This window comes from Sebastes umbrosus, chromosome 6 (genome assembly GCF_015220745.1).
Source record: "Sebastes umbrosus isolate fSebUmb1 chromosome 6, fSebUmb1.pri, whole genome shotgun sequence".
Lineage (NCBI taxonomy): Eukaryota > Metazoa > Chordata > Actinopteri > Perciformes > Sebastidae > Sebastes > Sebastes umbrosus.
In genome coordinates this window covers 29,949,719-30,087,369 of record NC_051274.1, presented here as the reverse complement: position 1 = coordinate 30,087,369, position 137,651 = coordinate 29,949,719, and the positions used below count along the sequence as shown (strand labels likewise).

The 137,651-nt window shown below is 43.5% G+C and overlaps 6 protein-coding genes across 25 annotated transcripts in view; all 6 read left to right on the top strand.

Moving 5' to 3' along the window:
* hcfc1b (host cell factor C1b) overlaps positions 1 to 1,592 on the top strand; it is a 24,121-nt gene extending 22,529 nt beyond the window's left edge. For all 12 annotated transcript variants that reach the window (XM_037772643.1, XM_037772642.1, XM_037772641.1 and 9 more), the window contains 3 exons: positions 302 to 596; positions 753 to 807; positions 988 to 1,592. In XM_037772643.1, the coding sequence (XP_037628571.1) occupies positions 302 to 596; positions 753 to 807; positions 988 to 1,027 (390 nt within the window). In that variant the 3' untranslated portion in view covers positions 1,028 to 1,592. The remainder of the gene's footprint in view (positions 1 to 301; positions 597 to 752; positions 808 to 987) is intronic.
* Positions 1,593 to 4,403: 2,811 nt separating this feature from the next.
* Positions 4,404 to 21,384, top strand: si:ch211-169p10.1 (coiled-coil domain-containing protein 120). Of its 2 annotated transcripts, none has more exons than XM_037772694.1 (11): positions 4,404 to 4,539; positions 15,879 to 16,039; positions 16,369 to 16,480; positions 16,563 to 16,690; positions 17,404 to 17,517; positions 17,856 to 17,991; positions 18,177 to 18,230; positions 18,375 to 18,474; positions 18,682 to 19,466; positions 20,568 to 20,832; positions 20,944 to 21,384. In XM_037772694.1, the coding sequence occupies exons 2-11, from the start codon at positions 15,992 to 15,994 to the stop codon at positions 21,023 to 21,025; spliced, it is 1,824 nt and encodes a 607-aa protein (XP_037628622.1). In that variant the 5' UTR covers positions 4,404 to 4,539; positions 15,879 to 15,991; the 3' UTR covers positions 21,026 to 21,384. The 2 variants fall into 2 exon arrangements, with proteins under 2 accessions (XP_037628622.1, XP_037628623.1); XM_037772695.1 differs by lacking the exon at positions 4,404 to 4,539 and adding an exon at positions 10,844 to 11,037.
* A 4,607-nt stretch (positions 21,385 to 25,991) lies between these two features.
* Positions 25,992 to 40,183, top strand: abcd1 (ATP-binding cassette, sub-family D (ALD), member 1). Of its 6 annotated transcripts, none has more exons than XM_037772676.1 (18): positions 25,992 to 26,106; positions 27,985 to 28,063; positions 28,133 to 28,259; positions 28,389 to 28,492; positions 28,655 to 28,812; positions 28,902 to 29,089; positions 29,318 to 29,492; positions 29,570 to 29,760; positions 30,384 to 30,564; positions 30,643 to 30,785; positions 31,420 to 31,615; positions 32,235 to 32,329; positions 34,266 to 34,411; positions 34,627 to 34,772; positions 35,298 to 35,382; positions 35,594 to 35,719; positions 35,873 to 35,960; positions 37,829 to 40,183. In XM_037772676.1, exons 1-18 carry the CDS (start codon positions 26,007 to 26,009, stop codon positions 38,003 to 38,005), a joined length of 2,505 nt encoding a protein of 834 aa, XP_037628604.1. In that variant the 5' UTR covers positions 25,992 to 26,006; the 3' UTR covers positions 38,006 to 40,183. The 6 variants fall into 6 exon arrangements, with proteins under 6 accessions (XP_037628604.1, XP_037628609.1, XP_037628608.1 ...); XM_037772680.1 differs by lacking the exon at positions 25,992 to 26,106 and adding an exon at positions 26,884 to 27,365; XM_037772679.1 differs by lacking the exon at positions 25,992 to 26,106 and adding exons at positions 26,885 to 27,279; positions 27,338 to 27,423 and having other exon boundaries at positions 27,985 to 28,259.
* A 1,738-nt stretch (positions 40,184 to 41,921) lies between these two features.
* Positions 41,922 to 99,700, top strand: plxnb3 (plexin B3). Of its 2 annotated transcripts, XM_037772638.1 has the most exons (40): positions 41,922 to 42,281; positions 55,673 to 55,759; positions 77,844 to 78,275; positions 78,403 to 79,135; positions 79,878 to 80,057; positions 81,480 to 81,608; positions 82,451 to 82,551; positions 83,081 to 83,213; positions 83,743 to 83,902; positions 84,646 to 84,754; positions 84,873 to 84,981; positions 85,066 to 85,182; positions 85,413 to 85,526; positions 85,721 to 85,811; positions 85,987 to 86,156; positions 86,257 to 86,408; positions 86,555 to 86,660; positions 86,815 to 86,951; positions 87,334 to 87,510; positions 87,793 to 87,958; positions 88,439 to 88,570; positions 88,930 to 89,034; positions 89,129 to 89,290; positions 90,033 to 90,181; positions 90,326 to 90,426; positions 90,525 to 90,742; positions 90,855 to 91,033; positions 91,387 to 91,453; positions 91,627 to 91,773; positions 92,055 to 92,135; positions 92,254 to 92,332; positions 92,424 to 92,527; positions 92,663 to 92,750; positions 93,520 to 93,686; positions 93,911 to 94,071; positions 94,162 to 94,309; positions 94,440 to 94,504; positions 95,064 to 95,139; positions 95,224 to 95,298; positions 95,964 to 99,700. In XM_037772638.1, the coding sequence occupies exons 3-40, from the start codon at positions 77,860 to 77,862 to the stop codon at positions 96,066 to 96,068; spliced, it is 5,709 nt and encodes a 1,902-aa protein (XP_037628566.1). In that variant the 5' UTR covers positions 41,922 to 42,281; positions 55,673 to 55,759; positions 77,844 to 77,859; the 3' UTR covers positions 96,069 to 99,700. The 2 variants fall into 2 exon arrangements, with proteins under 2 accessions (XP_037628566.1, XP_037628567.1); XM_037772639.1 differs by lacking the exons at positions 41,922 to 42,281; positions 55,673 to 55,759 and adding an exon at positions 61,172 to 61,312.
* Positions 99,701 to 101,140: 1,440 nt separating this feature from the next.
* Positions 101,141 to 114,216, top strand: srpk3 (SRSF protein kinase 3). 2 transcript variants are annotated; one of them, XM_037772674.1, is made up of 17 exons: positions 101,141 to 101,552; positions 104,242 to 104,332; positions 105,871 to 106,826; positions 107,414 to 107,522; positions 107,619 to 107,706; positions 107,860 to 107,947; positions 108,036 to 108,142; positions 108,705 to 108,870; positions 109,419 to 109,444; positions 109,924 to 110,016; positions 110,238 to 110,292; positions 110,417 to 110,635; positions 110,812 to 110,909; positions 112,658 to 112,765; positions 112,851 to 112,920; positions 113,090 to 113,182; positions 113,410 to 114,216. In XM_037772674.1, the coding sequence occupies exons 1-17, from the start codon at positions 101,543 to 101,545 to the stop codon at positions 113,592 to 113,594; spliced, it is 2,562 nt and encodes an 853-aa protein (XP_037628602.1). In that variant the 5' UTR covers positions 101,141 to 101,542; the 3' UTR covers positions 113,595 to 114,216. The 2 variants fall into 2 exon arrangements, with proteins under 2 accessions (XP_037628602.1, XP_037628601.1); XM_037772673.1 differs by having other exon boundaries at positions 104,239 to 104,332.
* A 3,199-nt stretch (positions 114,217 to 117,415) lies between these two features.
* Positions 117,416 to 136,621, top strand: grm6a (glutamate receptor, metabotropic 6a). The gene is made up of 16 exons (XM_037772663.1): positions 117,416 to 117,578; positions 121,139 to 121,768; positions 125,129 to 125,345; positions 126,023 to 126,158; positions 126,307 to 126,461; positions 126,575 to 126,715; positions 126,802 to 127,002; positions 128,590 to 128,729; positions 129,603 to 129,725; positions 129,896 to 130,160; positions 130,230 to 130,465; positions 130,555 to 130,716; positions 130,858 to 131,007; positions 133,886 to 134,026; positions 134,114 to 134,218; positions 136,056 to 136,621. Exons 2-15 carry the CDS (start codon positions 121,184 to 121,186, stop codon positions 134,201 to 134,203), a joined length of 2,742 nt encoding a protein of 913 aa, XP_037628591.1. The 5' UTR covers positions 117,416 to 117,578; positions 121,139 to 121,183; the 3' UTR covers positions 134,204 to 134,218; positions 136,056 to 136,621.
* The last annotated feature ends 1,030 nt before the right edge of the window (positions 136,622 to 137,651 follow it).

The following is a 137,651-nucleotide window of genomic DNA, read 5'->3' as shown; positions in this document are numbered from 1 at the left end:
AGTTATACTGTACTGGTACAATAACGTCCCTGTAATATCAGAGAAACCTGGACCACTTGACTAATGACAGTTTCTCATTTTACGAGTCCAGAAAGTATCATGTGACATCATCGTGACATCATCATGTACGCATGATGTCACTTTATTATCAGAATATTGTTCTGAAGTTGTCACACTGGTTCACAAAACAAACTCTACGAACAGATATCACATCAGACATTATGAATAAACACATGGCTTCATGGGAAATGTAGTTCACTAACTGACATCCGTTTTAAACTCTGTAACTGTGGTTCTGCAGAACCTGGACGGGGCTCAGCTGACCTGGGAGCCTCCTGCCGTCACATCAGGGAAGATCACGGAGTACTCTGTGTACCTGGCCATCCAGTCCAGCCAGGCCACCTCCACCGGTTCTGGTCCGGCCCAGCTGGCCTTCATGAGAGTCTACTGCGGTCCCAACCCATCCTGCCTGGTCCAGGCCACCAGCCTCGCCAATGCCCACATCGACTACACCACCAAGCCCGCCATCATCTTTCGCATCGCCGCTCGCAACCAGAAGGGCTACGGGCCCGCCACGCAGGTCCGGTGGCTCCAAGGTGAGACTAATAAGAACCAGGAGGATTCTGGGGCGACCACGTTGACGGTGGTATGAAGTACAGTTAGTTTGTGGTCGTCTGATCAAACAGCTGAATGATCGTGTTGGTGATTGATGATTAATGATGATGATATTAATGATGTCGTCTCTCCTGTAGAAAGCAGTAAAGATGTCAAACCAGCAGTGAAGAGACCCGGAGCTTCTCCTGATGTGTAAGACAAGAAATACTGTTTATATACTGAATAATATATGAATATTAGAGCTGTCAAAGTTAACACGTTAATATAACGTTAACGCAAATTCGCTTTAACGGATGGAGAGGGAGTGAAGGAGCTCACATGACCTGCTGCATGTCCCTTTAAATTTAATTGATTTTCATTTCCTGTCTCCAGTAAACCTGTCGGACCAAAGAAGTTCAGAACTGACCAATAGGAGGAGCAGACGTTCTGCTGAGGGCTCTGGTTGGTTACCATTGTCTGAAGCTCCACCCTGCGGCTGGTTGGCGTTTTGACAAGGAGGAGGCGGGGCTCTGACGGATTTTTGTCCCCCAGGAAACTGAGAAAATAAGACTTGTAGGATATCTGTATATTATCAGCCAATCAGAACTCTCTTCTTTGGTTGTCACGGAGATGGCGAGAGGCGGAGTCAGCAACTTTTCACCTTCAAATGGAGTTTATTAAATGTAGATGTAGCCCCCCCTCCCCTGTGACGTCATGATGAAGGTCACGGTGCTATCGGCGGGTGGGGTCTCTACAGGGGGCGGTCGAGTTTAAATTATTTTCTTTCTGTAGCATCAAAATATTTAGTTTTTCCTTTTTTATAAACGTCTGTAAGAAAAGAAAAGTTATTTGTTCTTCGGTGGTTTCTTTTTCTTTTGTTGATGAAGTGCTTGTGGCGGAGCTCACCTATTGGTCAGTTTGTCTGAGCAGGAAGTGAATCAAACCCGTTGTTTGTGAATATTCTCTGTAACAATAAAGATTTTTAGAGCATTTTTTTACCGGCCGTGTGGAGTCCACTTCCTGTCATCACAGAATCCTGTTTAAATTTTTCACTCATCATTCTACGACAACATGCCGGGTCTCACACTGTTACAAAGGAGAAACTTCAGAGGCGTTCCCAATCCACCGACCCGCTTCAGATTTTCTTCTCTCTCCTGCTGTCGTTTGCATTTGGCTCATTTCCGGAAGGCGTCTACCTGTACGCCAGAGCTGATTGCAAACTCTTCAACCTTGCCCGCTCGCGGTCCAAGACCAAATGACCGGCGTTCTCCTGAGGGAAATGCTATTTGCAGACGATGCAGCGCTACAATCCCACACCATGTCAGGGCTCCAGGGGCTGACAGACCGGCTCTCATGCATGTAAATTCGCCCCCCCTATTAGCATTTAGAAGATGTACTGAGATCTGGTGATGATTTATGTCAACCAATTACTCTTTTTATATTTTGATCTCCCCTGTTGGGACCTCACCATGTGATGTTAACAAAGAGTGGCTTGTAAGGTCAACAGAGGCCTACATGGAAAAGAAAAAGGCTGGACGAAGACAAAGGATCAGCTACTGGTCCCAGCGGCAGGATCAGTTTCCAGTTTAACCCTTTAAATCTTCTGTCTGAATCAAACCTCTAGCAATCATCACAATGGTTTTAAGACAAAACTTAAGATTTTTATTTTCATAAATAACTGTATTACGATATAAATAAGCAGTTGGTCCCTGATATTGTTGGCTTAAAAGTGTTTAGTCAGTTTCAAGAAAGAGTTACAGGGGTGAACAGTGTATTTCTTTTTCTTTCTTTATTGTTTTCATTTGTTATCTCAATGCAGTAAATGAGTAAAGCGCCCACTGGTATTTAAAAAAAATATATATATATTTTTCTTTTTTGAGGGTGACCAGCGCCCCCCAGAAGGTGGTGACCGCCTATATGGCCTACGCCCTAAAGCTGAAGTAGGCAAGATTGGAGAAAATATTATTAAAAAAACGTTATTTTTCACAAAACGGTCGCTGTATCCTGACAGTAGTTCATGAAACGGGTAACCTGAAAAAAATCGTGTCCTCCGGTGCTCCTAACGGCATCTGTAAGATTTCACAGACCGGAGGAAAACAAGAAGTAAGGACTGATCTGAGGTCTGCTGTCCAGCTGCTGTCTATGAGAGCCAGCTGTCAATCACTCACGAACTCTGATCAAATAGTCAAACTAGGCAGCGCTGATCAAATATGAATCAATATTATGTTACGTTAATGCCTATTTCTCTCCTCAAATGTTTCCAGAATCATCTTATAGTGTACTGTTTAGCTGTAAAATGAGAAAGTTTGTGACGCCACCGCCATTGTGAAATCTGTTGAAGGAACGCCAAGTTCTGGTCACATGACCGGAGCACAGCCAATAGGAATGCTCTCTCAGTGAAATTACCTGTGATTGGTCAAAGTCTCCCGTCACGGGCTTAATTTTTTTAAAGCCTGAAAAAAGCCATGAGGAGGAGTAGTAGTCTAGTTAACTCTCAGAACACTTGAATTACAATATGCTGAAAGGTTATTATGGAATTTTTGCCCAATGATGCCAAAAATATTCTGCCTACTGCCACTTTAAACCGGCCCTGTCTTTATGTTACAAACTGTTGTTTTTATATTAAACCAGTAAACTGAATATTAAATATTCATATTCAGGGGCGGTGGTGGTGGCGGCTCAGGGGGTAGAGCGGGTCGTCCTTTAACCACAAGGTTGGTGGTTCGATCCCCGGCTCCTCCTGTCCACATGTTGAAGTGTCCTTGAGCGAGACTCTGAACCCCAGTTGCCCCCTGGCACTGTTCCTGATGATGAGGAAGGGTCAAAGGTCCCATTATGTACCTGTGTGTGTAAATAAGTACCATGTTCTTTATGAAGACAGTAAATCTTAAAGGTCCCATATCGTGCTCATTTTCAGGTTCATACTTGTATTTTGTGTTTCTACTAGAACATGTTTACATGCTGTAATGTTAAAAAAAAAACTTTATTTTCCTCATACTGTCAGCTTGAATATGCCTGTATTTACCCCTCTGTCTGAAACGCTCCGTTTTAGCGCAATTTGACGGAATTGCAACAGATTTGCATTGCTAGGCAACAGCTTGGGTCCATGTTTACTTCCTGTCAGCTGATGACATTCACATGACAGACAACAACAGGAATAAACTGGGACACATTTAGAATGTTTACATTTAAAATTGAGTCATGGGTCTAAATATTGTATATTTGTGACATCACAAATGGACAGAAATCCTGACAGCTTGTTTCAAATGCAGAGTTTCTGAAGACGGGCTGTGTGTATTTCCCTGTGGATTGAGTGTTTTGATTCTTTGACAGTATTTATAAAGGACTTAAGCCTGCTTTATAGTAAAAAAAAACATGAAAATCTCACTTTTTTATAATATGGGACCTTTAAAATGAAGTGATTCAGGCAACAAATGAGAAATAAAATAAACTTCAATAGAGACCCATGAAGAAGAGAACCTAATCCATTGAAAATATCATTTATAATAAGAAACAGACTAAAAGTTATTATCGATGTGTTCGATCGATCAGCATGAAGCCATCATCTATTCATGATTGGAGTCTGTGTGTGCACGCGTGATGTTGCGCGTGCCCGCGGCGTCGTGAGCGCGCCTCGTGGTGCTGATGGAGTCGAGCTTCATTCAGACTGAAACACAGAGACGCTGCTGGATGAAGAGCATCCGATCACATCATCGATCCGCGATGATCGATCAGCGTCTGCAGGCGCGCTGATCGGCTAAACGAAGGGGCGACAAATTAGCGTCACCAATCAATCAATCAATCAATCAATCGATCACACCTGATGTGAGACAATCAGCTGACCAGGAGGAGGACGGGTTCTGGACTCTGGACCGGTTCCTGGATCATGTGACCGAGGAGCTGCAGGATCGATCCCCGCTGGAGGGAAACCTGCAGGTGATCCAGGTATGGGAGATCATCTCACCTTCACACCTTCACACCTTCTGTCACATGGAGAGAACCGCACACCAGACTCCATTCAAAAGTTAGTCATTTTAAGGTCGCATCGCTTGTAGCAACAGTTCACAGCGATGAGAACAAGCATGAGTAGTGTCCTCGACTTGCTCATGGACTTCTCTTTAATTCGGCTCACAGTTAATAAACAGAGGACTCATTATTTAATATTAATATCTGGTTTGTTTGAGGTGGTGTGTTGTTGTTGTTGTGCCGCTCCTCTGCGGTAAAACGCGCTGTAGGGCGGCAGGAAGCAGCAGCAGAGATACAGGTGATCTGGTGATCTGGTTGATCAAACACCTCAAGACAACTTCATTTATCTATGATGGCACTGAATTTAATTTGTTATGTTGATGGAAAAATGTTGTTTCTGTTTGTCGGCGTTGTTGTTATTATGGGATGTCCCCACCCAGCAGCCACGTGTGCACTGTTAAGAATTTCCCAGTAAAATAACAGGAAAGAACTGGCAGCAGGGTTGTCTTTATGTTACTGTAAAATTAACATTATTATACTGTCGCTGAAATTTACAGCTTTGTACTGTAAATGAAAATACAGTTTGAGCTGTTTTTTTTTATTCATTTCACAGTATTTTACAGTTAATTTACTGTTTAAAGATATAGCTGTTTTTTCACCTTTCTTTTACATTATCTTACTGATTTGTTTTAATGCACTATTTAGGTTGTATTTCTTACATACATTTTAATAAACATTATTTTTTGCCTATAGATGAATAGACTTAGCAGGTTACAGACATAGGAATAGTCACACTAAATACAATTAAAGGCACTTGTTAGGAAAAAGGCTATAATAGACTTGTTGACACTTTTCCCAAAACGTATGTCTATAGCTGGCAACAAGTAAAAGTACATTAGTATAATCAGTAATATGTACTGAAAGTATCCAAAGTAAAAGTACTTAATTACTATCAGCAACATGTACTTAAAGTATCCAAAGTAAAAGTACATTAGCATTATCAGCAACATGTACTTAAAGTATCCAAAGTAAAAGTACATTAGTATTATCAGTAACATGTACTTAAAGTATCCAAAGTAAAAGTACATTAGTAATATCAGCAACATGTACTTAAAGTATCCAAAGTAAAAGTACATTAATATTATCAGCAACATGTACTTAAAGTATCCAAAGTAAAAGTACATTAATATTATCAGCAACATGTACTTAAAGTATCCAAAGTAAAAGTACATTAGTATTATCAGCAACATGTACCTAAAGTATCCAAAGTAAAAGTACATTAGTATTATCAGCAACATGTACTTGAAGTACCCAAAGTAAAAGTACATTAGTAATATCAGCAACATGTACCTAAAGTATCCAAAGTAAAAGTACATTAGTATTAACAGCAACATGTACTGAAAGTATCCAAAGTAAAAGTACATTAGTATTAACAGCAACATGTACTGAAAGTATCCACAGTAAAAGTACATTAGTATTATCAGCAACATGTACTTAAAGTATCCACAGTAAAAGTACATTAGTATTATCAGCAACATGTACTTAAAGTATCCACAGTAAAAGTACATTAGTATTATCAGCAACATGTACTTAAAGTATCCAAATTAAAAGTACATTAATATTATCAGCAACATGTACTTAAAGTATCCACAGTAAAAGTACATTAGTATTATCAGCAACATGTACTTAAAGTATCCAAAGTAAAAGTACATTAGTATTATCAGCAACATTAGTATATATATATATATAGATATATATATATATCTATATATACTATATATAGATATATTTACCGTCTCTCAGTTTGGTCTGTGGGACTGCTCTAAACACTGCAGTACCCATGAGCCTCAGCGGCTGTTGCTATGGAGACACCTCCATCCAGAGCAGTGACATCACAGTTACATCATATTCAGCGGTGAATTTTTCAATCAGCTGCCCGGCAACAGACTCTCTGAAGCTCTCTGATTGGACGGCTCTTACAGCAATGCACTCTGGGACTCGTAGTTTGACTCCTGTAGAGGTTCTGATGATCCAATCAGTCTGTGAGTCTGTGACTCCGCCCACTCAGCTGCTGTATCTGTGATGTCACTGTGATGCCACTGTGATGTCATCTAGTCGCTGTGCCGTGTTTCATTCTGTGAGAGTCTACTGTACCACGCACGCACGCACGCACGCACGCACGCACGCACACACACACACACACACACACACACACACACACACACACACACAGAGAGAGTGCCCTGAGGGTTGAAAGGTTATTGGCTGTCTGCTGGAGCTCTCAGCCAATCAGATGCGAGTATTCAGAGTTGGGATTTTCTACATTGTTGCCATGCTGAGAGTCTGCTGCCTGACCTACATTCATCCTCCACACACACACACACACACACACACACACACGCACACACACACTCACACACTCAAACACACACACACACACACACACACACACACACACACTCAAGTGTAGTCTGTATGTATCAGTGTGTCAGTCATCAATTCTTCATGTTACCTGTGTGTGTGTTTCTATCTCTGTGAGGACGTTTCCATGCTTCAGTTTAATTGTTGTCACACAAATGAGGAGGAAGAGGAGGAAGGAAGAGGAGATAGAGGAGGTAGAAGAGGAAGAGGAGGGAGAGGAGGAAGAGGAGGTAGAGGAGGAAGAGGAGGAATATGATTGTATATGACCTTATATTACCTTATTAGGGATGCTAATTTTGAACTTTTTTTAAACCGTTAACCGACCCTCGTTAACCTTATTAACTGTTAACTGACAAGATTAGTGCGTCGCATGCAGCGGTGCGCCAGCTGCAGTGTCTGAGCACAGCAGACGACTGCGTCCCCAGTTCACCCGTCCGGGGGCGTTACTGTAGCAGCCATGTGGGGTTGTCGGTGGCGCTATAGCCGTGAACGTAGCTGTAGAAGTGTGCGTACAGTTTATTTGTCGGTGAATAAATGCTACAACTCCTCAAGACCTGAGCCAACTTCCTCTACCAGGCAACGCCGCCTCAGACTCTGTTAAGGTGGGCTGTTATGGTGGACCAGCTATTCTCCTTTAAGTTACCAGTCGATCCTCTGAGTAGTGCTCAGCTTTTGAACTATTTGTTAATATTTCTTTTAACCGTTTAACCGATAGCATTAATTGGTTAAAATTCTGTCGGTTTAACGGTTAATTATTAACATCCCTAGAGCGTATATGACTGTATATGACGGTATTTGACGGTATTTGACGGTAAATGACGGTATATGACTGTATATGACGGTATGTGATGGTATATGACATATATAACAATATATGACCGTATATGACCTTATATGACGGCATATGACTGCATATGACCGTATTTTATGGTATTTGACGGTAAATTACCTTATATGATGGTATATGACCGAATATGACGATATATGACCTTATATGACGGTATGTGGCGGTATGTGACCGTAGATGGCGGTATATGACGGTATATGACGGTATGTGATGGTATATGACCGTATATAACAATATATGACTGTATATGACCTTATATGACGGCATATGACGGCATATGACTGTATATTACCGTATATGGCCGTATATGACGTGTATAACCATATATGTTGTATATGATGGTATATGACCGTAAATGACGATACATGACCGTATACGTATGACCGTATATTATGGTTTATGACCGCTTATGGCCGTATACAGTATGACCGTATATGACCGTATATGACCATATGTGACCGTATATGACGCATGTGGCAGGTACCAGCGTTACGACACATCAGTGGGCTGAACGGAGATGATGATACGTAGGTGGTGGCAGCAGACTGGCAGTTGAATAAAATCATGTGGCTATAGACTGCTTTGACCTTGTAACGTTGCATGATTGTCCATATAGTTAATGACAATTAATAGGAAATTAATAGCACACTTTTTATCTGTTCAAAATGTACCTTAAAGGGAGATTTGTCAAGTATTTAATTCTCTTATCAACATGAAAGTGGACAAATATGCTGCTTTAGGCAAATGTATGTATATATTTATTAGGGCTGTCAAAGTTAACGTGATAATGATAATGCATTAATGCAAGTTCGTTTTAACGGCACTAATTTTTTTAACGCATCAACGCAACTTGCAATTTTTAGGTTGAAGTGGGCTCAGTTTTAAAGTTAGAGTGAAGATACTGGCATCATATGAAACTAGAAGACATAAGGAATCCATTGGTGATGAGGACACTCAGAGTTTGAGAGCAGACAAGTCGAAAGATGAAAATCTAAATTGGATCAGATTTAATATCCCCCCCACACACACACACATACACACTTTAAATCCTCCTCTAATCCGTCAATCCTCATTTAGGTTTATTGACACACCATGTAAAGACAGAGCGCCCAGAGAGCCAATCACAGTTCAGGAAAGAAAAACAAGCTTCAGATCAGACCTCATGGAGTTTATCAACTTATGTTTTAATTGATTACTTTATGAAGCTTTAATATTAATGCAATAAATGTGATGTTTACTATGTTTAATCAGTGAGACATCACTGAGTGATTAATGAAACATGTGTAATAACAGCTGCCCTGTGATCAGTCCTATCACAACCTCACTGATCTCTGCAGGATTTCTTTCCCAGAGTATCTTGCTTCTGTCCTGCTGAGCTGCTAAACGTGGAAACAGATAGCTGTTTGAATGTGAATGACCTGTTTGTGTGTGTGTGTGTGTGTGTGTATGGTGGGGTGGGGGTTCTTTTGTTTTACTGTGGGGGGTCAAACTTCACATCAACAAGACAACGAAAGTGAATACAGAGAGTTTACATTAACATTTCAATGACACAAAGATACAAGTGTATCCTCATGTTACCAAAATAAAGGTCTGCCAGCCAACACATGGTGCCTTCAAATGGAACTCATGAGCTCCTGTTTACAACATGGGAAGTCGTGTACATGATATTCTGGCACCGCTGCTAAGCAACAGCAATATTAACGTTACTGTCGGCGTCTAGAAGCCACAAAAGCTAACAATTTAGCAAGCTAGCAAGTGGGTAACATGATGCAGTAAATGCATAATGACAGAGGGAAAAGATGAGGGCGTTGGGAATATCAACATTTACCTCAGACATATTATAAAATTACCAAGAAAAACAATAAACGACTAAAATGACAATATATTAACTTATTACGCACCGAAAAAAATTAACTTCCATGGACTCCGCCATTTCTGACAACGTCAACAAACACGGCACAACTCGTGAACTCTGAGCATTCAGAAACTTTCCACTCATAAGGTCTTGAATATGACAAGAGGGGGGCGTTCATATGGACTCATCTTGTGAACACGGTAAACAACACCATCCCATTTGAAGGCACTAACAGTCTCCCACACAGTTACGTTCCCATACAACTAAACTGCATCACCAAAATATGTTTTGTAGGAAATGTTATTTCTCACTGACTATGGTTGCAGTTTTAAACACGTGGTTAACATTGTAAACTGAAACAAAACAAAACAAATACACAACAAAAGTACTTTGTTAGGTTTTGTTTTTTTTCAATATTATATTTATTGTTTTTTTGTTTATTTTGAAAGAACAGAACAAACATTCACAAACGTCCCCAAAAATAACTTTATGGTACAAAGAAACTTAAAAAAACTAATATTAATATAAAATAAGCCAGTATAGATACAGGAAAGACATATTATATACAAAAAATAGATTAATAAATAAAAAGAATATACACAAGTCCAAAAAGTAAAATTAAAAAGAATAAAATCAAATCAAATCTATTTATATATACATATATATACTGTATACATACATACACATATATGCACATGCAGTATATACGCATACAAAAACACATATACATACAATCAATTAAAAAGATCAGTGTACTATTCAGTCATCATCCTATTCTATTTCCCTATTCACAACCATCCTGCTCCAGCACTTCGTTGAAACAAAAAAAACATGATAGTCTGGTCAGACAGACAGACAGGCAGGCATATATATATATATATATATGTGTGTGTGTATTTGTTTTGTTTGAGTATACAAGGTTAAAACTGTGACCATAATCTGTGAGAAAAAATATACGTTGATATATATACTGTGTGTGCAATTTTGAAGTTTTATCAAAAACATTATTTATAATAATATTTACTACTAATAATATATATATATATAATTACAAACTTCTGTTTTCATGTGACCATGAAAATCAATGTGAATTTCCTGAGATCAGTGCTGCACTTTTAATTTGAAACCATGGAGCGGAAGTGACGTGTGTGAGCGCAGGTAACTTGACTGTAGACTCGGAGGTGAATCAGTGTGAGAGCAGAGAGCTGAGAGACGCTCAGAGGAGATAAAACCGAGTTTAACTGAAGAGGAGAAGAAGTTTAATCTGTTCTAACTTCCGTTAATGACTGAACCCGGTAATGTCCCGCCTTTAATCCGGATCCATCCCGTCTTTATTCCGGATCTCCCCCCTGAGGTCAGTAGATGTGTGATGGTTCACTCTGAAGGTATTTAACTGGTTTATTATGAGCTGTGTCTGCTCTCATTATAATCAATATCATCAGGCTCACATTGACTTCAGGTCTTAATTACAGCTCATTGATTAATTTCAGTTGAAGTTAATGAAGTCAGTTAATTAATTAATTAATAATCAATCATTTATGATCAAAAACTTCAGATTAATGGTTTAATCAGAAAGAATCACTTAGTTTTAATAACTTCCTCTTTTATTATTCTACTGTTGTGTGTGTGTGTGTGTGTGTGTGTGTGTGTCAGGGGTGGACAGAATAACAGAGACACATGTGAGCTGAGAGCCCCCCCCCCCTCATGTCTTAATGTCTGTAGATGTTATGATGGAGAATTATGATCATATCTCAGTGTTTGTGTCCAACACGCTTTAAAGTCTTATAATCTCGTCAAGCAGACCTTAACCAGATCTCTTCATAACGGAGCAGCAGATCATTCAGTTCTTTATTAACTCTTAGTAGTGTTTACTGTGGCCTGTGGAGAACTGGACTGATGTGGTCTGTCCTGGTCCTAATGAGTCCTCGGTCTGAGACCCATGAAGATAAACACCTGGACACGGTTTTCTAAATCCTGCTGAGACAGAAGTCCTTTATTTCAGGTGACAGTCGGCTGATTTTGTCTTAATGTGGATGTTAAAGTTCAGGTCTGAGTCCAGGACTACACCCGGACCTCTGGGGTCTGAGTCCAGGACTACACCTGGACCTCTGGAGTCTGAGTCCGGGACCTCTGGTGTATGAGTCTAGGACTACACCCGGACCTCCGGGGTCTGAGTCCGGGACCTCTGGTGTATGAGTCCGGAAACTCTGGTGTATGAGTCTAGGACTACACCCGGACCTCCGGGGTCTGAGTCCGGGACATCTGGGGTCTGAGTCCGGGACCTCTGAGGTATGAGTCCGGGACCTCTGGGGTCTGAGTCCGGGACTACACCCGGACCTCTGGGGTCTGAGTCCGGGACATCTGGGGTCTGAGTCCGGGACCTCTGGTGTATGAGTCCGGGACTACAACCGGACCTCTAGGTTCTGAGTCTGGGACTACACCCGAACCTCTGGGGTCTGAATCTGGGACCTCTGGGGTTTCAGTCCAGGACTACACCTGGACCTCTGGGGTATGAGTCCAGGACCTCTGGGGTCTGAGTACGGGACCTCTGGGGTCTGAGTCCCGGACCTCTGGGGTCTGAGTCCAGGACTACTCTGTGATAAAATAAAGAAAAGAAAAAGACTAAAGAAAATGACATCACACCTGGAGACTCTGCTCTCTTCTGATTGGCTCACAGACTTGAGGTCACTGAGACCAGAACACACTGTTACTGTGTGTGTGTGTGTTTGTCGTGTGTGTGTGTGTGTGTAGACTGGTGATCTGCTCCATGTTTTGGTTTGAGGGCAGAGAGACTACACACACACAGACACACACACACACACACACACACACTAACACACACAGTAACACACACACACACAAACAAACAGTAACTCTGTTGAATATTTAAATCCTGTATTTGCATCTCTTTGTCTGCAGCTGCACCCTTTCATCACCCACTGAGAGTGTGTGTGCGTGCGTGTGTGTGTGTTACTGTGTGTGTGTGTATATAAATCTGTTTGATGTTAAACGTCTCATGTTTTAATGTTCAATTTCTGATGAACTCATCCGTTTATTTACATCATGTTTACATCATGTTTACATGATGACATAATCATGATCATGTGACCTGTAGGATTCAGTGTTTGCAGATTTGGGTTTTTACTGCCCAGATGTTTCTGCTGCTGAGCGTTGAACTGCTGAAGGTCTGGAGAGTGAAACAGGACAGAAAGTCTGCAGGTCTGAACACGAGCCAGGAGGAATTTAGGGTGGGGGGGGGCAGAAATAACAAATGGGAGACGACCATTTGGTGTCTTTGTGTGTATATATATATATGTATATATATATACACATGTATAAATGAGGGTGTTTCTGCAGCTCCGGTCACTTTTTGACTCTCCCAAATTAAAAATAATCAACCTCTGTGAATTTTATTACATATAGTGGTTAAGATTTTAATTATTTATTTTTTATGGTTTGCATCACTTGTTCTTACTAAATGTCCTCACCACAATTTTATACATTTTGCTTTTTTAATTTCTATAATATTTTTAAGACATTTAAATTAATTTTCGTCAAGCTTTGTGCATCATTGTAAATATTGCTATAAATTATTTTTTTTTTAAAAATAGGGGATTTCATGATTTTCTCAACACCCTGAAAAATGTAGACGTCAACCATAGATCATATGCAAAAAATAGAAAATATGTTGTGTTCTATGGCAGATATTGTAATTCTAATGTCTAAAGGACATGTTGCTGAAATTACACTTTTGCTAATATTGCAGATAAATGGCAGCTAGCAAGTTCTGCTACGTTAGCATCTAATATACATGAATTCAACAGTGATATTAAGTTATTTATTAAATGTTACTGAGCTGTATGGTAAGAAGAAGAAGAAGAAGAAGAAAAGGTGATCTTCACCTTGTTTATCTTGATCTAGAGTCACCTTTGTGGGCGGCCCAACCTGTCATCCATGTGCTCACCTGCTAACATCTGTTTCCATGGAAACCAGATTTGTTTGGTTTGAGTAAAACTTTTACTACGGTATTTGTTCAGTGTCGCGGTAAAGACTCAAAAGTGTGGGACAGGCGCATTTAGATGAAAAAATCCTATAAATGATTTGTAAACAAATGAATAATTAGTATGATATAATAATAGTAATATGTATTTGAAACAATTCCATTTGAAATAATGTCATATTATAATTGAAATAGCTCATTTTACATATCTCAACATTGAGACCACAGCTGAGGGACATGAAGAAAAGTGGTGTTTGGATAAAAATGATAATGATTTAATACTTTTTATTAAATCACATTATTTAGTAATTATTTTGAAGTCAAGATTGGTAATAACACTGTGTATATATTTAATATAAATCCAAAATTTCATTGCTGGGACTTAAAAATGCCCGTAGTTCATATAGACTGTGAACCAGTCTGCTCGCTCTCTCTCTCTCTCTTTCTCTCACTGGTTTCCTTTTTTTATCGCTCATTTCCTTCTTCCTGTTTGCTGTTGGGCTCCACTTCCTGTTCTCAGGGACGCTCGGCGTGTTGTCCTGCAGTCAGAGGACATCTTGTTCTTTAGGTGAAAGGGTTCAGAGAGGTCAGAGGTCAGAGGTCAGGAGCTACAGGGAACTGTCAGGATCTTGTTCATTTTAAAATTTATTTGAATGCTGTTTATTTTTGTAAAAACATATAAATGCAGTTAATTTATTATTTCATCATTTCAGTGAAGATACAACAGCTGATCTCGCTGCAGGATCTCACCTGGACGTTGTGTTTACTGTCAGAGAGCTGAGCGTCTTCTTCACCTGAGAGACGCTCACAATAGATAACCTCCAGATAACACTGTGTTTAGTCTACAGACCTGTGTGTGTGTGTGTGTGTGTGTGTGTGTTTGTGTCTCAGTCGTGTCAGTACTCGTCGTTCTTTCTAAATTTTTCCTCTAAAACAGTGAATCTCAGTCTGATCTCTCACTGTTAGAAGATACAGACTCAAACCAGCAGGGAATGTATCTACTAACCACTATGACCAGTATAACCAGTATCCTGATATCTCCTCATCATTAAAACACATCAGTGAGCCTCACTGTTGATCCTTCATCACCATCAACCGTCCTGCAGTGTTCCTATTATTTTGTTATTTTCACTCTTTTAAAGGGACTATTTGTAACTTTCAGAAATGCTTCTTAACGGCGACACCTGTGGCCGTTAAGTCAACAAAAGTCAGCGTCGGGCTCGCGCTTGCTCGCTCTAAATATACCTGAACGAGCATCACTCAAAACAGTGAGGCGACACACGTTAGCTAAAACCACAATATCACTCTATATTTCAGCTGCTTGGCAGTAATGTTAGCTGACCAGACGAAGGTCTCTCCATGAACATGATTTAGATCTGATCCTAGTGTTGGCTTTTCCTGCCTAAGTGCAGGCTGAAGCAGCGGGGCTCTCCAGCGTGTCTCCTCTGCTCTCTCCGCCCGCAGCCGGAGAGAGCAGAGGAGACACCGGCACCCGGTCGGTAACGAGAAGACAACGTAAATCTCTGTAGAGCTCCGTCACTTCACAAGACACGGAAAACCTCTGTTGGTCTGGAGGAGCTGCAGCAGTTATTTCTGCACAAACGTCCCCTGTACATTCACTAGATATTCTCAGAGCTAAACTAACTCTTCTGCAGTGTGTAGTGAGCGCGCGTTCACGTCTAGAGGTGGAGCGAGCTGAGCTGTCTGAGTGAAGGCGAGCAGGCAGAGGAGGAGGGTACAGCGGCTACACGCGAACGCGCATATGCGAGCGCGCATGTGTGACGACCCGCTACATTTATGCGCGTACAAAGTTACAAATAGTCCCTTTAAAGTCACCAGAATGCAGGAAACAAAGTCTCTGAAACTCTAATTTTTGGGTTTTGAAATCCTCCCTTTCTTTAAGGTCTCAAGGTTGGCAAGTATGTCCATCCATCCATTGATATAGACATTTGTGTTTTAAATCGGGCTCAGGTTGGGCTTGGACAGAAACTCGCAGGTTCCTGTCGGGTCGGTCCGGATTCTTTGGGCCTGATTGTAGCTCTAACTCCGCTCACATAGAATGGAAGTGAACCAGAGGCGATTATTCGCCAGTGTTCATTTTGACCGTGCCCTCATCACTGTTGTTTTGGTGTTCCTGACTTCTGATTGGTCCTCACTCTGTCCTCCTCATCTTCTTTTGTTGTTGTTCTTATCAGGTCAGAGGTTCTGAAGTCGGTTTAACTCCCTCCACGGGCCGGCCTGGGACCTGCAGCTAACAGCTAACAGCTAACCAGCGAAGCCGTCCTGTGGCTGGTGTTCAGGCTGTTGGATGGCCACAGGAGTGAACTACTGGAGCTCTTATGAACCCACTTACAAGGTGACATTGATTGACTGACTGTCTGAGTTCATGTGATGTTTCCTCCAAACTGCTGACAGACACCTGTAGACAGGTGACAGGTGACCTGAGACAGGTGTGAAGATCTATAAAGCAGAGTTCCTGAATAAAACCTGACACCACTGAGACGCATTGCATTCACCTACAGGAGAAAACACCGACGTGGTTCAGAGGGGTCCAGCAGCGCCCTGTCAGCATTTATTTCACAACAATGACCGGCTAGCTGTACATTATCTTTTACATGCTGTTGTTGTTGTGTGTTTGTCTGTGATCGGGGGGACAATAAAGGTTGAATTGAATGTGTTCCGCAGGTGAGTGAGTGTGTGTGGGGCGGCGAGGAGGAGTCGAGCAGTGAGGAGGGAGGAGGCGGGGTCACATGGGAAACACAAGCCATGGAGGTCAAAGGTCAACTCATCTCACCTGGTGAGAACAAACAACAACAACAATAATGTGATGATGTGTCTTAATGAGGACACAGTGTGTTACAATGTGTGTGTGTCTGCAGACCCTTTCACCTGTCCAGACAGGAAGCAGAGGGAGCGAATGGCAGAGCTGCAGGAGAGGAGGCGGGGCCTACAGGCGCTGCTGGGCACACGATTGGCTGAGCTGAGACGCATCTGTCTGCAGGAGGCGGTGAGTGATGTCATAATTGGACCCCTCACTCCTACAGGGATGGTCCTATTTCATTTGCGCCCGTCACCGTGACTCGCGCGCCAATTGGCTTGTTGTGATAACCTCGGTACGTGTTACCGGCTAAATATTTCCAGGCAGAAATCACACTTGTGACATTTGGTTCCACATTACGTGCATCAGTCTATATACCGTGTGATCTGCTGCGTGCACCAGACCGTAACCGCCGGGCCGTGACCACCGGACCGTGACCGTCGGACTGTGACCACCAGACCGTGATCGCTAGACCATGACCACCAGCGCGTGACCACTGTACCGTGATCACCGGACTGTGACCGCCGGACTGTGACCACCAGACCGTGATCGCTAGACCATGACCACCAGCGTGTGACCACTGTACCGTGATCCCTGCACTGTGACCGCCGGACTGTGACCAGTGGAACGTAGCCAGTGGAACGTAACCGCCGGACCGTGACCACCTGACAGAGACCACTAGACCGTGACCAGCTGACCGAAATCACCAGACCGTGACCACCTGACCGAAATCGCCAGACCGTGACCACCGGACCATGACCACCAGACCTCGGAGAGCTAAGCATTCTCGTGGACCCGTCCTGGGTCACAGTCTCGTTCCCGTTGAGTTTTTATGAACTTATTGAACGTTGCTTTAATATGATGTACTATAAAGTGTGTTTTCCTGTGTTGTCATTGGTCAGGAGCTGACCGGTGCAGTGCCCAGTGACTTCCCCTTGGAGGCGGGGGAGAAACCCCCCTGCGTCCGACGGAGAGGTGGGACGTCTCGCCAAGGAAACAGGAAGTGTCGAGCAGAGGTGAGACATGTGACCTGCTGTTGTTGCCTGTTGGGCTTGAGTTTGCCATGATTTGGCAAATTTTTTATGCTAAATGCAGTACCTATGAGGGTTTCTGGACAAAATTTGTCATTGTTTTGTTTTGTTAATTGATTTACAATAATAAATATATACATACATTTGCACTCCCCAAATCTCCCTTTAAGGTACATTTTGAACAGATAAAAAATTGTGTGATTAATCACGATTAACTATGGACAATCATTAAATATTTTAAGCGATTGACAGCCCTAGGTCTGTCATGTTCATGTTACTTAATATAAAACTAAACCTGAGTGTGTGTTTCTGTGTGTCTTCAGGAGGAAGACTCCCAGCGTTCAAAGCCGAAGAAAACTTTATTTAGCGGAGCTCTGAGGAAACACAGTGACTCTGAACACAATACACAGACGCACACACACCACGGCAAGAGGACTGTACACAGAGGCTGCCACACAGGTAACGCACACACACACACACACACATACACATGCACACACACACACACACACTCACACACACTCAGCTGGCAGTAGATGAGAGGCCATTGTTTCAGGATGACGAGGAAACCTGATTCTTCTTCCTGCCTTTATTCTGAATCTGAGCGTATGTGTGTGTGTGTGTGTGTGTGTGTGTGTTTCCAGACGACACAGTGAGGTCAGAGAGCAGCTCGACATCATCAACAGGACTGGATAACGGTAACACACTTAGTTAAAGCTCCCTCTGCTGGCCACAGTGGAAACACCTTTATAGAACACATAAACTACACTTTACTCTGCTCTTATTTTGGTAGTTTCACTTCAAAACATAATTCTACATCTGTCTGTCCGTCCGTCTGTCAGATGATGGTGTGTCTCAGAGTCGTCCCCCGCTGGTCTCTGCTGGTTCTCCAGTGGAGGTTTTCAACCAGAATAAAACCAGGAGGAACTCACTGCACAACAGGTACACAGACCTCTTCCTGTCACCTCAAGCTACAGAAGAGTTCTTCCTCTGCAAAGGAAATATAAGTAGAACAGCTTAGCTTCTGGTCATGTGACCAACCTGTTAGCTACCACTTATTTACCTGTTAGTTGCCACTTAACTACCTGTCAGCTACCAGTTAACAGTTATCTCAGCTGTCCTCATTGTCAGTCTTCTCTCCTCTTTCAGGACGGACCATCCAGAAACTCTGAAGGCCCACAAGCCCCTTCCCCCTCCTCCTCCCTCCCATCATCCCCCCCTCCCCCTCCATCCTCCCACTCCACCCCCTCGTTCTCAGGACTCCTCCTCCTCCTCAGGCCCGTCTGACCCAGGACCAGCGGGGGAGGGCGGGGCCAGGGTTAATGCAGCCCGTCACAGTAACAGCTCCGATGGCCTCCTGGACCGCATCGCCCCCCTGGAGGAGGACGGGGGGCAGCAGGGGGGATTGTGGCTAAATGGTCTGCCGGGTTCCAGAGGAACGAACACCGCCGGAGCATTCAGGAGCTCCGAGACGCTGACGGACGGACGGACGAGGGCGAGGGCGAATAACGGCGTCACAGAGGGGGGAGGGGCGGGGCGAGGGAGAGGAGGGGGGTACAACGAGGTCCTGCTGGACTACGTGTGGGGGAAACAGCAGCAGCTGCAGCGACAGCAGTCCCAGCCCAACAACAGGCAGCCAATCACAGCGCTGCTCTACAACGGCTACTCCTCCCAGCAGCCCCTGGGAGCCCCGCCCACCTACCGCAGTCACCTGGGCGACCAGCGCCGAGTCAAAGTGACCCGCACCAAATCCTGTGGCCCCTTCCTCCCGGTGCAACAGGGCCAGACTGATACCCACAATCCTCCTCTGCCTGCCATCCAGCCAGACCCCCACCCCAACCTGCTGCCCCCCCGACCGCCACAGCTGCCCCCCGCCCAGGACGCACAGCTGGAGGAGGCCACCAGGAGCCTCCACAAGGCCCTCGCCCTGGAGGGTAAGCACTTCCTGTTACATCATCAAGCTATATTTTTTAACCTCATGTCTGTTGAGGCCCCCCCGGTACTCGGGGGCCCGTGCATTAAGGCGCCACAGGGCCACGTCCCCTGATGCTCCGCCAGTGAACAGATTTAAATCTGAAGTTCAGCTTGTTTTTAAATGTGAATCTGTGAAGATAAAATCTCATGAATCTTTAATGATGTGGAGATAAAACTGGGTCACTGCAGCAGAAACAGTCCGTCTGCATGAAGGCTTCTGCTGTTAAAGGATATGATATGACGCCACCTGGTGGGAGTCGAGCAGAATACAACTTTATGGATCATAAAGACAGAAACCCTCCTCAGAAACAGGAGACAAGGACAAGAACTAAACATTATTAAACACAGATGTGGTTATCGATGGGAGGTTGGAGGTAAAATACAGTTTTGAAAATGAAAACTACGTGCCAGGTTCATTATTTAAAATGTATTGTAAAAATGTATAAGGGTTAGAACATTAGATAGAAGTATACGATGGTCATTCCCATGCTTATTTATGTCCTAAGAGTTGTTGCAGCAATTTTTGGGTTGATACCATTTGTTGCACAGATTTGGTCCTAAATTTAACCATTTTTTAACACTCAAGAATTGATAAAAATGATCAATAATCCCTCCAAAATACCACATTAAGACACCAAGACCATGAGGAACACCGTAGTAAAAGTCATGCTGTGATTTAGGATCAAAAACTTTCGAAATTTGGAGATTTCTGCAAGAATTGCATTTTTTGGCGAATCGATGGCGAACACTTCTGTTGTGTAAACTGCTCAGAAACCCCCTTATTGTCAATCTAGCTAGAAAAACCATCCCTCCTCTGAATGCTCTAGATCTTTAGTTTGTGCTTGTAAAGTTTCATGAAGCTATTTAGCCTCTTTCCCGACAAAGTGGTATGGCATGGTTGGTACCAATAGATTTCTTAGGTTTCCTAGTTTCAGATGATATAACTGTATCTTAACTCTAGCTCTAAAACTGAACCTACTAGAGCCTCTGAAAGACAGTAAAGTCAGTCGGGATCGCGGGCGGGTTTTAGAGGGTTAACATCATCTGTAATCTTTCGACAGGTCTGAGGGACTGGTACCTGAGGAACACGATAGGCTCCGCCAACCAAAACCAGGCCAACGGAAAGGTCAACGCAGGGGTCAACACTAAGGCGAACGGAGGGGTCAAAGGTCAGGCCGGAGGGGGACGAGCTCTGCAAGGCAGACGGAGGACTCACGGCGGCATCCAGCAGTCAACCTATCAGACGGAGACAAGTCACAATCCGCCGCATCACAAAAAGACGCTGCCGCATTCAGCCACGTTCCACGGACACCCGCTGCACGGCAGGTAGGAGTCAGGTCACCTGTACCGGTCCAGATCTACTGGTGTTAGATCGCCTGTACCTGACCAGCTCTCTCTCTCTCTCTCTCTCTCTCTCTCTCTCTCTCTCTCTCTCAGGTCTATGGACGGCTCTCTCTACCACGACTCCTTCCCTCCTCAGAAACAGGAAGACCTGCCGTCTCCTGGAACGCTTGTCTGACCACCGACCAATCAGGACGCTAACGGACAGATACGCGGACCAATCCCGGGCTGGCTTCCTGGGATCAACACCTCTCTGGACTGTGGGTCCTGCCGGTTCTTCAGCAGAACCAGGAGAACCTCCTGCTGCTCACCAGGACCTGCAGCTCGTGGTCTCTTCAGGGTTCACCAGCTATGGCAAGCTGTTTTAACATTTAATAGCTAGACAGGAGATTCATTAGAGCAGGGGTCTCTAAGCAACCTGCGGCTCCGGAGCCACATGCGGCTCTTTAGCTCCTCTCCAGTGGCTCCCTGTGGATTTATAAAAATGGAAATGAATAACTGTTTTTTTGTTGACATTTTCATTTTTATTTATCATTGTTGTAGGTCTATGGTACGACGGTACGACGCAGTATTAGGGCCACATTGAGGGGAAAAAAAATCTGAGATTTCCAGAATAAAGTCATAATATTACGAAAATAAAGTCATAAATTTAAGAGAAAAAAGTCGTAATATTATGAGAATAAATTCGTAATATTATAAAGTAGTAATTTTACGTGTTATTTTTCTTTTTTTTCTCGTAAACTTCTGACTTTTTTTTCTCGTAATAGTATGACTTTATTCTGGAAATCTCCTGGCCCTAATACTCTGTAGTACATTTGCACTTTGGCCCTCACTGCCTTAGACTTATATACTATATACCTAGACTATAAGCTGTGGTACCTTCATCACAATGATCAAATGTTTTGTGGCTCCAGAGAGATTATTATTTTTATTTCTTTTGGCCTAAAATGTCTCTTTTGATAGTAAAGGTTGCTGACCCCTGCATTAGGGTTATCTGAAATCATTTTGCCTCATCAAAACTCTAATTCAAGACGTTATAGATATCTGGAATAAGAATTCTGACTAGTCACAATGTAATTGTGGAGATCTCTAATAGTCAAGCTTAGCTATTAAATGTGAAAACAGTTTGCTATAGACCACCAACCGGTCGACCTCAGAGGCACAAACACCCCGCCCACCATGATGTCACACAGAGGACGATTATGTCACCGTCGTGTTGGAGGCTGCAGTTTGACCTCAGGGTGACGTTCCAGGCGTTTACTGCTCAGCCCACACAGGATTCTGGGTAAAAAAAAAAACACAGCTGCCATGTGAAACATTTAAAACTGAACTGCAGGTTTTTTAAATTTTCTACGAGGACTTCTTTAATCTGTAATGTGACTCTGCTCAGACAATCAGGACCAAACCAGAGTTTATTATGAACTATGACGATGATGATGATGATGATGAAGAAACTGTTGCACTCTCTCTCTGAGGACAGATAATCACCAGCTGACATCACCAGCTCAGTCCAACAGACCAGCCGTTTTTAAAGTGTTTTAAACTGATCAGATCAGGTGACCTGTTTGATCCCTCAGGTGAGTCCAGACAGAAACCAGCAGGTGAGACTCTTCAGGTATTCTAACAGTTTGGACTCAACGTCTCTGCACTAATTAAACAAGAACACCAGAACAGACGGGTCGCTCCACATACATCTATGACTTCCTCCTTCCCAGTGAAGAACCACTAACACCAGTAACACGTCGTTGTCTAGAAGGTAACCCACAAGTTGCGAAAATGTGCAAAACATGTCGCGAGATTCACTGCCTGACGACCTATCCCAACATTAACCATTCAAGGTCAGTGCCTAACCTTAGCAGGTTAGCTCTCTATTAGCAGGTTAGCTGTCTATTAGCAGGTTCCTCAGACGGTCCCATTTCCAGAGTTGGGAAGTCGTTCTTCCGACTTCGTGTGTTCATGAGCATTAAGTCGTAATGTGGAACCGACATGGCCGCCACGAAGAAGACGTGTTGTATTTTGCTGCTCAGAGTGTTTAAACAACTCGTTGATAGCTAGGTGAGCCATGAAATACGATCGGGAACTAATTTTTTACGATCATTCCAACACCACAAGAAGCTTCACCCCCAGCTTCCTCGATTTTTCGCACTTTAACGAGAAGCTGTTGGCGTGTGAATGAGTCAGTAGAGTAGGCGGTCCTCCACCTGTGAATGTGGTCTGAGTGATCGGATCACCCAGGACGCATGTTAACGCCAGGTGTGAACAGGTGTGAACAGGGCCTTAGAGTCAGAATCCAGATCCAGTCTGAGAGCAATAAGGGGGACGGGGGAGTCCATGTTGTGTTCTGATTGAACTATTTTAACTTTTCAGGATGAGAATCATTTGCAGCGACAATCAGACGATGATGTCACAGTGTTGATTGATTGATTGGTTTATTGATTGGTTTCTATATGTCGACTGTACTGAGCCTGTTTTTTGTAACGAGCTTCAGTGAAACTCTTTTCTACAAATGTCCATGAACTCAACATGAATGAAATGCAACTTTTTAAAAGATGTCTGATGGTGTCACAAAGACTTTAATGATCCGTCAACATGTTTTATTATTGAATATTGAATAATAATCAATAACATGTTTCTCTGTGTTGTGTTTTAGTTCCTGACTGATGACTGATGTCTGTTCTGAGTTCAGTTCTTTAAAAAAATCATTCAGCTTCACAAAAAACTAGTCTGACCTCCAGTTTCCTCCAACGTGAAGCTGCGGTCACATGACGCGGTCACACGACACGGTCACATTAAAACACGTGATGAGGAAACTTTTCACCCTGAACCAGAGTTCAACTGTTAATCGGCACATTTAAAAGATGTAAAGTCCCGAGTTGATTCATGAGACGGGTGAATCTACCAGGTGTGATGGAGTTACCTGGTGTGACACAGCTCCTCCTACAGGCCATAGACGGGTAATTAAATCATCTTTTGAGCCAAACAGTAGCCATTATATTAACCCCGCCCCCTCCACAGGATTGGACGCTGCTGCTGTCACTCTCAGATTGATTGACTATTAATTGATCAATGCAGGTGACTGATAAATCATTATCATCTGCTGCTGCTGATGACGGTTCGACTGAATGATGTCATCTAACATCCGTGACGTCTGATTGGCTGCACCAGCTGTCATGTGACCGCAGCTTCAGAGGAGCAGAAAGAGTCCCATCATGCACTTCTTCTAACTCACACCAAAGCAGAACAGGAACCTGTAAATGCACTCAGTGACTGTGGTGTGTACTCTGCAGAAACGCAGTGTTAGTTCTGAGTAAATACTCAGATTACAGAAATACTGAGGTCATCGATCCCCAGCGGAACATCACCAGCCACCAACCAAACTCTGTACAAAATTATGAGTATTTAAAAAAAAGTCTATTTCTTCATGTAACTCAGTTATATTTGATGTATGTCACTGTTACAGTGTGAAGTATTTCATGCTGGTGAGGAATACAAACTGACCTCAGCGTCCTCTGTGCTACTACCCTGGCAGTATCTGTTCAGAGTACAGACTACTGTACTTGTGTAGTAGTACTAATACTCTGTTGTACCAGTATTAGTTCTGAGGACCCGGTGATGTTGTTCTGTGTCCCCCCTTCAGGTCCAGGACCAGCTGTTGTCCAGCTGTGAGGACACTCTTGTCAGTGTGACATCACAGCTGTCTCTGCCATGATGCGTTCAGGTGCACTGTGTACACAGTCTAAACTTTATGTAAAAAATAATTTTCTATCTTTTTTGGACTCTTTTGTCAGTTGTACTTTTTTCACTCTTTCTGCTGTTTGATGTAAAAAAAAACGCTTTGTGTAAATAAAATGAGTGACACACTGTAAACAGGATGTTTTTAAATAAAGTTTTCTCTGCACTGTTCCCAAACATCTGCCTGCGATTTAATCAGTATTATATCTGTTTTAATATTGACTGTTTGTATGAATCAGAAATTGGTTCTAACAGCGTCACCTGTGGCCGTTAAGTCAGCGAAAGTCAGCGTCCTGTTGCTCGCGCTCGCCCTTGTGCACGCGCTACCTGAATGTGAGCGAGCATCCGTCAAAACAGTGAGGCGACACACGTCAGCTAAAACCACAATATCACTCTATATTTCAGCTGCTTGGCAGTAATGTTAGCTGACCAGACGAAGGTCTCTCCATGAATCAATGCTGATCCTAGTGTTGGCTTTTCCTGCTTCAGCCTCCCGACCGCGGTCGGAGGGAACAGGGGAGACACCGGCACCCGGTAAGAGACGATAACGTTTCTCGCTGCGGAGCCCCGTCACTTCACAAGACACGGAAAACCTCTGTTGGTCTGGAGGAGCTGCAGCAGTTATTTCTGCACAAACGTCCACTGTACATTTACTAGATATTCTCAGAGCTAAACTAAGTCTTCTGCAGTGTGTAGTGTGCGCGCATGCACGTGAGAGTGGAGCAAAAGAGCGAGAACGAGTGCGGTGTGTGAGGGAAGTCAAGCAGGCAGCGGAGCAGAGGAGCAGAGTACAGCAGAGACTCCGGTCCTGGAGACTAAAGCTACAGTCTCCCCCCCCTTCCTCTTACCGCGGCCAACACTGTTTAACAGACGGGCTTCACTAGATATAACTTTGAGGTTTTGGTGCTTCCGTGTAGTTTGTGTTGGAGTCTGAGTCTGAACAGCGAAGCCACACGGGAGCGCGCATGGGACACCGACCCGGATTGATTTATACGTGTAAGAAGTAACAATTTAATATTGACTGTTTGTACCAGTTAGTCATACAGAGGCATGAGTTCTGGATCGATTTCTCTGCAATCAGAAATTCATCTTCTTTAACCCTTAAATGTTGTTTTTAATAAAAACATCCACACCTCACCTCACTTCAGAGACCCGTTATGTAACACTGAAATACAGTGCAGTTATATTATATACAGTTATAAACCAATTACTTATCAGATCAGACTTCATTGATTTCACAGTAAAATAAGAGATAAGATAAGATAAGATATTCCTCTGTTAGTCCCACAGTGGGGACATTTGCAATCAGATAAATGAAAGAGATCAAAGCAGACTGACACAACATCAGCTCCCTGCTGTAATTTGTAGCCTTCAAACTACAAATACAGAAGAAGAAGGTGTGTTAGTGTGTGTGTGTGTGTGTGTGTATGTGTGTGTGTGTGTGTGTGTGTGTGTGTGTAGGAAGTAGGAGAGGAGAGGAGAGAAGGCAGTGTGTTGTCAGTATTGGGACGCGGCCCATCCTCTCAGGTAAACAAAACTTTCTTAAAAGTTAAGGTTAAATAGTGAACTAAAAGTATCTCTGTGTGGAGCGGAACAGTGACCCGGTATTATATCTGTACTGAAGTCAGATCCGGATCAGATGTGAGACCAGATGGAACAGATAAACTTTGAACTCTCCTCATGTTGACAGAAAGTTACCAAGCTGGTAGCGGCTAGCATCAGTTAGCATCGCTCTGTTGTTCTGTTGGGTTTAGTAACCGGGTTAAACTCTCAGTTCGGTTCCGTTATCAGCATCGGGACTACCGGTACCGGGACCTGTAGTCCACCTTTATTTAAAACATCTGTTTTCATCTGGAACTCAGTTAAAGAACAAGATATTAGCTCTGACCCGTTAGCCGGCTGCTAACTACTCCCTGTTAGCTACAGGCTAACGGTCACCAGGTTAACTAACAGAGCTAGGCTAACTAACCCGGGATAACCAGAGCTAGGCTAACTAACCCGGGATAACCAGAGCTAGGCTAACTAACCCGGGATAACCAGAGCTCCTGATCTGGACCAGTGCTGCTGGTTTTAATGTGTTCACACTGAGTGTTCAACAGGTCACCTGCTGCACCAGAGTCTGTTCATATTTCAGTGATTTTAAAGGACGAAGAGGTCACATACAGTTTCTGTAAGTCTATTAACTCAGGACATATATATTAGTATATATATATATTAGTATATATATATATTAGTATATATATATATTAGTACATATATATTAGTATGTATATATTAGTATATACAATAGAGTACAGTAGTAGAACACGCTGTCCGCACTGTAAATGATAAGATATGAATGATAGAAACCTGGATCAGGTGTTTCTAGACCACAGGTCACAGTTGATCTACTGACAGGATCTATTGACAGGTGATCTACTGACAAGGGATCTACTGACAAGATCAATTGACAGGCGATCTACTGACAGGTGATCTACTGATGGGATCTATTGATAGGTGATCTACTGACAGGTGATCTTCTGACAGGTGATCTAATGATGGGATCTATTGACAGGTGATCTACTGATGGGATCTATTGATAGGTGATATATTGACAAGTGATCTACTGACAGGTGATCTACTGACAGGTGATCTATTGACAGGTGATCTATTGACAGGTGATCTACTGACAGGTGATCTACTGACAGGATCTATTGACAGGTGATCTACTGACAAGGGATCTACTGACAAGATCAATTGACAGGCGATCTACTGACAGGTGATCTACTGATGGGATCTATTGATAGGTGATCTACTGACAGGTGATCTTCTGACAGGTGATCTAATGATGGGATCTATTGACAGGTGATATATTGACAAGTGATCTACTGACAGGTGATCTACTGACAGGTGATCTATTGACAGGTGATCTATTGACAGGTGATATATTGACAAGTGATCTACTGACAGGTGATCTACTGACAGGTGATCTATTGACAGGTGATCTATTGACAGGTGATATATTGACAAGTGATCTACTGACAGGTGATCTATTGACAGGTGATCTATTGACAGGTGATATATTGACAAGTGATCTACTGACAGGTGATCTACTGACAGGTGATCTATTGACAGGTGATCTATTGACAGGTGATCTACTGACAGGTGATCTACTGACAGGTGATCTATTGACAGGTGATATATTGACAAGTGATCTACTGACAGGTGATCTACTGACAGGTGATCTATTGACAGGTGATCTACTGACAGGTGATCTACTGACAGGTGATCTATTGACAGGTGATCTACTGACAGGTGATCTACTGACAGGTGATCTACTGACAGGTGATCTATTGACAGGTGATCTACTGACAGGTGATCTATTGATAGGTGATTTACTGACAGATGATCTTTCTTCATCTGCAGGTGGAGCATCACACTCTCGAGGTCAACATGCTGTTTATGTGACGACGAGTCCACAGTGGACCGACCCCTCTGGGACCAGGTACAGTCCCCTCCTGTGACCCGCTTCTGCTACTCTCCTCTGATTGGTCACCTGTCACCTACCTGTCAGCATGCAGCTGATCTATCAGGAGCTGCCGGCTCAGCTGAGGCGGAGCTCCAAGCTCAAAAAGCTGACGGCTGTGCTGCTCGCCGCATACGCCGTCAAAAAACTGTACCCGTATGTCTGGAGGATACAGGTGAGACACACAAACACACACACACACACACACACACACACACATATATATATATACTGTATATCTGTATATATAATATATATATTCACACACAAACACTGCAGGTAACTGGGTGTGTTTTGTTTTCAGAGGAGTGCAGCAGGTAATAAGCTGGGTGGAGCTAATCTCCCTGAGGATGTGGTCAGCACCTCCTCTGTGGAAGACATCGGAGAGAAGAAGAAGAAAGACAGCAGGTGTGTGTTCAAGATTCTTTATTCATCACAACAATTACAGCTGATGAGAAGTAATAAATATAACCCAAGTTAAACCAGATATAAACCCGAGTTAAACAGGAAATAAACCAGAGATAAACCGGAGATAGACCCACTTCAGGATGTGGTTCTGTGTTTCCTCAGGTCTCCATCAGTGAACAGGGAGTTCATCCTCAGACTGGCTCGTCTGTTGAAGCTCTTGTTTCCACGGTTACTGTGTCCAGAGATCGGCCTGCTTGCTCTGCACTCTCTGACCCTGATGACCAGAACCTTCCTGTCCATTTACGTTGCCGCTCTGGACGGTCAGTTACCGTCTACCCGTCCTCTCTCCCAGTGTGACAGTTAACATCAGTGTGAACGTTACTGATAATCAATACTATTGATCTGTCAGGTGTGATCGTGAGGTGTATCGTTCAGAAGGATCCTCAGGCCTTCATGATGCAGCTCGGTAAGTGGCTCCTCGTTGCAGTTCCTGCGACCTTCATCAACAGCGCCATCAGGTTCCTGGAAGGTCAGCTGGCCCTCCGCTTCAGGAGCCGATTGGTCGACCACGCCTACCAGCTGTACTTCACCAACCAGGTAACACACACACACACACACACACACACACACACACACACACACACACACACACACACACACACACACACACACACAACCTGACAGGCACACTACACAACCAACAACTGTTCCCAACGGTGTGTACCCTCATTTCAGTTCCTGAACGCCCCAAGCTCATTTCAGTTCCTGAATGCACCACGCTCATTTCAGTCCCTGAACGCACCACGCTCTCCTCTGTCTCTGCAGACGTACTACCGTGTCAGCAACATGGACGGCCGTCTGTCCAATCCTGATCAGTCTCTCACAGAGGACATCGTCATGTTTTCAGCCTCCGTCGCTCATCTCTACTCCAACCTGACCAAACCCATCCTGGACGTGGTGGTGACCTGCTACACCCTGCTGCGCACCGCCCACTCCAAAGGTACAACTGGTTAAACACCTGATGACACCCTGGCTTTCTGATGAAGAGTGTTATAACCCTCCTCTTCCTCCCTGCAGGAGCCAACACTACGTGGCCATCTGTCATCGCCGGCCTGGTCGTGGTGTTCACCGCCAAAGTCCTGCGATCCTGCTCGCCTCGATTTGGGAAGCTGGTTGCCGAGGAGGCGAAGAGGAAAGGAGACCTGAGGTACATGCACTCTCGCATCATCGCCAACTCCGAGGAGATCGCCTTCTATGGGGGACACAAGGTGAGCGCCCCCTAGTGGACAATAATAGAGACATGGGTGTGTTTGATTCGTAGGTGGAGATGGCCCTGTCTCTGATGTTAATGTTGGGGTTGGGTGTGTTTGATTCGTAGGGGGAGATGGCCCTGTCTCTGATGTTAATGTTGAGTTTGGGCGTGTTTGATTCGTAGGTAGAGATGGCCCTTTCTCTGATGTTGATGTTGAGTTTGGGTGTGTTTGATTCGTAGGTGGAGATGGCCCTGTCTCTGATGTTAATGTTGAGTTTGGGCGTGTTTGATTCGTAGGTGGAGATGGCCCTGTCTCTGATGTTAATGTTGAGTTTGGGTGTGTTTGATTCGTAGATGGAGATGGCCCCGTCTCTGAAGTTAGTGTTGAGTTGGGGCGTGTTTGATTCGTAGGTGGAGATGGCCCCGTCTCTGAAGTTAATGTTGAGTTGGGGCGTGTTTGATTTGTAGGTGGAAATGGCCCCGTCTCTGATGTTCATGTTGAGTTTGGGTGTGTTTGATTCGTAGGTGGAGATGGCCTCGTCTCTGATGTTAATGTTGAGTTTGGGTGTGTTTGATTCGTAGGTGGAGATGGCCCTGTCTCTGATGTTAATGTTGAGTTTGGGTGTGTTTGATTCGTAGATAGAGATGGCCCAGCTGCAGAGGAGCTACACGTCTCTGTCCTCTCAGATCCATCAGATCCTGCTGAAGCGTCTCTGGTATGTCATGCTGGAGCAGTTCCTCATGAAGTACGTATGGAGCGCCTCCGGCCTGGTGATGGTCGCCGTGCCCATCATCACCGCCACAGGATACTCACAATATGGTAAATACACACCAACAACACGCCACACTCAAAATGAGAGTGTGTGTGTCCTGTGTGACCTTTGACCTGTGATGTCAGACTCTGAGGAGGTGAAGCAGGCGGCGCTGGTGATGAAGGAGGAGGAGCTGGTAAGTGAGAGGACGCAGGCCTTCACCACGGCCAGGAACCTCCTCAACGCCGCCGCCGACGCCGTGGAGAGGATTATGAGCTCATACAAGGAGGTGCACATCCTGCTCGTCCTTGACCTCCTTTAACCCGTCCTCCTCCGCCCTGACCTCCTTTAACTCCTCCTCTCCTCCTCCTTTACATCCTCTTTTTCTCCTCCTCCTCCTCTTCCTTTACATCCTCCTCTTCCTCCTCTTCCTACTTTACATCCTCCTACACCTCCACCTCCTCTCCTCCTCCTTTACATCCTCCTCCTCCTCCTCCTCCTCCTCCTCCTCCTCCTCTTCCTTAACATCATCCTCCTCCTCCACCTCCTCCTTTACATCCTCCTTTTCTCCTCCTCCTCCTTTACCTCCTCTTCCTACTTTGCATCCTCCTCCCATCCCCTCCTCCTCCTCCTCCTCCTCCTCCTCTTCCTACTTTTCATCCTCCTCTTCCCATCCCCTCCTCCTCCTCTTCCTACTTTGCATCCTCCTCCTCCTCCTCCTCCCATCCCCTTTTCCTCCTCCTCCTCCTCTTCCTACTTTGCATCCTCCTCCACCTCCCATCCCCTCCTCCTTCTCCTCCTCTTCCTACTTTGCATCCTCCTCCATCTCGTCCTCCCCTCCCCTCCCCTCCTCCTCCTCGTCCTCCTCCTCGTCCTCCTCCTCGTCTCTATCTGACCTCACTAACTCACCTGTGTGTCTCCAGGTGACGGAGCTGGCTGGTTACACCTCCCGGGTCGGTGAGATGTTGGATGTGTTTGAAGATGTGAATAAAGGAGTGTACCGTCGCTCTGCAGACAGAGAGGAGGTGTCAGCAGAAGGAGAAGGAGCAGGAGCAGGAGGAGATGGAGGAGCTGTGGTTCAGCATGGTCAGAGAGTCTGTGGTCGTCTGGAGATCAGAGGTAGGAGCTGCTCTCAGTAATAAACTGTCCTGGATGACAGCTTCATATTTACATGTATCAGGTTTTAGTTGACTGAGTCGTTTACACGTACACGGGGAGTCTAGACCTGTGAAATGAATCCGGTGCCTCTGATCAGTATTAGGCATCTTACCGGGGACAGGGAGCGGTTACCTCCACCGGTGATGCCGGTCTGGTCCGGGCCGTTCACGGGGGACGGGTGTAACCGGCACCACATTAGTAGTTCATACTTGATTTTGAATTAGCGGTATGTTTTAAAGAAGCTCTCCACAACTTTTCATGACAGAAGTCATCAATATCAGAACCATCTGCCTCTGTTCATGAGCAGCAGTCGTCTAGAATTCATGCTGAATGACTTAATGAGTTAATGAGGAATGAGTTAATCTCTGATCAACAGATTTAAAGTGGTGCTTTAGTGTGATTCTTTGTGGAGAAACTCCATTAAACAACCATTAATTTGTCGACTAAATCATATGAGTGTTAGTCAACAGCCATAAGCACAACTGCCATATTACATATACATATATAATACAATGTCATATTTCGACCTATACTAATATATATATATATATATATTATTTCTCCACACACACATATGCAGGTCAGGTGATCAGTGTGGAGAAGGGGATTCGCTGTGAGAACCTGCCAATCATCACACCGACTGGAGACGTGGTGGTTTCTAGCCTCAACATCCAGGTAACAAACACACACACACGCACACACACACGCACACACACACACACACACACACACACTGTGATGCAGTGTGTGTTTCTGACCACATGATGTCAGTGGTGTGATGTTACTACATTTACTTAGTTGAGTCTTTTATTTTCATGGCCCTTTCTACTTCTACACCATGACATTTATCAATTAGTCCATTAATTAATATTAGCTATTTGATGGTTCCGGATTTAATAATTTTAATAATGTTAATGTATTAGTGATAATGTAATAATGTTAATAGTCTTCATAAATTAGTAATAATGTAATAATGTAAATTATTAATAATATAATCATGTTAATAATGTAATAATGTAAATTATGTTAATAGTCTTAATAAATTAGTAATAATGTAATAATGTTAACGATGTTAATTAGTAATAAAGTTAATATTGTAAATAATGTTGACAAGTAATAATGTTATAATGTAATTAATGTGAATACTGGTAATAATGTTAATAATGTTATTGATGTTAATTAGTAATAGTGTAATAATGTTAATATGGTTAATTAGTAATAATGTAAATATTTTAAATAATGTTAACAAGTAATAATGTAATTAATGTGAATACTGTTAATAATGTAATAATGTTAATAATGTTATTGATGTTAATTAGTAATAGTGTAATAATGTTAATATGGTTTATTAGTAATGTGATAATTTTAATAATGTTAATGTAACAGAGTATTTCTACAGTGTAGTATTAGTACTTTTACTGCAGTACAGGATGTGAATACTGACGATGACAAACAACATATTTGATCTAAAACACTTAAAGAGTTAAACACAATCAAACAATAACGTCAATAACAATAGTTTTATTGATCATCTGTCCACGTGGTGATTATGTCACTGTGGTACTGAGCATGCTCAGTGCTTCATCTCTTCTCTCATCCTTTCCCCCAGTTTTACATCTCTAACTGAGGTCAAAGGTCACAGCAGAGCCTACAGCTCATTAGCATTTACTGAAGTGCTGTGTATGTGTGTGTGCGTGTGTGCGTTCACAGACACACAATAGAGGGATTATAGAAAGTGACATTTTTGTGGTTGAGCCTCAGAAAAAGAGGAAGAGAAGAAGGAAACATGACAGAAGAAGAAGAAGAACATTGATGGAAACAGAAACTCCCCTCTGTCGTCTGACTCTCGACCTTTGACCTCTCTGCTCTGACAGACGCTCTGTGATTGGTCCGTTCTCTCGTACTGTGGTTGTGAGGAAGATTTCAGGTTCTGCAGTTGCTTCAGTTTAAAGTTTGTTTTAGGTGCTGCTTGTTCGTCTTTGCATTCAGATCTGTCTGGTGCACACAGCAGAATACATGGTATGTAGATAGATGCATGTGATGTGGAACAAAAAGTTCACAATCTTGAGTTCCACCCGGAAAAGTTTAGCAACCGAACTGTGACTCCTAAACCGGGTATCAACTGAACCGTGACTCCTAAACCGGGTATGAACCGAACCGTGACTCCTAAACCGGGTATCAACTGAACTGTGACTCCTAAACCGGGTATCAACTGAACTGTGACTCCTAAACCGGGTCTGAACTGAACCGTGACTCCTAAACCGGGTATGAACCGAACCGTGACTCCTAAACCGGGTATGAACCGAACGTGACCCTTAAACTGGGTATGAAGCGAACTGTGACTCCTAAACCGGGTATGAACCGAACCGTGACTCCTAAACCGGGTATGAAGCGAACCGTGACTCCTAAACCTGGTATGAACCGAACCGTGACTCCTAAACCGGGTATGAAGCGAACCGTGACTCCTAAACCTGGTATGAACCGAACCGTGACTCCTAAACTGGGTATGAAGCGAACCGTGACTCCTAAACCGGGTATGAACCGAACCGTGATTCCCAAATTTAGTTGTTTGTAAATGTTGTTTCTGTCTCTGTGTGTGTGTGTGTGTCAGGTGGATGAGAAGATGAACGTGTTGATCACAGGTCCAAATGGCTGTGGGAAGAGTTCTCTATTCAGGATCCTCAGTGGACTGTGGCCCGTTTATGGAGGAGTACTGTACCGTCCAGAACCACAGCACATGTTCTACATCCCACAGAGGTAATACTAATACTACTGCTGTACCGTCCAGAACCACAGCACATGTTCTACATCCTACAGAGGTAATACTAATACTACTGCTGTATCGTCCAGAACCACAGCACATGTTCTACATCCTACAGACCGTACATATCAGAGACCCTCAGAGGCCATGTGATCTACCTGTAGTACTGTATTAGTACTGTAGTAGTAATGTGGTACTGTGTACTGTACAGACCCTACATGTCAGAGGGGACCCTCAGAGACCAGGTGATCTATCCGGACTCTGTGGAGGAGGTGGTTCAGAGAGGAGTCACAGATTCAGATCTGGAGGAGATCCTTCGGACTGTCCATCTGCTCTACATCCTGGACAGAGAGGGAGGTCAGTGTGTGTGTATTTCTGCTCTAATGGTAGTACATGTAGTCCAGTATCGTCAGAGTTTATAGACCCCTTTTGTGTCGACGTCATGATAAGGTCACGGTGTTAGCTGGAGGCTAACTAGCCAAGTCCGGAGACAGACAATCTAGCTAGCTATCTAACGTTAGCCAGACGTCTTCTCCTCCTGAAGTAGTCTGCCATTGGCGTAGGGGTCGGCTAATCTGGTCCCGTTGGTTAATGTTAACTTTCTCAACTCGTGATCCTGGAGAGTGAGTGACGGTACACTTTGAGAGTATTTTCTTCAGCCATTTTTAAAAAAAACAAGCCAAGGATACTTGCTAGCCAGCGTTAACTAACGTGTTCAGAGAATTATTCTGCCTCCACTAAACGCTCCGCCCACAAAACACGTCATCATGGTTACTAACAGAAAAGAGGGCTGTAGTGTGAGTGTCATGAATGTGAATGTAAAGAAACACATTGTACTACATATAATACTGAATGTGGTACTGAACTGTCTTTGTGTGTCAGGTTGGGAGTCGGTCAGCGACTGGAAGGACGTTCTGTCTGGAGGAGAGAAACAGAGGATGGGGATGGCTCGCATGTTCTACCACCGGTACACATTTACTGTAGTATTATACATCATAGTAGTAATATATACGTTACTTTAATACTTTGTCACAAACACAACCATGATCCAGAACAGACTTCACCTGAATGTGAAGTAGTGGATCTAGCAGTGGATCTGTGATCCTGGTCTGTGAGAGCCAGGACCTGGACCTAACCTCTCTCTCTCTCTCCGTGCTGTGTGAATGTCTCTTGTCCAGCCCTCGCTACGCTCTGTTGGATGAGTGTACGAGCGCCGTCAGCATCGACGTGGAGGGAAGAATCTTCCAGGCTGCAAAGGATGCTGGGATAGCCTTGCTGTCAATCACACACAGACCCTCCCTGTGGTCAGTACACACACACACTCGATTGATTGACTGATTGATTGAACTGTACGTTCAGTAATAAACTTCTAACCCTTCTGTGATGTGAGCTGTCTATCCTGCAGGGGGCAGCAGAGCTCCGGTCTGATGCTCTTCTTCTTCTTCTCTCTCCAACAGGAAGTACCACTCTCACCTGCTCCAGTTTGATGGAGAAGGAGGATGGAGGTTTGAACCTCTGGATGCGTCCACACGTTTCTCACTGCAGGTCTGTCTCTCTCTCTCTGCTCTGCTGTTGTGCTGACTTGACAATGACTTGCCCCAAACTACATGTGATTATCATAAAGTGGGCATGTCTGTAAAGGGGAGATGTCATGTCATACTAGCTTGTCAGGAAGGAGGTAATATAACATAATAATGCTCCAAACTTTGCTAAATGTTTGCGAGGAAAAACTGTCATGGCCATTCAACCCCACCCATTTCAAACGGGTCCCTTGACCTCTGACCTCAAGATGTGTGAATGAAAATGGGTTCCTTAGGTTTTCCAGTTTCATATGATACCAGTATCTTCACTCTAGCTTTAAAACTGAGCCCACTACAACCTAAAAATCACAAGTTGTGTTAATGCGTTAAAGAAATTAGTGGCGTTAAAATTAATTTTCGTTAACGTATATTATCGCGTTAACTTTGACAGCTCTAAAATATATACATACATTTGCGTAAAGCAGCATATTTGCTCACTTCCATGTTGATAAGAGGATTAAATACTTGACAAATCTCCCTTTTAATGTACATTTTGAACAGATAAGAAATGTGTGATTAATTTGCGATTATTCACGATTAACTATTTGACAGCCCTACTAGAGACATTATTGGTCCAATGTTACCTGTGTTCTCCTCCGTCTCTCCCACTTGAAGCCTCGGTTATATCTTTACTCCCAAGCCGACGTACAGCACTGACTCTGGTGGGCTGCTGTCAGCGGCAGCACCAGGTGTTGGGGGTGTGCGGGGAGCCCCGGTAATATCATCACTGTTGACACCACCTATTCTGCTTTCCTGTTTATCCCCCAAAAACAGAGGCGACTGTCCGCCATACAGTATATCCTGAGCACCATTTCTGTAGCTCTGAACAGACGATCAGCTGACGCAAAACACGCGAGGAAATTTCTCTACCCGCAGCTAAAATGGCTTCACCAGTTATGAGTTGTGTCTCTAAAAGAGAGAGAGAGAGAGTCTCTAACCGCCCGTCTAAGCAGCACACATAGATGTGATCAGATACGCTCTCTTTTGAGTCTATGCAGCTCCCTGCAGGCTCATGTCTCAGCTGCGTCTCGCGGGCGTAACCATGACCTGAAGCTTTTTATTTAATGCTCCAGGTCTATTTTTCTTGACAATACATGAAGACACTGAATAAATCTACTGATGTACATGTTGTAAGCGGAGCAGAGTGTGCTGTTGTCTGTCTCTGTCCAGACACTCTCACATGGAAACGAGCTGCAGTGTTTATTCATGGACGCACTGTAACCTACACCGTACATTTACTGTTAGCCTTTCCCTCTGCTCCACCTGTCTGCCCTCTCTCACTCTGAGCACTGCCTCACTGAGCCACGATGACATGCATCAGTGTTTTATACTCCCACATATCAGTGTTACTGTGTTATATACTCCCACATATCACAGGAAAGTTTTGGCTGATCTATCTATCTATCTATCTATATATCTATATATCTATCTATGTATATATCTATATATCTATCTATGTCTGAATATATAATGGTCAGTGCTGTCATGTCTCTGTCAGGCAGGTTGACTGTTTCCATTTGTCAGCCCTGTGATTGACAGGTGACCTGTCCAGGTGTACCCCACCCCACACACACACACACACACACACACACACACTGTGTATTTACAGTGATTCATATGTTAAAATAACTGTGAACCTCCTCAGCTGACCCCCCCCCACAACCCTGCTGTGGTAACCACGGCAACGACCGGCAGCATAACAATATGCCTCAGGCACATGTTGTGTGTGTGTTTGTGTGTGTGTGTAAACATCAGCCAATCAGCTGTGTCCGTCTGTCATTAGTTTTGAGATAAAACTTTATTGAAACCTGTTTTCATGTGTTTCTGTCTCAGGAGGAGAAACAGCGTCTGGAGAACCAGCTGTCTGGGATTCCCAAGATGCAACAGAGACTGGCAGAGCTGTGTCTCCTGCTGGGGGAGAGAGAGGGGGAGAGGGAAGAGGAGGAGGAGGAGAAAGAAGAGGAGAAAGAGGAGGAGAGAACTTCAGATGAAGAGGAGTCTCTCTCCTAAGTTTAACTCTGAGGGCCCTATTTCACCGATCTACAGCGCACGGTCTAAAGTGTATTTACGGAGGGTCCAAGTCCACTTTTGCCAGTTAAGCGGCGCATAATCTGGGCGTAAAGTAAGGTGCAAGAGGCAAAGGGGTCGCAATTAGTCTCTTAATTAATCATAGGTGTGTTTTAAACCAATAGGAGTGTCATCTCCCTTTAAAAGCCAGGTGCGCCTGCACCGGGCGCATCACTATTTAAAAAGGAAGATTCAGCAAATTGGAGAAGCCGTTTCCTGCTGATGAATCGATCATCTGCTCGTTCACTAAGTGAAAGCGTGATGTATGTGGTCCCATGTGAACCCTCTGCCTCCGCCGTCTCCCAGTCCTCTGTCCCATCAACAACTCCATCTGACTGCATCTGAGCAAATGACCGATAACCTTTTTAAATTCATTATATGATAATAAGCACTAGATAAATATGATAAACATGAAATAATAAATAATGAAAACTGTATTACTTTCCGATGCAACGCACGGGGGGCTTGGACCGGCTGAGCAGAATCCTCTGGAGATGTTTTACGCATGGGCTTTGCGCACAGGCTCGCAGCCGGGCGCTGCCGAAGAAGCGGTGCCTAGCGCGCTGATCCATCATCCTCAAAACACCGCCGTTTAGGGGGAGAGGGCCCGCAAACTTTGAAGTAGCCTGCGTCTACAATAGAGAAAATAGAAAATACTGCGTCAGACTTTAGACCAGGTTTTTGTCGGTCAATGGCGCCATCGCTTTCTGCTGCCTCAAGATAGCAATTCGCCAACAAAGCGCCTGACCAAACCTCATTTTAAAACCAACATGCCCATGGGCGCACAGATGGGCGCAAGTACATTTACTACTTACACAATGTGGGCGTCAAAATGACAACTGTGTCGGTCTGAAACTAGCAATGACCGTTCATGTTCAGACCTAACCTGGTCCGGACCCGTTCATGTTCAGACCTAACCTGGTCCGGACCCATTCATGTTCAGACCTAACCTGGTCCGGACCGTGTCGGATTGAAAGCAGGTTCTCTTCAGTTTAGAGTCCGTCTGACTGATTCATGTAAATGCAGCATAATGAATCCAGAGCTGACGATCATCTGTAGATCAGAATAACTATTAATGTAAACGTCACACTGATAAATAATAAAGTGTGATATCATTTAGTGGACGAGAGCAGGACGGTAGAATTAGGTGAGACCGGCAGAGAACACCGGTAACGGTACCGGTCGACAGCATCGCCGTCCAAAGTTAAAGGATTTTAACTTGTTGCCGTCCTCAGTGACGGATTTTACAACCAGATGTTACGCAGCTCCTCACAACGAGAATAACAATAGAACATTAACAGAAAGCTGCATTTTAGATCTACATGCATTACTAGAATAATTACCTCAAATAATTGTATTTAATATATCACCATAGCAACATATATCATTATTTGTGTTTGTTTTCCGTCAGACTGTCGGTCAGAGCTGACTACAGATCAGAATAACTGATCAATGATCGTCAGTGGATCAATAACAACTCATGTTTCTACCACTGAGAGTTCTTAGCTGCTCTCATTGATCACTGATCACCACATGTGACCTACGGCCAGTACTGTACCTGTGTGATGAAGATTACTATATATATATTTTTATCTTGAAGGTAACCACGAGTTGGTGAGATGGTGAAGGTTAGGAGAGGTCGAATTCACCCAACATTGAGGGCATAAACATTTTAGATTTTTATTAAAATGATAAATTGGGGTGTGTGTGTGTCAACGGAGAGAAGAGAAACCAGAATATCGATGACATCACGGTGGGCAGCGAGTCTTGCCCGGTTTTGCAAGTTTTTGACAGCTTTCACAATTTGCGGGTTACCTTCTAGACACGACCACAACATAATTCCCAGTCACATGACTCGGAGGTCAGAGGTCATGTTGACGTCATGTGACACTTTTTAAAATTGTGCCAATTTTAATCTTTTATTGTTTTATATATTATATATTAGTATTATAATCAATCAGCTGATCAATTAATCAATAAATCTGCTGCTGGAGAGTTTAAATCAAAAACTGTATTTTTAGAGTTTCATATATTTGAAGATGAAGAAGTTTATATTGATGATGATGATGCCTTGTGATGAAGATGATGTCAGTAGAAAATAAAAAAAGATAACAATGATGACCTTTGTTTGTCCCGTTTTTTTTTCAAAATAAAGTTACAATAAAGGAACTGAAAACAAAGAAAGTTTTATAATATTAATTATATTACAAAGTGTTTTATAAATACAAATATATGTAATTTTTACTAATTTACACGTGCCCCAGTACTTCTCAAATTAAGAGTTTACATAAAAAAAACTGATGAAACCAAATATATGAAGATAAAACTGCAAAATTAAAGGAGAGCTTAGATGTTAATCAATAATCATGATCCAATAATATAAAAATTTTTGTTGATAATAATGTGCTTTTTTAATGTACTGAAGTCAGTAATCTGAATATGACTGAAAACAGGAAGAATAAACTTGTTTCTATGTTTCTGAGACCCAACAATGACCTCAAGTTCATTAAACAAGTCTTTGGTAGAAATTTAAAGGATGTTACTGATGTGTTGAGCAGGTGATAACCTCAGTGCTTTTATTTTGAAAACATCGCCTGTGTGTCCTATGATATCCAGTTAATCAGATCAATAACTGATCGTCTCATTCAACATGGTGTTTGGGTCAGAACCTTTAAATGTTAACATATGACCTACAACATTTTTAATAAATAATAATAGTAATGATATAGAAAAAATAAATAATAATAATGACAATGTTATAATAATAATAATAGTAATAATAATAATGATAATAATAATAATAATAATAATAATAGTAATAATGACACTAATAATAATGATAATAATAATAATAATAATAATAATAGTAATAATGACACTAATAATAATGATAATAATAATAATAATAATAGTAATAATGACACTAATAATAATGATAATAATAATAATAATAATAATAGTAATAATGACACTAATAATAATGATAATAATAATAATAATAATAATGATAATAATAATACAATAAAAATACATAACAATAATGATAATAATAATACAAATAATGATAAAAATAATGATAATAATAATTATGATAATATTAATAATGACAGTAATGATAATGATAATAATAAAAATAATGATCATAATAATGACCATAATAATGATTATAATAATAGCAATAATAACAACAACAGAAATAATGATAATAATAATGGTCATAATAATTATGATAATATTAATGACACTAATATAAGTGAAAATAATAAGACCAATAATGATAATAATAATAGTAATAATAATAACGATAATAGTAATAACAATAATGATAATTACGATAATATTAATGACAATAATAATGATAATAATATTTATAAAAATGATAATGATAATAATAATAACGACAGTAATGATAATAATTATCATATTAATGATAATGATAATAATAATAGTAATAATAATAACACAAATAATGATAATAATAATGGTAATAATAATAATGATAATAATAATGACAATAATAATAATGATAATAATAATAATAATTAGAGTTATTGATTAATTCAGTTTAGACCAGAGTGCCACTTTAACTGTTTGATGTATGTATATGAATATATGAATGAATATTGTTTAGTGAGCCTCTGAGCCTGAGCCAGGCAGCAACACTGCAGCAGGTTGTCGGTTCTCTTCCCTGCAGAGGGGCCAGGCAGCAACTCCGCAGCAGGTTGTTGGTTCTCTTCCCTGCAGAGGAGCCAGGCAGCAACTCCGCTGCAGGTTGTGGGTTCTCTTCCCTGCAGAGGAGCCAGGCAGCAACTCCGCAGCAGGTTGTTGGTTCTCTTCCCTGCAGAGAAGCCAGGCAGCAACACTGCAGCAGGTTGTCGGTTCCCTTCCATGCAGAGAAGCCAGGCAGCAACACTGCAGCAGGTTGTCGGTTCCCTTCCATGCAGAGGAGCCAGCAATACTACAGCAGGTTGTTGGTTCTCTGCCCTGCAGAGGAGCCAGGCAGCAGCTCTGCCCGCCGAGGAGCGTCAAAAGCCTCCCGGCGCCGCGCGGAGCTGAGCAGAGTGGGGCGGGGTCTTTGGACCTGTTGTGTGGCTCTCTGTGCGGCTCTCTGTGCGGATCGTTGCAGGTTTGTGTCTCTGCTGGACTCTGCGGGTTTTCTGGAAGTCTCACCGGGCCGGTTGGACCCCCGGCAGACCGCAGAGCAGCCCACCGAGCTCAGGTGAGTCTGACCCGGATCACACTGTCCCCCTTCCCCCCCACGGCTCCAACTTGTCCCGAGCTGCAGCTGCTGCAGGAAGGAAGGAAGCAGCGTGTGAGTCAGGCGTGTCTGACAGCGGCGCGCCAGACTCCACTCAGAAATCACACCGTTTTAAATATTCTCGCTTATCTTTCTTTTCTTTACAGCTGTGAGAAATAACTGATTGTATTTGAATGAACAAAATGAGACGTTCTTTAATTCGGCTACAACTGTTTTTATTAAATATCCGTTTTCAGTGTCGGTTTTGCGGTTTTTAATTCTCACTCCCGTTAAATCCACAGCGGCTGAGGCTGGAAATCAGCGGGTTTAAAAGTTAAGATTTCTGTAACGGTGTCTGGTTGGGGGATTGTGACTGAGCCGAATGGAACAACAGAGTCTGGAGATTTAAATTAGTTCTTCAATTTAGTTCATTTTGTGTCTCAGTTCAACATGGAAACAGTTTTATTACAGTTTTAATGCTGTCTGTGCCTGCGTGTGTGACGGGTGTTCCCAGCCTGTCCTGGCACGGAACGGCTCAGCCTGCATGAATAGCTGACATTCCAACACACACACACACACACACACACACACACACACACACACACACACACACACACACTAGAGTGTGTTTTTATTATGGCAGAAGTTGATCTAGAAGTCACCTTTGCTGATGTGACTTAAAGGTTAACTTCAGTATTTTTCAACCTGACCCTGTCTGCCCATGTTTCTGTGTCTAACTGACTAATAGAGACAACAGTGTCTGGAACTGGTCCAGTATTGACAGTTAAACTGGTCCAGTATCGATGGAGAACGCCGTATAGATGGCAGCCGCTAAACAGGTTGTAATGTAATCCTATTGGGGCAAGCTGTTATTGTCATTCACGTCCACTAAAAGTGCTTGTTTTTGCCACTGACAGGCTCTGATTGTGTGTGACAACATCATGGAAAGAACCATTCAGAGAAATAAAACCTTTTTTCTGTTTGTTATTGTGTCCAAGTCTCGCTGAAGGAGAAGTCTCTGGCGAGGTGGCGCGTTGCTGAAGACAACCGTGGATTAGTGGAATACATCCATCTTAGCGTAGACTAGAGTATACAGATATTTAGACATGGACAAAATAACAAACAGAAAGGTCAAAAAAGGTTTTATTTCTTTGTAGGGTTTTTTCCATGATGTTGTCAGACACTTAATAACAATCTGAGTCTGTCAGTGGCAACAACAAGCACTGTTAGTGGACGTAAACAAACGGTGCCAGGTTGCCCCAAATGATTACATTACAGCTCATTAAGCGGCTGGCGGCTGCAGCGTTCTCCCTCAATACTGGACCAGTTTCAAAAAGTGATGTCCCTCATTAGTGACTTAGACACAAAAACATGAGGAAATAGGCCCAGGTCAGACCTGGTATTAATATGAGTCCAATCACAGGTGGACAGCTGTAAGTACAGAGGTCTGTACTACAAAGAGAGTTCAACATACCCAGGGTTGAAGTCTGTTAGTTTAGTTAGTTTAGTTGGTTTGGTAGGTTTAGTTGGTTTATTTGGTTTGGTAGGTTTAGTTGGTTTAGTTGGTTTGGTATTTTTAGTTGGTTTAGTTGGTTTGGTAGGTTTGGTAGGTTTAGTTGGTTTGGTAGGTTTAGTTGGTTTGGTATTTTTAGTTGGTTTAGTTGGTTTGGTAGGTTTAGTTGGTTTGGTAGGTTTAGTTGGTTTGGTATTTTTAGTTGGTTTAGTTGGTTTGGTTGGTTTAGTTGGTTTGGTAGGTTTAGTTGGTTTGGTTGGTTTAGTTGGTTTGGTAGGTTTAGTTGGTTTGGTTGGTTTAGGTAGTTTAGTTAGTTTAGTTGGTTTGGCAGGTTTAGTAGGTTTAGTTGGTTTAGTTAGTTTAGTTGGTTTGGTAGGTTTAATTGGTTTAGTTGGTGTAATTGTTTTTAGGTGGTTTGGTAGGTTTATTTGTTTTTTGGTTTAGTTGGTTAAGTTAGTTCGGTGGGTTTGGTGAGTTTGGTAGGTTTAGTTAGTTTAGTTAGTTTTGTTTCGATAATTGGTTTAGTTAGTTTGGTGGGTTTAGTTAGTTTGGTGGGTGTAGTTTGTTTAGTTAGTTTAGTTGGTTCGGTATTTTTAGTTGGTTTGGTTGGTTTAGTTGTTTAAGTTTGTTTAGTTAGTTTGGTGGGTGTAGTTTGTTTGGTTGGTAAGTTAGTTTGGTGGGTGTAGTTTGTTTGGTTGGTTTAGTTTGTTTGGTTGGTTTAGTTAGTTTGGTGGGTTTAGTTAGTTTGGTGGGTTTAGTTAGTTTGGTGGGTGTAGTTTGTTTAGTTAGTTTAGTTGGTTTATGGTGTAGTTGAACTTCTTCCAGTGTGACGTCGTTGGTAGCTTTCAAGTAGCTTCTCCAACATTGTTAATAAGTCAGCAGTTAGTCGTTGTGTCCTGCTGAGTGTGATCAGCCTGTGATCAGTTTGATTAGCTTCAGTCTGACCAGTTACAGGTTCTGGTCTGATGTAATTGGTTGTTGTTGTGGTTATTTATTCTCAATGTTTTGGAAAGTTATTTGAAAATGGACTTAAAAGGGAATGAAGTTTGGTGTGAGATGAATAATAATCTGTAATGTTTCAGAGCGTTTCTTCTTCTTCATGTGTTACATTCTGCCTGAGAGGCACTGTTCAGGGTCACTGTGATAAAAATGATAATTTGTTGTCTTCTGAATGTGATCTGGTGAAAAGAGTACAGTGTGTCACACACGCAGGTCATGTGACCTGTATAAAGCAGCGTCAATGACGACATCATCATCATCATCCGTGTGATGAAGATTATTTAACTGAAATGTCCATTTGACTAATCTGAAGGATTTAGTCTGAGTTCAGATTACGGTTTAATCACCTTTAATCTACACACACACACAAACACACACAGGCTCAGTGTTAATGTGCTGTAATCTGCAGGTTCTTCACTCAAGCTGAATGAACTGGACTCACACCAGTAACACCAGTCAGTGGGACTGTATTTAGTGTCTTCACACTGTGGTTTAAAGAGCTAACATTAGTACAGGAGCTAATTACTGTGTGGCGTCTATCAGAGACATTCAGAAGACACCTGGTTCTGATATTTAGAGCTTCATCACAGGTTTATCTTTACTCTCATTTTCTTCATTGATGCTTTTGTTATAAAATTGTGAATTTATTTAGATGTTAGAATGTGAAAATCGATGGTCAATCATGGCATTCTACAGTCTGTTATTTCTTTATATTGGACCGCTGCTATGGGTGCAGTTCAATGCTCCAGACCCGACACACTACAGATCCTGAATCGGCTATCTGATATACAGAGATTCTCACAGATCATCAGTTTCTATCGGAGAAACATCAAACTGTTCTGTGAGCAGTTTGTTGTTAGTGTTTGTTGTCTGCTGTTGGATGAACAGATGGAGACTTTGTTTGAGTGGAAGTTTCCTTTAACCCTGTGTGTGCGTGTGAGTGTGTGTGTGTGTGTGTGTTTGTGCATGTGTGTGTGTGGGTGATCAGTTTCTGATACAATCTGCTCGACCATCTGTTTAACTCAACTTTACACTCTGTTCTGCTGTTTGTGTGTAACAAAGAATGTATCAGTGTGTGTCCGTTTACTGTGAAATAAAACAGGAAGTCAGAATGCCGGTTATGATTGGGACTTTGGGGTAACCTGGTTATTATTGGGTCATTGGAGTACTGTGGTTATGATTTGGTGTTTGGGGTACTCCGGTTATGATTGGGTCATTGGAGTACTCCGGATAAGATTTACGAATGGGTCTTTGGGGTAGCCCGGTTATGATTAGGTCTTTGTAGTACTCCAGATATGATTTATAATTGGGTCTTTGGGGTACCCCGGTTATGACTGGGTCATTGGAGTACCCCAGTTATGATTAGGTCTTTGGAGTACTCCAGATATGATTTATGATTGGGTGTTTGGGGTACTCCGGTTATGACTGGGTCATTGGAGTACCCCAGTTATGATTAGGTCTTTGTAGTACTCCAGATATGATTTATGATTGGGTCTTTGGGCTACCCCGGTTATGATTGGGTCTTTGGAGTACCCTGGTTATGATTGGTCCTTTGCAGTACCCTGGTTATGATTGGGTCTTTGGGGTACTCCGGTTATGATTGGGTCTTTGGAGTACCCCAGTTATGATTGGTCTTTTGCAGTACCCTGGTTAGGATTGGATCTTTGGGGTACTCCGGTTATGACTGGGTCAATGGAGTACCCCAGTCATGATTAGGTCTTTGTAGTACTCCAGATATGATTTATGATTAGGTCTTTGGGCTACCCCGGTTATGATTGGGTCTTTAGAGTACCCTGGTTATGATTGGTCTTTTGCAGTACCCTGGTTATGATTGGATCTTTGGGGTACCCCGGTTATGATTGGGTCTTTTGTAGTGGCCCTGTTATGATTGGGTCTTTTGTAGTACCCTGGTTATGATTGGGTCTGTGGGGTACCCCGGTTGTGATTGGGCGTTTTGTAGTACATCAGTTATGCCGCCTAGACACACACACTGTGGTGTGTTGTGGTGTGTGTTCATTGACATATTGATCCACTTTATTTTGGTCAGATTACTTTTTAACTGACCTACGTACGTACATATTTACTTTAAAGTAACAGTACTTATACTTGAGTAAAATATTAGTTTCCATCTGTTGTTTACAATCACACAGCTTTACCAATTCAACTCACCGTCAGAAAACCTGATAATATTCTGGACCTGATTTTAATCTAAAACTGAGGCAGGGAGGACAAACCACCACCTGGACTTTAGGCGAGAACATGAACCTACGGGATGGTTCAGTGATCAGGAGCCTCAATAATGAGAGGAAACACTTCAGGAACCAGAGTCCACTTTATTTTGAAGCATTTTAACACACACACACACACACGCACACACACACACACACTTCCTGTCTTCACGGTGTGTTTGATGTTTGTTGATATGACTGTGACGCCCTGAACCTGAACTGACAGGATGAGGAGGGGGCGACCAGAGGACGAGTTGAAACAAACAAGAAACTCACAAAGACGAGTGTGTGTGTGTGTGGGGGGGGGTTCTATTGTTGAGCCCAGATTAGGGCGTGGCCTCCGAACAGTTTATGCTAACACACACACACACACTGTCTAGTGGAGTGTGAATGAAGCGTCCTTGATCACACCAACTGCTGAGCCTCCTCATATCCCCCACACACCCCCACACACCCCCACACACCCCCACACACCCCTACACACACACACACACGCACACACTCACACACACACACACACACCCCTCCTCCCCCGTGTGTGTGTCAGATCACACACACACCGACTGTGTGTGTAGCTGGAGGTGATATTAATAATCCATAAAGAAGCTGGTTTCTCTCGATCGCTCCCTGTGGAGTCAACACACATACACACACACACACACACACACACGCGCGCACACACACTCACACAGCCACAAAATGCGCACACACACGCACACAGACACGCACAGACAGACTCATCACTTTCTGTGTTATTCTAGTTTTACTGTTTTCATCTCAGGAACTTTTACAGGATCAGCGTTGGAAAGTATCTAAAGATCGTATTTACCCAAATCAATCGATTAAATTAGTTAATCGCAATTAATCGCAAATTAATCACAAATTTTTTATGTTTACTTTTAGTCTGATGATATGTTGTATTTCTTTGTATTTGTCTAATATTATAGTTTGTAAAATGTGCCGCTCTGCTGACAATAGACTGGTTCATGCCTGTGATTGGTCAGATGCTGCAAAACCCCGCCCCCTTTTATATGAACACGCTCGTAGCCAGAATGACGCTTAGCGGGATCGTGGTTGTTGTGGTTAGTTCAGCCAGATAACGAGAAGATAGCCTGAACTCTCTCTGTAGGACTCTGGTTTACTTTCAGGACCGGGTTTAGTTTCAGCACGGGGTTTACTTTCTGGACCAGGTTTAGTTTCAAGACCAGGTTTAGTTTCAGGACCAGGTTTAGTTTCAGGACTGGGTTTAGTTTCTGGACCGGGTTTACTTTTAGGACAGGGTTTACTTTCAGGACCGGGTTTATTTTCAGGACTGTGTTTACTTTCAGGACCGGGTTTAGTGTAAGGACCGGGCTTAGTCTCAGGACCGGGTTTAGTTTCAGCACAGGGTTTACTTTCAGGACCGGGTTCAGTTTCTGGACCGGGTTTACTTTTACTTCAGGGTTTACTTTCAGCACAGGGTTTAGTTTCAGGACCGGGTTTAGCTTTAGGGCCGGGTTTAGCTTTAGGGCCGGGTTTACTTTTAGGACTGGTCCTACTTTCAGGACCAGGTTTACTTCTAGGACTGGTCTTACTTTCAGGACCAGGTTTACTTTCAGGACTGGGTTTAGTTTCAGTACAGGGTTTACTTTCAGGACCGGGTTTAGCTTTAGGACCAGGTTTACTTTCTGGAGCGGGTTTACATTCTGTACTGGGTTTAGCTTCAGGACCGGGTTTACTTTCAGGACTGGGTTTAGTTTCAGTACAGGGTTTACTTTCTGTACTGGGTTTAGCTTCAGGACCGGGTTTACTTTCTGGAGCGGGTTTACATTCTGTACTGGGTTTAGCTTCAGGACCGGGTTTACTTTCTGTACTGGGTTTAGCTTCAGGACCGGGTTTACTTTCAGGTGAACTAACATCAGCTCCTGTGAGTCCACACAGCAGGACGATAAAGAGGAATAAAACTGTCTTCATGGTTAAAGTCAGGCGTGTCTCTCTGATGGTTGAGGTTTCCATGGTGACGGTTGAGGTAACCATGGTGATGAGGCGTATGGCTGACGGCGAGGAGAGAGGGACCTCAGTATGATAGTAATACCGACCCATGTGTGTGTGTGTTTATAATTGGCTGAGATGAAATATTCTCTTTGATGTTGAAGTGAAGTCAGAACGCCTGAAGAACCAGAAACCAGTCAGAACCAGTCAGTAGAGCGGCTACAGAACCAGTCAACAGTCCAGTCAGTACAGCTGCTACAGAACCAGTCAACAGACCAGTCAACAGACCAGTCAACAGACCAGTCAACAGACCAGTCAACAGTCCAGTCAACAGTCCAGTCAGTACAGCTGCTACAGAACCAGTCAACAGACCAGTCAACAGACCAGTCAACAGTCCAGTCAGTACAGCTGCTACAGACCCAGTCAACAGTCCAGTCAGTAGAGCGGCTACAGAACCAGTCAACAGACCAGTCAACAGACCAGTCAACAGTCCAGTCAGTACAGCTGCTACAGACCCAGTCAACAGTCCAGTCAGTAGAGCGGCTACAGAACCAGTCAACAGACCAGTCAACAGACCAGTTAACAGTCCAGTCAGTAGAGCGGCTACAGAACCAGTCAACAGACCAGTCAACAGACCAGTTAACAGTCCAGTCAGTGCAACTGCTACAGAACCAGTTAACAGACCAGTCAACAGTCCAGTCAGAACAACTGCTACAGAACCAGGGTTAGTGGCTGGTGGTCAGAGTTAGTTGTTGGTGGTTAAGGTTAGTTGTTGGTGGTCATGGTTAGTTGTTGGGGATTAAGGTTAGTGGTTGGTGGTTAAGGTTAGTGGTTGGTGGTCATGGTTAGTTGTTGGTGGTTAAGGCTATTTGTTGGTGGTTAAGGTTATTTGTCGGTGGTTAAGGTTATTTGTCGGTGGTTAAGGTTATTTGTTGGTGGTTAAGGTTAGTGGTTGGTGGTCATGGTTATTTGTTGGTGGTTAAGGTTATTTGTCGGTGGTTAAGGTTATTTGTTGGTGGTTAAGGTTATTTGTTGGTGGTTAAGGTTAGTGGTTGGTGGTTAAGGTTATTTGTTGGTGGTTAAGGTTATTTGTTGGTGGTTAAGGTTAGTGGTTGGTGGTCATGGTTAGTTGTTGGTGGTTAAGGTTATTTGTTGGTGGTTAAGGTTATTTGTTGGTGGTTAAGGTTAGTGGTTGGTGGTTAGGATGCATTGTTGGGTTTTTAGAAACGTTCCTTCAGTCGACACTAACTAAAGTTCCGTACTTTGTTCAGGGAAACCAGTACAGTTTTCTTCTCATCAGACCACCAAGTGACATCAGCTGATGTGATGTGTTCAAGGCCCGCTGGGTATTTAGCAATAAGGACCACTGATGTGAACTTTATTGAAGACCGGATCTTTACAGAAGCGGTTTTATTGAAACTCCAGGCCTTGACACAGTGTCTTTATTGAAATTAGCTCCTCTAACAAAGCCTGCCTGAACAAAAGGAGTGAATTTAAATGAACTTTTTTGAAAGGCTTGGGGTGAACAGTGTTAATGAACAGTCAGGCTTCAACAGAGACGCTTTATTTAAACACACAGTCTGTGAACAAAGAAACAAAACGACAGAAGGAAGTTTAAAGAAAGACCAAATTCATTCAACTGATTCAAAAAGCTTTATTGACAGCACAGAGCTCCAGTGACAACAGCTAAGGGAATGTGAGATACATACTGTATGTGGTTATTCTGAAACACGATGACAACTCTTTTCTGTGTTATCAGTAAATTATTGATTTTGTTGTTGCAGTATTTATTTTATAAACCTTGCCGGTTATATGTAGTTTCTGTTTTATAAAAGCAGTAAGTCACTTAAGGCCGTTGTTAGGCACTAGGAGCTTCATTATACTTAATAATTATAATAATCCTGCAGTCTTTGTGTGATTATTTGTTTGTCAGTATCTGGACTCGGCTGGGGTCTGTTGTTATTGTACGGAGAAGATGGCAGTAATCATGTGTGTCTTTGTAATGAGAGAGGAAGTTCCTGCTGGGTGCTAGAATGGGCTGCATTTACTGACTCTCTGTTTCCATTTCCTCTGCTGGTACTGACTCTTCCTTCCTCCTTCCTGTCTATCTGCTAAATGTGTGTGAGGAGATTGTTTCAGAGCCAACATGTGAATCAGACACTTGGAGTCTCTTTCCATGAAGCTAGGCTAACAGTATCCCCCTGCTTGTAGTCAAGCGCATTTGAGCACGGAGTGCGATCAGAAAGAAGGTATTATTATACGTGGATCATGACTTATCGCATTCACTTTCACCCCCTTTAATCACAGGACTGTCCCCCGTCATGACGCACTGACAGTTTGGGAGTCCTGTAGAGAGTTTTCCTAAGAGGAAACGTATTGTTGTCTGGGCCTACGTACATTATTTTTCAACCTGTTTCGTCTCGTCTCAGGCTATTATAATTAAAATTGTGGAGCTAAGACGACATTTTAGCCAGGATGGAGACAACGTCCGGGTGAAAGACGGAACGGCCATTCCTGAGGGAGTTGCCTGTTGATGCGCAGAAGGAACTGTGTAGAATAATTAATCAAAACGACACGTTTGATGTGCACATAAGCACGGAGGGTTCTGTGGATCAAAACTACACTTAATGTAAGCAGCGGATATCTGTGGCGTCCGTGCGTAATGTTGGCTTGACCGCGCGCAACATCACTTGCTATAGAGACTGCAGCGGTGCGCTGTGCTGGCTTTTTGCATACTTATCCCATACGTCCAAATTAATTAATGACGTAAGTAGTAGTAGACGAAAGTATAATATTATTATTTTAATTGTAGTGAAAACCGGAACAATTTGTCAGTGACTGTTGTAAACCGGGACATTTGAGTGTTTTACAGATATGTGTCGGGACTCGGGACACGTCAGCTTGAAACTGGAACGTCTGGTCACCGTACCCCTGCTTCCAGTCTTTATGCTAAGCCAGGGTAACAGTTTCCCCCTGCTTGTAGTCTTTGTGCTAAGCTACGCTAGCAGTTTCGTTCTGCTTCCAGTCTCAGTGTGAATGTTCAGATTACAGACAGGAATAATGTTACCGCATCACAGTGCAGATTATACCGTCTGACTGACAGAGTGAGTGTATAATTGGTATCTTGGAGTGCAGCTGTCTTCAGTCACTGGCATCAGTTACACCCCCAACTTAGAAACACACACACACACACACACACACACACACACACACACACACACAAACACACTGCAAAATCTGAACTCTCATTTCAGCTCAACGTAACAAACACGTAACAAATGAAAACGTGAACATGTGTTGTTTCAGCTCAACACAGTTCATTTTCTGCAGCTCTGAGACATCCAGTAACCAGACTGCTGTCTCTTTGTTTGTTCATTCAATACATCTGTTTTGTTTTGTGTGTTTTGTGTGTGTCAGAATGGTCCTAAACTTGATTTAAGGGTCAGAAAACATGCAGTAGAAAGTAGTAAAGAGACTGAATTTGTGTGGAAGTCTGGACAATTGTATTCAGACTTGAGTCCATTCAGACAGGGTGTATTTCTCTTGGAGAGGTGCAGTTATTACCTGCACGGATCTGTGATTTTAATCTGTTTAGATGTGTTTATTGTTACTGAGTTTCATCAGCTCAGCTCGACAGACGTAGTAGAGAAGGAATGTTAGTGATGAACTCGTTATCAGTCAACTCACACAAAGAGGGCAAACGCCTGAATAAAGTCATGTTACAGGCACTGGTGTAATGTAGCTAAGTAATAATACTGCCTTACAGTACTTAAGTAAAGTACTTAATTACATAGTACAGTACATTTCCCTTCAGCATCGTCGTTACTGGTTTCTATTGCAATCAAGCAGGTTTGGTGAATCAGTGGTTGTAGCTGGCAGTTGACATCATTCACACGATGGGCGAGTGTAAACAAAGTGCTCTCAAGGCCGTAGTTAAGTTTCAGTTTCCGCTCAAGTCCAGGCAGGCTGCATGCCAGATCAGGCTATATGCCACTTATGATTACGAGGGGAGGAAAAACTGGATTTTTAAATCAGAATGCAGGAAACAAAATCTCTGAAACTCACATTTTTCTGTCTTTCTAAAACCCTGCTTTGATTTTGAAATCCTCCCTATTTTTGAGGTCTCAATGCTGGCAAGTATGGTTGGAGGAGGAAGTGATGTGAGAACCTTAGAGACTCAGTGACTCTGAGCCTGCTTCACATATGGCTGAGTGTGTGTGTGTTCCATATATGCGGATTACAGCTCTATAATGTCTCAGATTGCAGAGTTACAACCATCAGATTAACTCCACAGATTAGTGAATGAAGGCAGGCAGCCTAATCTACTGACTGTGTGTTACTATGTGTGTTACTCTGTGTGTTACTATGTGTGTGTGTGTGTGTGTGTGTGTGTTACTGTGTGTTACTGTGTGTTTCAGGGTCAGGTTTAATGGGGATTAAATTGACTGGTGGCCTATTTGGAGGCATCAGTTTTCATTTTTATGCACAGAAAATTAATACAAAACCCTGAATTTGATTTTAAGATTGCAGATAGTAGAAACATTAGAAACAGTGGAATCTTCAGGAGCATGAGGAGTCAGTTCATTTGGAAAGATTTCATCAGAAATATTTTCTATATTGTATTAACTGTGTCACAGATTCTGAGTAATCAGTATTTAGTCTCTGACATCATCAGTCAACCCGCTATCACCCCTAAGTATGTAATAGACGAGAGAGGTGTCTTGTTTTGCTTCGCAGAGGCGTGAATATTACATGCATGCATGAAGGTGCAATACCAGCAGGAAGCAACAAAACCACTTAGTTAGGTTAAGGGAAAATGTTGTGGTTGGCTGTACATAAGCTAAGTAAAATACTTGGAAACAATTTAACATCCGTACGGGAAACACGTCACAAACATCACAAACTTCTAAAACCAACCAGCGGTCTCCTGGTTAAAGTTTGTTGGACCCGTCCACCTCATCAACTGTCTCTCTCTTTTTGTTCTACGATTGACTGTTGCACGCTTGTGTTTTGTGCATTATCGTGTCATTCACTCGTCTTCTCGTGGGACCGGTTCCTGACATATTTCTCATTTCTCACATGTTGAACTTGTGTTCTGTAGACTGAACGTCACACGTTGCGCCATCACTTCACCTTCAGTCTAAATTCAGTCTGACGAATGTGGCTCAGAGTAAAAACGTCTGTTTTTACAGTGAGGTTCTGAATGAAGCATGAGTTAATGAAGCCTCTTCTTCTGTGGTCAATTTATCTTTTTATTTCCTTTTAACAGGTACAGTCGTACAGCACAGTCACATGTTTTAAGACACAACAGGGTCATAAGTGTCCTGAGGAGGCCGTCTGTAAGCTTCGGCATCCCCTCAATGTCCATACGTCGTTCCATTAAGCAGGGATGAATACATTTTACATCCATAGGCCCAGAGAAAACATAAATGTACAGGGGAGAAGATAAATATAGAAAAGGAATTGAAAAAGAATAAATAGATAAATAAATAAAAATGAGAGATAAAGTTAGAAAATAGAAATAAAAAAATAAAAAAAATAGAATAGGAATGATAATAAACAAAAATAAATAAAAAATAAATACATAAAATAAAAAATAAAGAGAAAAAAAGTAAATAGTGATAATAAATCACAACGAATAAATAAATAAATACCAACAAAAATGAATAGAAGAATAAAAAATAAAAATCCCCAAGTTGTTACATATTCATTTAGTTCACATCAATTAAGAAAAATGAAGTTATTGGGGACGTGTGGTCAGTTTAAAGCAGCGTGAACATGAATCAAAACAGGAAGGAGCAGCAGTGTGAGTCGCTCGGTCTATAGATCATCAATCAATATCCGCCGTGATTGATTAGCTGTACGCTGTGCGTTGCTCATTAACTCATTATTTGCTTCAGCAGACAAACAGGAAGTGATTCATTGCTTGACCTCACAGCTGGCCTTGAAGGCAGATGGTTGATGAAGAGTGAAGAAAGGAACAATCCGCCCAACACTGAGGCAGAGACACTAAAGACACGTTCTATAAAGGAAGATTATCTGCTTTCACTGGTTTTAAAATAGATTCACTCTTAGTGCCAAATTAACACAATCGGAGTGAAAACTCTCCTCCTCTTCTTCACATGAAACACATGCTGATATCATTCAGAGTGACTTCATCATCTCTGATCTTCATCACAATGAACGTCCTGAAATCCTCTCAGAGATGTCTTCAGTCTCATCAGTGATAGTAAAGTGTTTGAATGAGTAAAGCTGAAGAAATCAAAATGAATACGGGACGAATAAAACAATAAAAGTGAAAGATTGTTTTGATTTAAGTTCACACTTATTTTATTTAACAAAATAAAACTGAAATATATAGATGACGAGTCCAGAAATTATTCACTGAACAAAATTAAATTTACGTTTTAGGTTAGTTTCTTGATGATATATAATAATAATAATAATAATAATAATAATAATAATATTTAAAATATATATATATATATATACATTTTTAAAATATTATTATTATTTAATTATATATATATATATATTTAATTATATATATATATATATATATATATAAAATGAATATCTACAAAACAATTCAACATGAACTATAAAAGCAAACTTTATTGCTCTGTGGTGACACCAGTGCGTCTGTCTTTGTGTTCCTACAGGAAACGCCCTCCTGATGAAGAAGGTTCCTCCTCTTCCTCCTCACATCACAGTTTCCTCCTCAGAGACGCAGCAGTTTGCCTCAACAGGTTGGTGCAACTCTAATCTCTCTTTTCTGCTGATGCAACACGCTGACTCAGGGCGTCCAGTTGGTTACCACGGCAACCAGTGACCTCAGAGGCGGCCGCCACATGGCGCTCAATGATGTCATCCATCCTTGACAGCGTGTGTCATCTTTCAGTCAGAGTTGCTGGTTGCTCTGTCTTCTTCAAGAGTTGCTGGTTGCTCTGTCTTCTTCAAGAGTTGCTGGTTGCTCTGTCTTCAGTCCGAGTTGCTGGTTGCTCTGTTTACAGTCAAAGTTGCTGGTTGGTCTGTCTTCAGTCAGAGTTGCTGGTTGCTCTGTCGTTAGTTAGAGTCACTGGTTGCTCTGGTTCACTCTGTGTTGAGTGATTGGTTGAGGTTGCAGTGATCTGATAGGTTGTTGACAGAGCCGTCTCTCTCATTCACAGATCTAAGAACCAGTTTGTTATAGTAATAATAATAATAATAATAACAATAATAATAATAAAACCATTATGAACTATTCAATCATCAGTTGAAATTTAGAAAACTCTGAATTGATTTAGTTTGCCATTTACAGAAGCTTATTAGAAGTCTTTGTTTAACTTCACCTTGGTGCAGTGATGTCACAGTGTACCGGAGTACACTGTGACATCACTGTTGGGGGTGTGGTTACTGGGGTGAAACACTGCTGTGAAGGAAGTACCTTTACTTTTCAGGGTATAAATTATAAAGTATCCACTATTTATTTATTTTTTAAGTCATTTTTTGGATCTAAAGTCAAAAAGCTAAATATCATTATTATTATTATTATTATATAAGAGAAACCACATTATACATTATTATACATATTAATAAATTTTTCTCTCTGAATTTATCAACCTGAAAAAAGAGCTTCTGTAAATATGAAGAGAAAATTCAAACTATTTAAATATAAAATATTTAAATAATCAATAAAGAGTATATTTATAATATAAATAAAGTTGAGTTAGATGTTGTGTCTGTTGAACTCGTTGTCTCTCCATCACACACATTTCCTCCCAATTACTGTGTGTCACCTTTCACCCCTTCCCCTCCCCCTCCATTCATTACTGCGCCTGGTTGGTTCGTCTCTCGACAAGCTGCTTTTCACGCTCTCTAAACCCCCCGCCACCCATCCTCCGCCTCTTCCTCCTCCTCTTCCTCCTCCTCCTCCCCTCCTCCCCCTTTAAGGCCTCTTCACTCGTCCTTCATCTTTTGTTTCTGCTGGAAAGCCTCACATACCTGATGATAAACAACACACACACCACACCACACCCAGAAATATAACAACACATTACAGTATATTACATTAATAATATCAATATAAAGTAAAAACGCAGGATCAGAAGCTGCTTCATTAACACAGTTTAAGGGTTTTTTAAACAGATAAAATTCACTTAAAATGTATAAAAAATATCATTAAAGCCATCCAGAGATTTTCACCTTAATTTAAACATTTATAAGCTACATTGTACATTTTAAATGATGACTTTCATGTTATATGGAAAAATGAAGTTATTTTTAAAATCCTTTAATGAATTACAGTTAATATTACAGCATTAATATTAATGGGTATTAAAAGATAAGAAATGAGAACAGGAAGAAAAGAGATAATGAACACAGTGTGTGTGTGTTTTTCTGTTTACGTGCAGATTAAACTAAGCAGATATAAGTTGTTAATGTGAGCGGTGCTGTTTGGTGCTGCTCGGTTACAGTTTGGGTCAGTTTATATTACTGTTATTCACCCAAAGTCTGATTATTTTCAGCGTTAATCCAAACAGAACTTTGTACTGGCACCATCACCAGGATCTGTCACAACATCATAATGTTCCCACAATGCAGCAGTCTTCTCTGAACAGTCCAGTCGCATGAAAAGGCGTATGGATGACATGGTAATGCGCAGGGCAAATGCATGCAATAAGAACGCCGTTTATTGCTTTTGGTGTGTCATTTTCACGCCATGTAGTCTGTACTGACTGTAAACTAAATGCGTCCACAGGGATCCGTACAGATCAACTTACGGTCCGTTACACCTCTCCGTCTTTTCATCCATCACAGAATCTTACTCCCTCGTAGTTCTTTGTATTGCTTTTGCGTATTTGTACATCGTGTAATGTTTAAAAGTATTTACAATTGTTTTTGTTATCTCACTTCTTCAGATATCTAATATTATTTTCCTATTTTATTATTATCATATATGATGTTATTATTTCTTTACTTTGCTGTCCTGACACCTGCATCAGAACTAACTCCTCCTGCACATTGACTTAGTGAATAAAGTCTGATTGTGATTCTGGTTCTGATTTTGGTTTGACATAAACTGGATTCTATCTTAAAGAAAACGGGCTGTGATTGGTCAGATGTCTTAATGCAGAGATATAAAATCACACCATAGACGTTAATGCACCTGCTGTCCACACACACACACACACACACACACACACACACACACACACACACACACACACACACACTCAGAATTCAGGCTGTTTGTGTGCGTTTTCTCTTTGTGTGTTTGATTGATGTGTGTGTGTGTGTGTGTGCGTGTGTGTGTGTGTGGGTGTGTGTTAGAGCTCAGCTGGGAGTATTTGTCCAACTCCCATCAGGAGCCTCATGCAATATTAATCACACACACACACACACACACACACACACACATGAATGAATACATGAATGTATTGTCATATGAGGTCACACACACATGTTTTACCAGCAGTGTGTTGTGTCACAGATAAGATGATGATGATGATAACACACACACACACACTCTCCTCACACCACATTAAACTATCTGTGGTCACCATGACAACCTGAACAGTTTATGATTCTCACCTGCTGGGACCTGTCAACTGTGAACCAATCAGACGGCAGAAAACAAAGAGAAAGTCAGACTCACCTGAGCGGAGCTGCTGTTTCAGACGGTCTCTCTCTGACACGTTTCTCTTGATCCTGATGTGTTTGTGTTTTATGTTCATATGTCTCGTTGTTGTAGAGAACAAGCAGGATGTATTTTATTTTTATTTTGGCCTCTAATTCAAGAAGAAGAAGAAACGAGAGCGTGGAAGACAATATCAACAAATAAAGCAACACAAACAAGTAGAACCATAACACAAAGTAGAACCATAACACAGAGTAAAACAATAACGCAAAGTGGAACAATAACACAAAGTAGAACCATAACGCAAAGTAAAACAATAACGCAAAGTGGAACAATAACACAAAGTAGAACCATAACGCAAAGTAAAACAATAACGCAAAGTGGAACAATAACACAAAATGAAACAATAACACAAAGTACAACACAAAGTAGACCAAGAATACAAAGTAAATTAGAATAATAACATAAAATAGAACAATAACACAATTTAGAACAATAACAATAAGAACTGTAACGCAAAATAGAACATAAAGTAAGACCAGTTAAACAAAGTAGAACAAAAACACAAAGAAGAACAATATTACAAACTAGAACAAGAAAGAATACAAGAACGGTTTCAGGAGATAAGAATTGTTTTAACTTTTAGGCTTCAATTTTATGCAGAAATTCTTTGTTTGTATTATATGTTTCATTTTGTGCAGCTGCTTCCCATCATGCACTGGGGCACACAGTGGGATTATTGAACCACCCACAGCAGCAGCTGATGGAGGAGAATCAAAGAGACGGGTGAGCTGTGGGACTGTCAAGCTCCATCCGGTGTCTCACCAGACTCTGATCTTCTTTCATCAGCACACATGTTACTGCTTTCAAACAAGGTGCTGGTTGGTGTCCATTTTTGTTTAGGTACAAGAACACGTGACAGTTGGCGTCCATGTTTGTTTTGGTTCAAGAACATGTGACAGTTGACGTCCATGTTTGTTTTGGTAGTTCAAGAACATGTGACAGTTGACGTCCATGTTTGTTTTGGTAGTTCAAGAACATGTGACAGTTGGCGTCCATGTTTGTTTTGGTAGTTCAAGAACATGTGACAGTTGACGTCCATGTTTGTTTTGGTTCAAGAACATGTGACAGTTGACGTCCATGTTTGTTTTGGTAAAAGAACACTTGACAGTTGACGTCCATGTTTGTTTTGGTACAAGAACATGTGACAGTTGGCGTCCATGTTTGTTTTGGTAGTACAAGAACATGTGACAGTTGGCGTCCATGTTTGTTTTGGTAGTACAAGAACATGTGACAGTTGGCGTCCATGTTTGTTTTGGTACGAGAACACGTGACAGTTGGCGTCCATGTTTGTTTTGGTTCAAGAACACATGACAGTTGACGTCCATGTTTGTTTTGGTACAAGAACATGTGACAGTTGGCGTCCATGTTTGTTTTGGTAGTACAAGAACATGTGACAGTTGGCGTCCATGTTTGTTTTGGTAGTACAAGAATATGTGACAGTTGGCGTCCATGTTTGTTTTGGTACGAGAACACGTGACAGTTGGCGTCCATGTTTGTTTTGGTAGTACAAGAACATGTGACAGTTGGCGTCCATGTTTGTTTTGGTAGTACAAGAACATGTGACAGTTGACGTCCATGTTTGTTTTGGTAAAAGAACACGTGACAGTTGGCGTCCATGTTTGTTTTGGTAGTACAAGAACATGTGACAGTTGACGTCCATGTTTGTTTTGGTATGAGAACACGTGACAGTTGGCGTCCATGTTTGTTTTGGTAGTACAAGAACATGTGACAGTTGGCGTCCATGTTTGTTTTGGTAGTACAAGAACATGTGACAGTTGACGTCCATGTTTGTTTTGGTAAAAGAACACGTGACAGTTGACGTCCATGTTTGTTTTGGTAAAAGAACACGTGACAGTTGGCGTCCATGTTGGTTTCGGAAGAAGAAAACAAGACAGTTTGTGTCAATGTTTGTTTTGGTCCAAGAACATGGGACAGTTGACGTCCATGTTTGCTTTGACTCGAGTCACATACAGTGGCAGTTACAGACAGCAACAGACTGTAACACACAGTAAGACCCAGTAGTACAGAGCAACAGACGGTAACACAGTGTTATATAGAGTCAGACAGTCAGAGGGGTGTGGTGTCTTTCAGATGAAACTATAAAATACTGATTTACTACCTCACTCTCTCTCACTCTCTCCATCTCTCTCTCTCTAACTTCACGCCTTAAACTGATGATTAAATATTAACGACTCTGACTCCGCCCACATATCTGTGTGTGCAGCTAAGCCCCGCCCCCTGTATTCCCACTGGGACTCTCTCTCCCTGTGTCTGAATGTCCCTCGCCCTTTCTCTCTCTCCCTCTCTCCCTGTGTCTGAATGTCTCTCGCCCTCTCTCTCTCAGAACAATGTGTCGTTCACAATAATGGGATTACAGCCATCCAGCCGGCTGCTCGCTCATCCTCCCTCTCTCTCCTGTCATCCCCCTCTCTCTCTCTCTCTCTCCATCTGTCTGTCGGTCATCATTCATCCTCTCTCTCTCTCTCTCTCTCTCTATCTCTCTCTCTCGCTCTTTCTTTCTCTCTCTCTCTCTCTCTCTCTTGCCTGGTGTGCAGGTTCTTTCAGTTCTTGACGTCTGTTTTTTTGGAATGAAAGAAAGACGGAGTGTTTCCTGAATGAAGTAAGTCTCTCTCTCTCTCTCTCTCTCTGTCTCTCTCTCTCTCTCACTCTGTGATGAGGCTTTGATTGACAGCTGACTCTCGTTAATTGTGCTGTGATTTAATTAGTGGAGCAGGAATCAGATTGGTGATAGAGAGACGTAGACTCTGACTCTCTCTCTTTCTGTGAATAAGTTCCCTCACACAGAAACGTCTCGCGGCTGCTTTCCACTCTGTGATCTGAAACATGTCTGCTGTTCATGATTTCATCCAGATTTTATAGATTCTGTGACTGACATCTGTAAAGACTCTGATAGCATCTTTAATAATAGCATCGATATCTTCAGTGTGACAGAAGATGTTTCGTATACAAGAAGGAAAAGAAACACTACGAGCCTAAAATGTCTCCTGACGAAGACATTTGCAGCAAAGAGGATCTGTGTTACATGACTTCTAGTATCTATCATGTAATCAGTAACCTGTCTGGTTTGTCTGGTTATATGTGGAAAACATTTTGTGATCTGTGTTCATGATAATATTCATAACAATACACAGAGGCGGAAGTACACAGTTCTTTAACTGAAGTAAAAGTCCTGCATTCATAGTTTTCCTTAAATGCAAAAGCATTTGTAGCAAAATGTGCTGAAAGTACAAAAAAGTACTCGCTGAGCAGAGACCTGAGACATTTGTGTGTTCTGGTCCCGGTTTGTCTGCCAGGTTTGGTTTTGATGGTTGATGTTCTTTGGTCTGATTTAATTAGAGCATCATCTCCAGTTAGCAGACCTCAGACCAGCTTTGAGCCGGTGTTGACAACCAGACTCAGACCAGAGGAGTTGGTCCAATACTGGAACTTCATTATCAATCAGGAGTCCTTGAAGTGGACCATCTGAGCTCCAGTAGAGGCTGAAGCACCCAAAACCGCACATAGCATCACCTGCTGGTTTATGATTATTCATCAACAAACTATCCACCCGGTTTGAATGTTATCAGCTCATTAAATGTGCGTTATGAGCCGTTATAAGCCTCATAGATGTGGGTCAGTTGGGGCTTGCTACGCCGTCTACGTTGTAAAAGTGAAAGCGAAACTTTAAAGCTTCTTTAGGTTTAGGCAACAAAACTTAGTTCAGTTTAGGGAAAAATGTTGTGTTTTGGGGTCAAAATAATGATGTTTGAAAAGTGAAAGTGAAACTAAACGCTTTGATATAAAAAATATTTTTTTTAAAATAGGGGATTTCATGATTTTCTCTACACCCTGAAAAATGTAGACAGTAACCATAGATGTCTTAATACACAAAAATATATAGAATATGTTGTCTTTTATGGCAGATATTGTAATTCTAATGTCGAAAGGACAAGTTGCTGAAATTACATTTTTGCTAATTTTGCAGATAAATGGCGGCTAGCAAGTTCTGCTACGTTAGCTTTGGCTCTTAGCATCTAATATACATGAATTCAACAGTAATATAAGATATTTATTAAATGGTACTGAGCTGTATGGTAAGAAGAAGAAGAAGAAAAGGTGATCTTCACCTTGTTTATCTTGATCTTGAGGGTCACCTTTGTGGGCGGCCCAACCTGTCATCCATGTGCTCACCTGCTAACTTCTGTTTCCATAGAAACCAGATTTGTTTGGGTTTTAATTAAACTTTTACTACGGTATTTGTTCGCGGTAAGGACTCAGAATTGTTGGACAGACGCATTTAGATGAAAAAATCCTAATGTTGATTTGTAAACAAATAACTAATTTTAATATGGTTTAAAGTAATATGTATATGAAACAATTCCATTTGAAATAATGTCATATCATAATTGAATTAGCTCATTTTACGAATCTCAACCTTGAGATCACAGATGTGGGACATGAAGAAAAGTGGTGTTTGGACCCATAAAATGCTTCATAAATTTTATTAAATCACATTATTTAGTCATTATTTTTTATGTCTCTGTGGGTAATAATATTGTGTATATATTTATCAAGCATTGTAATGAAAATTTTACATAAATCCCAAATTTCATAGCTGGGACTTAAAAATTCCCGTAGTTGCAGAAACACCCCGTCTACACTACAGAGCCTGAGTGCAGCTTCTCCTCTTGTCATAATTACTACGGTTGCTAGAGGTCGCTGTCGTCTTCTTTTATTCCTTCTTTCTGTGATCGCCCATGTGAATCGATGATAATACCTACTAGTGGGTGTAGCAGGCCCCTTCTGACATACATCTATGAAGCTATAACCGCTGATAACGCCCATCTAATGACCTGATAACAGTCTAACCAGCCGAACTATCAGTCCATCATTTACCGTGATGGGTTTGGTGGAAGTAGTTGTGGTGGAAAGTAAATAAGTACATTTACTCAAGTACTGTACTTAAGTACAAATTTGGGGTACTTGTACTTTACCTGCGTATTTCTATTTTAGTTACTTTACAGATTCAGAGTATTAAAGCAAATTATAATTAACTAATATGCTGATGCATTGTTAATAGTAGGGCTCTCAAATTTAACGCGATAATAACGTGATAACGCAAATTCGTTTTAAAGGTCCCATATTGTAAAAGTTCTTTTATATTATAAAGTAGGTTTAAGTGATATATAAATACTGGTAAACTATCAAAACGCTCAATATACGGAGAAATACACACAGCCCCTATTCAGAAATTGTGCGTTTGAAACAAGCGTTAGGATTTCTGTCCATTTGTGATGTCACAAACATACAATATATAGACAGTTACACGGTTTTAAACGTAAACATTCGAAATGGGTCCCAGTTTGTTTCCTGTTGCAGTGGATGTGAATAACATCAGCTGACAAGAAGTAAACATGGACCCAAACTGTTGCCTAGCGACGCAATTCCATTGAAATGCACTAAAACTGAGTGTTTCAGACAGAGGGTGAATACAGGTATATTCAGACAGACAGTACGAGGAAAATAAAGTGTTTTTTTTAACATTACAGCATGTAAACATGTTCTAGTAGAAAACACAAAATACAAGTATGAACCTGAAAATGAGCACGATATGGGACCTTTAACGGCACTAATTTCTTTAACACATTAACGCAACTTGTGATTTTTAGGTTGTAGCAGGCTCAGTTTTAAAGTTAGCTGAAGTTAAGCTCCGACTATCGTTACACTCTCCACTAGAACCGCACTGCTGTTGTTTGCTATCGTCACCTGACAAACTACCTGCAATCAGTACTTCTTCTCTGCTCTAAAACAGTAGTAGCCAGTAGCAGCCATGATACCTCCAGGGCGACAGCACAGTGAAGACTACTGTTTTTGAGCAGCGAAGAAGAATTGATTTACGGTTAAACAGGTTGATTTTGTTCTGGGTTAATAAATGATGGTATCGGATCGGTGCATAGATTGTCGTACTCGCAGATACCGAATTTTGGATGTTATCGGACACATTTCCGATACTGGTATTGGTATCAGAACAACTCTAATAGATTATCCTGCAGAATAAGGACTTTAAGTACCATTTGAATGCAGGACTTTGACTTGTAACAGAGTATTTGTACACAGTGGTATTATACTTTTACTGCAGTGAAAGCTGGTTTGGGTGGAGGTCTGTGTTCAGCTGGAGGTGACGGAGGTCTAGTGGATGTTGTTGGTTTTATCGCCGCCGAATGAAAGTGATTGTAGTTAAAAGGATCTCGTCCTCTCATACCCCCCCCTCTCAGTTATTACAGTATTTCTGTCGTTTATTGTCCCCCCCCCTCCTCTTCCTACTCTCCTCCTCTTCAAAGCCTTGTTTTAATGGTGTCTCATAAACACATTATGGAGCTCGTTCACGCCTGTTAGACTGTTAAAAGAACCAGAGAGAAGAGCGACGGGGAGCTGCACCTCCTCCTCTTCCTCCTCGACATACCGTCTCCACCCTGACGCAGAAAAAATTAAAAAATCACCTCCTCAGTATTTTTCTTTTCAAAGGCGTTTCAAACCGCTGACTTGTCTGTCGTCTTCACGCCGGATCACCTACCGCCAGCTTTTAGAGGTCGACTTCCTGTTTGACTTCCTCTTATTTTAATGGTTCAGTCGCTCAGTCCAGCTGTTGTCTTTGACTCGTCTTTGTGTTTGTTGTCATGACAACTGAATCAGAACCAAACATGTGATTTAATAGACGGTCTCAGTGCAGCAGCAGCGCTGGAGTTATTGGTTGAATAGGTGATATGATCATGTAGCTCCAGGAGGGACTGATCTCAGAGTGGACTGGTTTCAGGGTGGACTGGTCTCAGGGTGGACTGATCTCAGGGTGGACTGATCTCAGGGTGGACTGATCTCAGAGTGGACTGGTCTCAGAGTGGACTGGTCTCAGAGTGGACTGGTCTCAAGGTGGACTGGTCTCAAGGTGGACTGGTCTCAAGGTGGACTGGTCTCAGAATGGACTGGTCTCAGAATGGACTGATCTCAGGGTGGACTGGTCTCAGGGTGGACTGGTCTCAGGGTGCACTGATCTCAGGGTGGACTGGTCTCAGAATGGACTGATCTCAGAATGGACTGATCTCAGGGTGGACTGGTCTCAGAGTGGACTGGTCTCAGGGTTGAGTGGTCTCAGGGTGGACTGGTCTCAGGGTGGACTGGTCTCAGAATGGACTGATCTCAGAATGGACTGATCTCAGGGTTGAGTGGTCTCAGGGTTGAGTGGTCTCAGGGTGGACTGGTCTCAGGGTGGACTGGTCTCAGGGTGGACTGGTCTCAGGGTGGGTGGACTGGTCTCAGGGTGGACTGGTCTCAGGAGGAACCGATCTCGGGGTGGACTGGTCTCAGGGTGGACTGATCTCAGGGTGGACTGATCTCAGGGTGGACTGGTCTCAGGGTGGACTGATCTCACGGTGGACTGATCTCAGGGTGGACTGGTCTCAGGGTGGACTGGTCTCAGGGTGGACTGATCTCAGGGTGGACTGAAGGGAAGGACTGGGTATTGAATGAAGTACTCTAATATTGGTACCACGTTAAGGACATTGGTATTGGTACCCTTAACGTGTATTATATTGTATATGTATTGGTATTGGCGTCATCATTTTTTTTAAAATACCAGCCCTAGCAGTGCTCTACATAAGACACAGAGAGTCATTAAGAAAAGATATAAACATAACACACATAAATAGACCTGAACCAGATCATCTGGATGCTTCAAAACGCAGCAGCAGATCAGAAAATAAACCATTCGATGATTTATACACCAACAGGAACCAGGGGCAAACACCTGGTCCTCTGCTGGGATCAGGTCTAGGAGGATTATTAGCCTAGGGGTCAGACTTTAACCCGAATAAGGGGCTGGTCCCTGTGGACCCCCCACCAGAAGAAAGAGGAGGATGGTTTGCTGTGATGCTGGCCGGGAGGGTTGACAATGTAAAGCATGAGACAATGGAAATGAGTCAGAGATTGGTGACTGACTGCTGCTGAGCTGAATCAGATCCTGAATCAGATCCTGAATCAGATCCTGAATCGGATCCTGAGAATCTCATCTGGTTATCACTGTAGTTCGTGATGAAGGTTTAAACAATATGTAGTATTTAGAGTGAGCTGTCGTTCCACTCATTGTTTCTCCTGAAGCTTAATCAGACTGATGTTGCATTTCATGTGTAGGTGCTCATAATGTAGAACAGCTGGTATTGGTCGGGTGGAGAAACCAAGTGAAGGTCCAGGTGGACTAGAAGGTGGTTCTGCAGTCAGGTTTTAGGATGGAGGCTGGGTGGTACCAATCAGAAACATCTGGGCTTATTTCTGTCTACAGATGTTGACAATGCTTGGAGTCCACAGCTCTCATGTTGGTAGAACACGTTCTCATCCAAACTCGTCACATACTGACCCTTCATCAGACCCCTCGCCGTCACTTTACAGTGAACACGTGCTTGATTTTCTGAATTAAATAAAACAATTGCTTAGGTTCAGGCAACAGAACACATACTTTCCAACCCTCCCGATTTTCCCAGGAGACTCATGTTTTTCATCGCCCTCTCCCGGTTTCCTCCCGGGGTCCCAATTCTCCAAATCTTCCCACTTTTTTTCCTTTTCGTTATCTTAGCCTGTTTCTGGAGCTGAACAAAGCGCAGTGTTGGCGTTGTAAAGTGTCTGAAAGGACCTTCAGTGAGCGAGAGACGGAGAGAGAGAACTAAGAGAAAGAAACACTCGAGCAGGAGCAAAAATAGATAAAAACGGATGAATATTAGTTTATGCCAGAGATTCACACGCCAAGTTCACGCCAGAGGGGAGAATTATTCAGTTTGCTTTCCTGGGTGTCAAAGGTAAAATCACAAGTATAACGTAAAAATGCTGTTGCTGTGTACTTATTATTTTGTTATTTTCACTCTTTAAAAGACACCAGAATGCAGGGAACAAAGTCACGGAAACTCTAATTTTGTGAAAATGTGACTGAACGCCAGCGGTCTCCCCCCGCCTGGTGTGTCTCTTTAAACTACATCACTACAGCTCTTTCTCTGAGCGTTTAACTGTTGCTGCTGATGTCTTTACATTGTAGATAATGGAACGCCTGGTGCGTCTCATACCGGTGCTAAAAGGTGTCTTGTGCGTCGGTTATCTAACGCCGACAGCCGTGACGAAGCGTTGGTATTTACCACCCTGGAAATGAGAACGGGCTGGTTGGTAATGATTGAAAGACCCAGAACATTCCTATGCTTATGATGCTGGTTAAACTGGTACCAGTAACAGTACCAGTGAGGTGTGTTTAATCCAGTAAGGTGTGTTAACAGCCTCTGAGTGTTGAGGTGAGCAACCTGTGAGTGGAGGTGGAGGTAAACACCTGTCATGTGATCTCCTGCTGATCAAAACCACTTACACACTCTGCTAATTGGAGAGGAGGCTGCAGCGATAATATATTCATACACAGAAACAGATGTGAGAGGTGATGGGCGTTAATGATATTGATGCTGATTCCATCACTGTGTGTGTGTGTGTGCATGTGCCTGTGTGTGTGTTGGTAGTGTAAGTAGTGTTTGGGTATCAAAGTCTTATAGTTATTAATATTTAATGTTTGCAGTGATCAGTATTCAGTTTGTGGAGGTTTGGTTCTACTGCTGCGGAGCGCTCCTGCACTAAAATACAGTAGAAACACTTACAGTAGAGTACAGTCCAAAAACAGTAGAATGCAGTAGAGACATTGACTCTATAATAGAGACACCGTCATTCTCCTCTGTTCAGTGTTTATTCAGCTCAAAGGTCAAAATCAGCTTTACACAAAAGCTTCATGTGAACTTGTTTCTATAGACCTCTTTTCTGTTAGTAACCATGATGAGGTGTTTTGTGGACGGAGCGTTAAGTGGAGGCAGAATAATTCTCTGAACACGTTCGTTAACGCTGGCTAGCAAGTATTGTTGGCTTGTTTCTTTAACAATGGCTGAAGAAAATACTAGTTTCTCTCAATATGTCCTGTCACTCACTCTCCAGGATCACGAGTGTTAGTTGAGAGTCAGTTGAGTTCAGCCAACGGCAGCGCTGTAAAGATAAATTGAGGACGTATAAATCTTTGGATGCCTATAGTTAACTATCTGAGCGTGCGTGCTAAGTTTTACTTTGTGACGGTAGTTTTGGTATGTTAATGTTGAGCCGGTAGCTATGTCGCTAGCAGAAGCTACCGGCAAGTTACGTAAACAAACGCTGTAACACGGGCTTCAGCATGAAGTAGTGCTTCAGGTGTTTATTTTCGACCCTGTCTTTGAACAGTCCGAATGAGACAGCAGAGGAGGAGAGACAGGTGATCAGAGAGAGGAGAGGACGGGAGACAGTCTGCTGGACTCATTGCCTGCTGGAGGCTCTTTCAGTGCTACTAGCCAGCGCTGCAGTAACGTTACTGATCTCCGTTTCAGCATCAGTTTATGAAACGGACTGTTTTGTTCTCGGTTTTAACATTGTGAAACTCGTCTTTACATCCAGGAACAATACAATAGTGTCCCCCTCTTTCGTTTTCTTCTGTCTTGTGTCTCCTCAGTCTCTGTATTTCACGGTCTCTGCCGTTGTATCTGTGTAACTCAGCCGAGCCAACCAACCTCGTGACATCAGAGGCTATAGAGCACTGCTACATGGCGAAAGATGAAACAGATCTTCTTTATGCTCTTAGATGCGGACATTTGTCATGTTTGTGGTATAATTGTTAATTAGAGTGGAAATCCATTTAGTAAACCAGTTTAACTTGGTTGAACGTTTCATTTCCACTTGAAGATAAAAGTGTCACTGATGTGGGATGTAATACATGTAGACATATAAACTCTGCTGCCTCAGTATTCAACTGTATTGACTCCTTTAATTCTTCAGAGTTTCAGATATTTTTAGAGTCTGAAGTTGTTGTTTCCCTCCTGCAGGGACAACTGAGCCTGTGCTGTTAATCTGCTGTGTGATCTGCTGTTATTCACTTATTATTCTGATCTTCTGTCCTGGATTAAACTGAAGAGAATCTCTAATTCTTCTTATTCTGATCTGATCCTCCTGTTAAACACAGCTCCGTGTGTGTGTTTACATCGGCTGTCAATACAAACAGGTTTTAATCCAGATTAAAGAGCGTGAGGCAGGAATAGCAGCTCCGCAGCCTCGTCACCAATAAAACAAACCGGCATTAACTGATGGTTATGTGACAGCACAGACTCGCTGTTCAAAACCCAACAGACGCTCCCTCTGTCTGAGGAGAAAAGAGGAATTAGCTCCATTCAGCTCGGATCGGATCAGAACACAACGACCCAGAATCAAACTGAGAGTCCTGCTGCAGGAAATAGCTCAGACTGAGACAAAGGAATCTGCTGTGGACGAAGAAAAGTCCTGTAGTTGGACACAGAGACACTGAGTTATTGTGTCCAACACGCTGTCAAACTGTTTCCACTGCTGAAACTTCAAAGTTCCTGATGTTGTAACTTCATTGTTAATCCAGCGCTCATAAAGTCCAAGTCCGCGCTGACTGTAAGTGACGTCTTTCTTATGGACTGTTCACTGGGACCCACTGGCAGGTCTCCAGACTAACTTTTTACACTAGTTGCAATGGTGCGCCTAACTTTTTTTATTTAAGTGCACCCAAAATGTTTCGCCTCAATAATAAATTTTAAGCATTTCGTTGGTTCCCATAGTTCTATACTAGGGATGTCACCATACCATAAATTTAGTAGTTGATACCAATGCAAGCAAAATTACGTGATTCTCGATACCAATTCGATACCACGGTAAAAAAACAAAATCAAAACTAGAATGACACTCTGAGAGCGCAGACCTCCGCCCCCCCCCTCTCCGTGCAGCTTGCGCCAGTATCCACGTGTATTTCTGTCTCGGCACGGATCAAACTGACGAAAACGAAACCATGGTTAGGTTTGTTTCTAGTGTCAAAGCGTTGTTTTGGATGTTTCCAACTTTCAGACCAATCACAGGAAGTTCTGGCCGGCTGTCATCTGGGGCTGAAAAATGGAAGAATTACCAAAACAAAATGAGTCGGTAACACACGGGGAGAGGAGGAGACCTGAGGCCTGTACTACGAAGCAGGATTTGGCGTTAGCGAGGTAACTTCAGGGTTTTCCGTCCTACGAAGGTGGATCACTTCTTACCGGGGTAGATCACCATGGTAACTGATGCTGAACAGCTAACCTGCTCTGTAGCAGGTTATGTTCCAGATAAGAGATCAACTCGTATGAAAGCACCACCTGCTGACCGATCACAGCTCTGTGTGGTGATCGTATGATAATATTACACACATATGAAGAAGTTTAAGTCATAATCTAGGCTGAAATTAACACAGTTTAAACTGACAGATGCAGGAAGGACAGCTGGCTGTACGCTGTGGGTGTTTACCGCTTTGAATTATATTTTCATACTTATTTTTTAACTTCCTCTTGAGTCCGTTCCACACCTTTTGATACTGGGCATGATTAGGTGTAAACTAGTCATCCGTTATACATTTAAATGCTATTTAAATCTAGACGAGTATATCTGACTTTTGAATGTTCCGTTAAATTAATAAATCTGTTAATTTACGCATTCTCACATCGGGAGTTTTTTCTTTCACCAGCTGTCCTTCCTGCATTTGGCAGCTTCAACTGTGTTACTATTAGTCTGGATTAAGTGTTTAATTTCTTCGTATTTGTCTAATATAGTTTACTCTTCCTTTGTAAAATGTGCCGCTCTGCCTGTCAGTAGACTTGTTCATGTCTGTGATTGGTCAGATGCTGTAAACACTTCCTCGTTCATGTGAACGCGCTCACAGCCAGACTGAGAAACCCTGGGTTGATTTACCGAGTTGATAACCAGCTTCGTAGGACCGCTTAGCGTGATCTCATTTGTTAGGGTTGGTGAAGCCAGATAACGAGAAGATACCCTGGAGATGTTGAACTCGCTTCGTAGTACAGGCCTCTGATGTTTAACTGAGTCAGCTGGTTCACGTCGAGGTGTCCTAAAATAACTAACCTTCTTCTTCTTCAGTGTCAGGAACGCCTCAGAGTCTTCCTCTGACTCCGCCCTCATTAAATGAACACCAAATAATATCCTGGATACGCCATGCGGCCCGTCTCCATGGTAACCACTTTAATAACGGAGGATGGGGTGTTTGTATTTAAACAGCTCATTGTGTCCCTGCGGCAACCACGCTGCGTCACCACGGCAACAAATTCACTTCCTGTGGGGACGATGATGATGATGATGGTGATGATGAAGGTGTGTGTACAGTCAGCTCTGTGACTCACACACACACACAAACGCGTTTTTGGGAAATTACCGTTTTATTTTGTGACAACCGCTGACAACACACACACACACACACACACACACACACTTTAAATCCCAGCAGGACTTAAAGTGTGTGTGTGTGTGTTTGTGTGTCACAGTTGCCACACACCCTTGATGATATCAAACCGTCCTCCTCTCTCAGAGCGCCGAAAAATATTCATGAGCTCACCAGGGGAGTGTGTGTTTCAGTGTGTGTGTGTGTGTGTGTGTGTTTCAATGTGTGTGTATGTGTGTGTGTGTGTGTGTTTCAGTGTGTGTGTGAATAATAATAAAGCAGAACCAACGACAAAATAATCCTGAAGCAGAAAAAAAGACAAAGAAGGAAAAGTAAGAAAAACAAAAAGCAAGGACAGAGTCATCTGGAAGTACTGAGTGTAGTACTGAGTGTGGTACTAAGTGTGGTACTGAGTGTAGTACTGAGTGTAGTACTGAGTGTAGTACTGAGTGTAGTACTGAGTGTGGTACTGAGTGTGGTACTGAGTGTAGTACTGAGTGTAGTACTGAGTGTAGTACTGAGTGTAGTACTGAGTGAAGTACTGAGTGAAGTACTGAGTGTAGTACTGGGTGTGGTACTGAGTGTGGTACTGAGTGTGGTACTGAGTGTAGTACTGGGTGTAGTACTGAGTGTAGTACTGAGTGTAGTACTGAGTGTAGTACTGAGTGTAGTACTGGGTGTAGTACTGAGTGTAGTACTGGGTGTAGTACTGGGTGTAGTATTGGGTGTAGTACTGGGTGTAGTACTGGGTGTAGTACTGGGTGTAGTACTGGGTGTAGTACTGGGTGTATGACTGTATTTCATCTACTGAGTATTTCTAATAGTAGGAGTATATATATAGTAGAGTAATTGATAGTACTGTGTGTAGTAGTGAGTATTTCTAATAGATAGTACTGTGTGAAGTACTGATTGAAAAACTACTTAGTAGTTCTAATAGATAGTACTGTGTGTAATACCGAGTATTTCTAATAGATAGTTCTGTGTGTAGTACTGATTATTTCAACTACTGCGTATTTGTAATAGTAGTAGTATATATATAGTAGTGTAATAGATAGTACTCTGTGTAGTACGGAGTATTTCAAATAGATAGTACTGAGTGTTAGTGGATCTAGCCTCTGGCCTTGGTATAAATTCATAATGAGCTGCTGACATGACCTCATGTTACCTCGTTACCTCATGTTACCTCGTTACCTCATGTTTCCTCATGACCTCATGTTACCTCATGTTACCTCGTTACCTCATGTTACTTCATGACCTCATGTTACCTCGTTACCTCATGTTACCTCATGACCTCATGTTACCTCGTTACCTCATGACCTCATGTTACCTCGTTACCTCGTTACCTCGTGTTACCTCGTTACCTCATGACCTCATGTTACCTCGTTACCTCATGTTACCTCGTTATCTCATGTTACCTCATGACCTCATGTTACCTCGTTACCTCATGTTACCTCGTTACCTCATGTTACCTCATGACCTCATGTTACCTCGTTACCTCATGTTACCTCGTTACCTCATGTTACCTCATGACCTCATGTTACCTCGTTACCTCATGACCTCATGTTACCTCATGACCTCACGATACCTCATGACCTCATTTTAGCTCATGTTACTTCATGACCTCATGTTACCTCACATAAAACGATCCCTTGAGAGCTCTACAGGTTCAACACTGGGGGAAAACAAGGCCCTGGTAGCGGATCCGTCCTCAGTATCGGCTCAGTGTCACTCTGTCGCCTGTAGTGATGGATGTAGTTCATGAATCAGCTGATAATCGAACAGCAGCAGGTGGTGGAGATGATCTTTTCACAACTTTTAAAGGGATAGGTCAGGTGTTTCTCAGTGGGGTTGTATGAGGTACTTATCCATTACCTACAGTATATGGCGGTCGGCGTGCCCCCAGCGTGGAGACACAGACAGTTTACCTACCTGTCCCGGTCTGTTAGCATCTGTCAGATTAGCAACAACATTTCTGACTTCCTCCATTTTCACCCAAAATGAAAATGACCCACATTCAGATTAAAATCATCCTACTTTTACATCACTGTAAACGGACATTTATAAAAATTACCATCGCTACTGAACCGATAGTGACCACGCCCAGCTGGCTCTGATTCACACTGTTGTGTGGAGGTCAGTTTATTGGTGCCTGCCGTTTAGAGAAAGTAGGACGCACTAAGGGAGGGAGAGTCCCCGAGAGTGAAGAAGAAATGAACAAAGAGAAGAAATGTAACTGCACACACACACACACACACACACACATACTGTAATACACACTGTAACACACGCACACACTCACAGCTGTATGTGTGTGTGTGTCAGATACTGTCGTCTCTTTGAAGCGAGAGTGTGAGAGTCAGCAGCAAACCACAGAGATAATATGGGGGTTGAGGTGTGTGTGTGTGCCTGAGGTAAGGCAGCCTGTAATCATCACCTCGACGTGTTGAAAGCAGACTGTTCATTTACATACAGAGAGAGGGGGGGGTTGGGTTTGGGGGGGATAAAGAAAGAGAGGGGAGTGGATGGGGGGGGGTCTGACAGGACCCAAAGAGAAGTGAAGTGCAAACTGCAGCGTTTAACAAAGTAAACTGCTGAATGTTTCACTGCAGACACACCTGCAGCATCAGTTCTGTTGCTATGGTTACCTGAACTTGATTGACTGGCTCCTGGTAGCCCCATCTATCTACACCGTCCCACCCCTCTTTACCCTCCCACCCCTCTATACCCTCCCACCCCTCTATACCCTCTCACCCTTCTATACCCTCTCACCCTTCTATACCCTCTCACCCCTCTATACCCTCCCACCCCTCTATACCCTCCCACCCCTCTATACCCTCTCACCCTTCTATACCCTCTCACCCCTCTATACCCTCCCACCCCTCTATACCCTCCCACCCCTCTATACCCTCTCACCCTTCTATACCCTCTCACCCCTCTATACCCTCCCACCCCGCTATACCCTCTCACCCTTCTATACCCTCTCATCCTTCTATACCCTCTCACCCCTCTATACCCTCCCACCCCTCTATACCGTCCCACACCTCTATACCAACTCACCCTTCTATACCCTCCCACCCCTCTATACCCTCCCACCCCTCTATACCCTCCCACCCCTCTATACCCTCCCACCCCTCTATACCGTCCCACACCTCTATACCAACTCACCCTTATATACCCTCCCACCCCTCTATACCCCCCACCCCTCTATACCCTCCCACCCCTCTATACCCTCCCACCCCTCTATACCCCCCACCCCTCTATACCCTTCCACACTCTATACCATCCCACCCTATACCCTCTCGCCCTCTTACACCTCTATATCCTCCTACCCCTCTATACCCTCTTACACCTCTATACCCTCCCGCTCTCTATACCCTCCTACCCCTCTATACCCTCCCACCCCTCTATACCCTCTATACCCTCTTACACCTTACACCCTGACACACGTCTATACCCTCTCACCCCTCTATACCTTCCGAACTCCTCTATACCCTCCCGTCCCTCTATACCCTCTCTCTCTCTCTCGTCCTTCTGTCCTTCTCATAATCTGTCTACCTCTCTCTCTCTCTGTCTCTCTTTCTCTCTGTCTCTCTGTCTGTCTCTCTTCAGCTCTATGAATTATAGATGAGCCTCTCTCTCCATCAGGCTGAAGGAGGAAGTTATTACCATACAGACACACTAACTGTGTGTGCGTGTTACTGTGTGTGTGCGTGTCCTGAGGCCTCTCTGGGTGATTCCCAGCATGCACTGGGGCAAGTTAAACAGCGAGTTCAGAGTTTCTGAACCAACACACAGCAGGAGGGAGGGATGGTGGAGCGAGCATGAGTTGCACAGGAGAGAGAGAGAGAGATGAATAGTGTTTTGTGTCAGAGAGAAACATGCAGTGTTTGATAGAGAACAGGGCTGTTACTGTTACTACATACTGGAGCAGGTTTATCAACAGAGTACCACATATCAATCTACATGATGAGCAGAAACATAACGAGACATACATGAATCCACATACAGATTATTGATTGAGAGTCTGAGCTCAGGTCCACCCAGAGACCGGGAGACCAGGTCCCCTTCGAGTCTTTACTCTGGTTTTAAAGAGTAACTTCTTCACTGCTATAGTACCTCACTACATCACAGCGGGGTGTGGTCACATTCAGGTGACCTCCGGGGAGAGCAACTCTGATACATGACATCGAGTCATCAGAGCCTTGAAAGTGATCAATAAAATCCCAGAATCGGGCGCCTGGGTTAGCTCAGTTGGTAGAGCGGGCGTCCATGTATTAAGGCTTGGTCCTGACCGCGGCGGCCCGGGTTCGAATCCGGCCTGTGGCCCTTTCCGCATCCACTCTCTCTCTCCCCCCTTTCAAGACTCTATCCACTGTCCTGTCATAAAAAAAATGAAGAAAAAATGCCCCCAAAAAAATAACTTTAAAAAAAAAAAAAAAATCCCAGAATCATGTTCTGATTGTCTAACAGCAGCTGTTTGGACTCGTTGGAGCCTGCTGAATGATTTCTGGTTGAACCTGTTGAAGACGACTGTAGTAGTCTGATGAATCAAAATGAATTATATTTAAAAACAGCTGGTCCCAGAGGTGACCCCTGGGGAGGCTGAGGTCGTCCTGAGGGGTGCGCTAAAAGAGAGACATCATGGAGGGTTCATCCTTCAGAGTGAAACCAGTTTGACACCAGTTTTAAAAACCCAGTCAGTCTCCAACTCTGTCATAAACCAGCCCACCGGAGGTTTGAGTCGTTTCACTGCGTTGCCGTGGATACGGGTGTGTTGCTATGGTGATGTTACTACAGGCAACCACAGTTTGACCGTCGGAGGGAAAGTGTGAAGCAGCAAAATATTTTATTAATAACTTCAGAGAGAAACTGAGAGACTGTGTTCAGGTGTATTTACAGGTGAATGTGACGTACGACCACAGATCAGATCACAGATCAGATCTCAGATCTCAGTTCCCAGATCTCAGATCCCAGATATCAGATATCAGACCACAGATCAGATCTCAGATCAGCGTGTGCTCTGATACTATTAGTCCTTCTGCAACTATTTCTGATAACTGATTATTATCAGTTATGTCTCCATTCCCCAGTTTCAACTTCTCAGATGTGAAGATGGCAGTAAACTGAATGTCTTTAGGTTTTGAACTATTGAATGAATGAATGAACTATATTTGTTTATAACACGGCTTTCTTGATTCTGATTGGTCAATCACTGCGTTCTACGGTCTGTTATTTCTTTATAACAGACCGTTGCTATGGGTGCATGTCTGATGTTGGACTCTGACGGACCGTTTTTGTGGCAAATGATTGATTTCTTAAAGCCCCCCTTCAGTGTTTTTTGGCATTTCTATGGTATTTCATATTTATTTGAGTCATTTTCTGACTAAGTTGATAAGCCACACTGTCAAAGTTAAAAAAAAGAAAGAAGGTTGTGGTTCCTCGGTGCAGCAGCAGCCAGATAGCCACCTCGCATGGAGGAGACGGTGAAGAAGAAGAGAGCGAGTGAGAGATAGTCGGTGTGTTGCGCTAATTCTTGTCTCATTTATGGTCTGATAAACAGTAAATTCATCTGAACTGGTTTAATTTAAACTGGGTTGAAAAACAGTCTGGTTGCCGTGGTAATGAATTACATCTGACTATTAACCACACCCCCATTCTCTGTTTGAGAAAGAACGTTAACCAAAAAACAGGTAGTAAAACTGGCTAAAGGGGGGCTTTAAGTAAGAAGCCGTGTAATAAGAGGGATAATGTACAGCTAGCGGGTCATTATATGTATATATATGATGTTCCAATAGAGACCAGCTGCTCTGCTGAATCTTAAAGTCTCTCTCTGTCTCACCTGTTGCAGGTAAAGAGGAGCTGCCATGTTGGCCTCCTCCTGTCCCCCGTCACTCCTCCTCTTCCTCCTCCTCCTTCTCCTCCCCCCTCCCTCCCATCCCTCTGATGTCATCGTGACCTCTGACCCCTCGGTGCGGTGGGTGGAGCTACATGGCACCACTTTCTCTCACCTGGTGCTGGACCAGGGGGCGGGGCGGCTCTACGTGGGCGGGGTCGACCATCTGTACCAGCTGACCGCCGACCTGGAGGTGATATCGCGCGTGACGACCGGCCCTCACCTGGACTCCCCGGACTGCCTCCCTCCCATCGTTCCACAGGACTGCCCCTCGGCCATGCCCACGCACAATCACAACAAACTGCTGCTGATGGAGGCGGGGCAGGGGGCAGGGCCAGGCAGCCTGATCGTCTGTGGTTCGCTCTATCAGGGGATCTGTGATAAGAGGTAACACACTGTGGTGATGTCATGTTTCCTCACACTGACCAGGTGTTTGCACCTGTGTGACGTGTTGAAGTTGATCTAATGCAGGTTAACATGACGAGCACTGATTTATTTTTCTCTGCCCCTGCAGGAGTCTGTCCAACATCTCTCAGCTCATCTATCAGACCTCCAACCCCGTCGACACTCAGTACGTCGCCGCCAACGACCCCCGAGTCTCCACCGTTGCCGTGGTGATAACCACAGAGAACAAACAGGAAGGGGTCGGGGCTGGTGGCGTCCTGCGTTTGATGCTGGTTGGTCGTGGCTACACCAGTAAAGGTCCCGGTGACATCCCTCCTATCACTACACGGCGTCTGTTCCCGGTGGTCCCACCTCGCCGGGCGTTCTCTCAGGAGGAGGAGCTAGGCAAACTCGTCGTAGGAAGTTACTCTGAGTACAACAACCACTTTGTGAAGGCGGTCGCCCACGGCAACCACGTTTACTTCCTGTTCTCTCGGCGGGACATGTGGCACAAGAAGGAGTACCGGACCTACGCCTCCCGGCTCTGCGCCACCGACCGCAGCTTCTACTCGTACGTGGAGGTGCCGCTGCTGTGCCGCGGCGGGTACAACCTGGCTCAGGGGGCGTGGTTAGGAAACCACTCGGGTGAACCCGCCCTGTTCGTCGTCATGGCAGCGGGACAAGCATCCACACCCGTAGCAACCGGGCGCTCTGCACTGTGTGTTTATGAGATGGCAGAGCTGGACGCCATGCTACGGAAAGCACAGGAAGTGTGTTACACGGAGGGAGGACGAGGCAGCAGCGGACAGGAAGAGGCCTACATCGAATACGCCGTGTCATCAAAATGTCTGAAACTACCGAAGGTACACACACACACACACACACACACACACACACACACAAACACACACACGTACGCACGCACACACACACACACACACACACACAGTGTGACAGGTAGGAAATCAAAACCAAACCAACCAGGAAACAGGCAACGGTCACATCTGTCTCACTGCTGCTGACCTTAATACTCTGTGTGTGTGTGTGTGTGTGTGTGTGTGTGTGTGTGTGTGTGTGTGTGTGTGTGTGTGTGTGTGTGTGTGTGTGTGTGTGTGTGTGTGTGTGTGTGTGTGTGTGTGTGTGTGTGTGTGGATTAGAGCTGTTATCTTCAGCAGCTGGATTTATCATCAGACAGCTGTCACTCAACCACACAGAGGTTCACACACAGCTGGTAGGACAGATCTGACCCACATATACCACACACACAGAGACACACCCACAGAGAGAGAGAGACACACACACACACAAACACACACACACAAACACACAGATAAACTGCAGTGACTGTGTGTGAAGGATTAATAAAGGATGAATAAAAACAGGAGTTTTAAAGATGGAAATAAACTTAAAGCACCAATAGTAAACTAGAGCTTTCCACTGTTTAGATGCTACTTCCTGTTTATGTTTACTTTATTTAATCTAACTGTTGATTTTCTTTTTTTTTAAATGTAGTTTATTATTATTATGTAACTTATGTTTTTGGATTAAAACTCTCTCTCTCTCTCTCTCTCTCTCTCTCTCTCTCTCTCTCTGTTCATGTATCAGGACTCTCTGTCAGAGTACCCCTGTGGGGGGGAACACACCCCGAACCCCATCGCAAGCGCCGTGCCCCTCCCCGCCACACCCACCTTCTACTCCACCACCCAGCTGACTGCCGTCACCATGGCAACGGAGGCGGGTCACACCATCGCCTTCCTGGGAGACAGAGAGGGACGACTGCACAAGGTGAACACACAGCAGATACTTTCTATGTCTTTATGCTAAGCTAAGCTAAATGTTTCCCCTGTTTACAGACATGAGTGGTTTTGATTGTCTTGTCTAACATGTCTCCTTTAAGATGTGACATCATCAGTTTTATTGATTATTGATTATGACATTTTTACTAAAACAACATTGTGGTTAAGTTTCAAGGGTTTGAAGCCCTCAGTACCTCTGAGGGGCCTTTGAGCAATACCACCACCTGCTTCACCATCAGACCAGACTGTGGTTATAGTGGTTCTGCTGGTTGTGTGTCTCGTTGAGAGAGACTCTGAACCACAGCAGCTCACTGCTGCTGATGCTGAGGATGGTTAAAGGCAGAGGTCAAAGGTCATGTACCAGTATGATTAAAGTAAAGTTACAGCCTCAGGTGGGAACCTGACAAAGACAGCCAGTCAAACTTCTGATCAGCTGTTTCCTGTTTGTGTGTGTTTGTAACGGGGAAGCCTGAGCTACACACACACACACACACTGAACAGCAGCTTGTAGCCTGCAGCACTTTATCAACAAAACAACACACACACAATGATATACTCAGTGTGTGTGTGTGTTGACTAACAGGCGTTTAGCTCGGGGGGGTGGGCGGTGGGAGGGGGGGAGGCGTCACAGGGGAGCGCGCTCAGACTCTTGTTGTTGATTGGTTATTGGTCCCCCAGGTGCACTCTGGGTAAGGATCCAGTAAGATGCCCCTGAAACATTTTGTGTGTGTGTGTGTGTGATTAAATATTAACGGGATGAATCTGCTGTTCACCTCACTGAGCCTCTGAGGCAGGATTAGACCTCATTAACACACACATACACACATAATGAGTGTAACACCGTGTTATCAGCAGTGAGAGGCTGCACATATTAGCTGCTGCGTTGGGGTCCTATCTTACACCTGTGTATAAAGCGGCGCACAGCGCAGCGCAACAGGCCAACGCAGTTGTCATTTTCACGCCCAGCGCCCACGTTGTGCTAGTAGCAAATGTACTTGCGCCCATCTGTGCGCCCATGGGCGGGTTGGTCTTATAATGAGGTGTGGTCGGGCCCTTTGTTGGCACATTGTTATCTTGAGGCAGCAGAAAGCGATGGCGTCATTGACCAACAAAAACCTGAAAATGAAATATGAAAATACTAAATAGATCAGATGAGATCTGATGAAAGGGAAGTTATTTCTACTTTAAAACTCTCTGTTGTTCAATGTCATTGTTCAAAGTCTCTGATCCCTGTGAAGGAGAGGTGGTGTTGTTGGGGGGGAAACAGCTCCACCTGGGGGCAGCTTGTTGCTATGGCAGCAGATCATCTTCTGTGGTGTCTGTGACTCTAATGTTGTGAAGTATTGATTATCTTCTACAGGTGTGATGACAGTAACTCACGTGTGTGTGTGTGTGTGTGTGTGTGTTGCAGGTGTTGGTGCGCTCTGATTGGTCAGGTGATCTGTACGGCAGCGTGTTGGTGGACAGAAACAGCGCCGTCAGCGCTGACCTCCTATTGGACGACAACCAGCAGCACGTTTTTGTTTTAACCAACAGCAGGGTGAGACAGCATCAACCTGTCTGTCTCTCTGTCCCTCTGTCCTCCTGTCTGTCTCTCTGTCCATCTTTTCTCCTGTCTGTCTCTCTGTCCCTCTGTCCTCCCGTCTGTCTCTCTGGCCATCTCTCCTCCGGTCTGTCTCTCTGCCCATCTCTTCTCCTGTCTGTCTCTCTGTCCCTCTCTTCTCCTGTCTGTCTCTCTGTCCCTCTCTTCTCCTGTCTGTCTCTCTGTTCATCTCTTCTCCTGTCTGTCTCTCTGTCCCTCTCTTCTCCTGTCTGTCTCTCTGTCCCTCTCTTCTCCTGTCTGTCTCTCTGTCCCTCTCTTCTCCTGTCTGTCTCTCTGTCCCTCTCTTGTCCTGTCTGTCTCTCTGTCCCTCTCTTCTCCTGTCTCTCTGTCCCTCTCTTGTCCTGTCTGTCTCTCTGTCCCTCTCTTCTCCTGTCTGTCTCTCTGTCTGTCTCTCTGTCCCTCTCTTCTCCTGTCTGTCTCTCTGTCCAAGTCTTCTCCTGTCTGTCTCTGTCCTCCTGTCTGTCTCACTGTCCATCTCTTCTCCTGTCTGTCTCTCTGTCCATCGATTCTCCTGTCTGTCTCTGTCCAAGTCTTCTCCTGTCTGTCTCTGTCCTCCTGTCTGTCTCTCTGTCCATCTCTTCTCCTGTCTGTCTCTCTGTCATCCTGTCTGTCTCTTTGTCCATCGATTCTCCTGTCTGTCTCTCTGTCTGTCTCTCTGTTCCTCTCTTCTCCTGTCTGTCTCTCTGTCCCTCTCTTTTTCTTTCTGTCTTTTTTCTTTTCTTGTCTTTTCTAACCTTTACTTAAACTGACCTGTGATCTGTTTCCTGTCTGTCTCTCAGCTGTCGAAGGTTCCTGTGTCGTCATGTGAGAGACAGACAGACTGTCAGTCCTGTCTCGCTGTCAGAGACCCGTACTGTGGCTGGTGTGTCCTGGAGGGAAGGTAGGTCTGTCTGTAGTTTAGGATGAGGTCACTGTAGATCTGCAGCTATTTATACGTCATAACGCAGAGACGGAGACAGCTTAGTATGAAACTAATAATACGCAAAATGCATACTATTTCCAGTGAAATATTACATATAAGTATAAGATTTCACTTTGCTAGGCGTAATATATATTCTAGATTAATTCAGACTTTGATTCTCACAAACCGTTGTTTTGGTCACATGAGGTTGGCACGAGTTACCATGGTTACTCTCAGGAAGTGACGACGTAAATTACTGCTCAGTGTGTCCAAAAAAGATACAGACTACTGTTTATTCACACAAAAGTTGAACGATAGTAGACATATTGAGTATGTAGTGCTTAATATGCGATTTCGAACGAAGCCCAAAACTTTAATTTTATCTCTTTGAATTTTAATTATGAACTGAATCAATAATTTATAACCCACAGGATACTCTGTTCATGTGTATTCATTGTTATTGATCCTTTATTGTGATCACTGATGATGTTTTTATTTCTTTGTCCAGATGTTCCCGTAAACACCAGTGTCAGCGCCACATGCAGCCCAACCATTGGCTCTGGAGCTTTGAACCGACCAATCGGTGTGTGACAGTGCAGAGCCTGCAGCCGGCCAATCAGAGCAAAGACGAGCAAACACAGGTATCCTGTTGTGAGGCAGCAAATATTGATTATTTGGATAAACAGCTGGACTCATTTCCATTCAGCTCAACCTGCAGACAGATAATCCACCAACCGATCAACTTTATTTATTTAGTCAGAGTTATGTTTTCATCCCATAATTCAGTTCATGATAGAGATTTTCTTTTGTACAGAGCCTCTGAAAGGTCACTGTGTTTTTTACTCTGATCCATAGCAGAGCTCATATACTACGACAGTCACATGGATGTTTACACTATTTATTATGGTGCTGTGTTTGAGATGTGTCTCCTATCGTCTCACCTGTAGTCTGTCCTCGATGCATGGCAGCAATCAGTTTCCCCCTGGGGATTAATAAAGTATTATAGAGGTACGAGGAGCAGTAACACAGTCACAGCTAGCGTAGCCGTATCCCACATGCAGCTGTAGTACGATCAATAATCAATAACCAGGTCCACAGCCAGGTCAGAGGTTCCTCAGCATGTTTGTGACTGTGTTTATCTGACTGTTTGTTTACACGTCCATCTCCAAGGTAACGCTGTTAGTCGTCCAGCTTCCCGTCCTCACTGAGGCAGAGTCTCTGTCCTGCGTCTTCGGGCTCCTCCCACCTCAGCCCGCCATCGTCACGGGAACCAGCATTACCTGTCAATCCCCTGCGCCGGAGCTCCTCCCAACCATGCTAACAGGAAGTGGTGAGTAAACAACTGATGTTATTCATGACTCAGGCTGTGTTCGAAATCAGATATTAACGTACTGCATACTAACATACTGCATACTAACGTACTGCATACTAACATACTGCATACTAACATAGTGCATACTAACATACTGCATACTAACATACTGCATACTAACATACTGCATACTAACATACTGCATACTAACATACTGTATACTAACATACTGCATACTAACGTACTGTATACTAACATACTGTATACTAACATGCTGCATGCTAACATACTGCATATGAATGTACTGCGTACTAATGTACTGCATACTAACATACTGCATACTAACATACTGCATACTAACATACTGTATACTAACATACTGCATACTAACATACTGCATACTAACATACTGCATACTAATATACTGTATACTAACATACTGCATACTAACATACTGCATACTAATATACTGTATACTAACATGCTGCATACTAACATACTGCATACTAACGTTCTGCATATGAATGTACTGCGTACTAATGTACTGCATACTAACATACTGCATACTAACATACTGCATACTAACATACTGTATACTAACATACTGCATACTAACATACTGTATACTAACGTACTGTATACTAACATACTGCATACTAACATACTGCATACTAACGTTCTGCATATGAATGTGCTGCATACTAATGCACTACATATTAACATACGTTCATGTTCATGTTCCTGTGACTCTCTGCTTCCAGATCACATGATCCTGCCCGTGTCACTGATGTTTGGTCATGTGACCATCACCACGGGCAGCATGACCTTCTATGACTGTGGAGCTGTGAGCCGACTGAACCAGAGCTCCCAGTAAGACACAATAATACACCCAGTACAATCTTAATCAATGAAGATACTAATAATGGTTGATGATGATGATGATGATGATAATGATGATGATGATGATGATGATGATGATGTGCTTCAGGTGTCTGGCGTGCGTCAGCAGTGTCTGGAGGTGTAACTGGTGTCCTCTGGATCAACTCTGCACTCACAACCACAGCTGTCCCAACCAACACATCATCCTCAACCAGAAAGTGAGACAGTCTGTCCGTCTGTCTATCAGTCTGTGTCTCTCTTTGTCCCTGTCGGTCTGTCTCACCCTGTCTCCTGTCTAGCAGGAGTCTCCTGGTCCCACATCCTGTCCTCTGGTCTTCGCCCTGCAGAGTTCTGCATTAGTGCCGTTGGGCCTGAGCACCACTGTGGTGCTGCGGGGACGAAACCTGGACGTCTACACTGTGAGAACAGCAATTTCTCACTGTGAACTGTGTACTTTTACTGTATAAATGAGCCTTTAGATGCTGATGTGTGGTGCTAGAGAGAACAATGTAGGTGAGAAGTGAAGTATGAGGGAGCAGATTGTAAAGAATAAAACCTGAACCTGAACTTCATCACAGCAACGTAGATCTGATGGTTCTGATGGTTCTGATGGTTCTGATGGTTCTGATGGTTCTGTCTCTCTGTGCAGGATGAAACTCAGTATGTGTGTGTTGTGGAAATCGAAGGAGTCCAGTTCAACCTGACAGCTGCTGTAGAGAAAACACCCGACAACACGCACACCTTCACCTGCAGCCCACACCAGGTAACACACTCCGTGTTGACCCTAATGTGCTTATGCTAACCGTAATGCTAATATCACCTTGTGGATATTTATTCCGATGTCACTATTTTGGACTGACTGACCACCTGTCTGTCTGTCTGTCTGTCTGTCTGTCTCTCTGTCTGTCTGTCTCTCTGTCTGTCTGTCTCTCTGTCTGTCTGTGTGTGTGTCTGTAGTTTCAGTATGCTGTCAGTCAGCTTCAGTATTCGACTGCTGTCTATCTACGTAGAGGAGAGAGACGCATCGACACCTCACCTGGTCTCCAACGTAAGAACCAACCAGAGAGCTAAACCATTGTGATGTCTGATGTGTGTTGCAGTTTACTGGGCTAGAGTTCTGGGGGGTTGAACGCTAACTCTAGAGTGGCACCGCCGTCATAGGCTGCGACGAGGGGGGGCTCCAAATGTTAATTTCACCTGTGTGTGTTTTCTGTATTATTCAGTCCAGCTGTACGACTGCTCAGCCGGCCAATCAGATTGCTCACAGTGCAGGGCGGTGCCGGAGGAGTACGGCTGTGTGTGGTGTTCGGGAAGCCCCGCCCCCAGTTGTGTGTACAACCAATCCTGTAGCAGCGCACCTGCAGACACCTGCCCGCCTCCTCAGATCACACAGGTGAGGTCTAATGATCGGTCAGTCTGTTAGTAGAGGTCTGGTTTGTTGCCGTGGAAACATTCAAACTGTCTGTCTGTCTGTTCCACGTGTCTGTCTGCAGGTGCTTCCTGTCTCCGGTCCTCTGGAGGGTGGAGTCCTGGTGACGATCTCAGGCTCTAATCTGGGGATGAGGTACCAGGATGTGATGGGCGGAGTCACAGTGGCAGGTGTTCAGTGTGTGCCTCAACCTGAAGGATACCAGATCTCCACCAGGTAACACACGCACGCACGCACGCACGCACGCACGCACACACACACACACACACGGTGGATCGACACACACACACACACACACGATGGATCCACACACACGGTTCTGAATAACCAACGCTAGCCTGTGTGTGTGTGTGTGTGTGTAGGGTTGTGTGTGAGCTGCAGTCCAGTGGGAGGCAGACGGAGGGGCCTGTCTTGGTTACCGTGGGAACAACTCCACCTGGAAGGTCAACACAGATCTTCACCTATCAGGTAAGACCCAGCTGACTCTTCCTCCTCCTCTGACCTCCTCACCCAGACACCCTGACCGCCTGAAGTTCAGAGTTCAACCGTCCAGAGTGTTTTTAAATATGTTGAATATTATTTTAACCAATCAGGTTCCTCTCTTGTGTGTTTCTGTTTTCAGGACCCACAGCTCCTGGATCTGGTTCCTGATAAAGGTCCGGTCTCTGGAGGAACCAGACTGACCATCAGAGGACGGCAGCTGCTGACCGGACAGAAGTCAGACCTGAGTGCCTTCCTGGGCCCCCAGACCTGCTACATGTGAGTACTACTACTACTACTACTGCTACTACTACTCCTACTACTACTACTACTACTGCTATTACTGGTACTACTACTGCTACTGCTACTGCTATTACTGGTACTACTACTGCTACTACTACTACTACTACTACTACTACTGCTATTACTGATACTACTACTGCTACTGCTACTACTACTACTACTACTGCTACTGCTAATACTACTACTACTACTACTACTACTACTACTACTACTAGAACTGTTCAGTGTAACAGACGCTGTTCATTCATTTCTGGCTCCACCTGCTGGAAACAAAAAAATAATTTTAACATCCTGTCCTTGTCTCCTCTCCTTGTTTCCTTGTCTCCTCTCCTTGTCTCCTTGACTCCTGTCCTCTCAGTGTGGGGGAGGTGAAGGACTCCCAGTTGGTGTGTCAGACTGGTCCCAGTAATCAGACCGGTGCGGTCAAACTTCGGGTTCTGTTCGGTAAAGCGGAGAGAACCGTTCCCAATGTTACCTTCCGTTACCTTGACGACCCCGTCATCACCGACGCCACACCAGCAGAGAGCTTCTACGCGTAAGAACCTGTTCACCAATCACAAATAATCAATCATCTCATAAGAACCTGATCACTAATATTCAATAATCAATCATCTCATAAGAACCTGATCACCAATCACCAATAATCAATCATCTCATAAGAACCTGATAACCAATAATCAATCATCTCATAAGAACCTGATCACCAATAATCGATCATCTCATAAGAACCTGATCACCAATAATCGATCATCTCATAAGAACCTGATCATCAATAATCAATCAGCTCATAACTCAGGTGACGACTTCCTGTCCTCAGAGGTGGGCGTGACGTCATGGTGACGGGCAAGAACCTGGGGGTCGTGCAGCAGCCAATCATCTCGGTGTGGGTGGAGCCTGTGGAGGGCCAGAGGGTGAAACGGAGAAGACGATTGGCTCTGCTCACCGCCAAGCAGCAGATGGTCTTCAACGGCTCCATGACAACGGTGAGAACAACGGGCCAATCAGAGACAAGTTAGGCTGCGTTCACGCCAGATCAGGCATTGAGGCCGCGTTGTGTGGCGGCGTGTGAGTGACCGGCGGTCACGTGATTGGCCACAGATGAACGGGTGAACTGGCGTGAATGCAGCCGTAGAGCCAGAGACGGGGTCAGAGGTCAACCTGAATAATATCTCTCTCTCTCCACCTGTCTGCCTCTCCTGTCTCTCTCTCCATCTGTCTGTCTCTCCTGTGTCTCTCTTTCCTCCTGTCTGCCTTTCCTGTCTCTCTCTCTCCACCTGTCTGTCTCTCCTGTCTCTCTCTCTTTTCACCTGTCTGTCTCTCTCTCTCTCTCCACCTGTCTGTCTCATCTGTCTCTCTCTCTCCACCTGTCTGTCTCTCTCTCTATCCTTCTGTCTGTCTCCTGTCTCTCTCTCCACCTGTCTGTCTCTCCTGTCTCTCTCCCTCTCCACCTGTCTGTCTCTCAGGTGTCGGAGCGCTGCACTGTCCAGTCGTCCTCTCAGATGACCTGTCCGACCCCCACGGTGACCCCAGAGGTCAAAGTGAAGGGCGTCTGGTTTCAGCTGGACAACGTCAGAGTCCACTATGAGACCATCAAGGTACCTGTCTGTCCCTCTACCTGTCTGTCTCTCTACCTGTCTGTCTGTCTGTCTGAGGAGGAGGTAGAGAATGAGCACTCTGTTGATGGAGACACTTTGCCTACATGAAGACTAATATAGACAAATAAACATGACATCACTACAAACTATCTGATGAGCTCTACAGGGTCCATCTCTCCTGATTCACAAACAGGCCTATATGTTAGCATTAGCATGTTAGCACGTATCAGGTCAGCAACAATATTTTCACAATAAAAGTTAAATGGAGGGGGTTCTTACTGAAGGGTGGTGATCACTTTGTCTGATCGAGGAACCTGTCTGTCTCTCTACCTGTCTGTCTCTACTTGACTGTCTCTCAGGGTAAAAGCTTCACGTATTATCCGAACCCAGAGTTCTTTCCTCTGAACAGAGAAGCTCCAGACGCTCCGTATCGCTTCAAACCCGGAGGAGTGATCGCCGTGGAGGTAAGGTCTCTACCGGTGACCGCCGTCTCGTCTGTTCACTGACTGATACATTTAAAAACATGTCTGATGTCTGTGTTTCCGTGGCGACCCTCAGGGTCAGGACCTGACGAGAGCGATATCCAGACAGGAAGTGGCGGCTCGACTCGGCGATCAGGAGTGTGAGGTGAAAACTCTGGACAACACTCACCTGTACTGTGAACCTCCAGAGATCCAACCGATGAGTGTAGACGACAGCAGCGAGCTGCCCAGCCTCAAGGTAACAGCACATACTGTATACATATATATATACAGTATATACAATATATATATATATATATATATATAAATATATAAAGTACCATCCAGTGGTGTAGTAGTACGCAGGTATACAATGAACTAGACTAAACCACTGATACAGTCTACAGACCACTGTGTGAAGATTAAAACACCAATCTCTCTCCCTCCCCGTCTGTCTCCCTGTCTATCTCTCTCCCCTTCTGTCTCTCTCCCCGTCTGTCTCCCTGTCTATCTCTCTCCCCTTCTGTCTCTCTCCCTGTCTATCTCTCTCCCTGTCTGTCTGTATCTCTCCCTGTCTGCCTCTCTCCCCTTCTGTCTCTCTCCCCGTCTGTCTCTCCCTGTCGCTCCCCCATCCGTCTCTCTCCCCGTCTGTCTCTCTCCCTGTCTCTCTCCCCGTCTCTCTCTCCCTGTCTGTCTCTCTCCCTGTCCCTCTCTCTCCCCGTCTGTCTCTCTCACTGTCTCTTTTTCTCTCTCCTCATCTGTCTTTCTCACCGTCTGTCTCTCTCCCCGTCTGTCTCTCCCTGTCGCTCCCCTGTCCGTTTCTCCCCCCGTCTGTCTCTCTCCCTGTCTCTCTCCCCGTCGCTCTCTCCCTGTTTGTCTCTCTCCCTGTCTGTCTCCCTCCTCGTCTGTCTCCCTGTCTCTCTCCCCGTCTCTTTCTCCCTCCCGTCTCTCTCTCCCCATCTCTCCCTGCCCGTCTGTCTCTCTCCCTGTCTGTCTCTCAGGTGTTCATGGGGAACCTGCAGGTGGACCTGGGCTTGGTTCAGTACGACAGTGACTCTCTGTCTGTCGTCCCGTTGGCTGCTCAGATCGGTTTGGCGGCGGGAGCAGCTGTCATCATTCTGTCAGTGCTGGTCGTCATCCTCATGTACAGGTAGGTACCTGTCTGTCTGTCTGTCTGTCTGTCTGCCCGTCTGTCTGACTCCATGTTCTCTATGGCTGCACCATAAACTGGAAATATTCTAGATGTTCTTTATTACTCCCATTATTCGACCTCATGTTTTGTGTCTCTGTGCAGGAGGAAGAGTAAACAGGCTCTCAGAGATTATAAGAAGGTTTTGCTGCAGTTGGAAACTCTGGAGATCAACGTGGGAGATCAGTGTCGTAAAGAGTTCACTGGTACTTGAACACACCACACGGCTGCAGACGGTCCAGCCTCTTCCAGAGTGATGTAGACTAAACTGTAACGTCCTCTTCCTCTCTTCGTCTGTGTGTAGACCTGATGACAGAGATGATGGACCTGAGCAGTGATGTAGGAGGACCAGGACTCCCCCTGCTGGACTACAGGACGTACGCAGAGCGAGTCTTCTTCCCCGGTCAGCAGGTGGGGCCACTGAGCCGCCAGCTGGACCTGCCGGAGTCCAGGAGGCAGACTGTGGAGCAGGGCCTCCAGCAGCTCAACAACCTGCTCAACAACAGACTCTTCCTCACTAGGGTGGGTCTGGATGGGAGGAAGAAGGGGGTCATGTGATGGTGATATAGCCTGGTCTCAGATCAGGAGAAACCTGGACCCCCAGGTGATGGTTTGTTCTGTCGTTGTCTCTTAGTTCATCCACACTCTGGAGGCCCAGCAGGGTTTCTCTCAGAGAGACCGCGGATACGTTGCCAGTCTGCTCACCATTGCGCTGCACGATAAACTGGAGTATTTCACAGAGGTCATGAAGAGTCTGCTGCAGGACCTGGTGCAGCAGTACGTCGCCAAGAACCCCAAACTCATGCTGCGCCGGTACGTAAAACAAACCTTCACCTTCAGGTCAAAGTCCAAGTAGCCTTCAGCAATGGTGTCTTTGAGGACTCAGGGTCCATGTTCCCATAGGAGCAGCCCCGCCTCCAGTCAGACCCCTCAGGTACAGATCCTGCTGTGGTCTGGCATCCGAGAACCAAAGTTGTCCCCCTTATGGCCTCCCTATGGTTACCAGAATCTGGCACTCTGATTAATCTGATCCAGGGTTTTCAGAAATTGATGGTTGGTCATTTGATTGGAAGGAGCTTCTCTTCAAGCATGTGAACTGATGTCTGTCTGTCTGTCTGTCTGTCTGTCTGTCTGTCTGTCTGTCTGTCTGTCTGTCTGTGTTTCAGGACAGAGACAGTGGTAGAGAAGATGTTGACCAACTGGATGTCGATCTGCCTCTACTCCTTCCTCAAGGTAAACGCTAACCTGTCTGTCTGTAGAACACAAACCTGTCTGTCTTCCTGTCTCACCCCCACCTGTCTGTAGAACACTAAATTGTCTGTCTTCCTGTCTCACCATCACCTATCTGTAGAACACTAACCTGTCTGTCTTCCCATCTCACCCTCACCTGTCTGTGTGTCTTTCAGGAGGTGGCGGGGGAGCCTCTCTACATGCTCTACAGAGCCATCAAGTATCAGGTGGATAAAGGGCCGGTCGACACTGTGACGGGAAAAGCCAAACGGACACTTAATGACAGCCACCTGCTGCGAGAGGACATCGACTACTGCGCAGTGGTAACCATGGCAACACACACACACGCACACACACACAGACTTCAACTGTAGGCAACAATAGGCACACCTGGCAACACAAGTCAGTCATAACAGACAACTAGATAACCTGATATACTGTACAACAACAACTAGAGCTCTACACTGTGTTCTTATTTCATCTCTACGTAGACACATGTACCTGTCTGTCTCTCTCTCTCTGTACCTGTCTGTCTCTCTCTGTACCTGTCTATTAACTTTTGTACCTGTCTCTCTCTCTGTACCTGTCTCTCTCTCTACATCAGAATCTGACAGTGTTGGTGAAGAATGGAGTCGAGGTTCAACCTTGTCCTGTTAAAGTACTCGACACCGACACTATCACACAGGTAGGTACCTGTCTGTCTGTTCCTCACCTGTCTATCTGCCTCTCACCTACCTGTCTGTCTGTTTGTCTGAATACCGCCCATCCTTGTGTCTCTTACCTGTTGGTTTGTTTGTGTGCAGGTGAAGGATAAGATCCTGGATCAGGTCTACAGAGGAGCTCCGTTCTCTCAGAGACCAGCAGCAGACAGTCTGGACCTGGGTACGCACACACACACACACACACACACACCTACCTGTCTCACCTGTCTGCTTTGATTGACAGCTCATACTGACTTGTGTTTGATTGACAGAATGGCGTTCAGGTCAGGCGGGTCACCTGACCCTGTCAGATGATGATGTCACAGCGGTGGTTCAAGGTCGCTGGAAACGAGTCAACACTCTGCAGCACTACAAGGTAACAACTGACCAATCACAGGGCATCTTACGTTTCTTCTCTTCTACATCATCAGGTTCTCTTCACGTTCTCTTCGTGCTCTCTTCATGTTCTCTTCACGTTCTCTTACACTCTTCCTCCTCTCTCGTTCTTCAGGTTCCAGACGGAGCAACAGTCGCTCTAATTCCTCGTTCTCAGGGTTCATGTGGAGTTGGAATCAACCAGGTCTTCCAGACTGGAGAGAGTAAGAGCATTTAGAACACATAGAACATGTGGAACACCCACGACACAAACGGAACAATATCACAGAATCACAGAAGAGGTTTTCCAAGTGAGACCCAGAACAAAAAGAACAACCCATGAACATGTAGAACCCAGTGCCAGAGCAAAGCCGATCATATAGAACCCAGAAAAAACACATAGAGAATCATCGAGAACATCTAGAACCCAGGTCCAGTACAAGGATTTTCATATAGAACACCTTCAAATCAAAACTAACTAGAACTGATCGTCAACACAAAGAGAACTATCTCGGAAATCTTGAACACAAAAACAAACAATATAGAACTTCTACAACCCAGAAGTAACAGAGAGTGAACATCTAGAACCCAGAACCAACACAAAACTTAATATAACATGTAGAATCCAGAAATAACACATAGACAGTCATATGAAACTTCTCTTAAAATTTAGAACATCTAGAATATCAAGAACATCTGAAATCCTGAGTCAACACAGAGAGAACCATGTAGGTAGGACATCAAGAGCCCAGAACCAAAACAAAAAAGACCACATAGAACCCAGACAGAACACATAGCGTCATCTAGAACATCTAGAACCCAGAACCAACATAACACCCAGATCTAACATTTACAAATATGTAGAACTAGAACCATCAAGAACATCTAGAACTCAGAACAACACAAAGAGAACCATCTAGAACCAGTGTTGTCAGATACGAGGGTTCTGTGTAAGTCATCGTCGCAGTGACGCTCTGTATGTGGTTGCTGTAGAAACGCCGATGCTGGAGGGCGAGGAGGAAGAGGGTCTGCGTCTGTGGCACCTGGTGAAGAGCAGCGAAGATCCCGAAATCCCAAAACACAGAAAGAGCAGCATGAGAGAGAGAGAGAGAGCCAAGGCCATACCTGAGATTTACCTGACCAGACTGCTGTCCATGAAGGTAACACACACACATTAACACACCTGAGATTTACCTGACCAGACTGCTGTCCATGAAGGTAACACATGTTAACACACCTGAGATTTACCTGACCAGACTGCTGTCCATGAAGGTAACACATGTTAACACACCTGAGATTTACCTGACCAGACTACTGTCCATGAAGGTAACATACACACAAAACTACAACCTGTTTGTCTCTCTACCTGTCTGTCTCTCTGTAGGGGACATTGCAGAAGTTTGTGGATGACGTTTTCGTGGCGATCCTCAGTACGAAGCGTCCTCCTCCGATTGCTGTCAGATTCTTCTTCGACTTCCTGGACGACATGGCCGAGAAACACGGCATCGACGACCCCGAGACCGTCCACATCTGGAAGACCAACAGGTGAGAGACACACCTGGACACCTGCCTGTCTCTATGACCTGCCTATCTCTATGACCTGTCTGTCTCTCTGACCTGTCTGTCTGTCTGCAGTCTCCCTCTCAGGTTCTGGGTTAACATCCTGAAGAATCCTCAGTTTGTTCTGGACGTTCAGGTAACCGACAGCATCGACGCCGTTCTGTCTGTCATCGCTCAGACCTTCATCGACTCCTGCACCACCTCCGAGCACAAAGTGGGACGGGTACGAACTGTCTGTCTGTCTGTCTGTCTGTCTGTCTGTCTGTCTGTCTGTCTTATTGTGACAGTATGTACACGCAGTAGTGCCGTTCAGTTAAGTCATGTGACCACATAGTAACTTTCTGTCCAACCAGGACTCTCCTGTCAACAAGCTGCTGTACGCCAGAGAGATCCCCCGATACAAACAGCTGGTGGAGAGGTGAGACAGCTTCCTGTCAGAGATACCACTGTTTCAATTCAACATGTACAGTAGAAACATACTCACTGCAGTACAGTTAGCATAGAAACACACTCCCTGCAGTCAGTTACCATAGAAACACACTCACTGCAGTCAGTTACCATAGCAACACACTCACTGCAGTCAGTTACCATAGAAACACTCACTGCAGTCAGTTACCATAGAAACACATTCACTGCAGTCAGTTACCATAGAAACACACTCACTGCAGTATAGTTACCATAGAAACACACTCACTGTAGTACAGTTACTATAGAAACACACTCACTGCAGTATAGTTACCATAGAAACACTCACTGCAGTCAGTTACCATAGAAACACACTCACTGAAGTCAGTTACCATAGAAACACACTCACTGTAGTCAGTTACCATAGAAACACACTCACTGCAGTACAGTTACTGTAGAAATGTACTCACTTTACTTCAGACACAAACGTAACCAACACTGTAAATAAGGAATTAATGATTGTTTCTGTGAACTCATTATACTAATGTGATGAAATGTGTCAATGTGTGCAGGTATTACAGTGATATTCACAGCGCTGCGTCAGGCTGTTATCAGGAGATGAACTCTACTCTGACTGAACTGTCTGGGGTCAGTAAACACAAACTCAACTACACGTTTTACTGATATATATAACAACTTAACATTAAGTTAACCGTGTGTGCTTGTCTGCAGAGCTTTGCCTCAGAGATGAACAGTCTTGTTGCTCTTCATGAACTCTACAAGTACATCAACAAGTACTACGACCAGGTAACACACGCACACACAAACACATACACATACACACACACACACACACACACACACACACACACACTGGATTGACCTCATGCGGCCCATTGTTTGGTTTGTTCCACTTCCTGTTGTGTCTCTTAACTTCTGGTTGCTGCTACAGTAAATACAAATCCACAATCTTGGTCCTGATTGGTTCACTCAGCCTATAATACACTTCTCAACACACGTTCACATTCATCACCACAGATACCAGATTAAAACGACCATCTTTGGAGCAAATTACAAATTTTCTAGCGGCAGCTCAGTGTTTCTGTTATGAATACCTGATGTGTGTCATCATGCATGTTTTTAAGTTATTAACATTATTAACATATGTCACCTATGTCCACCTGCTTTATAAACTTTTCACCCAAATAATATAATATATAAAATACATTTTATAATATATATATATATATATATATTTTAATAATACATATTTATAATATAATATATGGAGTATATTTTAATAATGACATAATTGAGAATAAGCAGCTCGTTACAATAAAATAATTAGTCTGAGAGAAATAAAGAGCACAATAAATAAAAAACAACAACCATAAATTCAACACCTGTCTCTCTTTCACCTGTCTGTCTCTCTCTCACCTGTCTGTCTCTGTATCCTCCCGTCTGTCTGTCAGATCATCATGTCTCTGGAGGAGGACAGTTCAGGTCAGAAGATGCAGTTGGCCTATCGGCTGCAGCAGGTCGCCGCCCTGGTGGAGAACAAGGTCACTGACCTCTGATGACCTCTGCTGACCTCTGACCTTGTGACCCTGAAGACACCCGGAGCCCCGCTGAGGAAGAGGAGGATGACGAAGCTTCCTGCTGAACATCTTCAGCAGCTCTGAGAGACTCCTGTTAGTTATCACTGTCTTCCTGCTGTGTGTGTGCGTGCGTTCGTGCGTGTGCGTGTGTGTGTGTGTGTGTGTTGGGGAGATATGAGGTTTTTTATAGTCAGACTCAGGAGGTCCCAGTTCTCCCAGTTGCTCTGCAGCAGCAGTCACACTGAATAAGCTAACCAATCAGATCAGAGAACATCATCAGCACCTGCTGCCTTGCACTACATTTCCCAGAGTTCCCTGCTGTTCTACTGTCAGAAAGCACAATTTGAATAGTTGTATTGATTATTGACCTGCTGATCTCAGACATGCTGGATGTTTTTTATCGACAGTATTTTTAGCTTTTACTACTGAAACCAGCACAGTTCTGCATCAGGAGCTTTAAAGGTCCCAACATTTAGTGGTTTGGGGAGTTTTACTGAACGCAATAACACAATCGGGGAGTGTTTTTAAATCACCTTATCAGTGTGAGACTCAAATCTTCTACCTGGAGCTCTTCAGGTTACCTCGACTCCTGACAACCTCAGGACCCGACCCACACTGGTTACCAGTCTTTCCAGTCTTCCTCAGTTCCAGGTTGAGTCCAGATTGACTCATCAGGGTTCTCAGGTTTGCATCAATGCCAGTGTAAATTGATTGGAATTAATCAGCCAGTTAGCACAAAGCAGAGTAGTGGCTTGAAGAAGGACCGAAGCCCAGTGATGCTTGTTACCATAGAGACCGTAGGGTTACCATAGCGCTGTAGCGGTTCTGACTTGTCTTTTTTAAAATGGAAACAGACCTAAGTGTCTGGATCTTAGGATGGTGTTTTGAAGCTTCTAGTAAATGAAACCCTACAGGTGGGATTTTACCTGACCAGCTGCCTAAAGCTAGTGATGTAGCCAACGTGCTAGCTGGATTCTGCACTTGTTTTTTATGCGAGAAAGAAATAAAATAACCATTGACTAACATGTTGAAACGCTGGAAACAGAAACTAGAATCACACTGAAAATAATGTTTAACTGAAACACTGAAGTTGACGGACGAAAAAAACAATCTGAAATCTGGGGGGGAGGAGTTTAAACTGTATGTGTGTGTGTGCGCGTGTGTGAGTGTGTGTTAGCTAGTTACTAACTTATTACGTGTACATACTGTAAGTCGTATTTATACCTATTTATCCCAGCTGTGCCTTCACTCTGCAGCTAGGTGTTGCTGTCTGTCTGTTCTTACAGCAGTCTTATTGATCATGTGTCCCAGTGCATCATGGGAAGATAAATTATTTTTAATGTTTAACTCTCATTGAACCAGGGAGGGAGAAAAAACAACTGAATCATCATGTACAAATACCTAAACAGCCTGAGTATCACTGGATATACATCTAGCATAGCATTGGGCTAGCTTATTACACGGCTTTGTTGAATACTCGATTCTGATTTGGTCAATCCACGGTCTGTTATTTCTTTATAGCAGACCGTTGCTATGTATAACAGACTGTTGCTATGGGCGCAGTTCTGATGTCGGACTCTGGAAGTAGCCGTGTAATAAGCAGGATAATGTACAGCTAGCCTTCAGTGTTTCGCGTCGGGGTCAGCATCGCCCTGTCGGGGTTTATTTCACAACAATGACCGGCTCGTTGTACATTATCCCTTACTTGACAAACACAATGGCAACTCAGTCTTTTACTTCCTGGATTGTTTCCAAGGTCAAGAGTCAACTGTCCAGTTAAAACCGTGCACTCATTGTAGCTACTATGATATGGGCTAGCTAGAAACGCCTAGCAGTACAACTGTGCTAGACGATTGCTGTCGTCAGAAGGATAACACTGTAACATCACTGAACAAACACACAGCGCCACGTCAGCCACCAGTGTGTTTCCCATTATGAAGATGCTGTTTTTAGCTTGCTGATGCTACAATAGCTATAAAACCTTTGACTACCAGCAGCTACCATATCTCTTAGTTTGAGCTACTGTTACTACACGTTATATTGTTTAAGCTCTGATATCAATCAACTGTCAGACAGACTGAATCCAAATATCTGAAACTCCCCGCACACTCAAACTCGATATCTTATCATGTAAAAAGAAAGCAATAACAATTATTAGAAAGGAGATTGTTTTGTTTTTTTATTGGACTAAGACTGAAACAGTTGGGCCACATGTGATGTAAGAGTTTGATCTGAATTATCAGTGTTAAAGATTTACTGTACATATCCACCTTTCTCTATCTCGATGTGAAGCACAGGCACAAACCTTTCATGGTTCAGGGGTCAGTAACCTGAAACATTTTAAGAGTGCAGTCTATTGATGTGATAACATCCACAAGGACTCAGGCTGCAGGTCCAGAGGGTTGGAGGTTTGGATTCAGCCTTGAGATTGTCAGCTGTGTCTCCACGGCAACCGTTTGTTGTTTTATCTGTTGGTGTTTTTTTCTCTGTGTGGAATTCAGCCGGTGTGGATGACCATGCTTTTTATTTAGTCTTCATGTGCAACTCTGTGAGCCAATAGCAACGCATGACTGCAGCTCCAGTTACACTGCGCATGCCCATACCCCAAGACCCATGTCCGGACTCTCTTGTCAGGATACTTCCTGGACTCTCCTGGACTCTCTTGTCAGGATATTTCCTGGACTCTCTTTTCAGGATACTTCCTGGACTCTCTTGTCAAGACTCTTCCTTGACTCTTGTCAGGATACTTCCTGGACTCTCCTGGACTCTCCTGGACTCTCTTGACAGGATACTTCCTGGACTCTCTCGGCAGGTTAATTCTCAGACCCGTATGTTTTTCAGTGTAAATAGACTCTGAGACTGAACCCATCAGGCAATAACTAAACAGACCCTATCGACGGTTTTGTCTGCTGCTGAACTGAAACTGAAAACTGACAGATTTTGTTATTAAGTGAGACGTTTGTTGAATGATCTTCCTTCTGTACTTTTCTTCTTAAATATTTGTGATGATTATCACTGTTTAATCTGAACATCTCTCCTCTGTGGTTTTGCCTTGCATGTTTTTTGAGCCTGTGTTTGACCTGTAGTTGTAGTTCTCTGATCAGATTTCTGCATGCGTGTGATGATGATGATGATAAGTTATGGTGCTTCTTTATGCTAATTTCTGTTAAAATGAAGACAAGAGGTGGGGCTTAAACTCTGCCATGTCACTGATGATATATGTAAATGGAGGAAGAGGGTCACAGTTTGACCTTTGACCTCCTGATCTCTGTACAGTTTTTTTAATCTTCTGGGACATGATGAAACAGATCCTCAGCTCTGATTGGTCGAGCTCTGTTTGTTACTGAAACGTTTTTCTACAAGGGAATAAAAACTTTAAAGGGTTTGTATAAAATGGATCCAGGATCAGTTGTAATGAAGCACAGACTGCTTTTCTACTAACTGTGTACAGTTTGCTAACAGTGTGTAAATGTGCCTGTAAATACCTGTCCGAGGATGATGATGACGAAGAAGACGAGTCAGTCTGCATTGGAAATGTTTTTATTGTGAAGAGGCAGGAGGCCAAACACAATTTGTATCATGTAAAAATAAAGTTATAATTTTAACAGTTCTCTCCGTCTCTGTGTGTCGTGTTGATCTTTGAGCTTGGTGTAATTTCTGGTATATGTTTTAACACCATTGTCGATATGAAACCCGAGTTTCAAGATCGATACCAAAACAATACTTAATTTGAAGAAATATAGAAGTCTTTATTCAAAAATCCTGTTTTGTAATATAACAAAAGATGTCAAAGTTGTCAAATGTTTAATGTATGTATATATATATATATATATATATATATATATATATGTATATATAACCCAATATATACGTAACCCAATTTCCCCAGGGGGATTAATAAAGTATTTCTGATTCTGATAATTATTTATAGTTTCCTTGCGCTAGAGAGGGATGTTGTAAGACAGAGTATTAGGGCCACATTGAGGGGGAAAAAAATCAGAGATTTCAAGAATGAAGTCATAATATTACGAGAAAAGTCGTAATTTAATGAGAATAAAGTCATACTATATCAAGAAAAAAATGTTGTAATATTATGAGAATAAAGTCATAACTTTACGAAAAAAAGTCGAAATATTACGAAAATAAAGTCATAACTTTACGAAAAAAAGTCGAAATATTACGAAAATAGTCATAACTTTACTAGAAAAAATTGTAATATTACGAGAATGAAGTCATAACTTTACGAAAAAAAGTCGAAATATTACGAAAATAAAGTCATAACTTTATGAAAAAAAAGTTGTAATATTCCGAGAATAAAGTCATAACTTTACAAAATAAAAGTTGTAATATTACGAGAATAAAGTCGTAACTTTACGAAAAAAAAGACGTAATATTACGAGAATAAAGTCATAACTTTACAAGAAAAAATTCAATTTCCTTCTCCAGAAAAAGATGCAATATCCCCATCAGGTCCGTGTGGTTATTTCTTCAGAATAAAAGCATTTTCTTGCACAATCTTTTCAGGGTCCTGATACTGATGATAATGTGCCAAAAAGTGAAGTATTTTTGTTATTTGTGAAACCTATACTAAAGTATAACTTAACTGTTTTATATATATATATATAATATATTAACATATATTATATATATATATATATTATAATATTATATATTATTATTAACTCCTCAATTTCACACAGGCGGCACGCTGCTCTATTTCCCCTCTAAAATAACACGTAAAATTACTACTCTATAATATTATGACTTTATTCTCATAATATTACAACTTATTTTTCTGGTAAACCTTGCTGCTGTATTTCTACCCTCCACCTTACAGAAGGAGCTTCACTGATCTGACAGTGTGAGTACAGACAGAGTCCATCCATCACAGTGTGGGGGGTGGAGGGACCGGACTGGAAATCTTTTTATTCAGTATTTTCATGTGGGGACCCCTTTAATACATCCATTGTGGGGACCCCCACCGACGGCCCCTTAGCGCCCCCCATGTTATAATGTTCTTGCTCCGCCTCTGGTCCCTGTTTGGATCGCTGTTCACTGCGCATGCGCAGAGCCCGGTGTCCGGTGTCCGACTGACAGCAGCTGTTGAGACCATGAACGGTAGGACCGAGACAGCAGAGACAATACACCCAGAATAACCGGAGTGGACCCGGTACACAGAACCGATACTGAGCCGGTACTGACCGGGCTGTAGGAGAGCCAGAGATCTGCTGCTGGAGCTAACTGGGCTAACAGGCTAACTGACGGCTAACCGTCAGCTGTTGGTTAACTGACGGAGCTAACGGCTAACGGACAGGCTTGTCGGAGGACCGCTAGAGGACCGTTAGAGGACCGTTAGAGGACCGTTAGTGGACCGCTAGAGGACCGTTAGAGGACCGTTAGTCCAGCCCGGACAGAGCGCGCAGACCCGGTTCGGTTTGAGGACCGGGACCAGGATGCTGATAGGTAAAGTACCGATAACTACTAACTACTACTCTGAGTCTCTGTGACCGTTAAATCAGAGAGCATGCTAACATGCTGCCATGCTAGCTTCCATTAGATAACTAACGGTACCAGCCTGCTGCTGACACACACGCACACGCACACACACACACACACACACACACACACACACACGCACACACACACACATACGCACACACACACACACACACTACACAGACAGACACACACACAAACACACACTACACTCAGTACTACATTCAATACTACAGTACTACAGTCAGTACTACAGTCACTACTACACTCAGTACTACACACAGTATTACACACAGTACTACACTCAGTACTACACTCAGAACTACACTCAGTACTACACACAGTATTACACACAGTACTACACTCAGTACTACACTCAGTACTACACACAGTATTACACACAGTACTACACTCAGTACTACACTCAGAACTACACGCAGTACTACACTCAGTACTACACTCAGTACTACACACAGTATTACACACAGTACTACACTCAGTACTACACTCAGTACTACACTCAGTACTACACGCAGTATTACACACAGTACTACACTCAGTACTACACTCAGTACTACACTCAGAACTACACACAGTACTACACACAGTACTACACTCAGTACTACACTCAGTACTACACTCAGTACTACACTCAGTAATATACTCAGTACTACACTCAGTACTACACACAGTATTACACACAGTACTACACTCAGTACTACACTCAGAACTACACTCAGTACTACACTCAGAACTACACGCAGTACTACACTCAGTACTACACTCAGAACTACACGCAGTACTACACTCAGTAATACACTCAGAACTACACTCAGTACTACACTCAGTACTACACACAGTACTACACTCAGTACTACACTCAGTACTACACTCAGAACTACACGCAGTACTACACTCAGTAATACACTCAGTACTACACTCAGTACTACACACAGTACTACACTCAGTACTACACTCAGAACTACACACAGTACTACACTCAGTACTACACTCAGTACTACACACAGTATTACACACAGTACTACACTCAGTACTACACTCAGTACTACACTCAGAACTACACTCAGTACTACACTCAGTACTACACGTAGTACTACACTCAGTATTACACACAGTACTACACTCAGAACTACACTCAGTACTACACTCAGTACAACACTCAGAACTACACTCAGTACTACACTCAGTACTACACTCAGTACTACACTCAGTACTACACTCAGTACTACACACAGTATTACACACAGTACTACACTCAGTACTACACTCAGAACTACACTCAGTACTACACTCAGTAATACACTCAGAACTACACGCAGTACTACACTCAGAACTACACTCAGTACTACACTCAGAACTACACTCAGTACTACACTCAGTACTACACTCAGAACTACACGCAGTACTACACTCAGTAATACACTCAGTACTACACTCAGTACTACACACAGTACTACACTCAGAACTACACGCAGTACTACACTCAGTACTACACACAGTATTACACACAGTACTACACTCAGTACTACACTCAGAACTACACTCAGTACTACACGCAGTACTACACTCAGTATTACACACAGTACTACACTCAGAACTACACTCAGTACTACACTCAGTACAACACTCAGAACTACACTCAGAACTACACTCAGTACTACACTCAGTACAACACTCAGTACTACACTCAGTACTACACTCAGTACTACACGCAGTACTACACTCAGTATTACACACAGTACTACACTCAGTACTACACTCAGAACTACACTCAGAACTACACTCAGTACTACACTCAGTACTACACGCAGTACTACACTCAGTACTACACTCAGTACAACACTCAGTACTACACTCAGTACTACACTCAGTACTACCAGCTTTTTGTTTTTCTTATTTTTCCCTTCTTTGTCTTTTTTTTCTTTTTTTTCTGCTTCAGGATTATTTTGTCGTTGGTTCTGCTTTATTATTATTCACAAACACACACGCACACACACACACACACACACACGCACACAGAGTCATCCTCCAGGTGGTAACTTCCATAATTGCTTCTTGCCTCCATGACATGATGTTAATAGCATCAGCTCATCTGATAAATGAAGATGTTCATAAACGTGCAGCCTTGTCGGTTGTTTATGTGCCGAATTAAATGATTTCAGTAACTCGGGAAAAGTGATGATTAATGTTTGAGTAATGTTCCACTATAGAGGAGAGTTTTATGATTGTTTTCCTGATGTTTTGTCGTGAGTTGAAAGTGAACCTATTGGTCTGAAATGAAGTAAATTGAACGTAAATACTGTGCCAAATGACAGTATGATTATTGATGTTTCTGTTTAGGAGTTAAGATATGTTCCAGCACAAAAGCAAGTTTGCTGATGCAGAACATTTTTTTTAAATTTCAAGATTTTTAAATGTAGTTTGGTGTATGGCACTAATGCCAAAATAAAAAGTGACTCCTGATAATTCTGTAAAGGGACTATTGGTCATGTTCTTGCAGTTATATGCTTTCTAATCAGGAATAAATCACTATTTATCCAACTTTTTAAATGGAGTTTGGTGTGTGATTGAACCTCGTGATAATGAGGTGTGACTGAAAGTGGCTCTGACTGTTGTTTCATCCTCTCCATAGCAGTCGCTGCAGGAACCAGCAACGCTGCCGCCACCGGCAAGAAGCACCGGCGGCGAGGCAAAAAACACCGTCGAGTCCGAACAGACGAGAACCGGTGAGAAACCAGCAGAGACGTCAGACCAGATACATGGATGACCCCCATACACACACTGCTGACCGCCCTACATACACACTCATAGTCTAAATATAGCTCTGTGTTTGGTCATGATTCAGTCTCTGCTTCTATTATTGGAGCTGAGTCTCTCAGAGGCCGAGCACCAAACCTGTTATCACAGAGACTAGAAGAAAGGGGAAACTGCTAGCCTAGCTTAGAACAGAGACTAGCTGGCTAACGCCTGCTCTCCTCCCAGCGAGTAGTGTTCTAGCAGCGAGGAGTGAGGCAGAGGTACCGTGACCCAGCGCTGTCCGCTGTTGGGCTCATTTTCTGTAGCATGGTGGAATTAGCAGTGTAGCTAGCTAACTAGCCAGTCGCTAAATGAGTAAAATTTAACAACTTAATGCTTCATCCACACACTCTTGTCACAGCGTAGGACAGCACAGTGCTATCGCCAGATGGTTTCTGCCATCAATTTCTGTGTTGCATGGCGTTTGTGCCTGCTGCCGCCACGGTCCAAGGCTGCGATGACAAGCAGGTGCAACGGTGAACGTCATGAAGGCATTCTGGTGAAAGCCAGGCGGGTACCGCCACAAGTTCAGCACAGTGAACTCTGCGTGGCAGAGCAAAATCTCTTCATACCCCAACGCTGTGATCCAAACTGCTTCCCCACTGCTGCCTTCCCCTCACTCAAATGACTGGAGGCGGTGAGTTACAGCGGTGTGAATCAGTCACATGGCTGATACCTGATTGATATACTGATCAATCATTGGATCAAGTCTTATTCATGGCTTCACAACACATTATACAACAGAGTGTTTCAATGATCAGGCCATTAAAGATCATCACACTGAAGACTGAATCAAGAGAGCGACACAAACAGGAAGTCACACAGAGAAAGTGATCATCTAGGAATGAAACTCAACCCCACACACACACACACACAAACACACACACACACACACACACACACTCTCGCTCTCTCCAGTCTATTTCAGTGCAGCTCAGACAGACCTCAACAATGTCCATGACTCAGAGATGTCATGGAGAGTGTGTGTGTGTTTGACACATGATCCGTGTTGTCTGTTTCATGCAGTATCATGTTGGACTATATGTACATGCACATAGAGACCAATGTTATGTGTCCGAAACAAGGTTGTTTTGATTAAAATGTTAAATGTTAGAAAGAGCCGTCGTTTGTGTTTTAACAACTTATGAGTTATTGATCCGGGAAGATTGAATCTGTGAATATCTTTCCAACTTTACCGAACTATCCGAGTGAGCAAAAGCTCCTGCTGACACTGTTCAGATGCTTTGTTGGGCCGATATCCAATGGGAAGCCTTGATGAGCAACATCATGCACAACAACTCTGACTAGTCATAATGACGTTTGAGATATCTGTAACTGTTATTTAGGATAGTCAGAACTGAATTACAGATATCTCTATTAAATATAAACCAGACGCTGTTATACAATCTGACAAGCACTTGTTTGAGGTCCTTCCTTTGGTGTACTACCTTATTTTCCTCTGTTTCAGGCCTGATGACCTCTGTGATCTTCAGAGTCAAAATGCCAACAGCAGCCTTGCTCCAGCACCGCAGCAGAGTTACCCCCAAACCACCCGGCTGCCCCCCCAAAATACTCCAGAAACAACATCATCACCACCAAATACGCCAACATGTACTGAAGATTTCCACGAATCCACTTCAACACCCCAACAAAACCACCCACACACCAGCACGTTACCCGCGGAAACCACCCCGTTGCCCCCCAGGAGTGTCTCTCGAACCCACTCACCACCCCCCCAGAACACCCTCCAGACCCCACCACCCAGTCTAGATACAGTAGATGCCCCTGTAGCACACCTGGCACCTCCTGACAGTACCTTCCAAACCACCCCGCTGCCCCATCTAAACACCCACCTGACGGCACCATTGACACCTCAGATTTTCAGCCAATCACCTTCTGCGACATCTCAAAATCCCGCCCACAGTCCCAGCCAATCACCACCAACCGTTAACCGAAATATTACCCAGAATTCCTTCAGATCACCTCATAGAACTCTTCGAAATGCCAGTTTGCCTGAAGGCCAAACAGATCCCTCCAAATCACCTCCAACCATATCAAACAATATTACCCACAATGCCTCTGAATCACCGTCAGTTTCTGCCCAGCATCCTGCCAAAGCTCCTCCCACCCCACCGTTAAGCCCCCCCCACCCCGACCCCTTCCTGCTGACCTCAGTGACCTTCACCTCCAGTGTCTCGTCCCATCTCTACTCCCCCGTCTGCTCGTCTGCCTCCGTCCTCCGCTCCCTCGACTCTCTGAGCCCCCACATTGGTCTGCCTCCCGTGATGATGTCATCAGCCACCCCACAAATGGCCACACCCCCTTTGACTCTGAGCCCGCCCCCTCCTGCGTTGACCCCGCCCCCTGTACAGCTGCTGGGCTCTGATGATGAAGAGCAGGAAGACCCTTCAGATTATTGCAAAGGTGAGTTTATTTTTCAGATTCATGCAGGTTGATTGACATTTACAATCATTAATAATCTTATTTTCTGATACAGTGAGCTGGAATATGTGAATAATACAAGAGTCAATACTAGAGATGGGAATTGATACGATTTTATCGATCAGAATCTTTATCAATTCCCTTATTGAATCCTGACAGGAGCTCAAACAGAGCGTTTCAGACAGAGGGTGAAAAGAGGTGCTGCAGCACAGCCACTTTAAAGCATGTAAATGCATTAATGCGCTAAAGAAATTAGTGGCGTTAAAACGAAAAAAACAACGTAAAACGAAACGAAACGGCTGTTTTAACGAAAATCGTAAACGACCAGGAACAGTCCTCTCCCACTCATATTGACCTGTTTATTTGTGTATGTGTATCTGAGTTTGATTAGGACTGACTAAATGTTGTCTTGTGAAAGCCCCCCAAGAAGGCCCGATACTCTGACAGCTTCTGTTCGGTCCATAAGTAAAGATTCTCCACCCCTGGTCCACCTACCGGTACCTGGGTATGTCTACAGTGATGTCTACAGAGTCATCCTGTCCGTGCTTCTGTTCTGTTTGTGTTTTCAGGTGGTTACTACCCGGTGAAGATCGGTGATCTGTTTAATGGGCGGTACCATGTGGTCAGAAAACTGGGCTGGGGACATTTTTCTACAGTCTGGCTCTGCTGGGACCTGCAGTACGACACACAATACACACACATCTGGTTTTAAAAACACTTTTATGACAGATTTTTAGATTTTTCACTGACTCTATTACCTGTATCTGTGTTTAGGAGGAAGCGTTTTGTGGCGTTGAAAGTGGTAAAGAGTGCTCCACATTACACCGAGACAGCTCTGGACGAGATCAAACTGCTCAGATGTGTGAGTCTCATGCACACATACAGGTTAAATCTGCAGCAGAGACCCCCAATCTCTGGGCATTGGAAATTGAAATTCTTCAATCCCACAACAACATACTGGTTTTGAATTAAAGCAGGGCTTCGGTACACAGGTAACCAGTCTGTTTGTATACAGGTGAGAGACAGTGACCCCTCTGACCCCTACAGAGAGACCATCGTCCAGCTGATTGACGACTTCAAGATCTCTGGAGTCAACGGAGTCCGTATCCTTTGTCATTACCTGTTTGTATACCAGTCTTCCTGTCTCTCTTTGTCAGTCAGTCAGTCAGTAGTTTCCTCAGCCTTCCTCAGATGTCTGTATGGTTCTGGAGGTTTTGGGTCATCAGCTGTTGAAATGGATCATTAAGTCAAACTACATGGGACTTCCTCTGGTGTGCGTCAAGACCATCATCAGACAGGTAACACACACAAATACTGATAAACACACTTTGTACACACAGTGACCTGGAACATGACCTCAGTGACTCGGGAAGTGACCTCAGTGACTCTGACGTGACCTCAGTGTCTCTGACGTGACCTCAGTGACTCTGACGTAACTACAGTGACTTGGGATGTGACCTCAGTGACTCTGACATGACCTCAGTGTCTCTGACGTTACCTCAGTGTCTGTGACGTGACCTCAGTGACTCTGACGTGACATTGTTTACTCCGGACGTGACCTCAGTGTCTCTGACGTGACCTCAGTGTCTCTGATGTGACCTCAGTGTCACTGACGTAACCTCATTTATCCGGACGTGACCTCAGTTATTTGGGACGTGACCTCAGTGTCTCCGACGTGACCTCAGTGACTCTGACGTGACCTCAGTATCTCCGACGTGACTTCAGTGACTCTGACGTGACCTCAGTTACTCGGGACAAGACCTCAGTGACTCTGACGTGACCTCATTGACCCGGACACGTTCACCTTGGCACTGACTCGGACATGTTGACCTCTTCGGTGACTCGGCTGTGTGTTTGCAGGTGCTGCAGGGTCTAGACTACCTCCACACTAAGTGTAAGATCATCCACACTGACATCAAACCAGAGAACATCTTATTGGACGTCGACGAGGTTTACATAAGGAGATTGGCAGCTGAGGCAACCGTCTGGCAGAGAGCTGGAGCCCCGCCCCCTTCCGGGTCATCAGGTGAGGAGCAGCCATGTGATTGGCCAGAACATCAACTCAGAAAACAGTTAATACTGGTTTTAAGTGTTCGTACACAAAATGTCCCCCATCCATCAGAGACGTGTGACGAGTCCGAGTCGGCACAGCGAGGAAATGGGAGTCCAGATTTTATTCGTCCAACATTGATAGATATATTGATTCATAACGCAGCCATCAGTTAAAATGTGCTTCTCTTTGTTCTTTAATACTTCTGACTGGAGTCAGATAGCAGTGTTACTGGGAGCTGTGGTTTCCACTCTGCTCAGACAGACAGACAGACAACTTTCTGCCTGTCTGTCTGTCTGTCTGTCTGTCTATCTATCTGTCTGCTTTCTAAGGTGTCTCCTTTTCCTCTTCTCTTTTTCTACACAGTTCTAACCTGTCTGTCTGTCTGTCTGTCTGTCTGTCTGTCTGTCTGTCTTTCTGACTGACTGTTTCCACTCATCCATCTTTATTTCCTCTGTTTCTGATATTATCTTCCTGTCTCTCTCTCTCTCCCTGTCTGTCTGCTTCTACGTGTCTCTCTCTAGTTAGCATGGCTCCCAGGGATCCACAGGTAAGTGTCCAGGTGTGATGCCTGCTGTGTTCTCATTGGTTACTGCCATTTCAGATGGGAGAACTTGTTTCAGGTGTCTTTCACCTGCAGTAAAAAAGCTGTGAGCTGATTGGAATTAGACCTAATAGAACAATCCAGCTGGTTGTCGCTGGTAAATTGATCCCAGAACGACACACACACTATATTCTGTGACAGTGACATCACTGGTTTTATCCGAGGACGACACTCGCACTATATCCTGTGACATTGACATCACTATATCCTGTGACATTGACATCACTATATCCTGTGACAGTGACATCACTGGTTTGATCCCAGTACGACACTCGCACTATATCCTGTGATGCTAACGAAGTTTGTTGCATGTCATAATTTATCAGCTGCTGCTTTCAGACAAAACAAACCTTTGAGCAGGAAGTGTGTGTGTTCAGTAGTGTTTAGTGTCGATAACACAGTGTGTGTGTTTAAATGTGTGGTAGGACGGTAAGCTGACGAAGAACAAGAAGAAAAAGATGAAGAGGAAAGCGAAGCGTCAAGATAGACTGTTGGAGGAGAGACTGGTTGATATACAGGTACTGTATTTCTACTGCAGTACTACTGTAATACTATACTTTAACAGGGGCGTTGCTGACGTTGGGGCGTGATGATGTCGCCCGAAAGAGAGGTGGTGTTGACGGAGCGGTGGGCACGACAGGCTGACAGCAGTGGCAGAGCAGCCAATCAGAATAAAACAGGAAGTGACAAAATGCTCCCTTCAAAACTAATGTATCCGTTTGTTCCTGTGTGTGTTCAGAGGATGGAGGATGAGGACGGTGTGTCATTACAACCTGACGACACCGACACTAACTGTGAGTAGTACACACTGATATGTATCCTCTATGTACCAGTACAGCAGTATTAAAGTACATGTAGTGTGATAGAATAGTTGTGTGTGTGTCACTAACATATAAACGTGGACTACTTTGCTCTCAGGCTCTCTGGTCGTCAATTGCAACACTTCCTGCTCCGCAGCCAACAGCAAAGCGAGCTCAGAGTCCACCTGCTCCTGGCTGGAGGACAGGTGTAATGGCCACGACCCAGGACGGTTCTCCAGCCCCGCCTCCGGGCTATCGGGCTTCTCCAGCTCTGTGATATCAGCGACATCTGAGTCAGCACTTTCTACTCAGTCAGGATACTCGAGCGGACGAGACTGTGAGAAAATACTATACATATATACATACTACAGTATATACAGTACACAGTATATATACACACACAGATATACTACAGTATATACAGTACACAGATATACTACAGTATGTACAGTACACACAGTATATAATATATATAAAATCAATAATATTTGATGTATTTTTTGTGTTTTTCAGTGTTCAGTGCGTCGGACTTCGTCCTCAGTCCTCTGGATCCTCAGAACGCCCACAGACTGAGAGTGAAGATCGCTGATCTGGGAAATGCATGCTGGGTGGTGAGACACCTTCATCATCTCCTCCTCTTCCTCTCTGTAGTACAGCCACTCTCTCTGTAGTGTCAGTATGAGCCAATCAGACAGCTCCTCTCTCTGTAGTGTCAGTATGAACCAGTCAGACAGCTCCTCTCTCTGTAGTGTCAGTATGAGCCAATCAGACAGCTCCTCTCTCTGTAGTGTCAGTATGAACCAATCAGACAGCTCCTCTCTCTGTAGTGTCAGTATGAGCCAATCAGACAGCTCCTCTCTCTGTAGTGTCAGTGTGAACCAATCAGACAGCTCCTCTCTCTGTAGTGTCAGTGTGAACCAATCAGACAGCTCCTCTCTCTGTAGTGTCAGTATGAGCCAATCAGACAGCTCCTCTCTCTGTAGTGTCAGTGTGAACCAGTCAGACAGCTCCTCTCTCTGTAGTGTCAGTATGAACCAATCAGACAGCTCCTCTCTCTGTAGTGTCAGTGTGAACCAATCAGACAGCTCCTCTCTCTGTAGTGTCAGTATGAACCAATCAGACAGCTCCTCTCTCTGTAGTGTCAGTGTGAACCAATCAGACAGCTCCTCTCTCTGTAGTGTCAGTGTGAACCAATCAGACAGCTCCTCTCTCTGTAGTGTCAGTATGAACCAATCAGACAGCTCCTCTCTCTGTAGTGTCAGTGTGAACCAATCAGACAGCTCCTCTCTCTGTAGTGTCAGTATGAACCAGTCAGACAGCTCCTCTCTCTGTAGTGTCAGTATGAACCAATCAGACAGCTCCTCTCTCTGTAGTGTCAGTGTGAGCCAATCAGACAGCTCCTCTCTCTGTAGTGTCAGTATGAGCCAATCAGACAGCTCCTCTCTCTGTAGTGTCAGTATGAACCAGTCAGACAGCTCCTCTCTCTGTAGTGTCAGTATGAACCAATCAGACAGCTCCTCTCTCTGTAGTGTCAGTGTGAACCAATCAGACAGCTCCTCTCTCTGTAGTGTCAGTATGAACCAATCAGACAGCTCCTCTCTCTGTAGTGTCAGTGTGAACCAATCAGACAGCTCCTCTCTCTGTAGTGTCAGTGTGAACCAATCAGACAGCTCCTCTCTCTGTAGTGTCAGTGTGAACCAATCAGACAGCTCCTCTCTCTGTAGTGTCAGTGTGAACCAATCAGACAGCTCCTCTCTCTGTAGTGTCAGTATGAACCAGTCAGACAGCTCCTCTCTCTGTAGTGTCAGTATGAACCAATCAGACAGCTCCTCTCTCTGTAGTGTCAGTGTGAGCCAATCAGACAGCTCCTCTCTCTGTAGTGTCAGTGTGAGCCAATCAGACAGCTCCTCTCTCTGTAGTGTCAGTGTGAACCAATCAGACAGCTCCTCTCTCTGTAGTGTCAGTATGAACCAATCAGACAGCTCCTCTCTCTGTAGTGTCAGTATGAGCCAATGAGACAGCTCCTCTCTCTGTAGTGTCAGTATGAGCCAATCAGACAGCTCCTCTCTCTGTAGTGTCAGTGTGAACCAATCAGACAGCTCCTCTCTCTGTAGTGTCAGTATGAACCAATCAGACAGCTCCTCTCTCTGTAGTGTCAGTGTGAACCAATCAGACAGCTCCTCTCTCTGTAGTGTCAGTGTGAACCAATCAGACAGCTCCTCTCTCTGTAGTGTCAGTATGAACCAATCAGACAGCTCCTCTCTCTGTAGTGTCAGTGTGAACCAATCAGACAGCTCCTCTCTCTGTAGTGTCAGTATGAACCAATCAGACAGCTCCTCTCTGTCTCTCTCTTGTCCAGCACAAACACTTCACAGAGGACATTCAGACCAGACAGTACAGAGCTCTGGAGGTTCTGATTGGAGCAGAGTATGGACCACCTGCTGACATCTGGAGCACTGCCTGCATGGTACGCACACACACACACACACACACACACACACATTAGTGTATCATCTATGTATCGTGTATTGATGTATTGATTGATGTTTCAGGCGTTTGAGTTGGCAACGGGAGACTACCTGTTTGAACCTCATTCAGGAGAAGATTACACCAGAGACGAAGGTACTACACATTATAATACACAGCAGCATACTACACAGACATTACTGTAGTCTACTACTGCAGGACTACACTACAGTATTTCACTCAGCATGAAGGTGTGACTCATAACAAACAGTACTGCTGTGTACTAGAGAGTACTTCAGTGTGTGTTTTTACTCTTTTTGTTCAGATCACATCGCTCACGTCATCGAGCTGCTCGGACCGATTCCTCTGCCCTTTGGTTTGTCTGGCAGGTACTCCAGAGAGTACTTCAACAGGCGAGGTGAGACCGTCTGTCCCTATGTCTGTCTGTCTGTCTCTCTGTGTCATTTCAAATGTTTCTTTATAGCTCAAATCAAGCAATCTGATTGGTTCATTACCGTGATATAATACCCACATATGCTAGACTAATGTGTTGTCATGGTTGCTTAGTGACTTGGAAGGTTAACTTCTATGGAGGAGTGGATTCAATCCTGTCTGCTCCTGTCTCACCTGTCTTATCTGTCTCAGGTGAGCTGCGTCACATCTCCAGCCTGAAGCCGTGGGGTCTGTTCGAGGTGCTGTTGGAGAAGTACGAGTGGCCGCTGGATCAGGCGGCTCAGTTCAGTGACTTCCTGTTGACCATGTTGGAGCTGCAGCCTGAAAGCAGAGCGACTGCAGCGCAGTGTCTGCAGCATGCATGGCTGCACACATAGACACACACTTGATGTACACGCACACAAACACACACACCTACACAGAAACACACAGTGATGTACACATGTTGTGTTGAGGAGTGTTAAATATCTCTGTCAGTGCTGATTTCATGTGAGGAGGGAAGTTATCACCTCGACTGACAGCTGTGATTGATTGATGGATCGATCGTTGGTATCACTTTCAGAGCGATTTGATGGAAACACTGACAGCCAATCAAATTCCATCTGAATTTACAGGGCGTCACATTCAACACGTCACATTCAACACGTCATGATGACATTTAGCAATAAACAGCTGAAGAAGCTGAATCAGGTGTTTTATAAACGCTGTATCTGCCGTTTCTGACTATGTCTTCTACGTTACGCTAATTGATGATCACTCGGTCTTGGCTTACTAAACTCTTACATAACGTAATATTACACCGTGTCCTAACTGGATGCGAGCGTCAGACAATCGCGCCGCATCGTGCCGCAATGTAATCAAGCTGATTCTGTCGCTGCCGCTCGCTCGCGTCACATCCAGTTAGGACATGGTGTTAAGCTGCAGATCCAGGGTTTCCGTAAGTCTGTTGCAAGCTTTGGGGAATTCTGTATGTTTGAACTAAAATGTTTTTTGCAGGTAGCAGTTCCTTTAATGAGTAAGTGGTGTGTAGGTTGTGTGCTTAATGAGAGAGAGCGTGTGTGTGATGGTGAGTATGAAGTCATCAGTAACGTTATAACTGAAGGTAGCAGAGCAGTGTGTGAACAGTTTATTTAACAGTGAATAAATGCTACAACTCTTCAGACTCAAGCCAAGCTCCACCTGCTGGTTAAAGTGAAGGTGAAGGGTTAGCACTGAAGTTAGCCACAACTTCAGCCCAGGCTCACTTAACGGTATAATATGTTACATTTGTCGGTTGCAGTTTGTAAACAAACAGTACGACACCGAGGGGCGTCCAGCCGTCTACTCCTCCTGAAGTAGTCTGCCAGCGGAGTAGGGGTCGGCTAATCTGGTCCCGTTGGTTAATGTTAACTTTCTCAACTAACACTTGTGATCCTGGAGAGTGAGTGACAGAACATATTGAGAGAAACTAGTATTTTCTTCAGCCATTGTTAAAAAAACAAGCCAACAATACTTGCTAGCCAGCGATAAAGCTGAAGTAGGCGAGTTTGGAGCAAATATGATTAAAAAAAGTTATTTTTATAAAACGGTCGCTATATCCTGACAGTAGTACATGAAACAGGTAACCTGAAAAAAAACATGTGCCTTTGAGTCCTCCGGTGCTCCTAATGTTATCTGCAAGATTTCACAGACCGGAGGAAAACAAACAGTCAGAGCTGATCTGGGATCTGCTGTCCAGCAACCGTGTCTGAGCAGCTGTCAATCACTCCAGAACTCCGACCAAACGGTCAGCAGGAGAGGAGAGGCTGCGCTGATCAAATATGAATCAATATTATGTTAGAATCAGAGTCATCTTGTAGTGTACGGTTTAACTGTAAAATGAGAAAGTTTGTGACCCGGCAGCCATGTTGAGATCTCATCAGGGAATACCAAGCACCGCTCACCAGCCGGAGCACAGCCAATAGGAACGCTCTCTCTCTCTCTGAAATGACCTGTGATTGGTCAAAGTCTTCCGTCACGGGCTAGATTTTTTTAAAGCCTGAAAACAGAGCCAGGAGGAGGAGCAGAAGTCTAGTTTTCTCTCAGAGCACTTAATTGCAATATGCTGAAAGGTTATTATGGAATTTTACCCAATGATGCCAAAAATATTCTGCCTACTGAAGCTTTAACTAACATGTTCAGAGAATGATTCTGCCTCCACTTAATGCTCCGCCCACAAAATACCTCGATTGTTCTCTAGGAAGATGTTGCATATTATACCTTTAAGGTGGACTGACCCTTAAGGTGGACTGACCTTTGAGCTGTAAGGTTTGAGTTCATTTCTGAAACTTCAGTCGAGGTTTAATTTCCCTCCGTCAGAAATCACCTCCAGCTTCTTTAACTCTTCTGACATTTTCTGAAAGTTTGTGTTTCTGTTGTCAACTCTGATGATTTCTAATGATTTCTGATGATTTCTGATGATTTCTGCTCTTTAAACTCTTTTTCTTTCTTTATTCTTGTTTCTGTGATTTCACTGGTTTTTACCGTTTTTCTGATTCTGTCTCAGAGTTCTTTCTTCTGTCAGTTTCTGAGTTTTGACTTTTGCTGAGTTTCTATTTAACAGACTTGTGTTTCTCAAAACCTTATTGATTACCGAGTATTGATCAGAGACCTCTAAGACTCCTGAAACCTCCCCGATGATGTTTAGACGAGCACACTGTAGCTTCCTGTCTCACTGACTCTGATGACGTTATTGATCTTATTGACAATATTCATCTCTGTAGCGAGTCGTCCTCAGATGACCTCTGACCTGTTCACCTGCTCTCACCTCTTTCTATGTTCATATAATAAATAGTGCCTTGAAATGACCCCTGACCCCGCCCTCCTCTTCCCTGTCAGTGACATCACCAGACAGTTTTTTTTACATGTGTCCGTTTGTGTGGACTGTGACTACTTCTGTGAAAATAAAGATGGATTAAAGCTCGTCTGACAAGTTTCCTTTGACCTCTGACCTTTGACCTGTGCTGCTCCTCACTCAGCAGGAGAGGAGAGGCGGCCTGCTGCTGCTGGCCATGAATGAACACTTGACTGTCATTTTAAAGGGTTATTATTAATAAGTACTATTAATATTAAATAAGTATATTAATAAGTACTATTAATATTAAATAAGTATATTAATAAGTACTATTAATATTAAAGGGACTGTTTGTAACTTTTTACATGTATAAATCTACCGGGTCGGTGTCCAATACGCGCTCCCATATGCGCGCTCGCGTGTGGCTAGGCTGTTCAGACCGCTCCTCTGCTTGCCTTCACTCACACAACGCGCGCGTTCTAGCTCCACCTCACGTTCAGGCACGCACACTACACACTGCAGAAGAGTTAGTTTAGCTCTGAGAATATCTAGTGAATGTACAGTGGATGTTTGTGCAGAAATAACTGCTGCAGCTCCTCCAGACCAACAGAGGTTTCCCGTGTCTTGTGTAGTGACGGGGCACTGCAGAGAGAAACATTATCGTTATTGAGACGATAACGTTTCTCTTCCTGCTTCAGCTCCGCTGCTTCAGCCCCAGAGGCCGAAGCAGCGGAGATGAAGCAGGAAAAGCCAACACTAGGATCAGCAGTGATTCATGGAGAGACCTTCGTCTGGTCAGCTAACATTACTGCCAAGCAGCTGAAATATAGAGTGATATTGTGGTTTTAGCTGACGTGTGTCGCCTCACTGTTTTGAGCGATGCTCATTCATGTCTATGTAGAGCGAGCACAAGCGCGAGCCCGACGCTGACTTTTGTTGACTTAACGGCCACAGGTGTCGCTGTTAACAAGCATTTCTGATTCTTACAAACAGTTCCTTTAATACATACTTTAATGCTATTGATCAGTTATATGCTGTTGTTTATTACATGTTCATATTAGCTGCTTTCCAGGCATTCTGTCATCTGTTTGTTTATAGTTGTGTTATTATTATGCAAATAATGTTTATAATATTTGATAAGTTTTAAGGTAAACATTGGGGTAATTTGGCAGTAATTAAAAATAAATTTCAAATAGGTTACGTGCTAATTATCTAATCTAATTACTAATTGAAAGTTGCTATCACACCTGTCTGACAGTCATGACTCTCAGTCACCAGTAGAGGTCACTGTCAGTCACTGATGAGCAGCAGAGAGGTGAGACTGAACACAGACAGTTTAATTAAACAGACAGACAGACAGGTCCTCAGTCCTCCTCTGACTGGAGCAACAGCAGGAGGAGGAGGAAGAGGAGGTAAACCACAGTCTGACGGACTCACCGGGACTCACCGGGACCAGCAGGGAGTTTACCGGAGCGGACCGGAGCTGAGAGGAGTTGAGCGGGTTCTGGACTGAGATCAGACCGGGAGGAGGAGACGGGACTCCGCTCCGGTGAGTTCTGCTCTGATCCAAAACCAGGTGATTAGAATAAAGACAATTAACCCAGAAATAAACCAGTTAAGCTGCTGTTTGAATCCAGTGACATTAAATTAGACTCACTGGTCCAAATCAAATATTTGAAATTATTAGATGAATTACATATTGAATAATTACATTTTAAACATTATTCAAACTAATAAATAAAAACAGATATAAATCACCAACTGTTTTTAGATTTATTCATATTTTAATAATTTATGGGTACAGCCTCCCTCCATCCTCTGCTGTGTATCCAGAGTGCCAAATATCACAGTAAACTGAAACAATTTAAAGATTTTTTTTTTTCATTATATTAAGATGTTTAATAGATCAAATAATTAATTTATCAGTCGAGAAAATAATCTGCAGGTTAATCAATAATGAAAATAATTTAATAGCTGCAGACTGAAACCAGTGACATCAAATTAGACTCACTGGTCAAAATCTAATTGTTGACATTATTAGATAAATTACATATTTAATAAATACATTTTAAACATTATTCAAACTGAGTTTATTGATAAGAGTAAATAGAGAAAAATAGAGATATTTATCACCAACTATTTTTAGATTTATTATTTTTTTTTTAATAATATATGGGTATAGCCTCCCTCCATCCTCTGCTGTGTATCCAGTGTGTCAAATATCACAGTAAACTGAAAACATTCAAAGATTTTTTTTTTCAAATAATTCATTCATCAATCGAGAAAATAATCTGCAGATTAATCAATAATGGAAATAATTAATAGCTGCAGACTGTGAAGTCCTATTTGATTTATTACATCAGTGTGAGACTTTGCCTCATGTATTTTCATGGACATTTTCTCTTCATATTGTGTAATCTCTGTGAGGAGACGTTTCTCTCTTCATGTTTCTTCATGTAGTACAGATTATTGTTTCAGGGGTTTCTTCTAATTTTAGATATCAAATAAAAATCGCAACAGCTGCTCCAAAATGTAGGAGTTTTCAATAATCACTCATTGATTATTCTTTTAATAAAAGCTTTATTTAAGCAGGAAAACTACTCTATCAAAACACACTGTATTTCAATCACCTCCAGCACTAAACCTTTACCAGTAACCAGGAATAATTGAACGAAGAACCTCGATCCAAGAACTACATTTCCCATAGTTCTCAAATAAATCATGTTAATGGGAACAAATATAATCCAACAGACCCTCCAGGCTTCAAGTGTAATTCCTCATTTAACCCGGATGAAGGCGAGATAGTGGAGCTCTGTCACATCATTTAAACAAATCACAATTAAACAGAAATGCAATTATAAAAATCTTTAGTAACATTTCTAATGCAACCCAATAAAATGTTTCAAATGAGTTAATGAAGAGTGAACGGAGAGTTAATGAAGAGTGAGCAGAGAGTTGATGAAGAGTGAGCAGAGAGTTAATGAAGAGTGAGCAGAGAGTTGATGAAGAGTGAACGGAGAGTTGATGAAGAGTGAACGGAGAGTTAATGAAGAGTGAGCAGAGAGTTGATGAAGAGTGAGCAGAGAGTTGATGAAGAGTGAACGGAGAGTTAATGAAGAGTGAGCAGAGAGTTGACAAAGGGTGAGCAGAGAGTTAATGAAGAGTGAGCGGAAAGTTAATGAAGAGTGAGCAGAGAGTTGATGAAGAGTGAGCAGAGAGTTGATGAAGAGTGAGTGGAGAGTTGATGAAGAGTGAGCAGAGAGTTGATGAAGAGTGAGTGGAGAGTTGATGAAGAGTGAACGGAGAGTTAATGAAGAGTGAGCAGAGAGTTGATGAAGAGTGAGCAGAGAGTTAATGAAGAGTGAGCAGAGAGTTGATGAAGAGTGAGCAGAGAGTTGATAAAGAGTGAGCAGAGAGTTGACAAAGGGTGAGCAGAGAGTTAATGAAGAGTGAGCGGAAAGTTAATGAAGAGTGAGCAGAAAGTTGATGAAGAGTGAACGGAGAGTTAATGAAGAGTGAGCGGAGAGTTGATGAAGAGTGAATGGAGAGTTGATGAAGAGTGAACAGAGAGTTAATGAAGAGTGAACAGAGTGTTAATGAAGAGTGAGCAGAGAGTTAAGGAAGAGTGAGCAGAGAGTTGATGAAGAGTGAGCAGAGAGTTGATGAAGAGTGAGCAAAGAGTTGATGAAGAGTGAGCAGAGAGTTGATGAAGAGTGAGCGGAAAGTTAATGAAGAGTGAGCAGAGAGTTGATGAAGAGTGAACGGAGAGTTGATGAAGAGTGAGCAGAGAGTTGATGAAGGGTGAGCAGAGAGTTGATGAAGAGTGAGCAAAGAGTTGACAAAGGGTGAGCGGAGAGTTGATGGAGAGTTGATGAAGAGTGAGTGGAGAGTTGATGAAGAGTGAGCGGAGAGTTGATGAAGAGTGAGTGGAGAGTTAATGAAGAGTGAGTGGAGAGTTAATGAAGAGTGAGCAGAGAGTTGATGAAAAGTGAGCAGAGAGTTAATGAGTGAACGGAGAGTTTCTGAAGAGTGAATGGAGAGTTGATGAAGAGTAAATGGAGAGTTAATGAAGAGTGAGCGGAGAGTTTCTGAAGAGTGAGCGGAGTTTGTAAAGAGTGAACGGAGAGTTAATAAAGAGTGAGCAAAGAGTTGATGAAGAGTGAACAGAGATTTTCTGAAGAGTGAGCAGAGAGTTAATAAAGAGTGAGCGGAGAGTTAATAAAGAGTGAGCAAAGAGTTGATGAAGAGTGAACAGAGATTTTCTGAAGAGTGAGCGGAGAGTTAATGAAGAGTGAGCGGAGAGTTGATGAAGAGTGAGCGGAGAGTTGATGAAGAGTGAATGGAGAGTTAATAAAGAGTGAGCAAAGAGTTGATGAAGAGTGAACAGAGATTTTCTGAAGAGTGAGCGGAGAGTTGATGAAGAGTGAGCAGAGAGTTGATGAAGAGTGAGCGGAGAGTTAATGAAGAGTGAGCGGAGAGCTGATGAAGAGTGAACGGAGAGTTAATGAAGAGTGAGTGGTGAGTTAATGAAGAGTGAGCGGAGAGCTAATGAAGAGTGAGTGGAAAGTTAATGAAGAGTGAGCAGAGAGTTGATGAAAAGTGAGTGGAGAGTTGATGAAGAGTGAGCGGAGAGTTGATGAAGAGTGAGTGGAGAGTTTCTTAAAAGTGAACAGAGATTTTCTGAAGAGTGAACGGAGAGTTAATGAAAAGTGAGCAGAGAGTTGATGAGAAGTGAGCAGAGAGTTGATGAAGAGTGAGCGGAGAGTTGATGAAGAGTGAGTGGAGAGTTGATGAAGAGTGAGTGGAGAGTTGATGAAGAGTGAGTGGAGAGTTGATGAAGAGTGAGCAGAGAGTTGATGAAGAGTGAGTGGAGAGTTGATGAAGAGTGAGCAGAGAGTTGATGAAGAGTGAGTGGAGAGTTGATGAAGAGTGAGCAGAGAGTTGATGAAGAGTGAGCGGAGAGTTAATGTAGAGTGAGCGGAGAGTTAATGAAGAGATGGATGGATGGATAGATAGATTGATTGATTTATTGATGGACTGATGGATTTGATGGACTGATGGACTAATTGATTGATTGATTGATTGATTGATTGATTGATATTTCCTCAGGTGTCCACAGCAAGATGAACAGTCACCCCTAAACGTCACCTCAGTATGACATCATCAGGCCCCGCCCCCTACCCCCCTCCCCTCCACCAATGTCATCATCATCCTGTCTTGTTCTGGATTGGATGGACACCCTGTCAGTCCTCACTGTGGCCCCGCCTCCTCCTGTCTCTCTGGCTGTGGATTGGTGGACAGGTGGTACAGGTGAGCACCTCCCACCAGCACTTCCACCCTCACTCCATAAAGATACCTGGTGACATAACTCTGGGGGGGCTGTTCCCCGTCCACTCCCGCGGCCCCCACGGTCTGCCCTGTGGAGAGCTGAAGAAGGAGGCGGGGATCCACCGTATGGAGGCCATGTTGTATGCTCTGGACCAGATCAACAGCGACCCAGAGCTGCTGCCCAACATCACGCTGGGGGCCCGCATCCTCGACACCTGCTCCAGAGACACCTACGCCCTGGAACAGTCCCTCACCTTCGTCCAGGCGCTTATCCAGAAAGACACGTCCGACATCCGCTGCTCCAACGGAGAGCCGCCCATCATCCGCAAACCAGAGAGGGTGGTAGGAGTGATCGGAGCGTCGGCCAGCTCCGTGTCCATCATGGTGGCCAACATCCTGAGACTGTTTGAGGTAAACAATATCTGTTTAACATACAGGTGATATACAGGTAATATGCTTGGTAATATACAAGTAACATATGGGTAAAATACAGGTAATATAATGGTAATATACAGGTAATATGCTTGGTAATATATAGTTAATATACAGTTAACATACAGGTAATATGGTTGGTAATATACAGGTAACATATGGGTAACATACAGGTAATATAATGGTGATATACAGGTTATATACCTGGTAATAGACAGGTAATAGACAGATAATATACAGGTAACATACAGGTAATATACAGGTAACATACAGGTAATATAATGGTAATATACCTGGTAATAGACAGGTAATAGACAGGTAATATACCTGGTAATAGACAGGTAATAGACAGGTAATATACCTGGTAATAGACAGGTAATAGACAGGTAATATATCTGGTAATAGACATATAATAGACAAGTAATATACCTGGTAATAGACAGGTAATAGACAGGTAATATACCTGGTAACATACAGGTAATATACAGGTAACATACAGGTTATATACAGGTAATATAATGGTAATATACAGGAAATACACAGGTAATATACCTGGTAATAGACAGGTAAAATATAGATAACATGCAGGTAATATAATGGTAATATACCTGGTAATATACAGGTAATATACAGGTAAAAATACAGGTAACATACAGGTAACATAATGGTAATAGACAGGTAATATACAGCTAAAATACAGGTAACATACAGGTAACATAATGGTAATATACCTGGTAATAGACAGGTAATATACAGGTAAAATACAGGTAAAATACAGGTAACATAATGGTAATATACTGGTAATAGATAGGTAATATACAGGTAAAATACAGGTAATGGTAATATACAGGTAAATGCGGAAAATGAGTACATCGACGTTTTTTGTTTTTTTGGGGGGGCGATATTTGTCATTTTATTTAACCAATTTAGTGGTCCGCCTGTGAAACATGTGCAACTTGTGCAACATATGCAACATGTCAGAGAGACAGGCAGACAGGTAAACACAGAGAGAGAGAGACAGACAGGTAAACACAGAGACAGAGAGACAGTCAGAGAGACAGACAGTGAGTGGATGAAATAGTCTGGTTTGTGGATTAATGTTTTAAACAGACGGTTTGTGTCTGGATGACTGACTGTCTCTAATGACAGCCTTTAATGACTCTGTGTGTGTGTGTGTGTGTGTGTGTGTGTGTGTGTGTGTGTGTGTGCGTGTGCGTGTGTGTGCGTGTGTGTGTGTGTGTGTCAGCAGATTATTACTATAACTGAAACAAAAACACTCGGTGACAGAGATGCATCATGGGAATATTTCACCAATATCTGATAATCGATCAGTCCTCTGGTCATTCCAGCTGATACAGATATGAATCTTCCCGTATGGTCATCTGTCAGAGTCTGTGTGGTAGTTTCCAGATGTCAGCTGGAACAGGAACAGGTGTGTCTGGTTGGAGGTAAACGGACTTTAGTCTCTTTTACGATTGTTTGGTTTTCAGTGATCAGTGGACAAACTGAAGGAGGAATGGGAGGACAAAGGCTTTTAAACATGGAGATTCATGATCACTTGTTCAGACATTCGTAGCGTTCACCTCACCCCAAACCCCGCCTACTTTCTCACCTCCACACAGCTGACCAATCAGTGAGTGAGGTGGCTGTGATGTCACCGAGGTTTCAGACTATAAACTGTGACCTGAACACACAGATCGAGCTGATGTTCATATTCGCTCCACTGAAGCGTCTCTCTGGTGATGATGATGATGATGATGAAGATGACTGTCATAACGAGCTCTGCTTTTAGGAGCTCGTTAATATTAATCTGCACGCACACACACACACACACACACACACACACACACAGTGTGGTGTTAATGTGATTGTTCTTCAATTTATTGAAGCTCTGACACACATTCAGCTGCTGTTACACAACACTAATCCCGTGTGTGTGTGTGTGTGTGTGTGTGTGTGTGTGTGTGTAGCTCCCTCTGCTCTGTTTAAGTCCACCAGTATTTCCAGTTTGACCAGTGGCGTCCATGTGTTTAAATTGAACAGGAAGACCTCGGTTTGGTTCAAAGTGAACGTTGTGAACGATGTGAAATCAACATGATTTTATGACGTCTGTGATTTTAAATCTTTTTCTCTGATCTGTTATGAACATGAACCTCTGTGTTTACTGCACAACTGTTGGATTAGACTGCATTATACAGTATTTAGCTAGGTGTACCTAATAAACTGGACACTGCATGTGTATATTTATGCTAATCAGGTGGTAACTATGGCAACACATGAGTGAAATGTAGTGAGATGACTGGAGTTTCATAATCAGCCCTTTTAATGGGACGCTGATGATTCATGACCTGTTTAAGCCGTCTCCTGTGACCTACAGTTACCCAGAATGCTTTTCACCTGAGGTATGTCCAGCCATAGACATATATACATGGACGCCGCACTGGACACTTGAGCCCGTTGCGGTGATACGTCAACGTGGGCGCCATATTGGAAAGGGCAAGACTGGTCTGTAACCCTATACAAGTGAATGGGGAGCTGCCATTTTCTGTATAAAAAGCACTATAACATCTACATTTCTCAACCGATTTCAACGAGTCATTATTATATTAAAGGTTTTATGATCTACGTGGAGTAGAAAAATAAAGTTTTGTCTCCAGTTACTTATAATCTTGATAGTTAAGTTATAATCGCTGCTAGACGCTCAGGAGACGAGTGTGTCCCGTAGGCTGACATGAGCTGAATTACTGACGGGATAGAAAATAATGAATTTATCATAAGGAATCGTTAAAACTCACGTTGCTCAAGTATGGCTTGTTTAATACTTAATACTTGTAGAGAGGTCCCTGTATAATATAATATAATGAAATGTCTTCCTCCGATTTAGCGATCATGCTTTCAATCTATAGGTGACCCCTAACACTGAATTATTATTATGTATTTACTAATAAGAGCAATCGGAATAACAGGCAAATAGTAGTACATAAATAAATAATGGTAACAATAAATATTAGTATAATAATAATAGTTATGATCTGAATTTATTGAAATAATGGTGATAATACAGTCATTGATTAACCGCTCGCTCACTGTGTTGAGTATTCTATTGTCTTATTATTGTTTTATAGTATTACTATTGACACTAATGTATTTATAGAAGTGATGTAGTTTTACTCTTTTTGTTTTACTTTTAATGGAGTAAACAGCTGCAGGTGTAAGACAGACTGAGGAGGAGGAGGAGGAGATTATCTTTGTTTTTTTTGGTGTTTTGGCAACATGAAACTGTGAATGGATGATAATGAATTTTAATTATTGATTATTGATTATTGGCGTGTTGTTCAGATCCCCCAGGTGAGCTATGCATCGACGGCTCCAGAGCTCAGCGACAACAACCGCTACGACTTCTTCTCTCGGGTGGTTCCTCCGGACTCGTACCAGGCTCAGGCCATGCTGGACATCGTCAAAGCTCTGGGCTGGAACTACGTCTCCACGCTCGCCTCCGAGGGAAACTACGGAGAGAGCGGCGTTGACGCCTTCATGCAGATCTCCAGAGAGGCTGGTATGTTAGGGTTCTACTTTACTCTATTTTCTTCTGTTTTATTCTTTTCATCTTTCTGTTCTATATTTTCTTGATGAGCTGTTGTAAATAGGCTGGGAGGTTTTCTCTTGATTTTAAAAATATCACTTTTTTTGGGAATATCTCACCCTTTCCGGTGGTGCACAGTGGTGCAGGTTAGCACTGTCGCCTCACAGCAAGAGGCTCACAGGTTCGAATCCGACTTTGGGGCCCTTCTGTGTGGAGTTTGCATGTTCTCCCCGTGTTAGCGTGGGTTTTCTCTGGGTTCTCCGGCTTCCTCCTACAGTCCAAAGACATGCAGGTTAATTGTTGACTCTAAATTGTCCTTCATTTGTTAACACAAGGCTTTTATTCTGAAATATATGCAGGACAGTGTTATAGAACATGCAGTGACGTGCAGGGCTCCATGAATGAATAAAGTACGGGGTTTTAATTGTGGATTATTACTTTTATTTACAAATTACCGCACGTTTCTTAACCTTTTTCTGTCTAAAATTAATATAAATGACATTTATATTGAAATGAAGCATAAGGCATTAAAACCGACAGTTAGGGTTAGGCATGAAACCCCAGTGGTTAGGGTTAGGAAACCTTTTAGGCTGTCTGTCTGCGTACTGTACCTGTGTGTCTCTCTGCATACCTGTCTGTCTCTCTGTCAGGTGGGGTGTGTATCGCTCAGTCGGTGAAGATTCCTCGCGAGCCGACACCCGGATTGTTCGACAAGATCATCATACGTCTGATGGAGACGAGTAACGCCAGAGGAGTGATCATCTTCGCCAACGAGGACGACATCAAGTAAAAACACAAACAATATTGGTTCATGTAAACAAAAACAACAACAAAGCGAGATCACAGATCAGCTCCTCAGCTCCGCCCACGCAATCATCACATTCAGTCCAAACCAGGTCACATGACTCTGAGTGCTTCCCTCTCTTCCTGGTAGGCGTGTCCTTGAGGCGGCGAAGCGTGCTAACCTGACGGGCCAATTCCTGTTTGTGGGATCGGACAGCTGGGGAGCAAAGAGTTCACCAATCATGGAGCTGGAGGACGTCGCCGAGGGCGCGGTGACAATCCTGCCCAAACGGGTTTCAATAGACGGTAAAAATAATCAAAACATGACGGACTGAGAGAGTCTGAACTGGCTGAGTGTGTGTGTGTGTGTGTGTGTTTATCTGTGTGTGTTTATCTTTGTGTGTGTGTGTGTTGTACAGGCTTCGATCAGTACTTCATGTCTCGTTCTCTGGAGAACAACCGCAGGAACATCTGGTTCAATGAGTTCTGGGAGGACGACTTCAGGTGTAAATTGACCCGGCCTGGAATCAAACTGGACCCCGACAAGAAGAAATGTACAGGTACGCACACCTTAGCTAGCGCGGTCTGGGTGGCGTGAGACACCTTTCGATCAAGAAGTCACGTGACTGTTTGCATGTCCCCGCAGGCGAGGAGAGGATCGGTCGGGACTCGTCCTACGAGCAGGAGGGGAAGGTTCAGTTTGTGATCGACGCGGTCTACGCCGTCGCTTACGCTCTGCACAGCATGCACCTGGATCTGTGTCCCAGCAGCTCCGGAGTCTGCAGCGACATGGACCCTGTGGAGGGACGCTCGCTGCTCGACTACATTAGAGCCGTCAACTTCAACGGTAAGAAAACACACAGAAAATATGAATGTACATCAGAGCAACACATGAGAGCTGCAGTACCTGAACAGAGGGAGAGGTGAGAGGGGGACATCTGGCTGAGGCCCACGAGGCCTTTAAAGCCCCCATCCAGCCAGTTTTACTTCCTGTTTTTTGTTCTTTCTCTTTTTTTTTTTTTCTTTTTTCTTTTTTTTTTTTTTTTCCAAGTTATTTTTTGGGGGCATTTTTGCATTTTATTGACAGGACAGTGGATGGAGTCTTGGAAAGGGGGGAGAGAGAGAGTGGAGGACCACCGGGCCGCCGCAGTTAGGACTGAGCCTTGTTACATGGGCGCCCGCTCTACCAACTGAGCTAGCCAGGCGCCCTTTTTGTTCTTTCTCAAACAGAGAATGGGGGTGTGGTTAATAGTGAGACGTAATTCATTACCATGGCAACCAGATTGCATTGTTTTTCAACCCAGTTAGGATGAATTTACTGTTTATCAGACCACAAATATTAACATAAGAATTAGCTCAACACACCGACTCTCTCTCTCTCGCTATCTTCTTCACCGTCTCCTCCTGGCGAGGCGGCCGTCTGGCTGCTGCTGCTGCACCAAGGAGCTGCACCGCCGCACGCCGGTCAGCGCACCAGAGGAGGGATAGACATGTTGCTGAGGTCCGCCGTTTGAAATGCAGTTTCGGGACATATTTGAGGAGCACCGTCCACCAGCACCAGCCGCTCTCGCCTCAGCTCCAGCACCGACACCGCACCGGGCTGCTCTGTGATTCGTTTATTTCTCTAACAGGACTTTTATTTTATCTTATTTTGGGCTAAAAGTTGTGCGCTCCTGTTGTTCAGACCTGTTAGAGGCCTGCAAACCTCCGGTATCGGCTGCTTTCTGTTAATTTATCTCCAGCAGGAGGAGACGGTAAAGAAGAGAGCGAGTGAGAGAGACAATCAGTGTGTTGTGATCATTCTGACGGTCCTGCACCACCAGGCCCAGCTTCATCTGGTCCTGCACCACCAGGCTCAGCTTCATCCTGTGTCCAGTGTGGTTCATGTTCTGGTTTTCAGCAGCAGTTTGATTTTCACAGCAGCTTTTTCTTTATTCAGAGACACCGAGAGATAATAAGTTAAAAATAAGTTAATGCACTTTAGATGTTTCCTCTGAGGACTATGTGTGTTACTGTGTGTGTGTGTGTGTGTGTCTGTTACTGTGTGTTAATAATTAAAGTGTGCAGCTGCTGAAAACTCTCTGCAGGAGGAAGAAGAAGAGATTGTGTTTCCATCCAGTTGTTTTTATTCACATCTTCTATTTCTGCACAAACAAAACGAAAAATACAAACTGTAAAATATTTTTCTGTATCTGTGGATCATCAGCTGTTTACTGTTAAACTGAAGTCCATTACAGAGAGCACAGTGTCTCTGGTTTTTAATGAGTTGAATTCGTTCTGTGGATCAGGTATGAATCTTGTGGATCAGGTGTGAGCTGATGTTTCAGCTGCAGTGATGTCATCAGTGTGTGAACGGTGACATGCTGAAGGTGATGTAAAGGAAGCGTTCTTCCTCTCTGAATGTGACCGGCCCGTCTCTGTTTGTGTCCTACAGGAAGTGCAGGTACGAGTGTTTTGTTCAATGAGAACGGAGATGCTCCCGGCCGTTACGACATCTTCCAATTCCAGATGACCAATCACAGCCATCCTGGTTACCATGTCATCGGCCAGTGGACCAATAACCTGAAACTCAATGTAAGAAGCTGTGGAGTTTATAAACACTCTGGTGACCTACCACTACCAGACCTACCACTATATGTAAGGGATAATGTACAGCGAGCCGGTCATTGTTTTGAAACAATGACTGGCTCGCTCTACATTATCCCGTTTATTACACGGCTACTTACTTAAAGGTCCCATATCGTGCTCATTTTCAGTTTCATACTTGTATTTTGTGTTTCTACTAGAACATGTTTACATGCTGTAATGTTAAAAAAAACTTTTGTTTTCCTCGTACTGTCAGCCTGAATATACCTGTATTTACCCTCTGTCTGAAACGCTCCGTTCTAGCGCATTTTAACGGAATGCAATGGAATTACGTTGCTAGGCAACAGCTTGGGTCCATGTTTACTTCCTGTCAGCTGATGTTATTCACATACACTGCAACAGGAAATAAACTGGGACACATTTAGAATGTTTATGTGTAAAACCATGTAATGGTCTAAATATTGTATATTTGTGACATCACAAATGGACAGAAATCCTAATGGCTTGTTTCAAACGCACAGTTTCTGAATACGGGCTGTGTGTATTTCTCTGTATATTGAGCACTTTGATAGTTTAACAGTATTTATATAGCACTTAAACCTGAAAGACATGAAAATCTCACTTTTTACAATATGGGACCTTTAAGAAATCCATAACACGAAAATGGTCCTCCAGAGTCCGACATCAGAACCACGTCCATAGCAACGGTCTGTTAAAAAGAAATAAAAGACCGCAGAACTCTGTGATCGACCAATCAGAATCGAGTATTCAACAACGCCATGTAATAAAGATAGTTTAAATACTCTCTCTCTCTCTGTGTACCCGTCTCTCTGTCCACCTGTCTCTCTACCTGTCTGTCAGCTGGAGGAGATGCAGTGGTCTGGAGGAGATAAATTAGTTCCAGAGTCCATCTGTAGTTTTCCCTGTAAACCAGGAGAGAGAAAGAAGATGGTGAAAGGAGTTCCCTGCTGCTGGCACTGTGAGGTAAAACCACCAGCACTCATTCACATGTAGAATAATGCTTACGTTCTCTCCACTGGAAGGGCACCCTGGAGGGCCTGTCTGTCTGCCTCTGACCTGCCTGTCTCTCTCTCTCTGACCTGTCTGTCTCTCTCTGACCTGTCTCTCTCTCTTTGACCTGTCTCTCTCTGCAGCTCTGTGATGGATACCAGTACCAGTTGGATGAGTTTAACTGTGAGACCTGTCCGTTAGACATGCGCCCCACCCCCAACAGAACTGACTGTCGTCCGACACCGATCATCAAACTTGAGTGGAACTCCCCCTTCGCCCTAGTGCCGGCCTCGCTCGCCATGCTCGGTATCCTAGCAACCAGCGCCGTGGTGATCACCTTCATCCGCTTCAATGACACACCCATCGTCAGGGCGTCCGGGAGGGAGCTCAGCTATGTCCTACTGACAGGTGGGTACCTGTCTCTCTCTCTCTCTCTCTGCCCTGTAGTATGGATGTCACCTGTCTGTCCGTCTGCAGGTATCTTCCTGATCTACCTGATCACCTTCCTGATGATCGCGGAGCCAGGTGCGGTGGCTTGTGCCTTCCGTCGCCTCCTGCTGGGCCTCGGCATGGCCATCACCTACTCCGCCATGTTGACCAAAACCAACCGCATTTACCGCATCTTTGAACAGGGCCAGAAGTCGGTGACCCCGCCCAAATTCATCAGCCCCAGCTCCCAGCTCATCATCACCTTCATCCTCATCTCCGTCCAGGTGAGAGCACAGGTATCTGACTGCCGCCTTTTCCTGTTTCAGCCGCTGGTCACGTGATTCAGGTTTGTGGGTGTGACGGTGTGTTTCAGATCCTCGGGGTGTTTGTGTGGTTCGCCGTTGTCCCCCCTCACACCATCATTGACTACGAGGAGCAGCGCCCCCCTAACCCCGACCAGGCCCGAGGCATCCTGAAATGTGACATGTCTGACCTGTCAATCATCTGCTGCCTCAGCTACAGCATCGTACTCATGGTAACATATTGATCCAGTATTGATCCAGAATTGATCCGTCATTGATCTGTGATTGAAGACCAACTCTAATAAATACTGATTTCAGACCAAGCAGCTATACTGCCTATGTTGCTAATTAACCTGTATACTTTTTGTTTCTAGGTAACATGTACGGTGTACGCAGTGAAGAGTCGCGGTGTTCCGGAGACGTTCAACGAAGCGAAGCCGATTGGATTCACAATGTACACCACCTGCATCATCTGGCTCGCCTTTGTACCAATCTTCTTTGGTACTGCCCAGTCCACGGAGAAGGTAAGACCCAGACCAAACCAGGCCAAACCAGGCCAAAACTGGGCCAAAACCAGGAGAGACCAGGTTTCATGACTGGTTCAAGGCACCATGGCAAATAACAGACACCAAAAAATGTACTTAAATTAACTGATTTATTTACAAAACAGGTTAATTTGCAAAAAGCGATAACGCGTTAACTCAAATTCAATTTAATGTCACCAATTGATTTAACGCAGCTTGTGATTTTTAGGTTGTATCGGGCTCAGTTTTAAAGCTAAAGTGAAGATACTGGTATCATATGAAACTAGAAAAAACACTGACGCTAAATTTCGTCGATGAAAAACTGTCATGGCCATTTTCAAAGAGTACCCTTGACCTCTGACCTTAAGATATGTGAATGAAAATGGGTTCTATGGGTACCCACGAGTCTCCTCTTTACAGACATGCCCACTTTATGAAAATCACATGCAGTTTGGGGCAAGTTATAGTCAAGTCAGCACACTGACACACTGACAGCTGTTGTTGCCTGTTGGGATGCGCTTTGCCATGTTATGATCTGAGCATATTCTTTATGTTAAATGCAGTACCTGTGAGGGTTTCTGGACAATATCTGTCATTGTTTTGTGTTGTTAATTGATTTCCAATAATAAATATATACATATATTTGCATAAAGCAGCATATTTGTCCACTCCCATGTTGATAGGAGTGTTAAATACTTGACAAATCTCCCTTTAAGGTACATTTTGAACACATAAAAATTGAGTGATTAATTTGCGATTAATCATGATTAAATATCTTTAATCAATTGACAGCCCTACTTTTTTATAATTCCAGAATTTGACTTTTCTATCACTCTATAATAATTTTCTGTAAGCTCGAGGGTTGATCTAGCTGTGTGGTGACTGGTTGCTTTCTGTGCTCTTAAGTGCATAATTTTATTCTGAATGGAGGCTGAAACTGAGAGAAAAAGATGAGTTTCTACATTTATCCTTCTTAATGGGGACGTACTGTGAGTTTAAAGCTCCAGAGAAGCTCCTGGATGGATGCAGCCACATTCACATCTCCTTCATAAACATGATGGAGTTTCTCTGAGGAGACATAATAAACTGGGATGTGACACAGAAACCAGGTGAAAGCTGAGAGAGAGCGAGAGAGCTGTTTTTAGTGTTTGTGGTTCAGTGTGAGTTCAGGGAGGGACAAGAGAGAGATAAACGAGTCGGGAACAGCTGGATTATACAGATTATAAAACCAACACAGGATGTCATTATAGAATAATAACTTTGTCAAAACCAAAGTTACAAAGAGCTCCAACAAACAGATGAACAGAGACAATAAAAGCCAGAAACAGCAGCGTCAGACAGAAACACATCCAGCAGATTTATCTGAAAGCAGAGAGAGAAAAGAAAAAAGAGATTTCATAGAAACGGTGAAATTAAAAAGATTCAGAGCTGATCATCTGAATACCACAAATTGAAATCCTCTCGCCAAAAACCTGCACACACACACACACACACACACACACACGCACACGCACGCACACACACACACACACACACAGACACACACACACACACACACACACACACACACACACACACACACAAACAAACACTGCTGACTGTTTACATTGTGTTTATTTATTATAGAGATTAAGGCCCTGTTTACACTGTTTAGACAGATATGATGATTCTCATGGTCTTGTAGTCGTTGTTGTGGTTCTTGTGGTCTTGTAGTCATTGTTGTGGTTCTCGTGGTCTTGTAGTCGTTGTGGGGGTTCTCATGGTCTGGTAGTCGTTGTGGTGGTTCTCATGGTCTTGTAGTCATTGTTGTGGTTCTCGTGGTCTTGTAGTCATTATGGGGGTTCTCATGGTCTTGTGGTCATTTTGATGGTTCTCATGGTCTTGTAGTCATTGTTGTGGTTCTCGTGGTCTTGTGGTCATTTTGGTGGTTCTCATGGTCTTGTAGTCATTGTTGTGGTTCTCGTGGTCTTGTAGTCGTTGTGGGGATTCTCATGGTCTTGTAGTCATTTTGGTCGTTCTTGTGGTCTTGTAGTCGTTGTGGTGGTTCTCATGGTCTTGTAGTAATTTTGGTGGTTCTCATGGTCTTGTAGTCGTTGTGGGGGTTCTCATGGTCTTGTAGTAATTTTGGTGGTTCTCATGGTCTTGTAGTCGTTGTGGGGATTCTCATGGTCTTGTAGTGGTTCTCATGGTTTTGTAGTCGTTTTGGGGGTTTTCATGGTCTTGTAGTGGTTCTTGTGGTCTTGTAGTCGTTGTGGGGATTCTCATGGTCTTGTAGTGGTTCTTGTGGCCTTGTAATCGTTGTGATGGTTCTCATGGTCTGGTAGTCATTGTGGGGGTTCTCATGGTCTTATAGTCGTTGTGGTGGTTCTCATGGTCTTGTAGTCATTTTGGTCGTTCTCATAGTTTTGTAGTCATTGTGGGGGTTCTCATGGTCTTGTAGTCGTTGTGATGGTTCTCATGGTGTGGTAGTCATTGTGGGGGTTCTCATGGTCTTTTAGTTGTTGTGGGGGTTCTCATGGTCTTGTAGTTGTTGTGGGGGTTCTCATGGTCTTGTAGTTGTTGTGGGGGTTCTCATGGTCTTGTAGTCATTGTGGGGATTCTCATGGTCTTGTAGTCATTTTGGTGGTTCTCATGGTCTTGTAGTCGTTGTGGGGGTTCTCATGGTCTTGTAGTTGTTGTGGGGGTTCTCATGGTCTTGTAGTTGTTGTGGGGGTTCTCATGGTCTTGTAGTCATTGTGGTGGTTCTCATGGTCTTGTAGTCATTTTGGTGGTTCTCATGGTCTTGTAATCATTGTGGTGGTTCTCATGGTCTTGTAATCATTGTATATTTTATAGTCCCATGTCTCTTTAGGATGTTCTCTCTGTTCTGTCTCTACAGATGTTCATCCAGACAGCCACTCTGACCGTCTCCATGTCTCTCAGTGCGTTCGTCTCTCTCGGGATGCTCTACTTGCCCAAAGTTTACGTCATCATTTGTCATCCCGAACAGAACGTCCAGAAGAGGAAGAGAAGCTTCAAGGTCTGAACACAACTCTGCTGGGATGCCTGATAGTTGCTGTGCTGCTATGTTGCTTGTTCTGATGGTTGCTGTGTTGCTGTGTTGCAGGCCGTTGCCCAAGCTGCCAGAGTGTCTCAAAGATCTGTAACTGAGAAACAGAACGGAGAGACGAAGATTGAACCTGACAGATCGCAGTAATACTGCAAATTACAGGTACTACTACACACTACAGTATATACACTGACATACCCAGTAACACTGCAGTAATACTACAAATTACAGGTTTTATCTGTCTGTCTGTCCTCCACTTTGGTTCAGACTGAAACATTCCTATAGCGCCACCATCAGGTCAACGTGTTAATGTGTCCAATACTAGTGTTTTTGTCTACAACTTCACAGTGTGTTTCACTTCGTCAAAGTTAATTATAACACTTCTGGTCGCCTAAAAATGTCTTATTCAGCGTTTGGTTGTACTTAGCTCCACCCTCTCGTGGTTGGTCTCTGGTTGCAACACCAAGACACCAAAACACCAAGCTGGTGAAGGCCAAAAACCAAGATGGCGACGACCAAATACCGAGATGGTCACGGACAAAAACCAAGATGGCGACGGAAAAAAACCAAGATGGCGACGGCCAGAAACCAAGATGGAGATGGTCAAAAACCAAGATGAGGATGGTCAAAAACCAAGACAGTGGCGTTCAAAAACCAAGATGGCGAAAGCCAGAAACCAAGATGGCGACGGACGAAAAACCAAGATGGCGACGGCCAGAAACCAAGATGGAGACGGTCAAAAACCAAGACAGTGGCGTTCAAAAACCAAGATGGCGAAAGCCAGAAACCAAGATGGTGACGGTCAAAAACCAAGATGCTGACGGCCAAAATGCCGAACTAACTTACTGACTGTTCTGTGTCCTGCTGTCCTCTGGGCAGTTTTGTCAATTTCAAACTCTCGAGAACACAAATTCTAAGTTGACATATTGTTGACTGAGAGAGATGTTCTGTTTTGACAGAGGAGCAGAACCGAACTGCAGGAGGAACTACATCTCCCAGCATGCCCTGGGAGGTAGAGGAGCTAGAGGATAATTTTTTTTTTCCTACTCAGATACTCTGATAATTGACAGGCAGGGGGCGGGGTTTATGTCCTCATATGGTGGATGGGTGGAGCCAACCCGTGTGTGTTGAACAGGACGAAGATGATTCCTGACGTCTGGAAGCTGCTGCAGATATTTCTGGAGGAGCTGCTGAATATTTCAGCTGCTTCTTAAAGATTCATGATGATGTTAAGAGCTGAGCAGCTGCTCAGGAGCAAGGCACCAACGGGTTCTATTCCACATGAACATGATGACACACATCAGAGTGTAAACCTGAGACTGAACGTGTCCAATGATTTCTAATATCCTGTTGGATCAATACAGGCTGTCAGCCAATCAGATCTCAGCTCTGAGACAGGAAGTGACTGTCAGAGGAAACAGTTGATGTCTCACATATCACTCAAAGCTCCGGGACCCGTTACCTAAAAATCTGTTTCAATATGTTCATACTGTAGAACTCTTTATTTAAATACAGAGATATGGGACATATACACATTTCACATTTTTATTTTAAACTTCCTTTTTATTTTCTCATTATATTTATTGTTATGCACCAAAACAACACGGTTCTTAGTTTCTATGAATCCATGAGGGGCTTCTGGTGTGGTTAAACAGGTCCCACTGGTTCAGCTGGTTTTCAGAGTCCTTGAAGAGGGTCCAGGGTCCAGGGTTCCCTGAAACCGCCTGCTGTCATCAAACAGATCAGAGCATTAACACATGACTGACTGAACAGAGTGTTTTTATTAATAACCAGCTGAATATTAATGATATTAGAGTGATTAAAGCCTGCAGACAGCAGAGGGATTCAAACCCTCGACCCCTCACAGACCCTGCAGGATCTACAGAGTCCTGAAAACAATCGGAGGATGACCTCACCACACCTCGTCCAATCAGCATCATCACATCACTGACAACCGACTGTGTGATCAATAACAGCTGTTGTTATTCTCTCCTCTCAGGTAGCTACTGACCAATCCCTGGCCAGAACCTGATGACATCATCATCGTGAAGATTACATGGTCACACACACACACACACACACTGACCAACGAGTCAAAATAAAACTATCCAATGGGCTTTTATTGTGAAAATCATGAGTTTTTGTGGTTCAGACAGGAAGTCCTCAGCAGGAAGTGTTGTCATGACGGCAGAATGAAACTTCCTCCTCAGAGCTCAGGGGTCAGTGTTAACATCATCGTTGTCATGGTGACAGAAAAAGAAAAGTCAAAGAAACAGATGAATGAGTTACTAGTGAGGTACACAGAGTACTCAGCATCTTGTGTAGTTTCTTGCAGCAGGGACATTTTTGTCATATTTGGGAACATTTTAAACATTAAATTGTGGCTCATTGGATAAATGTTTTACTGTTAAACATTTTGTCAATATGTCGTTATTACAAAAGTCAAATTATTTATATATATAATTATAAATAATAGTAATATTTGGGTAATGCCGTTAAAAATGGTCTTGCATGTTTGATTGTTTCGTAACTTTTTCATTTAATTATTAAACATATTCAACAGTATATTTTTCATCCTGCAGTCTGAATGTTTACTGAACTGTTTAAATGCTTCACACAAACAATGTGTACGGCTGGTTGAGCCAGCAGCCTGTGTTCTTTATAAACTGAGGACTTCTTCTTCTTCTCTGGCTTTAATTCTAAAGAAGACAAATAGAAATATCTTTGATTCTGGTTAAACTGGTCCAGTCCAGTTTGTTGTACCATCAGACTCACCTGAAGAGCTCACCTGTTCATCCTGAGCTTCTCCATCACCGTCCACCTTTAGAAACCTGTTGATCAGAAACACTGTGGACTCCAACATGGACGCCTGAGACGCCGTGTCAAACTGAAAAATACTGAATAACTGATTCCAGAAGTGTTCAGCCCCAAATATGTGTCCATTTGAGAGAGAGAGAGAGGATACGAGAACATTTATATTATAGTGTTAAAAGTCAGAAACAGGAAAATGTCACAGTGTGAAAATCTCTGCAATCAATGATTTAGTGGTTAATATCTTGAAGTAATTTAGGTTCATGTGTGACTTTAAAATATCTTTCTGTGACTCAGTGTAAAAATATTTAATTTCATCCACCGGCACTCAAAGTGATGAATTCTCTCTTTATGTTTTACTGCAAAAGTGATTAAATTGACAGATATGGTGACACCCTGTAAATAAAAGAATTGCAAAATAAAGCCAGGCGGAATGGGAGATGATACACCTAAACTCATGTAATTTAATAATGCAAACTCTGATTGATCCCAGATTTGGTGTGATAGTGGGTAGGTTATTCCTCTACATGTGTGAGGAAACAGAATGTGAATATATTGATGCCTTGAGGAAATATAGTACTACAAATGCAGAAGTACAATAAGAGGAATTATCAAATATGAAGGTCTATGATGAGTGTATTCATTTACTTTTAGGTATCTTTGGCTACAGGTCTCACACTTGGTTTCTGATGCTCAGTTAAACTGTTAGCTGATGCTTTTACACCCCCTCACTCATTCACTCATTCATTCATTTATTTATTTATTGGATCATGTTGAAGCGTCT

What these genes read in the sequence shown, in the direction of transcription:
- plxnb3 (XM_037772638.1), top strand. Translation starts at nt 77,860, where the DNA reads ATGTTGGCCTCCTCCTGTCCCCCGTCACTCCTCCTCTTCCTCCTCCTC. An exon ending in GCAAAGACGAGCAAACACAG is followed by an intron (nt 83,214 to 83,742) that starts GTATCCTGTTGT and finishes TCCATCTCCAAG; the next exon opens with GTAACGCTGTTAGTCGTCCA. An exon ending in CCAGCAGAGAGCTTCTACGC is followed by an intron (nt 87,511 to 87,792) that starts GTAAGAACCTGT and finishes TCCTGTCCTCAG; the next exon opens with AGGTGGGCGTGACGTCATGG.
- si:ch211-169p10.1 (XM_037772694.1), top strand. Translation starts at nt 15,992, where the DNA reads ATGGCCACAGGAGTGAACTACTGGAGCTCTTATGAACCCACTTACAAG. An exon ending in ACAGGAAGTGTCGAGCAGAG is followed by an intron (nt 17,518 to 17,855) that starts GTGAGACATGTG and finishes GTGTGTCTTCAG; the next exon opens with GAGGAAGACTCCCAGCGTTC. An exon ending in GGACACCCGCTGCACGGCAG is followed by an intron (nt 20,833 to 20,943) that starts GTAGGAGTCAGG and finishes TCTCTCTCTCAG; the next exon opens with GTCTATGGACGGCTCTCTCT.
- abcd1 (XM_037772676.1), top strand. Translation starts at nt 26,007, where the DNA reads ATGTGTGTGTGTGTGTGTGTGTGTGTGTGTGTAGGAAGTAGGAGAGGA. An exon ending in AGCTGTACTTCACCAACCAG is followed by an intron (nt 29,090 to 29,317) that starts GTAACACACACA and finishes CTGTCTCTGCAG; the next exon opens with ACGTACTACCGTGTCAGCAA. An exon ending in TTATGAGCTCATACAAGGAG is followed by an intron (nt 30,786 to 31,419) that starts GTGCACATCCTG and finishes GTGTGTCTCCAG; the next exon opens with GTGACGGAGCTGGCTGGTTA.
- srpk3 (XM_037772673.1), top strand. An exon ending in GCCCCCTTCCGGGTCATCAG is followed by an intron (nt 108,871 to 109,418) that starts GTGAGGAGCAGC and finishes GTCTCTCTCTAG; the next exon opens with TTAGCATGGCTCCCAGGGAT. An exon ending in TGACGACACCGACACTAACT is followed by an intron (nt 110,293 to 110,416) that starts GTGAGTAGTACA and finishes CTTTGCTCTCAG; the next exon opens with GCTCTCTGGTCGTCAATTGC.
- grm6a (XM_037772663.1), top strand. Translation starts at nt 121,184, where the DNA reads ATGACATCATCAGGCCCCGCCCCCTACCCCCCTCCCCTCCACCAATGT. An exon ending in TCATCCTCATCTCCGTCCAG is followed by an intron (nt 130,466 to 130,554) that starts GTGAGAGCACAG and finishes GGTGTGTTTCAG; the next exon opens with ATCCTCGGGGTGTTTGTGTG. An exon ending in CTGCCCAGTCCACGGAGAAG is followed by an intron (nt 131,008 to 133,885) that starts GTAAGACCCAGA and finishes CTGTCTCTACAG; the next exon opens with ATGTTCATCCAGACAGCCAC.